At 35.5% G+C, this 144,179-nt stretch overlaps 2 protein-coding genes across 2 annotated transcripts; both read right to left on the bottom strand.

Annotated features, from left to right (window-relative positions):
- Window positions 1–24,970: 24,970 nt before the first annotated feature.
- On the bottom strand, window positions 24,971–28,700 carry Spink14 (serine peptidase inhibitor Kazal type 14 (putative)). The gene is given in 4 exon segments (XM_026384520.2): window positions 24,971–25,016; window positions 25,963–26,099; window positions 27,728–27,771; window positions 28,631–28,700. Coding segments are annotated over 4 exon segments (297 nt in total).
- A 17,529-nt stretch (window positions 28,701–46,229) lies between these two features.
- Window positions 46,230–129,486, bottom strand: Spink5 (serine peptidase inhibitor Kazal type 5). Its single transcript, XM_077796736.1, has 33 exons — window positions 129,432–129,486; window positions 128,189–128,214; window positions 123,175–123,302; window positions 121,663–121,726; window positions 107,399–107,526; window positions 105,450–105,513; window positions 104,463–104,590; window positions 102,919–102,985; window positions 99,872–99,999; window positions 98,392–98,479; window positions 96,570–96,697; window positions 95,246–95,327; window positions 94,043–94,170; window positions 93,270–93,342; window positions 90,319–90,446; window positions 85,164–85,212; window positions 81,717–81,844; window positions 72,935–73,022; window positions 70,838–70,965; window positions 69,911–69,974; window positions 68,192–68,319; window positions 66,502–66,595; window positions 65,117–65,244; window positions 58,430–58,502; window positions 57,436–57,563; window positions 57,200–57,278; window positions 54,609–54,736; window positions 53,553–53,631; window positions 52,854–52,943; window positions 52,612–52,739; window positions 51,653–51,752; window positions 49,015–49,145; window positions 46,230–46,389 (listed from the first exon to the last, which is right to left on the bottom strand). Exons 1-33 carry the CDS (start codon window positions 129,484–129,486, stop codon window positions 46,230–46,232), a joined length of 3,318 nt encoding a protein of 1,105 aa, XP_077652862.1.
- Window positions 129,487–144,179: the final 14,693 nt, after the last annotated feature.

The following is a 144,179-nucleotide window of genomic DNA, read 5'->3' as shown; positions in this document are numbered from 1 at the left end:
GGGTGCTGGTGTCCAAACTCAAGGCCTCGACTTTTAGACAGAGCCTTCTCAGGCTGGCATCACCAGAGCTGGCATCACCAGAGAAACTGGGCATCTTGACCTGCACCTTCGCATGGACAGCTCCCAGAGCAAACAAAACCACAAGAAAAGTCAGAGGCGGTGACACCTCGGATCCAAAACTGAATTTCTTTGATATCTGCTGAATTTGTGTCTAATATCCCTATAAGGGAATTAATTCACTGATTAGGTTAACTTCCTAACACAACATTTTACCTTTAAACTTTATTACATTGTTTCACATATGAGTTTTGCAGGACACCTCTTATCTAAACCATAACAGGCAGTATGAAAAATTTAAAGATATCAATTCTTCTGATTCATGAACATATGATATCTTTCCTTTTATTTTGGGTTTTCAGGATTTTTTTTTCATAGCAGAGATATTTCATTTTATTGGTGACAGATATTCCTAAGTATATTATTTTTGATGTTTTAATAAACAGAATTTTTAAATTTCCTTTTTGGAGAGGTCATTATTTTGTGAAAAGAAATACAACTGTGTTTTGTTTTTTTTTTTTGTATCTTGATTTTGTATCCTGTAATCTTATTGAATTCATTTGTTATTTCTAAGTTTTTTTTGTGTGTGTGTTTGTGTAGTTTTTGAAACTTTCTACATATGAGATCATGCCAGTGCAAATGGATATGAATATAATTGCTGATTTGTACATCTTTGTATTTCTTTTTCTTCTGATTGCTTTTGCTAGTATGTCCAGTACAATGTTGAACAGCTAAGACAAGAATGGTCATCTTTGCCTTATACTAGATTTTAGAGAGTTGGCTTTTACTTTTTTCCATTTGATTATGATTTTATCTTTGTGTTTTTCATAAATAGCCTTTATTATGTTGAGGAATTTTCCTTCTATACTTAAACTGTTGAGAGCTTTTACTAAAAAAGGGTATTGAAAATTGTCACATGCTTTTTCTGTATCAATTGATATGGTCATTGCTATGGTCTGAGTTTGATCAATATAGATTATAAATTATAGGTTATAAAATATTAATAAGTAGGATAATAGAATTGTGTGATAAGTATTATAGAATAAATAAAGTTAAGCTAATCTAGCTATAAGTTAAAAGAAGTAATCATGGAACTGTAAGACATAAGATTTAAGTTGTTAGACATAAGATATAGAACAGTGTAAGGTGGTAAGTATAAGCCCATAGGATAATACAGTTACAGATAAGTAATAAGTTAATGAAACAATAGTTAATTACAAGGTATAGCTATAGGAAAGTCTAAGTAAATATAGCCATAGTGACTCCATTTTGTGACTCCTGTGTGAAACTGTTATATAAGCTGTTTCTAAGATGTTAAAAAATCATTTTTCTGTACTTCATATGCCCACAAATGTGCTCAAACCCAGGATGTGATTGTCTGTTTTTGCTATGCTAACTGCTTTCTCAGCCCTTGTATCTGCTTGCTTTCCTGCACCTACGTTTTCAAGTATGTGGTTTTTCCCCTTATAAACCCCATAGAACTCAGACCTGGTGCTGTTCCTGGCAGAGACAGTTTGGGTCCTGCAGTCAACAATTGGCTAAATAAAGACTCTCCAATTTGAACAAAATTTGGACTGAGAGTGTTTTCTGAATGATCAGCCCACATCAGTCATGTGGTTTTAATTTTTATTTTGTTAACAGAATATATCACACAAATTGACTTGAGTATGTTAAAATTTCACATGCCACAGATAAAGACAACTTAGTTATGATATATAGTCTTTTGGATATATTGTGTAATTCCATTTGCTAATATCTACTGAGGGTTTTGGCATCAGTGTTCATCAGAGATACTGGCTTATCACTTTATTTTCTTGTGATGAATTTGTCTGGCTTTGATGTCAAGGTGTTGGTTGCCTTGTATAAATTGTTTGGAAGTATTTCCTTTAGTTCTATTGTGGGGAGTATTTTAGAAGGATTGGTACATATTCATTTTTAAATACCAGGCAGAATTCAACTGTGAAGCCATCTGGTCTGGGCCTTTTCCTTTTGGGAAGGTTTTTCATTAATACTTCTGTCTCTATATTTGTTATTGGTCTGTTGAAACTTTCTGCTTCTTCCTTACACAATCTTGATAGGTTGCATTTTTCTAGGAATTTGTATTTGATATTTTTTTTTTAAAAAGTAGATTTTAGGTGTTCTGACATGAACAAAAAAATGAGTAACTATGAGGTTTAGTGGGTTTTTAATTTACTTGGCTTACTATTTTTGAACTTCTTGCTACCATATCACCCAGTAACTCTTCTTCAAAGGAAATGAAATCACCACCTCTTAATGTTCAGCACCATTGCCATAGTCATTGTAGCATTATTCACAATAGTTAATATAGGGAAACAATCTATATGTTCATCAATGTATGAATGGATAAAGAAACTGTGGTATGCCTATACAATGGAATATTATTCAGCTCTAAAAAGAATGGGATTTTGACATTCACTTTAACATATGAGCTTGGAGGACATTTATGCTACATTTAATAAGCCAGACACAGAAAGAAAATATTGCATGCTCTCACATGTAGAATCTTAAAAAAAACATTCAAATATGAAGAGAGAGAGAGAACAAATAGTGGTTACCAGAGGTAGGGTTGAGGAAGGAAATAAGGAGATCCAAGTTTTATCATAAATGTTGAATTTGAACAAGATTTTTTGTAACTACTGAAACATTAGTTTTTCTGTTTCATGATGACTTATACAGAGATGTTATAAAAAACTAAAATGGCAAGTGGCTCAGGAAGCTGAAGCAGGAGGATCATGAGTTCAAAGCTACCTTCAGCAACTCGGCAAGGCCCTAAGCAACTCAGTGAGATTCTGTCCCCAAATAAAATACTTTAAAAAAGGGCAGGGGATGTGGCTTAGTGGTTAAGCACCCTTGGGTTCAATTATATATACACACTCACACACTGAAATGGTCTTGGATACTTGGGGTGAATTCAATTTGGGTTGAATTCAATTTGGGCCTGATGTATTATCCCTTCTCACATATTGTTAATTTAAATTGCTAATGTTTGTGGAAATATATGTATTTTCTTACAGTATCTTTGTGTTTTTTCACTTTTTAAAAAATTTGTATTTAAAATTTTATTTTGTTACATATGACAGCAGAATGCATTACAATTTATATTACACATATAGAGCACAATTTTTCTTATCTCTGGTTGAAATTTAGGGCAAAGGGGAGGGAGGGGAAGAGAGGGGCATGGGGGTAAGAAAGAGGTGGAATGGGATGGACATCACTGCCCTAAGTAGATGTATGAAGACCCGAATGGAGTGACTCTACTTTGTGTACAACTGGAGTATCTTTGGTTTTGATACCTGCATAATTCTGTCTTCATAAAATGAGTTAGGAAGGGATCCTTTTGATTCTATTTTGTGGAAGGCAGGGTATAGATTTGTATTTTTTCTTCATTAAATGCTTAATAAATTTATCTTTGATCCATATACATTAGGAGTTTTCTTTGTTGGGAAGATTTTTGACTACAAATTCCATGCATTTAATATAGAAATAAATGTTTACTTCTTCTTGAGTGAGTTTGATAATTCATTCGTGACTTTCAATGAATTGGCCTATTTCATCTAAATTCTCAAATTCATGTGCAGGAAATGAGTTTGTCATATCTTTTTCTCTAATTGATGTCTATGGAGTTCCTATATCATTCCTAACATTAGTTATTTTTGCTTCTTACACTTTTTCAGCAATAATTTTCAAAGAAATGTTTTTTGGCTTCATTGATTTTAGATTTTTTCTCTTTTCTATGCCATTGAATTACATGCTATCTTCCTTCTACTTCCTTCAGGTTGCATTAACATTTCTGCTTCTTTTTTATTATGGTAAAAGTTAGATTCTTTGTGTATATTCATTTTACCATTAAATGCCAAAAATTTCCCTCTAAGTGCTATTTCAGATGTAACACACCTATTTTATATGTTGCTTTTGCAACTCATTCTATTAAATGTCTTGAAGATTCCTCTATTAATACATAATAACCCATGCATTATTTAGAAGTATGTTGTTTAATTTCCAAATTGTTGGGGATATTACGGATATTTTTCATCTTCTAGTTTAATTTCATCTTAAGAAACATATATTGTGTGATTTCTATCTTTTAAAATTTTTCCCCAAATTTTGTTGAGGTTATGATTTAGAAATAAAAATTGCTCATGTGAGGTATCGATACATGGAGATGATGTGAAAAGATTACCATAATCAGCTTATACATCACTTCAGCTAGTTATAATTTCATGTGTGAATGTGTGTGGGGATAAGAAGACTTGAAAATACTCTTGGAAAATTTCAAGTATGTAATACATTAGCATTAACGGTAGTCAACATACTTTTCATTTTGTGTTCACAATTTAACTTATAAATAAATAGTTGTATTTTTTGGCCATCTCCCTTTTCCCTCACCCCCAAGCCCTTGTAACCCCGATTTTACTTTGTTTCTGAGTTTAACATGTTTTAGATCCCATATGTAAGTGAGATCATGTCGTATATGTGTTTCTGTGCCTGTCTTATTTCACTTAGCATAATGTCCTCCAGCAGGTTCATTGATGTACTTGGAAATGGCAAGATTTCCTTCTTTTTTAATGCTGAGTAACATTTATTGCTGGGTGAAATATTCTATAAATGTCAATCATAATAATATGTTTGTGTTGTTCAGTTTTGTATTTACTTAGTGATTGCCTGTCTACTTTTTTTCTGTAAATTTTTGACAGAGAAATGATGGAATATCCAACTATGTTTGTGCATTTGTTTCTACTTTCTTAGAGTCCATAAATTCTATAAATTTCTGCTTAATATATTTTGATCTATCATTATATGAATACACATTTAGGATTTTTTATTGCGTTAAAAATGTTTATATTTGGTTCCCTTGCTGTTATATAGTTTCCTGTTTATACCTGGTAATACTTCTTCCTTCAACATGTGCTTTGTCTATTATACTGTCCATTTGACACTTATCTTAAATGTCAGTAATGTTAAGGAAGGAAGAGATTAACTAAAAAATAATTTTCCTCCTTTTTGTTGTTTTGTGTTTGTTTGTTTTCTGTGATGCTATGTATTGAACCCAGGGCTTCACATCTGCCAGGCAAGTGTTCTACCACTGAGCTATAACCCAGACCTACATTTCCAGTTTTTAAGCAGAAGGTAGATAAAATATGAAGGGTTCATGACAACCTGATTTAGCCAACAAACATATTTTAATTCAAAATTAATATTAATGGCACAGAGAGTGCTTAGGGACCTGAGAGATGACGATCATGTCTAAGCCCCCATTCTGCTGGCAGTACATACTAGTTAGGTGAATAAAACTATTTTGAAAATTTCAGCCCACTGGAACTCCAGCTTTCCCCACATGAATCAGAATCATGAATCATGAAACATGAAACACAACACATTCTTTCTTGAGTAAGCCACTGTGGGGTATGTGTTATTCCACAACATTAATCAAACATATAACCAAAGCCAGGCAGCGAAGTCAAATTGAATCATAGAATTGCCTTCTTAAAAAAACAAAAATGAGCCAGTCGTTCCTATCAGCATCAAGAAAGTGCATAGGGACCAAGTTATGAAGTGAACTGAAAGTCTGAAGATAAGGAAATGAAAGGAACAAGCTCACATGTCAAAATTTAGCTCCTAATCCATAGCTTACTCCAGAAGTATAACTGGAAAATTTTAGAATTTCTGCATTTTTTTAAACCAATAAGACTGTAATTATTTTTAAGACTAGAAAGGGGCCATTATTTTTAGTTTCTTTTTATGCTACCAGAAGAAGCATATGGATATGAGTAAAATAATAACAAAATATGCCATGAAATGAAGGTTGGAAGAAGTGATTGAAAAATTAGAATTAGTCATCTCTGATGGAAACTTAGACTCTGAACATCTACATCAAAACAAGGTAGCAAATGATTTAAGAATGGGCTGGGGATGTGGCTCAAGTGGTAGCGCGCTCACCTGGCATGCGTGCAGCCTGGGTTCGATCCTCAGCACCACATACAAACAAAGATGTTGTGTCCGCCGATAACTGAAAAATAAATATTAAAAAATTCTCTCTCTCTCTCTCTCTCTCTCTCTCTCACTCTTTCTTTAAAAAAATGATTTAAGAAATTATTTTTTTCTATGTGTCTATTATATATGGCCACCCATGTCAATTTAAAAAAGCAGAGAGCAAGGGGCTGGGGTTGTAGCGCAGCAATAGAGCACTGGCCTAGCATGTGCAATGCCCTGGGTTGGATACTCAGCACCACATAAAAATAAATAAATAAAATAAAGGCATTATGTCCAACTGCACCTAAAATATAAAGATTTAAAAATAAAAAAAAAGAGAGCAAGCAAAGCTTTATTTTTCTGAACAAAGACCGTATTGTTTAAACCTGAAATAACTTCATACCACTGAAAAAAAAGGTAGAAAAAAAAATAAGACCTTAATTTACAGTCAAGATAGGAAGGCAACAAATATATGCTAGTGTACAGATGATGAAGAAAAACTAATTCACACTATATCCAATCAAATAGAAGTTGTGGATGTAACAACAAACATTAAGTATAAAATTAAATGGGAAGACTTGAAGGCAGGCCAGTCTATAATATTAATAATAATATAAAATTATATAATTATATTATATAAGAATTATATAATAGTGGCCAATCAACTATTTCGAGCAATACATCACACAAAGGAAACATGAAGAACACTATCTGACAGCAAATGTAATTCAACAAACAAAATATTTTTGTTTCACCCCAGTATAAGAGGATCACATAAGACCAAACGCCAGATATTAAAATATGACTGAAATTCAAAGATTGTACATAACAAACTAACTGAGTTCCCTCCCTCCCCCAAAGCACTATTGAATGAACAAATAATTTAGAAACATATTTTAAATTGCTGCTATGGCAAATAGCTTTACATTTTACAATCATTTAGGAAATGTCTAAGCTCCCAGTCTGCTGGCAGTACATAGTACAGTTAGGTGAGTCAAGGATTTAATGGATATTTCCCTCCCTCCCTCCCTCCCTCCCTCCCTGTCTCCCTCTCTGCCTGCCTCCCTCCCTTCATTCCTTCTCCACTTTCTTCCTCTTTCTCTCTTGCTTTACATGGTTTGATGGTTTTCTGTGATGGTATATATTAAAAAATCCTTTTTTAATATTTTTTAGAGAGTATAGATTTCTTATTGATCATCAGCTGTCAGAAAACACCTCATATTTATACCAGACTATTTTAAGCTGATTACAAATTAACTTCAATTGTTTACAAAATCTCTACACTTTTACACCTCCTCAGCTTATAATTTCATTGCCAAATTTTACATCTTTTAAAATTTTACATTACTTGAAAATTATTACAGCCATAGTTGTTTTGAATATTTTTTCTTATAATCTCTATTCTTGAAATATAATTGATTTATATATCACTAGTACTCTATTAAAGTATTCTGAATTTAATACATATTTACCTAAAACAGTGAGTCTCAGATTTTCAGATATTTTCATGTTACTCATTAATGTCCTCTTCTTTCAGCTTAAAGAACGGCCTTTAGCATTTCTTATATGCCAGATAGTGGGGATGAAATTCCTCAGCTTTTATTTTCTTGGGAAGGTTTTTATTTCTCCCTCATTTAGGAAGAACAGCTTTGTCAAATAAGGTTTTCTAGACTGGTAGTTTTTTGGTTTGTTTGTTTGTTTTTAGGACTTTGAATATATAATCCCAGCTCTCCAGGCCTACTGTGTTTCTGCTGAGATCCTCTGACAGACTTGAACTCCCTTTTAAATACTATTTTAAAAGCTCTTGCTGCTTTCACAACTTTATCTTTAGTATTTGATAGCTTTATTATAAATTGTCTTGGTGAACTCTTTTGGGGTTGAATCTGAACTTATATGGATGTCCCATCTTTCTTCAGATAAAATATAAATATAATAAGGCATTTTCTTTTTTTTATTGTTGGTTGTTCAAAACATTACATACTTCTTGATATATCATATTTCACATTTTGATTCAAGTGGGTTATGAACTCCCATTTTACCCCGTATACAGCTTGCAGAATCACATCAGTTACACTTCCATTGATTTACATATTGATATACTCATGTCTGTTGTATTCTGCTGCCTTTCCTATCCTCTACTATCCCCCCTCCCCTCCCCTCCCCTCCCCCCTTCTCTCTCTACCCCCACTACTGTAATTCATTCCTCCCCCTTGTATTATTTTTCCCTTTCCCCTCACTTCCTCTTGTATGTAATTTTGTATAACCCTGAGGGTCTCCTTCCATTTCCATGCAATTTCCCTTCTCTCTCCCTTTCCCTCCCACCTCTCATCCTTGTTTAATGTTGGTCTTCTTCTCATGCTCTTCTTCCCTAGTCTGTTCTTTGTTACTCTCCTTATTTCAAAGAAGACATTTGGCATTTGTTTTTTAGGGCTTGGCTAGCTTCGCTTAGCATAATCTGCTCTAATGCCATCCATTTCCCACCAAATTCTATGATTTTGTCGTTTTTTAATGCAGAGTAATACTCCATTGTGTATAAATGCCACATTTTTTTTATCCATTCGTCTATTGAAGGGCATCTAGGTTGGTTCCACAGTCTTGCTGTTGTGAATTGTGCTGCTATGAACATCGATGTAGCAGTGTCCCTGTAGCATGCTCTTTTTAGGTCTTTAGGTAATAGACCGAGAAGGGGAATAGCTGGGTCAAATGGTGGTTCCATTCCCAGCTTTCCAAGAAATCTCCATACTGCTTTCCAAATTGGCTGCACCAATTTGCAGTCCCACCAACAATGTACAAGTGTACCCTTTTCCCCACATCCTCGCCAGCACTTATTGTTGTTTGACTTCATAATGGCTGCCAATCTTACTGGAGTGAGATGGTATCTTAGGGTGGTTTTGATTTGGATTTCTCTGACTGCTAGAGATGGTGAGCATTTTTCCATGTACTTGTTGATTGATTGTATGTCCTCCTCTGAGAAGTGTCTGTTCAAGTCCTTGGCCCATTTGTTGATTGGGTTATTTGTTATCTTATTGTCTAATTTTCTGAGTTCTTTATATATTCTGGATATTAGGGCTCTATCTGAAGTGTGAGGAGTAAAAATTTGTTCCCGGGATGTAGGCTCCCTATTTACCTCTCTTATTGTTTCTTTTGCTGAGAAAAAACTTTTTAGTTTGAGTAAGTTCCATTTGTTGATTCTAGATGTTAACTCTTGTGCTATGGGTGTCCTATTGAGGAATTTGGAGCCCGACCCCACAGCATGTAGGTCGTAGCCAACTTTTTCTTCTATCAGATGCTGTGTCTCTGATTTGATATCAAGCTCCTTGATCCATTTTGAGTTAACTTTTGTGCATGGCGAGAGAAAGGGATTCAGTTTCATTTTGTTGCATATGGATTTCCAGTTTTCCCAGCACCATTTGTTGAAGATGCTATCCTTCCTCCATTGCATGCTTTTAGCCCCTTTATCAAATATAAGAAAGTTGTAGTTTTTTGGGTTGGTTTCTGTGTCCTCTATTCTGTACCATTGGTCCACCTGCCTGTTTTGGTACCAGTACCATGCTGTTTTTGTTACTATTGCTCTGTAGTATAGTTTGAAATCTGGAATCGCTATAACACCTGATTCACACTTCCTGCTTAGTATTGTTTTTGCTATTCTGGGTCTTTTATTCTTCCATATGAATTTCATGATTGCTTTCTCTATTTCTACAAGAAATGCCGTTGGGATTTTGATTGGCATTGCATTAAACCTATAGAGAACTTTTGGTAATATCGCCAATTTGATGATGTTAGTTCTGCCTATCCATGAACAGGGTATATTTTTCCATCTTCTAAGGTCTTCTTCAATTTCTCTCTTTAGGGTTCTGTAGTTTTCATTGTATAAGTCTTTCACTTCTTTTGTTAGGTTGATTCCCAAGTATTTTATTCTTTTTGAGGATATTGTGAACGGAGTGGTTGTCCTCGTTTCCATTTCAGAGGATTTGTCGCTGATATACAGGAATGCCTTTGATTTATGCTTGTTGATTTTATAACCTGCTACTTTGCTGAATTCATTTATGAGCTCTAACAGTTTCTTGGTAGACCCTTTTGGGTCTGCTAGGTATAGAATCATGTCATCTGCAAATAGTGATAATTTAAGTTCTTCTTTTCCTATTTTTATGCCTTTAATTTCTTTTGTCTGTTTAATTGCTCTGGCCAGTGTTTCGAGAACTATGTTGAACAGAAGTGGTGAGAGAGGGCATCCCTGTCTTGTTCCAGATTTTAGAGGGAATGCCTTCAATTTTTCTCCATTCAGAATGATGCTAGCCTGAGGCTTAGCATAAATTGCTTTTACAATGTTGAGGTATGTTCCTGTTATCCCTAGTTTTTCGAGAGTTTTGAACATAAAGGGATGCTGTACTTTGTTGAATGCTTTTTCCGCATCTATCGAGATGATCATATGGTTCTTATTTTTAAGTCTATTGATGTGGTGAATAACATTTATTGATTTCCGTATATTGAACCAGCCTTGCATACCAGGGATGAATCCTACTTGATCATGGTGCACAATTTTTTTGATATGTTTTTGTATCCGATTAGCCAGAATTTTATTGAGGATTTTTGCATCTAGGTTCATTAGAGATATTGGTCTGTAGTTTTCTTTCTTTGAAGAGTCTTTGTCTGGTTTCGGAATCAGGGTGATGTTGGCCTCATAGAATGAATTTGGAAGTTCTCCCTCTTTTTCTATTTCCTGAAATAGCTTGAAAAGTATTGGTATTAGTTCCTCTTTAAAGGTTTTGTAAAACTCTCCTGTATACCCATCCGGTCCTGGGCTTTTCTTAGATGGTAATCTTTTGATGGTTTCTTCTATTTCCTCAATTGATATTGGTCTGTTTAGGTTGTCTATATCCTCCTGACTCAATCTGGGCAGATTATATGACTTAAGAAATTTATCCATGCCTTCACTATCTTCTATTTTATTGGAGTATAAGGATTCAAAATAATTTCTGATTATCTTCTGTATTTCTGAAGTGTCTGTTGTGATCTTGCCTTTTTCATCCCGTATGCTAGTAATTTGAGTTCTCTCTCTTCTTCTCTTCGCTAGCATGGCTAAGGGTCTGTCAATTTTATTTATTTTTTCAAAGAACCAACTTTTAGTTTTGTCAATTTTTTCAATTGTTTCTTTTGTTTCGATTTCAATAATTTCATCTCTCATTTTAATTATTTCTTGCCTTCTACTTCTTTTGCTGTTGTTTTGCTCTTCTTTTTCTAGGATTTTGAGATGAAGTATGAGATCATTTATTTGTTGGTTTTTTCTTTTTTTAAGGAATCAACTCCAAGCAATGAATTTTCCTCTTAGAACTGCTTTCAATGTGTCCCATAGATTCCGATATGTTGTGTCTGTGTTTTCATTTAACTCTAAGAATTTTTTAATTTCCTCCTTGATGTCTTCTAAAACCCATTGATCATTCAGTAACCTATTGTTCATTCTCCAAGTGATGCATGATTTTTCCTTCCTTCTTTTATCGTTGATTTTCAGTTTCATTCCATTATGATCAGATAAGATGCATGGTATTATCTCTACTCCTTTATATTGTCTAAGAGTTGCCCTGTGACATAATATATGATCTATTTTTGAGAAGGATCCATGTGCTGCTGAGAAAAAACTGAAGCTGCTTGATGTTGGGTGGTATATTCTATGTATGTCAATTAAGTTTAGGTTGTTAATTGTGTTATTGAGTTCTATAGTTTCCTTATTCAACTTTTGTTTGGAAGATCTGTCCAGTGGTGAGAGAGGTGTGTTGAAGTCTCCCATGATTATTGTATGGTGGTCTATTAGACTCTTGAACTTGAGAAGAGTTTGCTTGATGAACATCGCAGCACCGTTGTTTGGGGCATATATATTTATGATTGTTATGTCTTGTTGGTGTATGGTTCCCTTGAGCAGTATGTAGTGTCCCTCTTTATCCCTTTTGATTAACTTTGGCTTGAAATCTACTTCATTTGATATGAGTATGGACACTCCTGCTTGTTTCCGCAGTCCATATGAGTGATATGATTTTTCCCAACCTTTCACCTTCAGTCTATGTATATCTTTTCCTATCAAATGCGTCTCCTGTAGGCAGCATATTGTTGGGTCTTGTTTTGTGATCCATTCAACTAGCCTGTGTCTCTTAATTGGTGAGTTTAAGCCATTAAAATTTAGGGTTATTATTGAGATATGGTTTGTTCTTCCAGCCATATTTGTTTATTAATGCTACTAAACCTGATTTGTTTAATTCTTTGATTATTTTCCCCCCTTTACTGTCCTACCTCCCACTGTTGGTTTTCATTGTTGTTTTCCATTTCCTCTTCCTGTAGTGTTTTGCCAAGGATTTTTTGAAGAGATGGTTTTCTAGCTGCAAATTCTTTTAACTTTTGTTTATCATGGAATGTTTTAATTTCATCTTCCATCCTGAACCTTAATTTCGCCGGATACACGATTCTTGGTTGGAACCCATTTTCTTTTAGCGTTTGAAATATGTTATTCCAGGATCTTCTAGCTTTTAGAGTATGTGTTGAGAGATCAGCTGTTATCCTGATTGGTTTACCCCTAAATATAATCTGCTTCCTTTCTCTTGTAGCTTTTAAAATTCTCTCCTTATTCTGTATGTTGGACATCTTCATTATAATGTGTCTAGGTGTGGATCTCTTATGATTTTGCACATTCGGCGTCCTGTAGGCTTCTAGGATTTGGGATTCTGTCTCATTCTTCAAGTCTGGGAAGTTTTCTCGTATTATTTCACTGAATAGATTGTTTATTCCTTTGGTTTGGAGCTCTGTGCCTTCCTGTATCCCAATGACTCTTAAGTTTGGTCTTTTGATATTATCCCATAGTTCTTGGATGTTCTGCTCATGGTTTCTTAGCAGACTTGCTGAGCTGTCTATGTTCTTTTCAAGTTGAAATACTCTGTCTTCATTGTCTGATGTTCTATCTTCTAAGTGATCCACTCTGCTGGTAGTATTCTCAATTGAGTTTTTAAGTTGGTTTATTACTTCCTGCATTTCTAGGATTTCTATTTGTTTGTTTTTTATTACCTCTATCTCCCTGTGAAATTGATCTTTTACTTCCTGGATTTGTTTATGTAGTTCCTTGTCAATGTGATCTTTCATTGTCTGATTTTGCTGTCTCATGTCTTCCTTGAGACTCCAGATCATCTGAAGCATGTATACCCTTACCTCTCTATCTGACATTCCATCTGTTGCACCTATTACCTCATCTAAAGTTGAGTTGACCTGCATTGCCTGTGGTCCTTTCTTTCCTTGTCTTTTCATACTGCTGGCGTTTCTTTCTGCTTGGTGAAACTGTTGTGTTTTTGAAATTTTCCCTCTATTTATTTATATTGCTCTTGTATAGTTGAAAAATCTCCCTTGCAGGGCAGGTAGTGGCTGTGATCCTCCTCCAATTGGTGTGATCCGTCTACCAAGCTGGCGGGCCCTAGGTCTGCTCTGCTGGTCGGTCGAAGGTCCGCCTACCCAGCAGGCGCGAGGGGCACCTCTGTCACTCCGCAGGTTGCTGGGCCTAACCTCCTGGTGGGTCGCAGGTCCGCCTACCTTGCAGGCACTGGGGGAGTGGACGGGCCTGCCCCTCAGCAGGCCACTGGACCTGTCCTGCTGGTGGGTCACAGGACCGAGTTCCCTGCAGGTGCGTGTGGCAGCTCTGTCACTCGGCAGGTTGCTGGGCCTCTAATAAGGCATTTTCTATAGGAAGCAATCTATAGAAAAACCAGAAGACAGTTTACAGAATGACAGCAGCAATTCATAATCCATCAATAATTATTCTGAATGTAAATGGATGACATTCTTCAATCGAGAGATATAGAGTGGGTGAATGCATTAAAAAATGACAAACTATATTCTCTACACAATAAACTAACTTTACTGGAAGGGACATACCTAGACTGAAAGTGACGTGATGGAAAAATGTATTTCATTAAAATGAAAACTGAGAGCAGGGGAAGCTTTCCTTACATCAGACAAAGTAAACTTTAAGTCAAAAACTGTAAAGAGAGACAAGAAGGCCACTATATAATGACAAAAAGTTTCATTCACCAAAAGGGAAAAAAAAAAAAAATATATATATATATATATATATATATATATATACACACACACGTGTGTGTGTGTGTGTGTGTGTGTGTGTGTGTATGCCACAGTCTGGCTGGGCACAAAATAACCAAACCACCACAAAAGCCTTGTAGATTCAAACAGCAACTCTTTATTCTGGAACTCTCACGGGCACTCTACACGCACATTCTGGAAAAAATACACTCCCTCCATCAGGCTCTGTGTACCAATTGTCCCAGAACCCCACTAGAACTCCACCGGGGAACTCAAGGAGCCAGCGCCTGAGGCAGCAGGATCTGCACTATTCCCAGCAGGATCCACCCTAAACCTGGAGCCACCCTAATCCAGCAGGATCCACCCTAAACCTGGAGCCACCCTAATCCCTGAGCAGGGTCACCTTTCAACCAAAAATGCCATGCGTCATTCTTACTTGGCTATGGCTCTCAGCATATATATATCACTGACATAGAAGCACCTAATATATAAAGTAGTTATTAACTGATATAAATGGAGAGATAGCTGCAATACAATGGGAATAGCGGGTTTTAATCCCTGCATTCAAGAATAAACAGATCACCTGGACATAAAATCAAAAAGGAAACCTTACATTTGAGGTATATTTTAGACTCAAAGGACCTTACACTCATATACAGAACATTCCATCTAACAGCAAAATTTTTTTCTCAAGTAAACATAGATTTTTCACCATGACTGATCTTATATTAGGCTGCAAAACAAGTTTCAACAAAAATAAAAGGGTTGAAATCACATCTAGTATCTCTTCCAATCACAATGACATGAAACTAAAGCAATAGCAACTGAAGAAATCTTGGAAAAATTATGAATATGTGGAAGTTAACATCCTTCTGAATAACCAATAAGTCACTGAAGAAATCAAAAGAAAATTAAAAAGATATTCCAAGACTGAAATGGAAACACAATATATCATAACTTATGTGATGCAACAAGAACAGTCTTCACAAAAGTTTAGCCTGGTGTGGTGGCACAGGCCTGTTGTCTCAGTGATTCAGGAGCCTGAGGTAGGACTGCAAATTCGAGGCCAGCATCAGCAATTTAGTGAGACCCTGTCTCAAAATTAAAAAGGCTAGGAATGTGGCTCTAGGATCAACCCCCAATAGCAAAAAAAAAAAAAAAAAGACAAGTTTATAGCAACAAATGTCTATATGAGAGAGAAAGAGAGAGAGAGAGAGAGAGAGAGAGAGAGAGAGAGAGAGATCTTAAATAATAAAAAAAAAACTACCATTGGGGCTGGGGATGTGGCTTAAGCGGTAGCACACTCACATGGCATGTTCAGGGTGCTGGGTTCAATCCTCAGCATCACATAAAAATTAAAAAAAAATGAAGATGTTGTTGTGTCCACCAAAAACTAAAAAATAAATATTAAAAAATTCTCTCTCTCTCTCTCTCTCTCTCTCTCTCTCTCTCTCTCTCTCTCTCTTAAAAACAAAATCTACCATCAAACCTTGAGGAATTACACACATACACAAAAAGAACAAACTAAGCCCAAAGTTAGCAAAAGGAAAGAAATAAACAAAAGAAATGTTTTAAAAATTAATAGGCAAAATTAACGAAACTAATTTGGTTTTTTAAAAATACAAACAAAATCAATAAACCCATAGATTGACTAATTAAGAAAAACTCAACTAGAAAAAAATCAGAAATAAATGAGGAGACATTTTCACCATTACAAAATAAATACAAAAGATAAGAAGGTACTATAAACAATTATATTGGAACACATTTTGAATAACTATCTAATAGATTCCTAGACACATGCAACTTATGAAAACTGAGTCATGAGGAAACAGAAAATCTTTTGGATGTGGTGGTGCAGACCCATAATCTCAGTGACTCAGGAAGCTAAGGCAGGCGGATTGCAAGTTCAAAGCCAATCTCAGCAACTTAGCAATGTCCTGGGCAACTTAGTGAGACCCTGTCTTTAAATACAAATAAAAAAAAGTTAAAAAAGGAGGCTGGGGATGCAGCTCAGGGGTTAAGTGCCCCTGGGTTTAATCTCAAGTACCACACACACACACACACACAGAGAGAGAGACATAGAAAGCCTGAAAAGACAAATTATTTAGTCAGGGTCCTCCAAAGAAACAAATCAATGGGATGTATGTAGAGAGAGTGCTAAGAAATAATTTATTAGGGAAAGTGTCTGACTTTGTTTTCAAATCAGAGAAATCTCAAGATAGGCAGGTTGCCTGAAAGCTGAAGACCCAAAGCAGCCAGTAGCTGTCTAGTTTGAAGGTCCAAGTCTGAGGGTCCAAGTTCTAAAATCAGGGAAGATGGTGGTGTAGTGCTTAGCTTGAGTTATATAGGTTTGAGAGCTGCGAGACCATCAGTGTAAGTCCCAGAGTCCAAAAGCCAGAACTTGGAATTCTGATGTCTAACAGCAGGAGAAGTGTGCCTTGACTCTAGAAAACAGAGAGAGAGAGAGAGAGAGAGAGAGAGAGAGAGAGAGATTGATTTATCCTCCCCCCTCTTATTCCATCAAAACCTCTAGTCAACTGGATGGTGCTTGCTCACATTAAAAATTTCGAATCTTCTCCATTCTGTTCACTGACCCACAGGCCCATCTTCTGTGGAAATATCCTTACAGTAACTCCTGGGGCAGCCCAATCATTTTATTCAAATCCCAAGTTGCCAGGAATTCCCTTTCAGCAAAGGCAGCATCAGTTCAGTGCCTTCTGAATCACTGAAAATAATGAATTCCATTATTGAGAACATTACCAACTATCTGAGTATCTCTTAATTCAGTCAAGTTGACAACCCAATAAACACCACAACCAATAACTAGTAAGGAGATTGACTCAATAAAAAAAGTAATCCTTCCAAGAATATCCCAGAACTGGAAGACTTCATGGTTGAGGAGACATTATCACAGACATGACAGAAATTTGAGAGCTCATAAGAAGTTCTTATGAACACCTATATATCAACAGAGTGGAACACTTAGAAGAAATGGATAAATATGTAGACAAAGGTAATCTACCAAATTGAATAATAAAAATATAGGAAACCTGAATAGACTAATAATGAACAATAAGATTAAATCTGTAATAAAAAGGATCCTATCAAAGAAAAGCCCACAACCTGATGGGGTCATGGCTGAATTATGACAAAATTTTTAAAACTTCTACCATTCTTCTCGAACTATTCTGAAAAGTTGAAGAGAATGGAATTCTTCCAAACTCAGTACATCAGACTAGCATTACACAGATACTAAAACCAAACAAGGACACAAGAAGAGAGAGGAGAAGAAGGAAGAAAGAAGAAAGAATAAAAGAAAATACAAGCCAGCATCTCTAATGAAGTTATATGCAAAAATCTTCAAAAATACTAGTAAACATATCCAAAAGCACATAAAAAAGTTTCAAACTGTGATTGAATAGGGTCCCAGTGATGCAAGGATGGTTCACTATATGCAAATCAGTAAATGTGATTCCTCAAATTATCAGAATCAAGGACAAAACATGATTTTTTTTCAATAGATGCAGAAAAGCATTTGATTAAAAATTCTCAGCAGATCAGGCCAGAAGGAATATACCTTAACACAATAAAGATCATATTTGGACATCCCACAGCAAACATTGTAATCAATAGTGAAAAAATGGAAGCTTCTCTTCTAAGATTGGGAACAAGGCAGAATTGAGTACCACTTCTACTCAACATAGTACTAGAAATTCAAACCAGAGGAACTGGACATAAAAAGGAAATAAAAGTCATTTTGATAGGAAAGGAAAAACTAAAATTGTTACTGTTTTCAAACAATGTGGTCTTATGTATAGAAAACCATAAAGACTACACCAAAAAAATTGTTGGAACTAATAATTGTTCAAATGAATTCAGTCATTTTTGGATATAAAATCAATTACAATTTTATACACTAATAGTAAACTATCTGAAAAACAAATCATGAGAAAAGTCTCATTTATGATAATTTCAAAAAATCAATAAAATAGGAATAAATTTAATGAAAATGTAAATGATTTTTACAAAACATTAATGAAGGAAACTGATGAGGATATAGATATAAATGGGAATATATCCTGTGTTCATGGATTGAAATAATCAATATTAAAATATACCTAGAACCAAAGCAATCTACAGATTCAATATAGTCATCATCAAAATATCAATGTCATTATTCAATGAAATAGAAAAAAAATCCTGGAATTTGTAAGGAACCACAGAATCCCGGAATAGGAAAAAAAAAAAATCCTACACAAGACGAACAAAGTTGGAGGTACCACATTTAAAAGATACACTACCAAACTGTAGTAACTGAAATTGCATGGTGTTTGCATTAAAACAGACACACAGACCAATGGAACAGAATAGAGAGTCTAGAAATAGCCCCACATGGTAACAAGCCACAGTGCATTTTTGACAAGTGAGCCAAGAACACAAAATGAGGAAATGTGGGGAGTCCTGGACCCTGGGAACATACAGAAGAATGAAATTAGACTCCTATTTCTCACCAATTTTAAAGAGTTACTTAGAGTTGATCCTCTGAATATATTCAACACTAATTATGAGATCCAAAAGTATGAGACTACTAGGAAAAAAAAAAAAAACAGGAGAAGTGATTCAGGACATTGGCATGGGCAAAATCTGTTTAGAAACAATCTGAAAAATTCAAGTAATGAAAGAAAAAACGAACAAACGGGATTACAGCAAACTAAAAAGTTTCTACACTACAAAGGTTATAATCAACAGAGTAAAAACAAAACTACAGAAGAGAAGAAAATATTTGCAAATTATACATATAACAAGGGGTTAATACCCAGAATACCCAGAACATACAAAGTACTCAAGCAACTCAATAGCAAATAAAAAACAAAATTAAAACTCCACTTTACAATTTAACTTAAAGTCAGGTGTAGTGACTCAGGTCTGTGGTCTCAGCTATTCAGGAGGTGGCTTAGGGAGGAGTGTGGGTATGAATAATCTCTTGAGCTTTCAAGCAACATAGTGAAAGCTTGTCTTTTTTTAAAAAAAAAAGTGTTAAATATCTGAATAGATATTTCTTAAAAGAAGACAAGACAAGATCTGTTGATCAGCATCATTAATCATAAGGGAATTCTTATACACTGCTGATGGAAATGTGAATTAGCATAGCCATATGGAAAGTAGTATGGAGTTATCTCACAAGGCTAAAGATAAAACTATCACACAATCCAAGAATCTCAATACTAGGTGTAAATCTAAAAGAAATGAAATCAACTTGTAAAAGAGGCACCTGAACTCCTATTTATTGCAACACTCTTCAAAATAGCCTAGTATGTGCTTAATCTAAGTATTCATCAGGAGTAGGGGATAAGATGTCAGTTACCAAACACTGGAGTTTGGGGTGGGGCATGGAGAGACATTAGTTGAAAATCACAAAACTTTAACTTAACAGGAATAATAAGTTTATGAGATCAATTGCATGGCAGTGTCATGATAGTTAATAATATTGTATTTAAGAATAGATAAATTTCAAATGTTTCACTACAAAAAACTAAGCAAAATAATGAATATATCACCTGCTTGATTTAACCACTGATGTAACTATTCAACATTGCAAACAGATATTGGAACATCACCTTGTATCCCCAAGTGTATATATAATCCATGATTTGTCAAAAATAATATTAGTACAATAAGTAAATAAATTTAAAATGAAATAAAATTAACCATGTGTTGATCTGTCTTGTTGTTTGCTTATTATTTTTAATAACAAGAAAATTTTTGCCTGCAGACATAGGCCCATACCTAGGTCATTCCTATTTTTTATCTGAAAAATATGTGGAAAAAGTTTACTCTGTCTCTTCAAATTAACTTATTATCATTATCATTATTATTTGGTGGTAAAAAGGATCTAATCAGAAAACAAAAACCTTTATGGCATTAGAAGAGGAACGTTGAGTCTATTAGTTAGAAACATTCCGTTAGTTAGAGGCAATTCCCAGCTCTCCCATCCAATGTCAGCCCCAAATAAGAGATAAACTTGTAGTATTTTAGGAGATTTTTACCTTCCTGGAAAGAAGGATGCCATCATGTTAAGGGAGGAGAAATCTGCAGCTCACAGAGTGTTAGCAGACTCCCCAAACTACTTGGTTGGTGCAATGACAAGTTGGCAGAAGAGCTTGTCAGAGTGTTGTCTATTCCCCGGTGCTTTACTACCATCTTGTGGCGAAATGGACTTGTTACAAGTACCACATGGGTTCTTTATGAGTGTCTGTAGCAGATCCAGAAAGTGTCTTATAAGTTATACTAAGATATTAATTTGTATTATAACTCATAAAGGATAAGGATTTTACTTCATTCTATTTTATTGGTTCTTTTTAGTTATACATGACAATAGAATATACTATAACATGATTATAAAAGCATGGAATATAATTTGTTCTACTTCAGTCCCCAATATTTTCCCTTCACCTTCCTTCCTCCCACCCTGTTTACTTCCCTCTACTTTACTGTTCTTCTGACATTTACTTAAAGTTTTTTTAAAATTAGTGTCTTGTGGATACACATGATGGTGAGAGTCACTGTGGTATATTCAAATATGTACATAGGAAAGTTAGGTCAGATTCATTCCGCTGACTTTCCCTGTCTCTTCCCTCCTTCCTTACTTTCATTCCCTTTTGTGGACTCTTCTCATCTCACTTCTATCTATCTATCTATCTATCTATCTATCTATCTATCTATCTGTCTGTCTATCTATATCAGGTTGGGGGAGAATAGTTACCACATTCAACCTTTGACTTATGGGACTGGCTTATTTCACTTACCATGATATTCTCCAGTTCCATCCATTTACCAGCAAATGCCTAAAGTCATTCTTCTTTATAGCTGAGTAATAATACTCCATTGTCCATTGTGTGCATAAACGTGTGTATACTGCATTTTATTTATCCATTCATCTGTTGAAGGGCACCAAGTTTGGCTCCATAGCTTACTGTTGTGAATTGAGCTTCTATAAACATTGATGTGGCTGTGTCCCTGTAGTATGATATACGGAGAAATGGGATAGTTGGGTCACATGGTGGTAGGAATGGTGGTTCCATTCCTAGTTTTTTGAGGAATCTCTATATTGCTTTCCAGAGTGATTGGACTAATTTGCAGTCCCACTAACAATATATGAGTGTATCTTTTCCCTCATATCCTTACCAACATTAATTGTTACTGTATTCTTGATGATTGCCATCCTGACTGGAGTGAGATAAAATTTTGCAGTAGTTCTAATTTGCATTTCTCAACCAATAAAAGGGCTAAGGAACTAAACAGATACTTCTCAAGAATATAAGAATTTTTCAACTCTTACTATCTTTTTATTTGTTCTAATTAGTTATGCATGACAATGGAATGCATTTTGACACATAGTACATAAATGGAGTATAACCTCTCATTCTTCTGGTTGTACATAGAGTTGCATCAGTCATGTAGTCATATATGCATATAGGTTAATAATGTCCAATTTGTTCTACTATAATTCCTACCCTAATACCCCCTTTCCCTCCCTTCACTCCCCTCTAATTCAGCTCTATACTGAGATTCTATCTCACTCCAGTCAGAATGCCAATTATCAAGAACACAAGCAGCAATAAATGTTGAGGAGGATGTGGGGGGAAAGATACACTCATACATTTCTAGTAGGACTGCAAATTGGTGCAACCACTCTGGAAATCAGTATAGAGATTCCTCAGAAAACTTAGAATGGAACCACCGTTTGATCCAGTTATCTCACTCCTTGTTATATATCCAAAGGATTTAAATAGCATACTACAGTGACACAGCCACATTAATGTTTATAGCAGCACAATTCCAAATACCTAAGCTATGGAACCAACCTAGGTAACCATCAACAGATGAATGGATAAAGAAACTGTAGTATCTATACACAAGATAATATTACTCAGCCTTGAAAAAGAATCAACTCGTGGCTTTTGCCAGTAAATGGATGGAACTAGAGAATATCATGCTAAGCGAAATAAGCCAATTCCCAAGAACCAAAAGTCAAATGTTCTCTCTGATATGCAGATGCTCACTCACAATGGGGACTGTGTAAGAATAGAGGATAAGGATTTTGACAGGCTATATTTAAATGATTATAGAATAGAGACAGGATTATGATTGGGAGTAGAGAATAGAGACAGAGATAATCATTAAGATAAATATAAAAATAACTTATTAAACATAATGACATGGGTTAAATAAATGTTATTTTAATTAACACTTAAGATGATGTAAGGCTGGGGTTATGGCTGGGTGGTAGAGTATTTGCTTAGCTTGGGTGAGGCACTGGGTTGGATCCTCAACACCACAAAGAAAAAAATAAACTAATTAATTAATTAATTAAAATTATAAAAAAGATGATATAGATATGTAGAGGTTATATACTGAAATTGAATGTGAGTGAGAAAGGATTTAGACTAATAGCATTAACTTTCGTTACATCAAAGCACACGTAAGAGAACATTTAAAAGAAAATAAAAAGAAGTTATATCAGATTGATTTTAAATATTCCATGAGCCAATGAAATCAAGAGGTCCAGAGTCAGAGGCTCTTAATGTGGCTGAGGTCTCAAGATGTGGATGCACGTGTTACCCAGGCAACAGGGTAATTAGTAACACGGAGTTACCAGCAGGGGATGTCGGATGGTACCAAGAAGATAGCAAGCAGAGAAACCTGTAAATGATCAAAAACTAGAGGATCACGAATACAGGGAATCAAAGAGAAGGATTTCAAATAAGGTCCTGAAGAGGAAAGCTACCATCTTCTTCCTGGACATCTGAAATGAGAGAGAAAGATGAAAAAACGAAGTGGTGACTATCAAAACTAACACAAAGGGAGAACTCCTTTATGCATGCAGACATAGGAGATCTGTGGAGGTTATCTTGGTTGCACTAGAAGGAGGAAGCCTTGCACTTGATACTTGCTGACCCCCCTTTCCCTCTTCAGAAATGTCTACCACACAATGACAGAAAAATATTGTTATCAAAGACATTTTTTTCCTCTTGTGTGTAGCATATTTAAATAAGTGCTTTATTATCCACCAAAAAGACTATGATTATTGCAAAAATATAGTCTTGTTCTTTGGAATTATTAGAAAAAGAATAGAATAGTGACATTGTATTTTAGAGTAGAGTTAGAAGATACCAGAGGAGAAGGAGAGTACAGTGTGGCATAATAAAATAAGGATGACTTCCCCTCTCAGACACTGTCGTGAAAGAGATACGTTTACCTAAAATAACAATAAAATATCACTAAATATGCGAAACAACAACATAAAACCATCAGTCATTGAAGGACATTGATTCCTGAGCACTGAAATGACAATAAGTTCACTCTGTGGCTGGCCTTCACCTCTGCACTGTGGGAGACTCCAGGATAAGCCAAGAGGAACCATGATGGAGCAACCGTGAGTTGATGATGCAAAGCTCAGAGGAGAGACCAACGTGGCTAGTGTTTGCAGGACCTCAGCACAGGAGAACTGCACTGAAGGGTCAGATTACTATCAGTGCATGCATAAGAAAATTAACCAGAGTCAAGAAAGAATCACCAGAGAGGATTAGAGATAATAGAGCCCTAATCTCATAAAAGGTTAGTGATGGTGCATCTTTGAGATGAAAACTTCACTGGGTAACACTAATACAAAATTGTTTATTGCACAAAAAAATGACTTGTGAACATGCAAGTAGAGCAATAGCATTAGAAAACAAGCCTGCCTGGAGTTGTTGGTGTCCCTACACAGCCCAGGAGTTGGAGCTCTAGAAGTAGGTGAGCTATAGTCAGTGAATATCTCCTTTCCCCAGAGCTATTTCCTCCTCATATTTTCAAGAGAAAAGACCAAAAGTGATGAAAGGAAATTTTCTTTTCTCTGGAGCCTTGCATTGGTCATGTTTCCACAAAGGCTGACTGGAACCCTATAGAGCATGGAGAAGCAGAATAGCTGCAGTTTCCCAGGCCTGAACAGAGAGCTGCTAAGAGGGAGAGTGCACATCAGTGCATAGAAGTCTGCTCAGAGGAAGCATAACTGAGAGAAAAATGTTTCTATCCTTCAGAGGTTAAAAGTGTCTAGAGAATTTAAGAAAAATGACCAACAAGACATTCATAAATTTCAACAACGTAGGCTTCCTCCCGTGGAGGTGAGTGGCGCTGGTCAAGATACCGTGTCTTATTGATCTGCATTGAACATGTATAAATGCCTCTGCATCCAGGCTGAATCTAAATGTGAGGAGACTTAATGAGGAATTTCCAGAAGCTGGGCAATGGAATTGACCAAGCAGAGCACAGTGCTCCGTAAGTTTTAGTGTTTCTTTTAAATGCCAAAGAAGTATAGAAGAACATTTTGTCACATTCCAGAGAAGACAACCCAGAGGCTTTACGCAGATTACATCACTGTTCACAGGATTAGAGAGTTGATTAATCCCAATGGTTGTCTTTGACTTGTGGCTCAATTGTTCAATTTATTCTGCTTTTAAAATTTGAGATGCAGATCTGAGATCCAAGTCAAATAAGACTTTCAGAAAAGTTTTATTTGTTTATTTATTTGCAAATCTGGAGTTGGAACCCATGGCCTTCAGCATACAAGGAAAGCACTCCACCAAGGAACTAGAGAAAAGCTCAGAAAAGTTTATTAGGAAAATATGGGAAACAGTTAATCAATGAGAGAAAAGGGCCCACAGATGGAACCTCGAGATACCCAAGATACCAGTTGCAAGCTCAGCAGGGGCAGCTGTCTGTCACCAAGAACAGAGATAACGCAGGGATAAGGTTGAAGAGGATTGTTGTGATGGACAGAGAGGTTACCATCTTCCTTATCAGACCCCATTCAGCACCTTCCATCATGGTAAAACTTTATTCTTCCATGAGATTTCCTAAGAGTTGCAATAAACATTCCATTAATAGATGGTAAAAGCCACAAAAATACTTTAAAAAATTATCTAGCACCTTTATTTTGTATTCAAGAAATTAAAATCCAGAGTATAATTGGAATTGACTAAAGACAAAAGCCAAATTATTGGATTTCCTACCCAGTGATGTTTCCAGGACTCAAAGGTGCCACTGTTGTGAGTTAGTATGACATATGCTATAGTATTTTTGAAAACAAGCTGTTAAATCAGGCCTGAGTTTGTGCTGTGTGAAGCATACCAGCCCTTACCTATTTGGTCAATATTCTCCTTCTTTGGTTGAATTATTCATGAGCAGAATGATCTGGGGTTTGCACATTCCTGTCATTGTCCCTGTATAAAATTGCAAATCCATTGTTGGGATGAGGGCTCCTATCTGTTGCCATAAGGAAAGTTTTTGCCCCTTCAAAATGCCCTGGCATCGAATCTGAAACCATTGTGATGTGAAATTTCAGAGTCTAGTCACAGACTTCATGTCATGTAAATGCAAAAGTCTAAATACTAAATCATACATGAAGGACCCAAATGTTGAAGTTGTCTCATCCTAGTTTAGAGTTTCAAACACATAGGAGGTGGAAGATATGGAAGAGAAGGTGAAACTATAATTTGTCTTAAAATCAAAGAATTTGGGAACTTGAAAGGATATTTCAGAATTTTAAGTAGAAATTGGTCAACTACCATATAGAAACAGAAACAGAAAGAACCCGAGGAACACTGCTCAGTACAATGTGTCTACTTTCTACTCCAGTAGGCTGTCTAGTAGCACATGTCCTTCTGAGTGGAGGCTGATGGCTATCTCTAGAAACCGGAGCAAACCCCTGGCTTCAACAGTGGGGTACTTGACAAGAAAGGTAGATGGCAATTGCTATGAATGAGCACAGCCACAGTTGTCTTTTTCCTGAGAAGTACTCACAAGCTCTCAAGACACAAGACGCAGGGATTGTCATAGGTTACGTACTTGTTGCCACAGATAGGTTGTTTTAAGTCAGGGCATGGATCAGGTCTTTGACTGAACCAACTCAAGTTCATTTTCTTATGAGGACATTTGATCTGAAATTGAGTTGAAAAGAATGATACATTGAGAGCCAAGCTCAGACAGGTGCACCACATTTGGACTTTCTTAGGAAAATCTAAGCGGTCTCATTACCATATTCTGGCCTCAAAAAGAACTCTCACAGACTCCATTTACACAAGCAATAGAATGAGAACTTATGCATATCCTACTGAATAACCATGTGATACCCTTGTTAGGATCCTTGGTAACTGAGACCTGGTATGCTCTAATGGGTTGGCGAAGTGGATAAACATGAAGAAGGTATCTGGGACATTGATCTGCTCTCTCAGTGTCCCTTATACCCATACTACCAGACTAGGAAATATTCTCAGACATTTTCTACGCCTCTCAGCTAAGGAAACTGAAGCCCAATGGTTAAAAAAGACATTTCACTGGAAAAGTACATCTTAATTTAAAATATTTATTTTATCCAATTTTATCCACTGTTGGAACATTCAGTGCTTTCTTCTATCACAAAGATTCTAAAATGTGACATCATTTAAAATAAGCTCCCTGATTTTGTAGGGAAACCTGAAAACAAAAGAAGAAGAATTCTCAACAGGGGATGGACCCCAGGTGTTGTGATTACTTGCAAGTTCTTCCCTGGACAGAGCCAGTGTCATTGAAAGCTTGGAGTTTGAAGATAGTGGTCTCAGGGACCAGGGACTGTGGGTAACATGAGATTGGTATAGATAAAGCACCACATGTACAAGGTAGAGAGAGGATTGGACTGGGAATTCAGAGACAAAGGAGTAATGCTTGAGCTCAGAAGCTCCTCTTCCTCCTTTATCTAATACTATCATCATGGCAAGGCCACAACCATCACTAACTAATCCCTCTACTTCCTCTCTCTCCATTTTCTATAGTTTCAGTATCTAAATATTAGTTGAATACTTGTATTCCATGGGTTACAATTCTTTTATTATACTTCATTTTTCTTAAAAAAAAACTAACTTTCTTATTAGAAGCTAAATCATCCCATGAGATCAAAATCCTCCCAACTCATCCAACCTTCCTTATACCACCTTGCTTTTTGACATTTTAGGGGTTTTTTTTTTCAGTTGTTCCTTGTCTTTTAGGTTGTTCTAACCACCTGACCAAGCATATTTTTGCTCTCAGACAAGTTGCAAACATAACTGGAGGCCCAGTTCAGAGGTCTTGTTCTTTCACATGTTCCTCCATCCCTACTCCCACGTTGTTTTCTCTATTTACAACCTGCATAGCCATCATGTGAGCATCTAAAAGCACTTATTTAGGGACATTCACTCCAGATGCTCCCTCCACCAGACAGTGAGCTCCTTGAGAGCAGGAACCATGGTATTGCCCAAGTCTGTGGGTCTTAAGAACCTGTCACCTGCCAATTGTCGACACTCCTAAACATTCTCAGGCACTAGGGAGGATTTATTGGTGTACATATGAACAAACTCTGATTTGGTTCCCAGTTTGGATCACTCTACTTTGGGCACCTCTACCAGCAGTGGGCCTACCAGCCTCATATGAAGAGACCTTTAAGAATATCATTGATGATCTTGTTGCAGTAAAGTTTCAAATGACAATTCAAAAGAATAAAAAAAAAAACCCTCAGATTAGAATCTCAGTCCTGAGAAATCTAGTGGACAATTACCTTCATAATTCCATGTGGTGGCCACCATTGTTGAGGGCCTGAAACTAGAGAATACATGAAAATAGTTACAGAATCTAGTTCCTGGTAAATCACAGCTTACTCTGTTGGGAAAATAAAATAGTTCTGATGTATTACAAAGGAAGCTTTCAATAATCAAAAACACTATTTCATTTATACATGTATTTATTCATTAAAATACTACTATCATAATCAGTGGTATTACACCAATGCATCCTTGCTCCCATAAAAGTTGCCAGCCCAAAACACCAAAGTTTTTTATTGTTTGTTTGTTTGTTTTTTAACTAACACTTATTAGCCTGTACTTGAGAGGATTCAGAGCAGGTAGCCAATAAAGTAAAGAAATAAGGTATGCTGGAATTCTGAGATCATTTGGCTGATTTTAGATATGTGAAAAACTGAGATCTTAGTTCTAGAGGCTAGATCTCTTTATGATTCCTCACCCTGACTTCATGATACCCTTGAAAACAACATTTTCAAAAGTTCTAGATTTTTGAGATGTGCTGTGGTCTAGGCATACTGCCAGTCACTTTTACATGGTACCTCACTAAATTACCCACGCCTTCCTATCTCTGAGTTAGCCTTCAAAATTTGCATCGAATAGACAGGAAAACTAAGGTATCTAATCATTGATCTAGAGTCTTTTGGTCAACCCTTGCCCCTGTGTGTATGTGTGTGTGTGTGTGTGTGTGTGTGTGTGTGTGTGTGTTTGTATACATGTATATATGCATATGTTATATATATACATATTTCACATATAATACATATATTTATGTAAATGTCCAATGAAACAATTTTTTAATTTAAAATATTGTCTTTCAGATTACAATATCAAAGCACACAAATCAGCCTTACATTTCTGCCAGGATCAGCCAAATTACTCACTTAAAACTGATACAAAATGTATCCAAATGAAGAACAAAAGAGACCAGAGTACTCAGAAAAATTTGGCCATTTTTTCTCCTGGCCTGTTCTTGGACAGATGCTCTGAGATATTGCCTCAGGCTGTAGCTCTTTGTTACAATCACCTAAACGAATATAATCAGAATATTACAGATATTGAAATAAACAGCCCTCTTCCGTTAATCCATTATCTCTGCAGCACACTCCATTTGGAAATCCTATTACCTCAAAAACAAATGCTTAGGAGAAGAGAAATCTTGAATAACCATCACAAGGACTAAAAAATAGAGCTCAGAGACAGACCTGGGAATGTTCAGAAAACAGAAGGCACTTTGTGCACCATTGTATTATTTTAGTGTGGAAGTACTTCAGTACTTCATTACTTCCTTCAGTATTTTACTTGAAAAGGAAACTCCTTTCCTGGAGTTTCACCCACATTCATTTTTTTGAGAGAATACTAAAAATTGCAGCCACGACAGTCTTCAAGACAACAGTGCCTCCACAGAGGAAATAGGTCTGTATTTGTTCATGAAGCAGAGAATAGCTCTCTGGATCAAAACAAAGATCCCTGATATTGCAGGCCAGGTGGATTGTGCTGGGAATCTTCTCACTTGACCGCTAAACTCCTGGGACATTCTAAGAAACTGTAGAGGAAGAGAAAACATTCGGTGCCATCCCATGGGGGTCCCATGTCTGTTTTAATTTGGACACACAGCGGGAGAAGAAATTGAACAAATTTTCCCTCAGGAACAATCTCCTATAGCATTTTTGACTTGAGACAATTGGGATCCACAGGTTCTGGGGTCTGACCAAGACCCCACTTAACTCTCTCTGTATTCCTAGTCCTGCAACGGTGACCTGGTTCTCCCTGTGTCCTTTAGTTCTCTGCTCTGCAATAGGTGTCAGAAGGTAATTTATATAAACTTGTTTTTTATATACTCTGGTGGGATATGGGTTATATAAAACATTACAATGTCTCCACAAAACTGCATTCCCTAAGATGGCTGGAAGTTTCTGGCACAATGTCCCGTACTGCCTACTCTGCTCTGAGACAATCTAAGACACCATAGACTTGCTAAGCACACCCACATTTCTTCCTGAAATATTCCCTAGATTCCTGTAGGAATGAAGAACAAACAGAAACAACCAGAGATCTAAAGCACCAAGCAAGAAGACCCTCTCTTTCCCCATCCCTCATGCAAACAGCTAACACACCTTACAGGAGAAAAGCCAGAGGAATGCAGGTGCCCTTTGTGATTAGTGCTACTCCTTCAAGGTGCATGTCTTAGGACCTCAGGAGAGGACAGAGTAGATGCTTAGGAGAGAGAAGGCACCGAGGCATCATGTGCTGGTCTGAATAGGCCCTGGGAGGCCCACCATTCAGGCTGAATCAGGTCAAATATCAGCAGGGGGTAATGAGGAAGATTTGAGGAGGGTGAGAACGGATTACTGGAAAGGGCAGTCCTTAGTAATCAAGCCAGCAATCTAACTGTGAAGGAACATGCCCCATCAGAAAGAGCTCAGCAGAGTATCATTACATGTTTTACAAGAATAACTTTTTGTTTTTAGATTTATTTTATCTTTTTATTCTAATTTGTCATTTATGACATCAGAATGCATTACAATTCATATTATGCATATAAAGCACAATTTTTCATATATCTGGTTGTTTACAAAGAATATTTACACCACTTGTGTCTTCATACATATACTTAGGTTAATGATGTCCATCTAATTCCACCATCTTTTGTACACTCCTTGCCCCCATCTTTCCTCTCCCTTCCCTTTGCCCTATCTAGAGTTTGTCTAATCTTCTCATGCTCCCACTCCCAATCCCATTATGAATCACCTTCCTTATATTAGAGAAAACATTTGGCATTTGTTTTTTTGAGATTGACTAACTTCACTTAGCATTGTATTCTCCAACTCCATCTATTTACCTGAAAATGTCATGATTTTATTCTCTTTTAATGCCAAGTAATATTCCATTGTGTATGAATACCACATTTTCTTTATCTACTGATGGACATCTAGGTTGGTTCCACAATTTAGCTATTATGAATTGTGCTGAAATAAACATTGATGTGGCTGTGTCCCTGTAGTATGCTGTTTTTAAGTCCTTTAGGTATAAACCAAGGAGGGAGATAGCTGGGTCAAATGGTGGTTACATTCCCGTTTTCCAAGGAATCTCCATACTGCTTTCCACATTGGCTGCACCAATTTGCAGTCCCACCAGCAATGTATGAGTGTGCCTTTCCCCCCACATCCTCGCCAACACTTATTTGTTGTTTGTATTCTTAATAGCTTCCATTCTGATTGGAGTGAGATGAAATCTTTGATTTGCTTTGATTTGCATTTCTCTAATTGCTAGAGGTATTGAACATTTTTTCATATATTTGTTGATTGATTATATATCACCTTCTGAGAAGTGTCTCTCCAGTTCCTTGACCCATTTATTTATTGGGTTATTTGTTTTTTGGTGTTTAGCTTTTTGAGTTCTTTATATACCCCAGAGATCAGTGTTCTCGCTGATGTATGAGGGGTAAAAATTTGCTCCCAAGCTGTAGACTCTCTAATCTGATTGTTTCTTTTGCTGAGAAGAAGCTTTTTAGTTTAAATCTATTCCATTTATTAATTCTTGATTTTAATTCTTGCACTGTAGGAGCCTTATTAAGGAGGTAGGGACCTAATTTGATATGATGGAGATTTGGGCCTACTTTTTCTTCTATTAGACACAGTTTCTCTGGTTTAATTCTTAGGTGCTTGATCCACTTTGATTTTTGTGTATGGTAAGAGATAAGGGTTTAGTTTCATTTTGCTGCATATGGATTTCCAGTTCTCCCAGCACCATTTGTTGAAGAGGCTATCTTTTCTTCAATGCATGTTTTTGGCACCTTTGTCTAATATAAGATAACTGTAATTATGTGTGTTAGTCTCTGTATCCTCTATTCTACCAGTCTATTTTGGTGCCAATACCATGCTGTTTTTGCTACCATTACTCTGTTGTATAGAATAACTAGTACCTTTAATTGAAATGAAAATGTGTAGAAACAACTGAGGCAAAGAAGGCTGGGATAGGAATTTGCAGTGATGCATGAAATCTACGGTTGCTGTTTGCAGTGGGTGTAGCCTTGTTCCTGTAGCAATCCTGAGCTTTTGCTTAGGCCTTAGCTTCAGCAACTTCATTTTAAAACTTCAGTTTGAAATCTGCAGTCTCACCGGGAACACCTAATGGAGCCCTCCAGTATGGCTCTTGGGAACAAACAAGTGACTTCTCCCCACCCTGACAAACTCAGAGTGAAGTCTCTGTCATGCTGTCCTCGCCCTGATAAAGGGGAAAAGCAAGAAAATCAGGGTGGGGACCACCAGACCAGATGTTTTAACACCAAGGCAAATTACATCACTGAGAAATCCAGTAGCAGCTGATAGGGATTAAAAGAGTGGTCAGAAACCCCCAAATTTAGTATAAATGATGGAGACATTCAGCCAGCTGACACTGATGCCCTCATGATGGAGAGCCTGATGAGGACCTGAACTGACATCCCAACTCTTCTCATCATTTGCCTGATCCTCTGTATCTTCCTCACGGCTCTCAAACTCTATAGCCACATCTTGACCCTGGTGAGTGCTGCAACTTCTCCCTACAACCCTCTCTTGAACCAGCTGTCAGTTCCACTCCAGGAGAAGCCTGCCTTGGTTCCTGATCTGATTACCATGGTCTGAGTGAGTGTGCATCTGCTGGACTTAAAGTCTAACACTTGAGACTTTTGATCTGACACTTGAGCTTAGCATGCAGAGGGAATGTCTGTCATGAGCCTGTGATGATTAAGTGTGTTTGCAGTGCTTAGAATTAATCTAGAATTGTTTACTATGGATTGATTATGTCTATTGCAGTGCCTAGCATTAAAGGTTGTCATTTTATTGATTAAGAACCTATAGAGTGATATTGTATTGAGTGATTTGAGTGAATAAAGCATTGAAAAGGGCAAAAGTGTGTACACATTCTTTATTTCTCCCCCTCGACTGCGGTTGCACCTTTTGCCATCACAACGGTACGTTATCAAAGCTGAGTTTCTTCTGTCATTTTTGGCCTCTACTTTTCTTTCTGTAAAGACAAAATTTTCTTTTGTAATGGAAATACATGTTCACTTAGAAAATTTGGAAAATAGAAAATAGATACAAATAGAAATAGATACAAAGTCTTACAAGTCAGAGATCAGTGTTAAATATATATTGAATTATATTTTTCTGATTTAAAAATATATACATACACCCATATAAACATATATTTATTCTCATATTCTATCAAATTTTTATAGCCTATATATTTTGCTGCACTTTTTAATTTAGATATATACTATTGTATTTTCTTGGTTTCAGATAGAGTCATAGAACATGAATTTAGATGCTTGATGACATATTCTGTTACATATATTAATTATTAGTATTGTTTAATTGTTACTGATTTTAGTGATTCCAATTTTCCATCATTATTAAAATATTGGATAATAAATTTCTTATATCAGTTAATGTATCTCTTATTTTATTTTAATAAATACCTATAAATGAACCTACTGGAGACTGGGAGAATAAACCTAAAATATGAAAAAGATAGTTTTACTTAATTTGCAGGCTCTATATTTGTGATCTAATGTGAAATATTTTGAAAACATCCTGTCCTATTCCTGAGTGACAATCATTCGTTCCCCAGTGCAGATAGGAAGAGACACTTCATTGTGGAATGCAGTTTCCGGATGCAGAAACAGAAGACCTGGCCATAACATTTTTGTCAACATGGAAAATAGCTTCTTTCCTTGGAACCGGAGAATTTTCCCATCTGCACTACATGGCATTCACATGTTCTTAATAAGATGTTCTTTTTTTAATATTTATTTTTTAGTTTTCGGTGGACACAACATCTTTGTTTGTATGTGGTGCTGAGGATCGAACCTGGGCCGCACGCATGCCAGGTGAGCGCGCTACCACTTGAGCCACATCCCCAGCCCCTAATAAGGTGTCCTTAATTGAGTTAACATTTAAATAGCATAGAAAGCAAACTGACCCAGATCAGCCACCAGTAAATAACTAAGAAGACCTTAAAGTGAGGCCCTGATAGTAAGCTCACCCAGGTTTCACCACCTTCTGCTTTCTTCAAGTTGTGTACCATTTCAAAGACTTCCTTGCTTCTTTCCACTTCTCTTTGGGACAACAAATCCTGTCCAAAATAACAATAGGATGTCTAAGGTGCAAGGGCTCTGGCATCTAACTTTTGGTAAGGGTCCACAACTAACTCTGGGTGCACACTTCTTCACTGTACCCTGATCAGCATGCATCTGACCAGGGGGCCCTGCTTCCCCCCCCCCCATAGTAACTGATACAAATGGGTAATAAACACATGTACATACATCCATAGTCACAACTGCCACAAAGAAGCTTTACCTTTGAAACAGCAGAGGAAAAAATGTTTGTTTTCAACATGCAGATTGCAATTCTTCACTGGTTGTAAAGCTTATTGCACAACTCCTTAAAAATAAACTACAATAAAATGAAATAGACTATAGAATAGGAATTGCAATACAGCTTGAACTGTGTGTGTTTGAGTGTGTGTGTCTCAAAGTGGTGAGATAAAACTCCTTTTTGAAAGAAAATAGTGGATCGCAGTTTTAAAGTCCCTTGACCAAATCTTTAAAGTCCCTAGAAGAATAAAAAAATTTTTATCTGAAATCTGTATATTCTTCTAAGGAGAAAGTAAGTTTATTTTCATTTCTAGACTAACTCCTTCCTCAAGGAGACAAAAATTCTCTCCTGAAAGCTGCCCATCTCTCTTAAGAAGAAATCTATTTACTTTCATGTTTTCAGGGGAGACCTTCCAGGCAGGCCAAAATAAAACAGAACAAACAAAATACCCTTACATGGACTGTTGGTTTTAATGCACTAAAATGACCATTTCTGTGAGGACTTAAGAATCCTTGCTCTCCCCAGCCTTCAAACTGAAGGATAAAGGAAAATAATCAATTTGTCTCTTATCATTTGTTTTGTTTCCTTTTCCTACATTTGACAGCAATGCTGTAATGAATCTAGCTTTCTATTTTCTCATTCCTTAGTGGTCCCCCTGTCTACTTGCTTAGTAGAAAACTAATATCCATGGCGGCAGAACAGTGGATGATAAATAGCAATCACCCAGACTGAGCATCAGCCTTTCTTTTCCTTGCTTCCTGGGGCATTGACTTCTTCTGTCTCACTAAGACCAGTCACAGCCTAGACTTTGTGTCCCTACAAAGAAACAGCTGATGCATATGTATCTACAAGAGGTGTGCAGATCACTAGGGTGTACAGAGGACTTACAGCATCCTAGGAGAGTACCCTTGACTCTTTGCAATGCTGGGCTGAACATGGCAACACAGACCTCTCTTAATATTGGTTTCTCTGTTTCCACTTGTCCAAAATATTCTTTCCAAAACATTCTTTTCTTTGCATATGCTAAAATCTTCTACCACATCTGATTTTGCAGCTTTTTGTTTTTCTGGTACAAAAACTTTTACTTCTACACATTGCCTTGATTTAGCATCAATGGCCAATTGTCTCTAAAATGTTTTATTCTCAGTTGACAATCATATTTCATTATTTCTAGGGTCCTGGGCCATGGGTTATTAATTGTAGAAACTTGATGATGGACACATTAATACATTTATTAATGTATTTTCTCTACTTCTGTATGCATTAAAGTTTTTCATAATAAATTTTTGTACTGCTTATGTAACAATGAGCAGAACCAAGTAAACGGTAGCAAAATTTCATTTATGAAGAGTGATTTCTCACCAAGCAAAAATTAAATCCTCTAAAACTTAAAACTGAAACTCTATTGAGTTGTCATTACTCTTGGAAGCAGCCACTGTGTTGGACTTTCTGTGGCTCCATTGGCTTGGAAGGCTTGAATCTCACATACAAATGCTATTCAATCTGACTTTACCAAAAAGTTCTGAAGCTTAATCAAATGAAGCGATTGTACATAACAATTTATTATAAATAAGAGAAGGGGAAAGCCTGGTACACTGTACTATTTTAAAGTTGCCCTATGTTTGGGGCATCTTGGTTTCCTAATGGCAAAACATGAGCTAAAGCCAAGGGGAAGGTAGTTGAGGGGCAAGGAGAGGGCTGAATGGAAATCTCAGACCTGAACAGTACTTGCTATTGCACTTGGTGGAAAATTTTCCAAAGGGCTAGAAAATTGGAGAAAAGACAGAGGACACACATGAAGAAAGATCTTGTTTCTATGAATATTCACTCTACTGCTTAGCTGAGATTTGAGATTTTATCACAGTGAATTCTAAATACTGCTAAGTTCACTAGACACTGTTTGGAGACTTGTAACCTCCTCAGGATGCTACCAAACACAAATCCCTCTCTTTCAAATTGTGGCCAAAAAAAAAAAAAAAAAAAAAGAAGAAGTGAGATTTTCCCTCTTAACACATTGTTCAGGGTACAGTACAGTACTATTAATTGTAAGTCCAACATTTTACACAAATCTGTAGAGCTTTTTTATTTTGAATGACCGAGACTCTATACCCATTGAGCAACTCCCTCCATCTTCCTGTCCTCATGGCTCCTGCCCCCATTCTCTATTCTGTTTCTATTAATTTGACTACTTTAGATTCCTCATACAGGTGGAAACATGCAGTGTTTGTCCATTTGTGTTTGGCATATTTCACTTAGTATAATGTCCTCAAGGAACATCCATGTTGTGATATGTGACATTTTCATAAGTGATATTCAATTACATGTATATATGTACCACATTTTCTTTATCATTAATCTGTGTACAGACATTTAGGTAGTTTTTACTTTTTGACTATTGTGAATAATGATGAACTGAACATCACAGTGCAATAATCTCTTCGAGATCCTGATTTCATTTCTTTTGAACATGTACCCAGGAGTGGGACTGCTGGATCATATCGTAGTTCCATTTTTAATTATTTCCTGTTTTATTTTTCTGTACTAGGGATTAAACCTAGGGGTACTTCATCTCTGAGCCACATCCCCAGATCTTTTTATTTTTTATTTAGAGGCAGGGTCTTGTTAATTTGCTTAGGGACTCTCTAAGTTGCTGAGGCTGACTTTGAACTTGCAATCCTCCTGTCTCAGCCTCTCGAGTTGCTGGGATTACAGGCATGCACTACTGTGTCTGATCTATTTTTAATTTTTTGAAGAATCTCTATTTTAGTTCCATTATGATTGCTTCATATTATATTCTCATGACCAGTACACAGGGTTCCAACTTCTACACGCTCTTGAAACTTACCTTTTGTTTTTCAATAATATCTATATTATCAGGTTTGAAGTGATTCTTATGTCAGAAACCCAGCTAGCTGCTGTTACCTCTTTCTGAGTGCACAGGAATGACGTCTGGATGGAGAAGGAAGTGAAATTTTCTTTTGGATTCTTCAATATCTATGTAGGACCTAGCAATTATCCTTTGTGAACTCAAATTGTAAATAGTTCATTTTAAGGACCTTGACAACAGCACTTCTGACAACTTTGTCATTTAACATTCTTGGAGCAAAGTGGATGCAAAGATGAGAACTTCATAGTTGGAAACTTTATTATAGCCATGCTAGATTTCTTTCATGTAATTCAAGGCATTAATTTTCTTTTCATCATTAATCCCATTGCTATACACTGCAAGTGTACTTCCTTCTCCCACATATTCTGCATATATGGGATTGAACTATTCCACAAATGAACAGAAGTGCATATTTCTTTATCTAATAAACAGTTTCCTAGGATTACTGAATATAATTTACATTCCTTCTTTTTTCTGAAAACATAGACAATTCATTTAAAAAAAAAAACATAAACCTGGGTCTGGGAGAGGCGCAAGGACAGGACTTCATAATCCATTTACCTGTGTTTGTGTTTCTTATTTAGACCCACTTGGTTATGCAGAAAATCACATTCCCATCAGTGTCAATATCCTTGTGTATTATAAGATGTTGGAAATATCATCTCAGATTTTCTTCTATCTCTGTGAATCCAGTATTTTATTAACTGAAAATAAAGACATTTTTCCTGATCAAGATCTTTATCAAATATATATCATATATTTAGCTAACAAAAACCAATTAATTAGTTGAAAGTAAGCATAATATTAATTACAAAAGCACGCCTCACCACATATTTTTCTGGGCTTATGCTGCTTACTCTTTGCATTCTTCTTTAACTGCAATTTCCACTATTTTTTTTATGAATGTAGGCTTCCTCAGCAGGGGAAGTGATTTTATTCTATAAATATATATTTCATGTAACTAGTTTGTTTCCAGAAATTCCAAATTTGTACCAGGAAGAGTATGTAGAATTGCTAAGTTCTTTGAAAAATAATACTCCTTCCTCTTCCTTGTAAGCTTTATGTTATTGACCAGAACCCAAACCATCTATCCTAAAACAACTCTTCTTTTAAAATCCTTACCTTAAATGTCTGAATGTACTCAACAACTTTTAAAGAGAAATTGATCTATACTTAATATTGTTCTATATCAGAGATATAGACAAGAACATTAAGCTCTCTTCTGGAGAAGTCTGATGAGAAAGATACTCATAAATAAGCAGCTACAAAATAGTGACAGCTGATAATTTGGGTGTAAGAATAGGGTATTGTGGGAACCTAAAAATGCAGTAAATTATTCACATCCAAAGGGAGAAAAGATTATGGAAAGCTTCTAGAGTAAAAGCTTGTCTAGTAAAGCGGTAAAAAAAAATAATTAGTCCAGAGTTTGGAGGGTGAACCTTGCAAGATGGAAGGAATAAAGGAAGGAAGAGGAACAGGGTGAATAGAGAAGATCTTCAGGCTGAGGATGCAGCTCAGCTGGAGAGCAATTGTGAAGCAAGGTGTTGGTTTTGGTCCATCGTGACAAACACAACCATACGCGTGTGTGCACACACTTATGTGCACGTGTGTACACACACACACCACACACACACACAAATGGGTAGGAAATGATATATGGGAACATGTTCAAGAAAATTATTACACTGTTAAAGGGAGAAAGGCAACACAGGTTTGAAGTTTGAGGTGAATAGAGGCCTAGCGTGTCAGGAAGAGTTTGAAGTCCATCTTGGGAATTGCAGAAGCTACTTAAAGGTTTTAAGCATATGGGGCACTTATCTATGAGTCTTTCTCTGTTCATTCTTTATGACTGAAAAACATTTATAGTCATATATTATTTAGATAGCACTTTTCATTTCAATAGGGATCAGTCAAAATGGATTTGTGTGCCAGGATGGTGTCATGGAGGGAATAAAGCACTCTGTTTTGCTTCTTTTCTAGAAGTTTATGATATCATGCATCACTAGTAAAATCCACAGAGATGTTATTTGAGAACACATTTAGAATCTAACTGGATAAAATATGAGAACTTCCTTGATCAGTGTCAAGAACATCACAAATCATAGTAGAAAAAGAATAGCATATTATTTGGCTTGGGCTACAATAACAGAATACTACATTTGGGTGGCTTAAACCACAGGAATTCACTTTCTTATACTTCAGGATGTTAAAAGTCCAAGATCAGGGAGACAGTAAATTCAGATTTTGGCAAGGGCTCTTCCTGACTTTTTTTTTTTTTTTTTAATCCACATGAGCTTTCATCTGTGCACAAGCGGAGATTCCTGGTGTCTCTCACACTTTATTAGAAGGACAGTAATGTTGTCAGACTAGGGCCTCACTTTTTAAATTCATTTATCCTGAATGTTATGGTTTAGATGTAAAGTGTCCCACAAAAGCTCATGTGTGAGACAATGTAAGGTTTGAAGGAGAACTGATTAGGTTGTGAAAGCCTTAAACTAATTAGTGAATTGATTTCTGATGGGATTAACCTAGTGGTAACTGGAGACAGGTGGTGTGTGGCCGGAGGAGGTGGGACATTGGCAGAGTGGCTATGAGGTGTATACCTGATTGTGGGGTCAGTCTCTGATTTCTGATCATCATGTGAGCTGCTTCCCTCTGTCACACTCTTCTACTATTATGCTCTGTCTCACTTTGAGCCCGGAGGAATAGAGCCAGCCTTCTATAGATTCAGACCTCTGAAACCATCATGAGGCCTCAAATAAACTGTTTCTCCTCTACAATTGTTCTGGTTGAGTTCTTAAGTCCCAAAAGATAAAAAGCTGACTAAAACACTGACTTACTTCCCTAATCTAATTACAGTCACATTGGGGGTTCCAGTTTCAACCTGTAAATTTTGAGGGAACACAGTTCAGTCCTTAATATAACACACCAGATTGGGGAACACAAACAAGACTTGCCATGTGCTTCTCTCAGTTTTAAGCATTTCAAGTATTTATAAATATCAACTTGTATTATTTTCTACTATCACTATCCTAGAATAAGAAAAGTTCTTAGTGTTTAAGGGAATGAAGAGGGGCAAAGAGAAGACAATTTACCAAAATAAAGGACAAGAAACAGATGTTTGTTCATTACTGAGTTGGTTTACACCCCAGAAACTAGAGCCCCACAGACCAAATTTAACTTGCCACTTTCTTTTGTAAATATAAGTTTTTCCAATATGCTTAGGACCAGGAGAGTTTAGGATTTGGGATATTTTTAGATTTAGGAATATTTTCATACATATATATATATACATACACACACATATGCATTGTGTATAATATATACACAAATATTCTCAAACATAAATGTGAAATTTTTATGTCTATTATATATAAATGTATACATACATTTATATTCATATATATGCAAATATTCTCTATATATTATGTGTATATATGTATATATATGGTTGGGGATGTGTGTGTATATAAGTATATGTATATATATGTATATATGCAGCTGTATATATATATATATATATATATATATATATATATATATATATAGAGAGAGAGAGAGAGAGAGAGAGAGAGAGAGAGAGAGAGAAGGGAGCAGGGAAAGATAAATATCTTGGGGATAAGATTTAAGCCTAAACACTAAATTCATTTATGTTTCATATATAGCTTGTACACATAAGTCAAAGGCAATTTTATGTAATGTTTTGAATAATTTTGTACATAAAACAAAGTTTCATACTGTGGAATTTTCCACTTGTTGTATCATGTCAGTGCTTAAAACTTTTGGGATTTTGCAGCATTTAGGATTTCAGATTTTTGTATTAGCAATGCTCAATCTACATATTTTCATTAAAATAGAGTTGGATTTCTTTACATAATATAAATACACTTATTTGCATTTATGTATAGAATATCAGCATTTGTTACTGCATCCTCTGGAGGGGAGGAATCTTCTGTTCTCACATGGTGAAAGACAGATGGTCAAGCAAGTCAAATGCTATAGAAAGACTCTTTCACAAGGGCTTTAATCCCATTCACAAATGGAGCCTTTATGAAGGCTCTATACTTGCTATGGTTGAGATATGGTGTCCCCCAAAAGCTGATCATCATGTGAGCAAGAAAGATTAGAGGAGAGATGATTAAGAGAACTTTAACCTAATAAATGCATTAATCCACTGATAGGGATCAACTGGGTGGTAACTGTAGGCAGGTAGGGAGGTGGGTCACTAGAAACATGCTTTGGAGGTTTATAATTTGTGCTTGGTGAGCAGAGCTCTTTTTGCTTCCTGATTGCCATATCCTGAACTACATTCCTCCACCATGCCCTTCTGCCATGATGTAACTCAAGAAGTAACTCCAAGCCCAGAGGAATGGAGTTGACTATCTCTGAAACTGTTAGAAGTGAATAAACTTTTTCCCCTCTTAAAAATACAAAAGCATTGAATAGTTGTGACAGAGAATATATCTTCCATAAAAATCAAAATATTTTCTAACTGGCTCCTTACAGAAAAAGTTTGCCAATCCATATTCTACATAGGTCCTCTCCTTGGGTGTTTCTGAAGCTTTGAGAGAGATAAGAAGACTCCAGGAGAGTTCATCATATGAGAAAATAAAGAGATTGAAAGGGATAGATCTCTGAAAAATCCATATTCTGAAAAAGAGTCTAAAGTATCAATTATCCTTTGCCATATACTAGAATTTAGAATTTTAGGGATGGTTTGTGAAGCTTTAGGGATATGGGTCTGCTTTTCATTTTCCTTCCAATCAGAATGTAACTCAAGAAGTAACTCCAAAAGTAGTTTCATTGACATTTCATGCAGCTAACTTTTGTTGTGATCATTTTGACATAGATGGCATTTTCATGTACCTCTAGTTTAGTGTATCTAAAAAGAAATCAACTTGAGGCCTCTTTCAAATCCAAAATAATGTGTTCAGCACATTCACACTTTTAACCTTGATCTTGAGCCTCACCCTCCCTTCAATTATATTTTCCTTTGTTCCCACCCTGTTCCTGATCTCTTCATCTCCACCTTGCTCCAGTCACCCTGTGGTCCCTGGAACTCTGCCCTCCCTGTGTCTCATTCTATTCCAGACCCCACTGACTCCAAAGACTTTGCAAGTTAAAGAGTTTATGTTAGTTACATTAAGAGCTTTGGTATATGGGACTACATAAAATACATTATTTAAAATTAAATTTATTCATTTCTTTTGTAGCTCTAAAAAATTTGAAAGCATGGCTGTGGCTTGTACTGTTTTATTGGAGATTGCTACTCTGGGGACTTGCACATATGGGTAATCATTTCCTTAGTCTTTCCCAGATTATGGGTACAAAGCACCCATATATGGAATTGTTAAGAGGTAACATGGCTGGGTATGAGAAATTATTCATTAGTTCGCTAGTTCACTGGATGGCTTTACATAACTGAGAGATACTTATGCTCTTCATGAAAATGCAGGAGCCAAATAGGAGAACTGGTATTGTAGTAGGCAGCTTTATATACTGCTGGATGCATAGGGGTCCACACTGCCTTCTCTCCTACCTAGGCACTCCTTCCCGACTATGACAGCAACTTGAACATAAAGAAAATGAGTAGTCTGTCTACCAGTGAGTTTATTAGCAAGACAAAAGGGTAGAGTTTATCCAGCTTCTGTAAAAAATAAAAAAAGGTTCCTTTTATCTTAGGCAGTGACAAAGAAATCCCCCAAAGGGTGTTCTGCGGAGTCTACTTTTATTATACAGGCAGTTGGACAGACAACACTGTGATCAGGCCATTTTCAGAGCACAGACCAGGTGGAGATTTCTGTGTGCTCTAAGACCACAGTGTCTAGGAGGAAAGAGATGGAAAAAGACTGAAAAATCAGTGGGTCCAGTCCCAACAGCTCTGCATTGTTTTCTATAGTAAATTAGAAGAACTCTGAAGCATTCTTTATATATACAGATGACGAAGGTAGGACGTTCAGAATTTAGGGCATATTTTTTCCCTCATTGCATCCACCAATCCTTGAATCATGTGTCCTGGAAGAGAAGATGGGAAGGTCAGATGATAGCAGTCAGGTACAATGCAGAGAACTGAGGTGGACAATCAACTGTACTTTAATCAGAGATTCCTGTACTCTGCTAAGAATTAACAATTTACAGTTCTTTTCACATTTTATCCAGTGTTTTCCTGTGAATATTGTTTGAGCTCCTAGCATGTTTGAACTCCTGTTGAGGTAGATAATACAGAAATGAATATAGCTTAACTCTGCTCTTGATTACATGTGACCTTCGTGATGATAAAAAAGATAGGTGTCATTAACACCAATTTCATAGATGAGGAAATTGGGCTTCAGATCTTAGTGGCTTACTAAATTCTCAGATTAGGTCATGTTGAATCCAATGCCTGTGATATTAATGCTCTTCTATTACAGTTTGTTTTGCACCTTTAGAATAGAATCAGCTATACTCCTTTCCTGGCTTACCTGTTTTCAAACACTGTTGAACTCAAAATTAGTAGAGGATAGGAAAGGCAGCAGAATACAACAGACACTAGTATGGCAATATGTAAATCAGTGGATGTGTAACTGATGTGATTCTGCAATCTGTATACAGGGTAAAAATGGGAGTTCATAACCCACTTGAATCAAAGTGTGAAATATGATATACCAAGAACTATGTAATGTTTTGAACAACCAACAATAAAAATTAAAAAATAAAACATTAATCAAAATTTAAAAAAAAATTAAAAGGGGGTGAAGGCCTAAGACTGTCCTTCTTGGTAACTGCATGTCATCAGCTACTACCATCATGGCAAGAGCAGTTAAGTCATTCCAAACTTAACTATTTATTTCAGTACCTACACATCAGCTTAACAAGATTTCCTTTGGTTTGAAAGGGACAAGCTGTGGTCTTGTCAAATCTTTGATAATATGTCATAACATTGAGAATAGTTATTTATTCATCTCACAAAATTATATTTGTAATTTCCTTTATGTGGGAACTATTTGGGCCCAGCTGCCATAGATGGGTCATGGTCCAACATGATGACTACCATGGCTGTATATTCCCTGAGGTTGGAACCTATTGCCTGATATAGCAAATCTGAAATAAGATCTTCTTTACAGTGACTGTTTTTCAGAATATCCTGATGACTAAGGAATCATGACAGGGAATGGATTATGAAATCAGAAGACACATACTTGACTCAAGATTTGCACTGAGTAACTTGGATAAATGGCAGGGTTTCTCCCAGGTTGGTTTTCTATAAGACAGGGAAGGTGACAATTCCTGCTCTAATCATAAGAATAGTATGAAGATGCAAAAGGGAAAATGTATTTGCAACTCTAAAGAGCTACATAAATCTCAGTAGTTTCTGTATAATAGAAAGCACAACTTAGATAGTAAGCAAATGTATGAGTTTCAGGATCCTCAACCTACTTTTTGAGGAAGTTGCCACTGCCTGGCATCATTTCATTCTTGGGATGCCAGACTCTCTTGGAGGATCTTCCACCCAGCAGTAAAGCTCAGGCAATAGGTTCTAACCTATATCTAACCCAGAATATACCACCATAATAACCAGCAGTGCAATACTGAGTCATGCCCTCTGTACCACCTGTACCCAAGTTCACTCTAAACCACACAGAGGGAGATGAAACTGCACCCACATCCAGGAACCTTCTGGTACAGAAATTTGTTTCACCAAAGAAAACTATAAAAATTTTCCTGTCATTAACAACACCAGCTGTGGAACTCTAGTGGAAAGGAAATACCCAGAAATTAAAGGAAACAACTCCCCTCCAAAGCCCTGGGTGCCGACCCCCTGGCAAGATTCTTCTTTATTTGAAAAAATATATATATTTTATAAGTGTAACCTTAAGGCAAGTTCCTCCTGAAGTAGTTTTTGTCAAGTCACCCACACAGGATGCTTGTTACAGGGAGGTGTGGTCTATCTGGCTGGAATAAAGATTATTTCCACCTCTTCTTTCTAAGATATATGCAAAGAGGTATGTTTGTGAGGAAGGAGAACAGTATATTCTGTCAATAAAATATGATCAAGAATTTATATATGGAATAGATTAGAAAGTAACATAGGAACTAGCCTTGTCTTTTATGGATGTCTAAAGATCCAACATAGATAATTGCCTGTCAAGTTACATGAGAAAGAAATAGAGGTTTCCTGGTTCTTGTTCTACTCTACTCTGCCTTCCCACTGCTATTGTGAGACCAGAAATACCTGATCACACTCCTAGTATTCCCAATTTCCCACATCAAGGCAATAAGGACTCATTTAGTGTTACTTTCAAATCTAGCAGAATATTTTTAATTCCATTATTGCTAAAGCTTTTTGTGGCAGTGGCATGAAGTCCATTGAAAAATAATAAAGTTGTTAAATATAGTTTATTAAGATATTTTAATTTTGTTTGATGCAGATATTAAGTATAGTCACATTAAAATGTAATTAGTCAAGTTATTTATTTATTTATTTATTTATATTAACTAAGCATTATGCCAGGGTCTTTTTCTAAATTTATACTTGGGACTATCTCTAAATTTATACTCTGGTCTTAGGTATAATAATGACAGTGATCATCATAATAAAAGTTGTTATTTGTGTTTTAGATGCTGTTCCATGTGTTTTAAAGTCAGTCCTTAGTGATTATTTTCAATAGTTCATTGAGATCTTTGGCTTACCGTATTTATGTGATTCACCAAAGGTATCATGCATGAAAAACATTAAAAACTTTCATTTGTGCCCATATTTATCATCTAACTAAGTGTTTTCTCTTATTTGAAATTTTTTTCCAGGTTATAAATCATTTTTCCTGGGGAAGAAACTTCTCAAATAAAATTACCAGGGAGACTATCAAAGACAGTTATATGTGTTAAAATATCCTTGCAGAGATTTAAATGAAATGGGTCAATGTTCAAGGCTTGGGAAAATTAAATGCAGTGTAATATGAGAGGATATGAGCATTACATAGAAATGGCTGCAATACAGCTCTGACCCTACCCCTATTCTCTGCTTCATCTTTTTCATGTGGATTACAGAGAATAAAAATTACCCTGCAAAACGTAATGTTAGATTGGAGACATTGCTCATAAAAATCTATTAACGAGTCAAGTAATGAGTCTAAAATGTAAACTGGTGTTATTATTCCTACATATTTCAATCATTACTTAATTATCTTCACAGTAAAAATATGACCAATTCTGGGGTCACCAGACCTAGTGTCACTTCTCTGGCCTAAGAAATTTCCATCACCCAGAGCAAGAGGACAGAGGCAGACCAGCTGCTTCTAACACCCTGAGCAGGAAGTCCCGGGTACTCACAGATGTCTGTGCGTCCACAGGGGTTTCTGGGATGCTGCTTTCCTCACACTTCCCTTCACTACGTATGTGTATATTCATTTGACGCATCCTAAAACAGAACAGAGGAAGATTCAAGAATCCTACATGATATATAAATAAGGATCAAAGTTAAGTAACACTGAACATCAAAAACTGGAGTTAGAAGGGCCTGGGATCAAAATGCAACCATTCTCCAGGGTTCATCCTCTAGGTTCAGTCTCTCTTGCTCCAGATATCCTCTAGCCCTGAACCTATACTGTCACATTTCATCCACTAATACTCATAGAATTTCAGAATGTTGGACATCATCTACTCCACAGGTCATGATTTTGTAGATGGGAATATCAGATCCCAGAGAGAAGGCTGACTATATTAAATTTATGTAATATGACTTGGGGCCACGGAAAATATAACAAGACACCATCAAACAGTCTGTACCTCATCATTTGAAATAATCTTATAGAGTAGGAATTATAGTGCCTATCACTCAAGAAATATTATGAATCAAACATGGACTTGTTTGCCTCTGGTGTTGGAAACTGGTTGTCTAACAAGAAAGGGCACTTTGTCTTTGAATAGAATTTATGTTGAAATTTCTCCCCTACAACTTCTCTAACATCATTGAAAAAAAATGGCCCCTCTTGTCTGGGATAACCTGAGTTTCTCTTCTCTATAATACATATTCCCAGATTCTTTTGCCAAACAATACATCCTGAGGCATGCTTTATTAATATTTTCATCATGTAAGTTTCTGACTCTAAATCTCCCTTGAATAGAGGATCAATTTTTATGGGCCTATACAGTTAATACAAAGTTTGATAAAATTATATAGATGATTTAATTCCTGATACTTGTAATGAAAAGGAATTGGAGGATTTCTGGACTGGGTGTATAGTATACACAACAACTTATCTCCTAGACAATAATATTCACTGCTTAAACAAGGCTTATTAACTTTAAATTCTGTAGGGTTCATAAATGGTTTATAAGTCACCCATAAGCCCATAGATGTTATGCATACAAGTCTCTCATGTTACATCATTATTTTTCTATTCTTAAAAGCAGTAACTTTTTTATATTACCAAAGGAATCCTTGCTTCCATAAAGTTTTATTGAGCTACTGCTTTGGATATAAGTGGAGTTCAGTGAATAAATAATTAAAAAAAACTATTTAGACCCAAATCAACAAGGCTAAGATGTTGTCTAATGTATTTCCTGGCTTTGTGACTTTTAATGAATTACCTGAACTCTCTAAATGTCTCTGAACAAAGATGCCAATACCCCTCCATAGCAGGTTATAGGGACTCCTTGACTGAATGTGAAGGTATTCTATCTACCATACCTTACATACTTACATATAGTTCCTAGAACACATAAGCACTTATATGCATAATTTATGTTTTTAAGTATGTGACCTGGGGATGTTTTTTTTTTCTTCTATGAGTTATTTTATTCAAAATAGAATAAATGCCAATTCAGATATTTTCTAGGTTTGAAAATGAGGATATCAAGGAGCTTCTTCCTTATATCCTGGACCTTGTTTGCAGTGTTGAAAGAAGGCCTGAGTAGTAATTGAACTGCAGTGTAAGTCTAGGGTGGCGTGGGATGGAAAAGCCAAACTCCGTCACCATAATTTCATTGAAAACTGGAGCAAAGTTAAAACCAATAGTAAAAGCAATAAAATAGATCCCTTAAAATAAAAATATTTTCATATCTAATAGTTCCTCTAAATAACCTATGGAGTCGGCTGCTTAGAGAACTGTCTCCACTTTTTTAATGAAGATATCAAAGGAATGATGAGGCAATTTGGATTACACGGACAGTAATAAATTAGAATTAACCTAGACATCAGTATGCCCTTTGCTCTGGGATTCTTTTTTTTTTTTTTTTTTGGTTCTGGTAATTGAACCCAGGGGCATTTAACCACATTCCAGCCCTTTTATTTATTTATTTATTTATTTATTTATTTATTTATTTATTTATTTATATTTTGAGACAGGATCTCACTAAGCTTCTTTGGTCCTCCCTAAGTTGTTGAGGCTGGCCTTGAACTTGAGATCCTCCTGCCTCAGCCTCCTGAGCCACTGGGATTACAGGTGAGCATGACACCTGGCATGTTTTGCACTGTCTTTTGTATGGAACCACTTCCTTCAATAAGAAGGTTCACAGAAGGTGAGAAGTCAGTGACTCTCTTATAGCCATAGGACTTGTTTAGACATCATAGGTGAGGCTGACTCTACACAGCAGTGGTTCTCCACACTTTCCTTAGCCATGTGCAGGACGAATGATGTCCATACTCCCATGAGTATACATGAGCTTATAGAGAAGCTCTGTAATGGCTGCAGCCAAACCCCTGTTTGTGTTCTCTTCTACTCAGTAAAGAATATAGCAATATACGTAAGCAGTTTTATCAAAGAAATAGCAGTAGGGAATCCTTTCTATTACATATAAGAAAGATGTGGAATTTTGAATTTTATAACTGTTATGATTTATAAATGACTAAAATATTCCCCAACAGGGCTGGAGATATAGCTCAGTTGCTTGCACAAGGCCCTGAGTTCTATTCCCCAGCACCACACACACACACACACACACACACACACACCCCAACATGATATGATATCAGTACACTAGTGTAGGTCAACACTATTGCTGGGCTGCTCTGGGAGTTTTGAGGTGCATCCTGCTTACTTACAGGTTTTCATGACAGAGCATACAAGGGTTGTTATATGTTTGTCCATCATCACCACAGACAGGCTGTAAATCCTTTGGGCAAAGAAAACCCATCCTTGGCAGCACTCGGTACTGTTTGCACATCTCGGAATCCTGAACAAACAAAGCATAAAGCAGACTTACTTAACAGCATTCAAAGAAAAGGACGGGTTTGGGAGCACATCCTGGTTTCCTTAATCACATCTGGGTAAAGGATTAGGAACAGGACAGTGATACAAACTACATATTTATTTCACACCATATTAGACAGACTTAACCTCCTGGATTTGGCTTCTTTTAAGTATAAAAGACGACTTTCTAAACAAAGGAACCAAGGAGAACAAAACAATAAGAGCATAAATCCCATGAAGTACCAGGCATGGTAAGCTGTGCATGCCTAGGAAGAAAATTAGGATGTTAATCACACAAGAAATAACATCCACTTTTTAAAGGAAGGTGCTGTTAATGTACATCCTAGAAGGAAAAAAACTCATAGCTAAATACTAGTTAATTGCATGGGTTTTTGAGACCTAGCTCTGCCACTAAGTAGAGAAGCAATTTATCTTGATATTTTGAGCCTTAATTTCCTCATTGAATAACAATAATAGTAGCTCTTACATTATTGATTTTGGAATTATATCAAGTAATGTATTTGAATGCATGCGTAATACAGAGTCTATTGCATTCCAAAAGCTCAGTCAATGTTAGTTATCAGTACATTTTCCATGGTAATCATTGTATTTTCAACATAGAAGAAACATGTTTTTATAGTCTTTTGGAAGTATGAGTTGAACAATACTTAATGTGATAGCAAAAACAACAAAAATAATTTGATTATTCAGAAAAAAAATAAGACCAAAAGAAAAAGAATTAAAGGAGGGTGAACAGATTTGAAAACAAATAGGATGACGGAAGACAAATTTGATGGTGATTATAAATGTTACAAGACAGAAATGTCAAGCAGGAAGAACATGAAGGTCCTACTATCATTTATAAGAAATATACTTTAAGTACAAGGGAATTGGCAGGTTTAAAGTACAAGAATGAGTCTTAAATCACTCATGACTGAAAGTCATGATACAATTTAGAAATGATTTAGAGTAAAGGACAGCAAAAATATAAACTATCCAGGGGCTGGGATTGTGGCTCAGCAGTAGAGCACTCCCCTAGCATGGGTGGGACCTGGGTTCCATCCTCAGCACCACATAAAAATAAAGGCATTGTGTTGTGTCCATCTACACCTAAAAATAATAAATATTTAATATGTATTATATATATATATATATATATATATATATATATATATATATACTATCCAATCTTAGCAATTTAAGCAGTGGTTTGAGAGAAATTTAAAATTTATACAGATTGAAAAATAAGAAAGTTTTAAAATCAATTATGAAAATTACTATCTCAAGAATCCAGCAGATGATGGGCAAATTAAGTTCAAAGAAACCAGAAGGAAAAAAAGGAGAAAGTGATGAAATAAAGAGAACAAAGCCAAAAACTAGCTTCTAGAAGAGATTAATAGATTGATTAATAGAGTGATATCTACCTGTGAAGTCAATTAAAAAGGCAGAAAAATACACATCACCATTCTTAAAAATAAAAAGATATCAACTATAGATATTAAAAGGATAACAAGGAAATATTGTGAATAACTATATGCCAATGAAATTGACAACTTAGAACAAATTAATAAATTTATTGGAAACTATACTCTGAAACAAACACAAAGAAGAAATTAAAAATGCAATGGTATTATAACAGTTGATACTCTAAGGGATTTGGGCAGCAACTACTTGTTCTTTTGTTCTGATAAATAATTCAAATATCTAAATAAACTGCTTTAGACTGTAGTGAGATCCATATTAATATAAATATTCAGGGAGATTTCAGACAGGAACTTCTAGGAATCTTGGCAAATCTGGACTGAACTAGTTAAGTCCGTTGTATTTTCAGATTACTGTAGCTGCAATGATTGGTATCAGGATAAGCCCCACAAAAGAAGCAAAAGACAGAAGTGACAAAGGCAGGATGCTTCTTTTCTTAGTACATTGACTCTGAACAAATTCTCTTGACTCCACTTTTAAAGTGGAGCCAGAATCCCCCACCTCTGAGGAGCTCTACCCTCCATGGTGGTAAAAGCCAGCATAACTTTTTCATGAATTACTGCAGTCTCTCATGGATTATCTGGCTTCTGCCCTTGCCTCCCTGTAATATCTTTCCAGAATGATTTGCTGTGTGTTCTTGGCTATTAGGAAGGGACTGGGCTGGAGGAGGCAAATGAGTGTAAGCTGAGTGATATTAGAAAATTAAGGCATCTGACTACATATTTAACCACACATTGAGTTAGTCTCAACCACTTCTTAAAATTTCAGAATGTTCCCAATGCAATCAGGGCTAATAATCTCAAAGAGCAGAAAGATGCACTGATGAGTAATCCCAGAGATGTCACCAAGCATGAACTGCATCTAGTCCTCTAAGCAAAGCTCTCAGGGTACACCCAATCAGCCTCCCCAGACCCTGCTAGCAAATGGGAATTATGCAAAAGGAGCAGCTGTCGTGAAAATGCAAGTGAATTAAATTCATGAATAGGTTTTCAAAATAGTCATTCTTACCAGAGAAGAACTGGGCGAACCTGGGCTGTTTTCCTCTTCGGAAGCTCTAATGTGGAATGACATTTTACGAAGTTTTACTCTTTCAAACATTTCTTTTTGACTGAGCAAGGGAACAAAATATTATTATTATTATTATTATTATTATCATCAGCAGCAGCAGCATTATTATTATTTAAAGTAATAATCACAAGGGGAATGTGAATGGGATGTCTAGTGGGAAGTTGGGCAATCTTGGTAAAATATAATAGAACCCAAGAACATTAGAGAGCAACCAGGAAAAACATCTAGAAAAGTATGCAACAGGGAGTTGGTGTAGAGCTCTTATCACTTCATAGATGTGTGACCTTAGACAAGTGGCCTAGAGTCTTTGAGTCTCAATTTCCTAGAATATAGAGAGTACAGTGTTGGTAGTTCCTACTTCAAAAAACATACTCTGTGAAAGTTAAATAAATATTGTTATTCTTATCTTAGTGTTTTTCATAACTATTGATTGTCACCATCATCAACTTGAACATTGGTCTCAAAATTTGTTTGATTATTAAAACAATTTTGAAACCCTTTCTAAAACACAAATTCTTTAGCTCTAGAAATTTTGATTTAATAAATTTTTAAGTATAAAAATCTGCTTTTAAAAAGACTTCTCTGCTGAATCCAATAGAGTTGTAGAACAAAGATTTGGAATGATCCCTTTTAACTATGATGCTGAAAACAGGAGGAAAAAATGTTAGTGGCACAGCAAGTATCATGGTAAGAACTTACACCTGGGTTTCCTGTCAGCAAGTTCAACCACTCCTTCTACTCTTTCTACCAGGCTGGGTGTTCTCACGTTAAGGACAAGGATTCTAAAGACTTATTTTAAGGACTCCGTGGCTCCATGAGCACACACGGTTATTCAATGAACTGTTTCTAAAAATGCAGCTCCCCTGCTTCTACAGCCAAAGCGGAATCTTCTTACTCACAAGACAGCTCTGCACTTGTGGCACTTGTTTCTGTAGAACTTTCCATCATCGCCACGGACGGGGTCATGCTCTCGGGTACAGATGAGCTCTCCATTCCTCAAGTGTTTCCGAAACTCACTGCACTCATCCTGGAAGATGAGAGAGGGGGAGGTGAACAGGGCCTTTTCCTTTTTTTGCTAGGTGGTTTTAGGAAGCAAAGGTGGCTTTAGGTAGTCCTCTGCTGGCTCTGGGCTCAGACTCACTGCTCTGATCCCGGCAACAGAGGCCAAGGTACTCCCAGACTGTCTAAACTTTGCATCCTCTGCTTCATTCTGAACCTCTCTGCACTGGTCCTGGAAATGTAGAGAAACATAAAACAATACTTGATACGCCCTCCTTCTTGTTCTTTCCCTTTCATCCACTGTTCCCCATTTCCACATTAGGTGTGCTGTTAGCTCCAGGAGAATCCCACCAGAATGCAACTCTATAAATGTGATTATCACTGTTAAAGGACTGAATGGAGGTTCTTCTTTGCAGTCTTGAAAAGCAAAATAGAAAAGGCAGCATGGTGTATGCACTATTGATTCGTTGATGCTGAGAAAATCATCTGGAGAAAACAGAAAAAAAGACATCAAGGAGAGAAACTAACCAGAAGACTTAAGATTAGTTTAACTTGCCTGTATTATTAAAACCAATGACTACGAACTACTGGAATCTTCATTTCTCTTAAAGCAGAAAGACTAAAGCAATAATTGACACATGCTCTAGGAAAATTATCCACAAAATCAAGAAAAGCATCAGACCCCCAAAATCTCATTATTACCCCAGAGTGATAACAGTGGCAAAATCAATGATCTTTTACACAAAATATTAGTATCTTTGTTATCCCAAGACTGCAAAAGAAGGCAAGATTCTAAAGGTGAAAGGTGGAAGAGTTATTTTGTTATCTTTTAAGAAACAACCTTTGCATCATTTGAAGGCTTGTTTGAAGGCTTGGAACTTGACTCTTTATCATTTTTTCTTTCACTGGCTTCTCGCTCACTGCAGAAGGAAAAAGAAAAATAGGATGTGTGTGTGTGTGTGTGTGTGTGTGTGTGTGTGTATTTTAAGGCTTGTTAATGAATTGTCTTTAGGCAATTCTTTTTTTTGGGGGGTACTTAAAATTGAATCTAAGGGCACTCAACCACTGAGCCATGTCACCCATTGTTTTCAATTTTTATTTTGAGACAGGGTCTCATTAAGTTGCTTAGTGTCTCACTGAGTTTCGCAAACTGATCTCGAACTTGTGATCGTCCTGCCTCAGCCTCCCGAGTCACTAAGATTATAGGCATGCACCACCAGGATGGCTAATCTTTCGAATTCTAAACATTAGCAAATCTAACACTATTTTCTCAAACTGAAAAAATGCCTAGTCTGTTCTGGGGGTTGGAGTTTTCATATCATATCTATGGCAATCAATGCACTCAAGTTTCATTGTTTCACTTATGATACTGTCATCAAGAATGACAGGATCCTAAAAGGCCATTACTTTATTTTCTCTTAATAGAATACTTCCCACTCTCATCTTTCCAGGTGTATTATATCTAAACTCTGCATTGAGATTGTTCTTTACATAGTGATAGTGATTTGAAGTTTAGAAACATTTTAAAAAAATGTTCTCACTTTGAATCCCCACAACAACTGTATTGGGTATTCGTTGTATTTCACTCACAGAGAGAAGAGACTGAGGCTCTGCAAAGTGAGCTGGCTTGTCCCAGATTACTTACTAAACCCCCTCTTGAAAGGCCATGGATTTTGTCATTAGACTGTAGCTATTTTCCTACCACAGGGACTTCACATAGGATTATGCTTCTTATCATTGAAATTAAAAAAAGAAAATCTTAGTGTTTTGGAAACTAACTGTTCTCTTCAGAATTGAATATCTATTTATCTTTAATGTGTGAAGCCAAGGGCTCTTAGGTTTTAAAGTAATAGGCATAATATAACAATTACACAGAAAAATAAGCCTCTTCACTTACAAGACGCTCAGACACATGGCACACTTGTTGGCATGCATCTTGCCATCTGGGCCTCGAACAGGGTTATTTTCTCTGGTGCAGACAAGCTTTCCATCTTTCTGCTTGCTCCGGAATTCATAACACAGATCCTGTCAGCAGGAGGGGTGGAGGAGGAAAGATGATGTTATTATAATAGGCTAATCTTTGAAGCCTGAAAACATGATTGGTTGGTTAGATATGAATTCATAACACTTGAAGGGGGAAAAAAAAGAAAAAATGAGATTTCTGAGATGAAATGTGTTTTAAAGGTATTCTATCCAATCTCTGTTTAAATAGTTTGAATCCTGTCCACAGAATCTCTCCCAATAACTGTCTTACCCTAGTGGAATTTCACTACTGCTTGGAGAAAACATTCTATTTTTTCATTGTCTCTTGAGATGCTGACCACTAAATCTGTTTCTGCCACTGTAGTCATTACTATATACATTAAAAAGTCTAATTCAACAGCCCTGGAATGAATGGAAAACACTCTTATGGCAAGATATACAAACATGTAAATGTTCAGCTTTGTTCCTCAATACAATTTTTTAACCCCCCTCGCCACATACACACTTTTTTTTTTTTAATCAAATTCGGACTACATGTCAGGCATTTGTTACATGCTCTAATAGGTTTCCTGTCGTGGTCATAGAAATCCGTAAGATAAATATTCATTATCCCCATTTTCAGATGAGAAAAATGTGAATAAGCAATATTAAGTAGTTAACATCAAAGTTAGAGTTTTGAACAGGAATCTTATGACAACTAGGCTTTTCTTTTTACTGCTTTGCTTTTACATGCAAAATAAAAATCCTGTATACTTCTTAAAAAAATAAAAAACAGGGCTGAGTTTTTTTTTTTTTCCCTCACAGTTTTGGAACCTAGGACCTGACACATAGTAGGCAAGTGCTCTACCACTGAACCACATCCAAGCTGACTTTTTTGTTGGTTGAAAATAAGGATATCAAAAAGAAGCCAATATAACCGAGTCCACAGAACCTGGCATTTTTTAAAGCTTTGGAGATGTGTAGAAGTCACTTGAACTTCCTTTGACTTCAAAGAGGCAAAGTAGATATACAAAAACATCTTAAAAAAATACTGCTAAATGCCTAGATATCATAGTGTTTCTTTTTTCTTTAAATTGTGATATTCATAAACAATTCCAGGACTTCTTTTGTTGTAGTTGTTGATGTTTTAATGTGCAGGGATCAAACCCGGCTTCACATATGCCATGCAAGCCCTCTACCACTGAGCCATGTCTCCCACCTTCCAGGCCTGCTTTAATCTGCTGCAGGAAGGAAGGAAGGAAGGAAGGAAGGAAGGAAGGAAGGAAGGAAGGAAGGAAGGAAGGAAGGAAGGAAGGAAGGAAGGAGACAGGCAGGAAAGATTTCTGGAATTTGAAATTGAATACCTGATAAATATATTAAATGTCTCTCAACCATCATTTTTAGAAGTAACTAGAATCATATTCTTTTCTAGGTACCCAGAGTACCACAAACATTCTTCTTAGTACCCATCTGCCTATAGTGCAACTCTTGCTTTAAGGGTTTAGTCCCTTCTGTTTAATATTTATGTGTAGTCACTGTCTCTTGAATTTTTTTCTGTTGTAAAACTTAAACAACCCACATCATACATATTAGGGATTTCTAAATATGGTAATTTTTACTTACAGTTGAACCAGAATTGCCTTTTGACACATACATGAAATCTCAATACTTTAAATACACACACACACACACACACACACACACACATAGTTATTTTTCGGTGTGAAATTTCCAAAATATTACAAACATGAATTGTTGACCAAAATTGACCAAAATTTTACATGAAATCCAGTTCAGATCATCTGAAGTTGTGTAGAAGTCACTTGAACTTCCTTTGACTTCAAAGAGGCAAAGTAGATATACAAAAACATCTTAAAAAAATACTGCTAAATGCCTAGATATCATAGTGTATTCTCAAAGCCTTTCATCACTGAAATGCACAATAGATATTGCCCAGATATTTTAGAGGAACTATGATTACTATTAATGTTTCATTTTGTTTAGTCCAGTACAGTGAACTGATGAAAAGTTGCCTCAGTATTTGGAAAACCTGCTTAGGAAAATTTTACTATTTTGTTTTTCTATTTGGAATCTCTGGACAGATTACAAGGATGACCCTATGTAAAGTTCTATAGGGTGAACACTATTTATAAAGCCAAAATCAACTCTAGGTGGCACTGAAATGCCAGCTAAAGAATCTATCTTCTCGAACTCTAAATTTTGATACTTGCTTTCTTATTCTTAATTTTTGGTACCTATTTATTTGTTTGTTTTAAAACTTTAGAAGTGAAATTCACTGAATGTATGATCACAATAATTTGAGAACTGTCACTTGCCCTACAAATGTGTGCATTAGAGCTGATCCTGGAGCTCTGGAGAGCAGGCTGTTTCTTTGTAAGAAGGAGCCTCGTCTTTCACGTTTACTGGAATGACGGGAAAAGTCTGCCCTCCACAAACACTCTTCAGATGAATTCATGAACAGCAAAGCAACCTAGTGTAGGCATTAGTGTGTCTAGCATGCATCACCTCCTTGTTGTTGTTCTTTTCCCATGTATTTTTCTTTTCTTCATCTTCTTTCTTTTTTTTCTCAGCTGCTTCCTTTTCCCTGAAGGAAAGGAGGAAAAGAAACATTTCAACCAAAGTGAATAAACCCCTCATCAATGACAAGATCTTCTTCTAAAACAATTTCTCCTTTCTCACATTGTTGAGAAATTGCACTTTCCTGACTTGCAGACAAGACCCGTTTTTTGGTAGGTACTCACAGCCTCTCCTTACACATGGCACATTTATTGCCATGTGTCTTGCCATCAGGACCCCGGACGGGGTCGCTCTCTCGAGTGCAGATGAGTTGTCCATTTTTTAGATGGCTTCTAAACTCATCACATACATCCTGAAAAGAAGGAAACATTATGTCAGAAGTGCTGTTTTCACATAGTATTGACAGGATTTGAAAATCAGATTGCATCCAAGAGCGAGGCAGCCAGTTAATCTTGCTTTGCTTGATACAATTATGGCCCATAAAAAATGTCTGTGTCCCAATTTCTGGAACCTGCAAAAATGCTACTTTACATGCCAAGGGCGGGGGGTTGTATTGAATATAGAATTAGATCTGGCATTTATGTTTGAAATGGGGAGGTTATCAGACTGGATCAAGTGTAAATACAAAGGTTCTTATCCATGAAAGAGGGAAGCAAGAAAGTCAGTGTCACAATGATAGAGCATAATAAAGACTTGACAGGATCTGGCTCGCTTTGAAGACAAGCAGGTTCCCTCCAAAAGTTAATGAAGGCAAAGAATCAGAACTTTCTATGGAGTTTCCGCAAAGGAACACAACTTTACTGATGTGCTGGTTTCAATGAGACCATTTAGAATTTCTAAAATCCAGAAATTTAAGATAATAAGTTTGTATTGTTATATCCTACTGTTTATAGTGATTTGTTATAATAGCAATTTAAAAAGAACTATACTTGTTAAAACTCATTTTCTCTAAAATAAAGTTTAAAGGTTTTATAAGCTGCTGAGACAATTGAATAAACTATGATTTATTAATTGTAATGATTAATAAATCATTAGACTGGAAGGTTCCCATTTGACATTAAATTGCCAAATTTGCAAATTGCCAATAATATTCTTGTTTTAACATTGGTTCCTGACCTTCAAAGGACAAGATGTTGGTTGACCTTATTCACAACCCCTTTCTATGTCTATGAGGACTTAGAGAAAGACAGTTCTGTCAAAACCTAGTTAATGACTCACCTTTCCTGACTCTGATCCAGTCTCATTTGATCTGATGCCAGAATTCTTTTCTTTTTCCTCTACTTCTTTTTGCCTGAGAGAGAAAAGTGTCAAAAAGTGTCACCTTAGCAGCACGTACTCAGGGGTGATGGTTTACATAGCCTGCACCTCCTCCAGAGCAACTCCCTCTGCCCCTCATAGAGGAGGACAGTCCACTGAGTTACTGACCTTAGAGCAGTTGACCTTCATCACTAGGTACATCAACTCCCAATTACACAGTCTCCTATGTTTGTGTCCAGATTTATCTTCCTTTAAATTTCATTCTGTTGATCATATTCTCAGAACAATACAGAGCTTGACACTCAATCTATTACTCCTTGGTGTTAGCCCTTTCCTCAGGTCCTTGGTCTTTCAGTGTAAGCAATGGTTTCTACTGCTGCATCAACTCCCCATTCCACTTCCTTAACTTTGAAGTCAACCCATTAAATCATCATTTCTCAAAGTGTGGAACCCAAAATAGAAATAAGAGTAATATGAAAAGCATCTGAAGATCACATTCTGTTTTATATCTTATCTTTCTCATTGTTATGGGTTAGATGTGAGGTGTCCCCCCAAATGCTCATGTGTGAGACAACGCAAGAAGGCTTAGGGGTGAAATGATTGGGTTATAAAAGCCTTAACCCAATCAGTGAGTTAACCCTCCGATAGGGATTAAGTGGGTGGTAACTGAAGGCAGGTAGGGTGTGGCTGGAGGGGTGGGTCCTCAGGGGCATGTCTTTGGGGTATATATTTTGTATCTGGTGAGTGGAGTCTCTCTGCTTCACAGTGGCCATGTCTGAAGCTACTTCCTTAAGTCACACTGTTCTGCCCTGATGTTGAGCCTCACTTTGAGCCCCAAGGAGTGGAGTTGGCCCTCTATTGTTGAGCCCCCATAAAAGCCTCTTCTTCTCTAATTGTTCTTGTCAGTTTTTCAGTCACAGCAGTGAAATAATTGACTAAAATACTCACAAAGGATTTATGCCAGTGGTCTATAAGTTTTTACATGCGTTAAGAATTACCTGAGAGATTGTTCAAATTTTTTTTCTTATTCAAAATTTTTTATTTGTTTTAATTAGTTATATATAACAGTAGAATGCACTTTGATATATCCCATACATAGATGGGATATAATTTCTCATTTCTCTGAGTGTACATGTTGCAGAATCATATTGGTCATGTAATCACTTATATACACACAGTAATAATGTCTGTTTCATTCTACTATCTTTACTATCCCCACATCCCCTCAAGAAGGTTTAGAGGTGAAATTGGTGTTAGCCCTTTCCTCAGGTCTCCTCCCATCCCCTCCCATCACTTCCCTGTACCTAATCTAAGATAATGCTATTCTCCCTAGTGCCCCCTGCCTTATTGTGAATTAGCATCTGTATATAAGAGAAAATATTTTGGCTTTGGTTTTCTGGGATTGGCGTATTTCACTTAGCATGATATTCTCCAACTCCAACCATTTACTGGCAAATTCCATAATTTTACTCTTCTTTAAAGCTGACTACTATTCCATTGAGTTTACATACCACATTTTCTTTATCTGTTCATCTATTGAGTGAGATGAAATCTTAGATTAGTTTTGATTTCCATTTATCTGATTGCTAGAGATGCTGAACACTTTTTCATATATTTGTTGATCAGTTGTATTTCTCTTCTGTTGGTTCTATAGTCCAGCTATTGTGAATTGAGCTTCTAGAAACATTGATGTGGCTGCATTACTGTAGTATGCTGATTTTAAGTCCTTTTGGTATAAACCAAGGAGTAGTATAGCTGGGTCAAATGATGGTTCCATTCCCAATTTTCTGAGGAATCTCCATACTGTTTTCCATAGTGGTTGCTCCAATTTGCAGTCCCACTAGTAATTTATGAGTGTACCTTTTTCACCACATCCTCACCAACATTTATTGTTGCCTGTAGTCTTGATGATTGCCATTCTTTTTGACAGGAGTGAGATAAAATCTTAGAGTAGTTTGATTTGCATTTCTCTAATTGCTAGAAATGTTGAACACTTTTTCATATATTTGTTGATCAATTTTGAAATGTCTGTTCAGTTTCTTAGCCCATTTATTGATTGGGTTATTTGTGGTTTTTTTGGTGTTAAGTTTTTTGAGTTCTTTATATATCCTAGAGATTAATGCTTTATCAGAGGTGCATGTGATAAAGATTTTCTCTCAATCAGTAGGCTCTCTCATCACATCATTAATTATTTCCTTTGCTGAGAAGAAGCTTTTTAATTTGAATCCATCCCATTTACCGATTCTTGATTTTACTTCTTGTGCTTTAGGTTAAGGAATTCAGATCCTTAGGCTGATGGGGTAAAGATTTGGGCCTATTTTTTCTTCTATTAGGTGCAGGGTCTCTGTTATAGTGCCTAAGTTTTTGATCCACTTTGAGTTGATTTTTGTGCATGGTGAGAAATAGAGGTTTAATTTCATTTTGCTACATATGGAATTTCAGTTTTACCAGAACCATTTGTTGAATAGATTATCTTTTCTCCAGTGAATATTTTTAGTACCTGTTTCTAATATAAGATAACTATATTTATGTGGGTTTGTCCCTGTATCCTCTATTCTGTACCATTGGTCTACAAGTCTATTTTGGTACCAATTCCATGCCGTTTTTGTTACTATAGCTCTGCAGTATAGTATAAGATCTGGGATTGTGATGTCTCCTGTTTACTTTTCTTGCTTTGTATTGCTATAGCTATTCAGGGTCTCTTATTTTTTCCAAATAAATATCATGATTCCTTTTTCTATTTCTATGAAGAATGTCATTGGGATTTTAATAGTAATTGCACTAAATCTTTTGGTATTATGACCATTTTGACAATATTAATTCTGCCAATCCAAGAGCATGGGAGATCTTCCAATCTTCTGAGGTTTTCTTCCATTTCTTTCTTGAGTGTTCTGTAGTTTTCATTGTACAAGTCTTTCACCTCCTTTGTTAGATTGATTCCCAGTTTTATTTATTTTTTTGAGGCTATTGTGAATGAAGTGTTTTCCTAATTTCTCTTTCAGTGGATTCATCACTGATATATAGGAATGTATTTGATTTATGGGTGTTGATTTTATGTCCTGTTACATTGCTGAATTCGTTTATTATTTCTAGAAGTTTTCTCATGGAACTTTTTTGGATCTTCTCGATATTAAATCATGTCATCAGCAAATAGTGATAGTTTGAGTTCTTCTATACCTGTTTGTATCCTTTTAATTTCTTTCTTTTGTCTAATTGCTCTGGGGAGAGTTTCAAGGACAGTGTTGAATAGAAGTGATAAAAGAGGACATCCTTGTCTTGTTCCATTTTTTAGAGAGAATGCTTTCAATTTTTCTCCATTTAGAATGATGCTGGCTTTATTAGGCATATATAGATTTTACAATGTTGATCATGTTCCTACTATCCCTAGTTTTTCTAGTGTTTTGAACACAAAGGTTTGCTGTATATTGTCAAATGCTTTTTCTGCATCTATTGAGATAATCATGTGATTCTTGTTTTTAAGTCTATTAATTACATTTATTTATTTCCCTATGCTGAACCAACCCTGCATCCTGGTGCACTACCTTTTAAATATGTTTTTGTATATGACTTGCTAAAATTTTATTGAGAATTTTTGTATCTTTGTTCATCATGGATATTAGTTTAAAGTTTCTTCCCTCGATGTGTCTTTGTCTGGGTTTGATATCAGGGTGATATTAACCTCATATAAAGAGTTTGGAAATATTCTATATAATTCACAAATAAATTATGAATGGATAGTAGAAGAAATCAAGGATGAAATAAAGAAATTCTTAGAGTGCATTCATTAAAAGAATAAAAAGTCAACAAATAAATGACCTAACACTACATCTCAAAGCACTAGAAAAAGAAGAACAGATCAACACCAAAAAACAGTAGAAGACAGGAAATAATTAAAATCAGAGTCGAAATCAATGAAATAAAATACTCATGGACAGGTAGTCTTCAAGTGAACTAGACAAACTTCTTGCAATTATGAAACTATAATATAATATCTTCAACAAATGGTGCTGGGAAAACTGGAAATCCATGCAACAAAATGAAACAAAATCTCTTTCTCTCGCCATGCACAAAAGTTAACTCAAGATGAATCAAGGAGCTTGATATCAAATCAGAGACACGGTGTCTGATAGAAGAAAAAGTTGGCTACAATCTACATACTGTGGGGTCAGGCTCCAAATTCCTCAATAGGACACCCATAGCACAAGAGTTAATAACTAGAATCAACAAATGGGACTTACTCAAACTAAAAAGTTTTTTCTCAGCAAAAGAAACAATAAGAGAGGTAAATAGGGAACCTACATCCTGGGAACAAATCTTTACTCCTCACACTTCAGATAGAGCCCTAATATTCAGAATATACAAAGAACTCAAAAAATTAAACAATAAGAAAATGAATAACCCAATCAACAAATGGGTCAAGGACCTGAACAGACACTTCTCAGAGGAGGACATACAATCAATCAACAAGTACATGAAAAAATGCTCACCATCACTAGCAGTCAGAGAAATGCAAATCAAAACCACCCTAAGATACCATCTCACTCCAGTAAGATTGGCAGCCATTATGAAGTCAAACAACAACAAGTGCTGGCGAGGATGTGGGGAAAAGGGTACACTTGTTCATTGTTGGTGGGACTGCAAATTGGTGCAGCCAATTTGGAAAGCAGTATGGAGATTTCTTGGAAAGCTGGAAATGGAACCACCATTTGACCCAGCTATTCCCCTTCTCGGTCTATTACCTAAAGACCTAAAAAGAGCATGCTACAGGGACACTGCTACATCGATGTTCATAGCAGCACAATTCACAATAGCAAGACTGTGGAACCAACCTAGATGCCCTTCAATGGAGGAATAGATAAAAAAAATGTGGCATTTATACACAATGGAGTATTACTCTGCATTAAAAAATGACAAAATCATAGAATTTGGAGGGAAATGGATGGCATTAGAGCAGATTATGCTAAGTGAAGCCAGCCAATCCCTAAAAAACAAATGCCAAATGTCTTCTTTGATATAAGGAGAGTAACTAAGAACAGAGTAGGGACGAAGAGCATGAGAAGAAGATTAACATTAAACAGGGATGAGAGGTGGGAGGGAAAGGGAGAGAGAAGGGAAATTGCATGGAAATGGAAGGAGACCCTCAGGGTTATACAAAATTACATACAAGCGGAAGTGAGGGGAAAGGGAAATTAATACAAGGGGGAGAAATGAATTACAGTAGAGGGGGTAGAGAGAGACGAGGGGAGGGGAGGGGAGCGGGGATAGTAGAGGATAGGAAAGGCAGCAGAATACAACAGACACTAGTATGGCAATATGTAAATCAATGGAAGTGTAACTGATGTGATTCTGCAATCTGTATACGGGGTAAAGATGGGAGTTCATAACCCACTTGAATCAAAGTGTGAAATATGATATATCAAGAACTATGTAATGTTTTGAACAACCAACAATAAAAAAATATAAATAAATAAATACAATGAAAAAAAAGACAGAATAAAAAAACTTACATATAAATGTATATCTAATAAAATATATACAAAATATATACATTAAAAACTTCAAATGTTGATTTTGTCCTAAAAAATAAAAAATATAGAAAATATAATGTAAAATAATATAGATAATAGACAAATAAGCAAATAACTAAATAAGACAAGATGATAAAGATAATAAAGTAACAGAAAGGGAACACAGCTGCTGTTTTAATTATGGTATTCAGAAAGGCCTGAGAGTTTAGGGAGACCTGTAAAGTATGGACAAAGTAAACCATTTGGAAATCAGGAAGAAGAAACAATTGAAAAAATTGACAAAACAAAAAGATGCTTCTTTGAAAAAATGAATAAAATAAATAAACCCCTGGACATGCTAATAACAAAAAAAAAAGAGAGAAAACTCAAATTATTAAAATACAAGATGGAGAAGGAAATATCACAACAGACATGTCTGAGATACGGAAGATAATTAGAAACTATTTTGAAAATTTATACTCTAATAGAAAATATCAAAGACACTGACAAACTTATAGATACATATGATCTACCAAAACTGAATAAGGAAATCATACATGATTTTAAAAGATCAATTTTAAGTAATGCAATAGAAAATGCCATCAAAAGCCTACCAACGAAGAAAAGCCCAGGACCAGACGGATTCTCAGCTGAGTTCTACAAGACTTTCAAGGAAGAATTAACACCAGTACTCCTCAAAGTAATCCATGAAATAGAAAAGGAGGGAACCTTCCAAACTCACTCTAATTCAGTACCATGAACCAAGGTAAAAGAAAGAGCAATAAGTGTGCCATAAATACAACAGGAAATAAGCTCTCTTGAGTTATATGAATTGGCTATTCCAAGTGACCATCATGAAGTCCTCCTAGGGTTCAGGCATAATTGAAGAACAACTCTATCAATAACAGCATTTGGAAGTCACACAGAATTATAATAAAAAAACAATGTGGGCACCAGCCACTTGATTAGCTGCCCCCTAGGGTCCATATTCCTTAGGAAATGCAAGAGAAAGAGATAATATTTTGGAAATGACAAAAATAATGATTTTCATGAAGGAAGCCAAAGAAAATTAGAAATAGTTATTAATTCAGGGAGAGTACATGCCTATCATTTAGAAATGACTGTTGTAATAAGCACTCACAGTAGCTCTTTACACATGGCACATTTGTTGTTGTATGATTTCCCGTCAGCACCACGTACAGGATCACTCTCCCGAGTGCAGCTGAGTTTTCCATTTTGCATATGATCCCGATACTCAGCACATGGATCCTAATAAGGGAAAAGAAAGCAGGCCTCCTGAATTGGTTAGATTATTGAATTATCATTAAATTTGTTAAACAACCTGAGAAAAGTTCTTGCATATTTAAATTGCATATGCAATTTAAAAGCATAGATCAAAGATGGGCAAACTATAGTCCACAGACAAAATATGTCCTGCTGCCTGCTCCTACATGTATAGTTTCATCAAAGCACATCATTGATCCTTTTTTAAGCCTTTATTTGTGGTTCCTTTCCAACAATAATGACAGAGTTGCAGAGTTACAACAGACACCATATAACCCACATGCCTAAAATATTTACTAACTGGCCTTTTACAGAAAACATGAGCTGACTTCTCTTGTGAGTAGAAAGGAGAGAAAAATGCTGGGGGTAAGTGCAAAGTTACATAAATTATCAAAAAAGCTAGCTTGTTCAAATTACAGAGAAGGCAGATAAAACATATGTACAGGTGTACTTGAGAGTGAGAATTTAGCCTCCTCAAGCAGAAGAGATTGAAAAAGCAGAAAGGACAGATTTCATTAAAGGTAAAAATATGGACATGTTTTAGATTTAGAAACAAAGAAATGATCTTGAGATTCCAAGGTCATAAGAAGATAAATAAGGTGGCTGTAGTCTTAGCAGGTTGTATTGACAGGCCTGAGGAGTTGCTTTATATGCAATATTGTCATGCTGACACTTAAAAATGTTTCAGAAGATGTGCTAAATGCATGCCTAAATTATTTTATCTCTGTAAGAGTACTGCTAGACAAGGGAGACAAATGATGCATTCAGTGTTTCACAGGTCCAAGTGGTAGTGAGCAGGTCTGTATCCCAAACTCTTAGACTCCAAAGCCTGTGCTCTTTCACCATGTGATGCTGCCTTGGGCCAGTAGAAAAGATGCCTCAGGACTTGGATCCATCCAGGGTAAGAAAAAATAATGAAAGAAGATGCAGAGCGTGTGAAAGAAGATGCAGAGCGTGTGAAAGATATGCTGACAGAAGCACTAGGTCACTAGAACATGGGGGAGAAAAATGGGATAAGGTCTTCATGTGGCTAATTACTTCCATGTTTAGAGAATTCAAAAGGAGCCCTAGAGAAGCTGTGATGGCTGACATCTTACCCTGCATCCTTCAGGAGACATACTCTGCTCCTCCAAGCACCCTTTCTGACTCATTACTCCCTATATTCTCCTTTGGTTCAGGACCTATCATTGTCCCGCTGCCCACAGTCCATCCCCTGCTTATGTCATTAGAGGTGGCTCTTACCTGAGCTTTCCCTCCTCCACCATTAGAACCTTGTCCTGCAGAATTTCTCTGATCATCCTCTTCTTTCTTCTTTCTTTCTTCATTTTCCTTCTTGCTGGAAATTAGAAAATGGAAGATAGCAAGAAACGGTTTCCAGAACACAGAGCATATTTCTATGAGCTTCTCATCACATGACCAAGTTATATTTGTGTAGTGTCTACCTGCACTTACTTAACATCTACTATGTTACAGACCCCCTTGTCCAAAAATAAAAGGGATGAATTGGGTGGAGTCCTTTGCCTGAAAAGCTTTCATACAGTACAGAAAACCAACATACACATAATCACAAACCAGGCAAGGTGAGCCATTAATTAGTATTTCCTAAGTGTTAACTAGGGATTTCCAGCTGTATTTCTTATAAATACCTCATGTTTAAGAGGCCTTCCCCCCCCCGCCCCCGCACAAAATAATTAGCTTCTCTACCAAGCATTACCATCCTCTTGGATTCTCTGCTTTTCTGGAAGAACAAAGTATTGGAATCTCCTCTGAGGGCTCCTCTCTCAGCTGGTATAGCTGTGGCCACATAACCTTGAATTCACCTTCACATTCTTCCCCCTTGATCCACTAACCTTCTACCCTGCTCCTGCGCTCTAGTTGTCTCTCACTGGATTACTGCAACCCTTTCCCCTCACTCTCCTCCAGTAGCATTCTAAATTTTGGGCCCTTCCTTTTATTTCTCAATTTTACTGCTAGCAAATGGATCTTCCTAAAGGGACCACATTTTGGCCACCTCCTCTCCTACCTGAAACCATTTCAGCAGCTTCCTAGATGTAGAATTGACCCCAGAATCCTTGATTTGTCATTCAAATGTGATAAGTTGGTAAATTCTAATTAAACTAAATGCCTTGCTCTTGACATAATATAGATTTCTTAACTGAGGTCCTCACCTCTGCTATTTCACTCTTTTTTCTTTCCTTCCTGTCATGTCTACACCTGATCCAAACTGCAAGGTTCAGTTCTAATTTCACTTAGAACTTTATATTAGCTGTGCTTTTTCTGAAGTACCATACCAACATTTTTCATTTAACAATTCCTTTCATGTTATATTAGCTCATGTCTATATCTAATACCTAGGGGCCTATATGATTTCTGAGAGTTTGTTTCATTCATCTGTGTGTAATCATTAGATATGCTATATATTACACATGTTCGGAAAATTGCTATGGAATGAATTAAATATTTTAGATGTACTTCTAAATGTTTTATTTCCCAAAATGTGATATTTCCAAAATTGTAAATTGAAAACTCAAATTGACAGTAAAATCTGCATGTCTTCTTCCTAGTGGGAATTCTAAAATAATCGAGAAAAGGGATATACTTGTCAAAGGACTTAAATATTATCAAGAAAAAATATTCTGATCTAGTGGTGATCGAGGCTCTACCCCAGAACTAGAAATGACCTAATAATGTATTGTCTATTTCCAGAACTATGAATCTTGGTGTGTGTGTGTGTGTATAAATTTACCTAAAAATTCTTTACAGATAATCAAGATAGATAATCATTTGTTTCTTCTATATGTAAGGAAGGGACAAGCCGCACACACACACAAACACACACACACACACACACACACACACACACACCTCCTACCTAGCTTTGCCTCCCAACTACTTTCTCAACCCACAACAGGAGCTCTATCTGTGCACTCACAAGACTGCCTTGCACATGGCACACTTATTGCCATGGGTCTTGCCATCTGGGCCACGCACAGGATCGTTTTCTCGTGTGCAGAAAAGAGTTCCATTTTGCAAAAGGCTCCGAAATTCACTACAGTTATCCTAAAAGAAAGAGAAAAGGCAAGACCTTGGTTATGTTCTTGGAAATTATTTTGTTGGTTCCTACTAAGTACTTCCTGAAAGGTGCTGGGATGAGGGAAAGAAATACCCTAGGGATTTCTTTCTCTGACAATTTTTATCACCCAATTCCTACTTGTTAAGGTCTGTAAATAAGTCAAAAATAACACCTGGTATTTTGCCAGAGAAATGTTAGAGTTCGTAAACAAGTCTGGATGGTGCCTGGCAAAATGCCAGAGGGAGTGGTTTGAGAAGTAACAAAAGCGAGCCATTAAGTGTGGAGATTCCTTATTGGTTGACTGATGTATCTAGTTTATGCTAATTAAGATAAGCTGTGCAAAATGTATAAATAGCTCTGTTGTCCTACAATAAACGGCTCCTATTCCTGCTGTATCAATGTACACAAGTTATTCGTCACCCCCCAGCTATTCTGCTGCAGCCACCCGGACTGCGGCACCTACTAAGAACATAGAACTCAAAAAGAGATCTGTGTTTCTTTTTCCTTGCAAGTTATCCCCCAAATCCAGACTGAACCAGCAATTACACATAAGTAAGACTCTCTTAACAAACTGGGTTCTCTGAGGACTGGTTGCAGTCCTTATTCAGGGGGTTGCTGTCTATCTCCATTACATCATAATGCAAAAAAAAAAAAAAAAAACCAAAATTAAAAACGCTGCACATGTCATAGAATTAAAAGATTAGAGTTGGATAAATCCTCAAATTTCATCTGGTCTGACCATCCATACTTTCTCTCAATCCCTAACTTGCCAAGAAGTCATTCAATTTCTGCTGGAAGATATGATGTGATAAGGACTCCATTACCTACCAGATGGTTTATTCCAAAAATTTTACTGGATAATTCTAGCCATAATACTACTTTTGGGAAATCTTTGAAAACAGGTTTATTTTCCTAAGTTAATAAAGTAGGATGAATATGTTCCTTCAGACCTGCAAGCAAAGATGAAGCCTTTTACATCCTTCTGAAAAATCAATGGTATTTTTCCTTTTTCATGCATGTTCTTTAGATATTTGAAGAGAGCTTTCTTGACCTTCTCTCATGCTTCTGAATATTCTCTTCCAAGAGCTAAACATACCCAGATACTTCAGTTGTTCTGTTTATGATGTGGTTTCAGTACCATTTCCTACTCCGGATTCTTTCCCTTTCCTAACAAATTTAGCATGATATCCTAAGTGTGGCCTGGTAACCATACTATGCTGATAACTGCATTGCCAGTTAGAATTCCAAATTTTCCATCAAGAGAACCTTGGGTAAAGGTTTTTGCCTCTCTGTACTTCAGTTATCTCATCTACAAAAGGAAGTAATAGCACCTATTGTACATGGATAAAATAATAGTGGCCAATATGTTTTAAGTACTCAATAAATATCCCAGATTATTATTAGAATATGTGATAAATGTATAAATATGCACAGTTACTAACATGTAGACACTACTGGATAGACGTAAACTCTAGAGTTATCTGAGAAACTAATAGAGAATAAATGAATCACTTAAGATCATGGAAGTAACTACTAGCAGTAATTAGGATTGATTTTGTATTTTTCCAGGACAATTACCTTTTCAGATTCTCTTTTAATTTTTTCTCTGGATTCATTATCTTTTTCTTTTGCTTCTTGCAGGCTGTTAGAGAGGGGTAGGGGAGAATCATTCATAGCACTCAATATAGAGTATATTAAAAGGAAAATATCTCTAGGTAAGAATATTCCATTACATCTATACCTCTGTTTATTTACCTCAGGACTTGAATAAAAGTAAATGCATATACCTCCATATCATTGTTCTGGGTTTTTTTTGGGGGGGAGGGGGTACAAGTGTCACTTGACCACTGAGCCACATCCCCAGCCCTGTTTTGTAATTTATTTAGAAACACAGTCTCACTGAGTTGCTTAGTGCCTTAATTTTGTTGAAGCTGGCTATGAATTCACAATCCTCCTGCCTCAGCCTCCTGAGCCACTGGAATTACAGCTGGGATTACTGGCATGTGCCACCTTGCCCAGCTATGGTTCTGGTTTTTAATATTTCTTAAAAAATAAGACACACATGTAATAGCAAACCAGTGAACAAATTTTCACTGTGACATTTCTTTTGTAAAATACAGATATTGTCCTTCTCTCAAAAAGAAATTAGGATATTGATGAGAGGTTAACACTTTTTTCTACTTGTTAGTACCCAAAGATTACACCTTTGGATTATTCACAACTGTGCCCTGTGTGCAGAAAAGAGAAGGCCTAACCCTTTTATGCCATTAATTCCAGGGAAATTTGCCCTTAGCACATGGGCCTTCCTTGATGGTAATTCAAGTACCTTTCAGGACACTAGGAGAAAAGTGTGCTAAGTATGTAGCCTCAAAATAGTAAATCTCCAAACTCAATGCCTATACAGCCTTCATTATCTACCTCCTGGAGAGACCAGCAGGGTCACCCTCTCACCCACCGGAGCTTTCCTCCTACACTCAGCAGCAGCAGTGACTGCAACCTACTCACAAGAAGGCCTCACACATGGAGCAAGTGTTGCCGTGGATTTTCCCATCCAGGCCCTCAATGGGGTCATTCTCTCTGGTGCAGGGGAGCCGCCCATCCTTCACATACTGACGGTATTCACTGCACAGCTTCTGCCAAAAGGAGGATGATTTCAGAATCAGATAACAAAGCACTGGAAACCTTCCTCCACTTACCCTTTTGAAAACTAAAACACAATGCCCTACAGCATAATGAATGCATAGAAAACATGATGCAGAAGGAGAATATTAGCCAAGATTATTTTCTCAGTGGCCTAAGCCATACATTAATTGGAATATAAAGCAGTTATATTCATCTCTTTAGAAGCTCTTCAATTCAAACATTATTCTGAAGCAAGCACTGTGGCAGATACAAAGCACAATTTATTGTCTCTTAAATTTGCAAAGGAATTTGCGGTACGCAGAATAATAACTCTCACTCTCACCAATATGTCCAAGTCCTACTACCTGGGACCAGTCAATAGATTACCTTACATGACAAAGATAAGGTTAAAGGCCTTTAGATGAACAGAGTATCTTGGGTTACCCTAATGGGCTTCATCTCAAGAACCAACCCCTAAAATTGAAAGGAGGAGACAGAATAGAGAGTGAGATATGATCACAGAGGAACAGTCAGAGAGATGCAGTGTTGCTGGCTTTGAGATGGAGGAAGGAGTCCAAGCATGTGCAACACAAATGGCCTCCAGAAGCTACAGAGCAGGACATGGATTCTTCCCTAGAGATTCCAGAGAGGCAAGCTGCCCTGCCAACATTGGATGTTAGCCCAACTGGTATGTTTGTCTAACTTCTATCCTACAAAATCATAGATAAGAAATTTACATTGCTTTAAGCCACCAAGTTGTGGTAATTTGTTGTAGCAAACATAGAAAACTAATACAAAGTGTTTACTTTTTTAGAAAAAAAAAGAAATTATAAGAATTAAGCAAATTTTGTAAAAATAAAGGCATTTTCTTGCATAATAAATGATAGAGTTATTAAATATATTATTCAAGTGGGGGAAATCTTTAGGGAGAAACTAATGTATATTCTGAGCCTGAATTTTTATTTAGTCAAGGAAATTTCCTAAGAGCAAAGCCATATAGAAGGCAAAGTTGTTGAATAATTAGTGAATAGTGCAATGTGACACATCCTATTGGGTAATGAGATTACACAGATAAATACAATAAATTCAGCAACAACAGATATTACATATTGAGTGCTTAAGATATGGCTGAGGTTATGGCTCAGTAGTAGAGCACTTGCCTAGTATGTGTGGGTTCAATTCTCAGCACCGCATATAAATATATGAATAAAATAAAGGTGCATCAAGATCTAAAAACATGTTAAAAAAGATATGGGAGACACTGTGCTTTTATACATAGATAAGTTTCTTATAAGTAATTATAACATTCTCATTTTATAAATGAGGAAATTAAGACATATAGATTTTGGCTATCTGAACTTAACTTGTAAGAAGACAGAGCAAGGATTTGAACCCTGAGAGCACAAGTTTGAATTCAGATTTTTAACCATGATATCATGAATTCTACAAGACAGAAAGACGTGAATTGATTCTTGGCATGTTCAAAAAGCAACAAGATGGTCAGTGTAAACCAGCAGAAGAACGGTATGTAGAACAATAGGAAATGAGGTCTGAGATGTGACAGGGATCAGACCAAGCCTGGCCTGTAAGCTACTAGAAGGACCTCAGTTCTTACTCTGAGCTGAGAGGCCTTTGGGTGACATGGCTTGCCTAATGTTTTTAAATGATTACTTTTCTCTCAGAATCAAAGATAGACACTAGGGAGTACAGGTAAGAGGTAAGAGAAAAGTAGAGATGAGGTCTTGTAAACTAGAAAAGGATAAAGGAAAGAAGGGACAAAGACCTAGGCACAGCTCTTCAGGCATATTAGCCCTGTTGGGCTTAATATATAAGAAGAAAAGGAGTCTTCTAATCCACCGGGATCCAAATATATTTCCTCATCCTGCAGACACTAAGACCCTGGGACTGGTCCGGTAGGAGACAGGTTGAGGGAGAACGACATTGAATATGTATGTGACTCTGATGATTTAAAACAACTACCTCCACGGCTTCTCTCTTAACTTTTTCAGCCTCAACTTTCTCTGTTTCTTCTTCGTTATGTTTTTTCTTCTCCTCTTCTTCAAGCATGCTGCAATAGAAGATCACAGGCTGAGTACGATTCTCCACTGACTTTGGTAGCATGTTTCAAGAAGGAATGAGGAGCTTTCAGAATGAAAGTCAAACAGTCTTTATGACACTTATACCCACCCCAACAAGTGCTATTGTTTTAGCCAATGTACAGATAAATTAAATAGTCCATATCCCCTCTCTAAAAAATAGCAATAATAAAAAAGCCTGAATTTAATCAGCTTATGCCCCTCTGTTGATCTTATAGTCTATAGATTTTATGACTTCAATCAGTGATCTATAAGAAGCCACGATTGTTTTGACTTTTTTTAATTGTGAAACTTTTCCTATACAAATAACTACCACATCAAGGACGAGAGCAAAGGGTAATGCCAAGTTCAATGATAAACCCATCATCATATAAAACATGTTTTATGGGCTAGGGTTGTAGCTCAACAGTAGAACACTTGCCTAGCACACGTGAGGCACTGGGTTTGACCCCCAGCATCACATAAAAATAAATAATAAACAAAATAAAAGTACTAAAAAAAGATACCATGTTTAAAAAACATGTTTTACCATAAAATACAAATTTTAAATATTATTTTAGAGGATCTAATGTTCATAGAGAAATTTTAGTTTGAGATCATAACAGTGATCCTAGTTCAGTAATTTTAAGCAGCTACTTTTTTTTTTTTGTACCAGATATAAGCCACATCACCAGTGATTTTTATTATTTAGTTAGAGACAGGTTCTCACTAAGTTGCTTAGGGTCTAGCTAAGTTGCTGAGCCTGGATTTGAACTCATGATCCTCCTGGCTCAGCCTTTGCAGCCACTGAGATTATAGGTGTGTGCCACCAAGCTCAGGAGCAGCTCCTTTTTTGAGGTTGATCATAAGCCTAATGCTTTCATTCTCTTGTCATTTCCCTCTGACATGTGTCATGTCATGCTGGACATTGTGAGTATTTACCAACTCTGGTTATTACCATAGCACCAGCAAATGGAAAAGATGAGAGAAAAATCCTGATTTCTTGTCCTCCCAGTCACTATTTAATCTAATGCGTCACTCTGTTAATCTTTCTTTTTAAGAAATTACCTGCATACACTTAAGATAAGACCTGTGTAATTGGAGACTATTTTGTTGTTGTTGTATCTTTAAACAGACATTTAAATATTTTTCTCCACATTTATTTTAGAGTGATGTTCAAGAGGGAATTGGCAGTCTAACAAGGAAGGAATTAGAATTGATAAAACTCAGCTTCTCTAATGCCCCACACAGTAGAGCTCCAGCCCTCAGGTTTATCCATAGCAGGAACAAACAGAAAGGCCTAGCAAGCTCTGACCTGATTTAACATTTCAGTACAAATCTGGCACATGAACCTGACTCTCAGGGGTTTCCCGCCACACTAATACACTTTTCAAAGTGTGCATTTCACTTGTGTGTAGCACTTTCCCTGAAAGGGTAGACACAATCCTCTCTATTCCGCTTCTCTGTCTTCTTCAGGTTATTATAACAATCTTTATGTCTCAGCCCCACACACGTCTATTCAACTGGATTACCTTAACCCACATCTGAATATACTCACAGAGTGGTAATATACCAGAGGAGGTAGAGGGACCAAAAGGAGCATGCAATCCAGACCATGAAACTTCTGCCCCCTTTTTGTCATAAATAAAGGGTGTCAAGTGTTAAAAACATATCAACACTAAAGGGAGACTTTTCCTTTGAGTTAATTAGAAGATAGAAGGAAGACTGGCTTGAGAATAACACTGTCACTGTGTACTTCAGTAGTACTTAATGTCTTTTCCATGTGTTTGTAAGATTTTCTAGTTGACAGTCCATGGTAGATATACTACAGATGTAGGAGGAATCTGAGGCTCAAGGTGAACAGTGATGAAGAGAGTCAGAGGGAGAGCTGGGGTGGATACCTACAACACACTAGAACACATGGAACACTTGTTTCCATGAATTTGGCCATCTGGGCCAAAAACAGGGTTGTGCTCTCTGGTGCATATGAGTGATCCATTTCTCACGTAGTTCTGGAATTCACTGCAGATTTCCTGGAAAAATGAAGAAAATATTTTCTCAGGTCAGTTTTCTATCCTTTCTACCTTTGAGGAACAAGTCATTCATGGCAGTGTAGACAAAGTGAGGAAAAGTTATGACATATAGCAATAAATCAGTAAAGAAGTACAAAGCTCCAGTCATACACTCAAAATTGCCCTGGTGTTACATCAGATCTGTAACCATCACCATCATCCTCCTGAGGATGCCTGTAATTATGGTGCAGAATCAGGCTGACGAGTTGGGCAGAGTTCAACAGAAAACATGCATGATTGTGTCGTGACATATATTTCAATCTATCTGTAAGAGTTATGAAAAACCATGGTGAGGAGAGTCAATAGGCCTACAGGGAAGCCTTCCTAGAGGTGAGAGAGAATTGCTGAGTCAAGGTTTGTCTTTAGCAAGCCAAGAAGAAGAAACACTAGCATGTCCATCTTTGTAGATGTGAGCAGAAAAAGTATAATCCCAGGAGAAAGCAACATCTTTCCTAGAGTGAAACCCTGTCCAGGGATGGGGAATGAGGATTTAAATCAGGAGGGTACAATAGGAGAGGAGAGAAGGAGAAAATGGGTGAGGAACACTGGGAATATCAAAGAGGCCTTGGAAAATGATCAAATATAATAAATGAAATAGATTTTTAGTTTTAAATTACTGATAAGAAACCCTTGCAGCTAATAAAAACATTTATTATAAAAGAGTTGAATGAACCTTTCCCAACTAATGGTTAGGTTCAGACTTTTGTAGTTGTTCTTTAAAAACAGAATTGAATGCAAATTGTGTATAAGGCTACTGTGTGAAACCAGCAAGCTTGTTTATTGTGGGTTCTAAGTGCTTCTCATACATAGATGTGTGTCTCATTCCCAAGATTCAGAAAAGTTTTCTGCCATTATTTCACTGGAAAGGTTATTAATGCCATTAGTCTGAATTTCCTCTCCTTCCTGAATGCCAATTATTCTTAAGTTCAGTTTCTTAATATTGTCCCAGATTTATGTACCTAATGATAGTTTCTTATCTGTTGTTTTAATTTTATCTGTATATTCAAAGTCAGCCAACTTGTCTTCAAACTGAAATTTTGTCTTCTACCTGATCTAATCTGTTGAAGAGACTTTCAACTGAATTTATTTCATTGATTGTGCCTTTCATTTCTAAGATATGTGTCCGGGTCTTCCTCAATATTTCTATTTCTTAATTGAATTTCTCATTCATATCCTATACTTGTTTCCTTATATTTTTTCACATAATTTTCTATGTTCTCTGGTTCGTTGGTCACTTTTATAATCATTCTTTAAATTCTTTATCTTATGTTTCATCCACTCAATCTTTGGAATAAGTTGCTGGTAAATTATGAGCCTTATGGTGACACATTCTCTTGTTTCATTTTCATAATTCTTGTATTCCTATATTGGTATTTGTTCATCCGTTGGGATGGATTTCTCTTCCACTATTATGTGAAGGCCCCTTTAGGGCATAGCTCTCTCTTGATGAAATGTTCCAGAGCAACAGGTTATTATGAATATTCTTCCAAGGGGGTTTTGTAGATTCCTATGGCTTCTGTGGTGATAGAGTATCTTGACACTTGTTGTGTTAGTGCTTGAGGATTCCACTTTCTTTGTAGATCTCACAATAGTGGGGTACATCCAGTGGGTCAGATGTTGTATGCAGCAGTGTATATAGAGTACATTCTCTGTTATTGCTCTTCTATGCTTCACAATTCTGTTGTAACAGGGTACAGACATCATCTATATTAAGGTTCCTTATAGGAGTTGTGTCTGCAGGCTCTGTGTTACTTCTCTCTACTGCTGCTGTAGGAGTGAATGTCTGTGAGTGGTTCTAAGGCCACCTCACCATTCTTAGTTGGGACATAGTTATCAGTTTGGGGTTTAGGTCTCTTCCTATCCTTTGAATATTCAATATTTTTTATAAAAATGAACCTCAAAATTTGAATAATCATAAAGCAAAATTGGTATTAGAAAAATTTCATAAAGACTTCCCTTTCTTTTTTTTAAAGGATAAGAGTTTTCTTAGTTTATTTCAGACATGAAACAAACAAAAAATTTATGCTAATGAGATAACTAGAATTCTATTATATAGAAAAATTGCCAAGAAACAAAGTCAGTATTTCTGAGAAAATTACCTTTGCAGCTTCCCTTTTTTCTTTTGCTGTTGATTTTTCTTCTTGTTTACTACAAGGGACAGGAAAATAGAGAGAAGAAATGGATCTTATTCCAGGAGAGCAGATCTTTCACATTTATAGATTGATCAGTCACTGCTTTGATTATTCTCAAGATCCACCCATAGTACTTTGTCATTGTATTTATAATCAACTATAAAGGTTCACCACACCTGAAGACAATAGTGTTTAAGAGGAAGTCCCTTTATCAATGAGTAATCCATTTAACTTCCCAGCATGTGCACTGCAGTAATATTCTCTGATTTGCTTCTGTGGATGCTTATATAAAGTGGTAATATTTGGTTTGGGCAGCAATACTGCAGAGTGGTTAAGGGGAAATACTCTGGACTGAGATCATCCTAGGAAAATGAGATGCACCTTAGTCTCCCTATGCCTTCCTTGTTTTTAAATGAAGAGCAATAGAGATATAGGACAGGTAGTAAGAATACCTTTCTCATAAGAATGTATGGAGTATTAAGTGAGTTGGTACACTTAAGGTCACTAGAACAGTACCTCTTACATCATCAAGTGATTAGCATAAATGATATAAGGGACTGATATCATCAGCATTATCATCATTGTAAGTAAACATTCCCAAAATAGGCATAGGATAAAATGAAGTGAGAGCAATAGATCTTTCTATGTTGGACAATTACTAGTGTTGCAAACTGAATTTAGTGGTTGGACCTATAGCATAGCTGGTATATGACACAAATGAATCCTGCTATATAGAGAAAAAAATGCATAATTTGTTAAAATGTTTTAATGATTTCTAATCAATACAAGATTTGACCATCCATCAAATTAAAACATTTTTAAAAGATGAAAAGATTATTTTCACATGGTATGAAAAAGTGCAAAAAATGACAATGGAGGAAAAAAGATCATCAAGAAACTCAGTAACCTTTGTTAGCATATCCACAAAATATGGGTAATAAAAGTGTTTTTGAATAGAGATTTTGTATTTATTGGAGAATTTTTGTATTTATTGTATTTATTAAAATAGGTTTAAAATGTGAGATTTTCATACTTCTTTATGTGAAAACTGATCTAAACAAATCCAAGTTGAATAAATATTTTAATGAGGAATGATCAGAAAAAGCAGCAGAACTGACCACTAGGTGGCAGAATTATTTCCTTGTCTTTAAAAAATGTAGAGAAAAAGAAAAACAGATTGAAAGAAGCCTATCTATAGGCAAATATATCACCAGTAGTTGGTAAAGCCTTGATAAGAGATTATGTCCTGTCTACACTACAGTGAAAAGCATTTTATAATTTTTTTACCAACATAAAACATAAACTCAGCTGATTTTCTGCCACTCTTAATTTCACTGGGCCTTCATCTTTTCATTTGTAACTTGTGATAATATAGAACCTATTTCATATGATTATGATGAAAATTAAATGAGATAATGTGGCAAATCTTATCATATGCCAGACAATTACATCTATTCAATAAATGCTTACTATGATACCTAAGTCATCATCATATTGACTTTCCAAATAGAAAAGATTTTTGGAGTTCAATGGCTCTAACATTATGGGAGAAATCTGATAAATTAGACTGCCTCTACCCCTGATCCAACAGAGAAAACTTTTTGAGATCTTTTGCACAATATGTAGACTGTAATTAATAATATATCATGTATTTCAAAAGAGCTAAAAGAGTATATTTTAAATATTCTAATTACAGAGAGATAAATATATGAGGTGATTATGTTTCTTAGGCTGAATAAATCATTCCACATGTATATCTGTATAAAAATATCACATTATCCTCATAAACTTTAATGTTGAGAAAGTAAATTGGGAAATACTTTTAGTCAAAACATGAGTTAGGGGAAATTGTAGATTCGTGTTTAAGGGTCCATATCATTTTACTTTTTTCACAAACTTCAGGTTCCCTAAAATAGGTAACCAACTTCTACACATGGAAATCATTATCCTTAAGTCATTATCTATATGTTACTATTCATGTTAAACCCAAATTTTCCTCTCTATACTTCTTATCCATTTTATTTCTATTCCCTAAATTCACATAGAATTGGTGGGAAGAAAAATAGTGAGCAAAAGAAAAAAATCTCATAAAATTTCTATGTAGTACAATGATACTTTACTTGTAATATCATGTATTTTCTTAATTTGACTAATAATATTTCATAGAGTTGAAAATAATTAGTATGATTATCATAGACCAATCTCCAATCTGGATGGAAAATTATAAATTACTTCTGAAATGCCTTATAAGATACCATTCTGCATCTCTTTTGTGAAAAATTGTTTTGACAAATAACTTCTATTCATGAGGATAATGTGATATTTTTATACAGATATACATGTGGAATGATTTATTTATCTCTCTGTGATTAGAATATTTAGAATGTACTCTTTTAGCTCTTCTGAAATACATGATATATTATTAACTACAGTCTCCATATTGTGCAAAAGATCTCAAAAAGCATGCCTCTTAATTGAAATCAGATCCTCTAGTTGAGATTTCCTCATTTCCAACACCCATCCCTTCCCAACCCTGGTCTCTGTCTATTTCTATATGTTAAGTATTTGAGATATCATAAATATATCAGATCACACACTAGTTCACTTTTACATCTTGCTTATGCTGTATCTCGTATGCACTTCTAGTCTGAAAGTTCTCCATTTGCTTTTATGATTTGTTGGTACTTTTAAATATGACATTCAAACTGAATTCTACATTGAAGAAGAAAATGCATTATTTCCATAAAAAAGAATTACCCAGAGCATTTCCCAAGCTCCCTGGAGATGCTCTACTCACAAGAAGGCCTGACACATGGAGCAGGTGTTGCCATGCATTTTCCCATCTGGGCCCCGAATGGGGTCATTCTCTCTGGTGCAAATAAGCTGTCCATTCTTCCAGGATTTGCGGTATTCACTACATAACTTCTAAAGAAATCAAGGAGGAAAGTTGGAGGTGTAAAACAAAGTTTAGATCTGATTTGCAAGAATGAGTGAAATTTAGCCTTTTATTTTTTAAACTGGAGGTCAACTGTTGGCCTATTTTAGGATACTTCTCAACTTTGAAGGCATGGATACCTTAAGTGTCAATGGATCCTCAAGCAAGAAAATCACAACTGTACATGCACAGATGCAAACACACAAAAACAACAGCTGTACAAAGGTTTCATAGGGTTTCAGGGAATTCACGTGTTCTCTAATGCCACCTGCTCATCCCCAGGTTCATATGCCTCTGACTTATTAGAAAGGGTAGCTCACCTCAAAGGAAGCAGATTGTCTTTTATTTCTTGACGTACTTTCACTCTTTTTCTTTTCCTCTTCTTCTGCTTGGCTAAATGAGAGTGGTTGAAGAAAAGATATGAGAAAGAATCAGAGAGATTGGAAGTAATCTCAGACAAAATCTGAAGTTAATTAACATGTATTAAATTCTTACTGTGTGCCTAAGCTGATGCTCAAACTATGAAATAGGCATGACTTTATGTAGCATGTCATGCTAGACATTGAAAGTATTTATCACCTCTGGTTATTACCACAGCATAAGCAAGTGGAATAGATGAGAGGAAAAATCCTATTTCTTTTCCTCCCTGTCACTATTTAATCTAATGCTTCACTTGGTCTATCTCTCCTTTTAAGAAATTACCTGCATAAACTTAAGGTAAGACCTCTGTAATTGGAAACTATTATTTTGTTGTTGTTATTGTTGTTTCTTTAAACAGACATTTAAATATTTTTCTCCACATTTATTTTAGAGTGATGTTCAAGAGGGAATTGGCAGTCTAACAAGGAAGGAATTAGAATTGATAAAACTCAGCTTCTACATTGCCCCACACAGTGGAGCTCCAGCCCTCAGGTTTATCCATAGCAGGAACAAACAGAAAGGCCTAGCAAGCTCTGACCTGATTTAACATTTCAGTACAAATCTGGCACATGAACCTGACTCTCAGGGGTTTCCCGCCACACTAATACACTTTTCAAAGTGTGCATTTCACTTGTATGCAGCACTTTCCCTGAAAGGGTAGACACAATCCTCTCTTTTCCACTTCTCTGTCTTCTTCAGGTTATTATAACAATCTTTATGTCTCAGCCCCACACACGTCTATTCAACTGGATTACCTTAACCCACATCTGAATTTACTCACAGAGTGGTAATATACCAGAGGAGGTAGAGGGACCAAAAGGAGCATGCAATCCAGACCATGAAACTTCTGCCCCCTTTTTGTCATAAATAAAGAGTGTCAAGTGTTAAAAACATATCAACACTAAAGGGAGACTTTTCCTTTGACTTAATTAGAAGATAGAAGGAAGACTGGCTTGAGAATAACACTGTCACTGTGTACTTCAGTAGTACTTAATGTCTTTTCCATGTGTTTGTAAGATTTTCTAGTTGACAGTCCATGGTAGATATACTACAGATGTAGGAGGAATCTGAGGCTCAAGGTGAACAGTGATGAAGAGAGTCAGAGGGAGAGCTGGGGTGGATACCTACAACACACTAGAACACATGGAACACTTGTTTCCATGAATTTGGCCATCTGGGCCAAAAACAGGGTTGTGCTCTCTGGTGCATATGAGTGATCCATTTCTCACGTAGTTCTGGAATTCGCTGCAGATTTCCTGGAAAAATGAAGAAAATATTTTCTCAGGTCAGTTTCTGTCCTTTCTACCTATGAGGAACAAGTCATGTATGGCAGTGTAGACAAAGTGAGGAAAAGTTATGACATATAGCAATAAATCAGTAAAGAAGTACAAAGCTCCAGTCATACACTCAAAATTGCCCTGGTGTTACATCAGATCTGTAACCATCACCATCATCCTCCTGAGGATGCCTGTAATTATGGTGCAGAATCAGGCTGACGAGTTGGGCAGAGTTCAACAGATAACATGCATGTTTGTGTCGTGACATATATTTCAATCTATCTGTAAGAGTTATGAAAAACCATGGTGAGGAGAGTCAATAGGCCTATAGGGAAGCCTTCCTAGAGGTGAGAGAGAATTGCTGAGTCAAGGTTTGTCTTTAGCAAGCCAAGAAGAAGAAACACTAGCATGTCCATCTTTGTAGATGTGAGCAGAAAAAATATAATCCCGGGAGAAAGCAACATCTTTCCTAGAGTGAAACCCTGTCCAGGGATGGGGAATGAGGATTTAAATCAGGAGGGTACAATAGGAGAGGAGAGAAGGAGAAAATGGGTGAGGAACACTGGGAATATCAAAGAGGCCTTGGAAAATGATCAAATATAATAAATGAAATAGATTTTTAGTTTTAAATTACTGATAAGAAACCCTTGCAGCTAATAAAAACATTTATTATAAAAGAGTTGAATGAACCTTTCCCAACTAATGGTTAGGTTCAGACTTTTGTAGTTGTTCTTTAAAAACAGAATTGAATGCAAATTGTGTATAAGGCTACTGTGTGAAACCAGCAAGCTTGTTTATTGTGGGTTCTAAGTGCTTCCTGTATATAGATGTCTGTCTCATTCCCAAGATTCAGAAAAGTTTTCTGCTATTATTTCACTGGAAAGGTAATTAATGCCATTAGTCTGAATTTCCAGGTGTCCCAGAGATTTCGATATGTTGTGTCTATGTTCTCATTTACTGCTAAGAATTTTTAAATCTCCTCCTTAATGTCTTCTGTGACCCATTGTTGATTCAGTAGCATATTGTTTAGTCTTAAGGTAATGGAGAAATTTTTATTTTTTATTTTGTTGTTGATTTCCAATTTCATTCCATTATGATCTGATAAAATGCATGGTAGTATTTCTACTTTTGTGTATTTGCTAAGAGTTGCTTTGTGGCATAGTATATGGTCTTCTAAGTGGTCTACTCTGTTGGTAATGCTTTAATTTGAGGTTTTTATTTGGTTAATTATTTCTTTCATTTCAAGTATTTCTGTTTTTTTAACCTATCCCTTTTGAGGTGATCTTTTGCTTCTTGCAATTGTTTATGTAGCTTTAACTGCCTGTATTTGTTTTCTTATGTCTTCTTTGAAATCCCAAAACATTTTAACCATGTATATCCTGAAATCTTTCTCTGTCAATTTTTATGCTGTAGTTGCCAATGCTTCTAATGATATGTTGTTTTGATTTGTTTGTGGTACTTTCTTCCCTTTTTATGTTGCTCATGCTCTAGACTGTAGCCCCCTCCCCTCTCTTATCAGATCCCAACTGTGGGACCTCTCACCCCCAAGCTCACACCAGGTGGGTGGCGCCCTGGTCACACTGTACTCCTGTCCAACTGAGAGCTGTGTTTGTGAAAGGTGGCCACTGTGCCAAGTTATGGGCACTGGGGAGGGGGGTGGATTGGAAATCAGGTACCTGTTCAAATGGGGAACCAATCTGATACCCACACCTATTACAAAATGCTGAGGAAGGTTTTCCAACATGGAGTTGGACTGCTTCCAGTGCAAGGGTGTCTGGTGATGTGGGGGGAGGTGGGCGATGGCCTTGTGCTGTGGATAGGTAGCAGCAGAGTGACCTGCGTGGGAGCAGAGTGCAGTCCAGAGTTCTGCAGAGGTGGTGTTAGTTGGTTCTGCTAAGCTGCTGGTGAGTCATGCTGCTAGAACTGCAGGCTTTGGGTCCAGAGTCCAGAGACTTACTGGAGCTCAGAGGCTCTGATTTCTACACTGGTGGTCCCAGCACTGGTGATTTCTGAGAGAATCCACTGTATAGGGGTCTTCTCATACTCTCTGAGATGTTGTATTCCGTCTAGGAGAGACCTTGTGGAGAAGCTGCCTGTCTGCTTTCTTTGTTTCATGCCACAGAACAGCCAGAAACAGGATTTCATCTATTCTGCCATCTTCCCACCATCCTGTTGTTGTAATTTTATCTGTATATTCAAAGTCAGCCAACTTGTCTTCAAACTGAGATTCTGTCTTCTACCTGGTCTAATCTGTTGAAGAGATTTTCAACTGAATTTTTTATTTCATTGATTGTGCCTTTCATTTCTAAGATATCTGTTAGGGTCTTGTTCAATATTTCTATTTCTTAACTGAATTTCTCATTTATATCCTATATTTGTTTCCTTATATTTTTTCACACAATTTTCTGTGTTCTCTGTTTCATTGGTCACTTTTATAATCATTCTTTAAATTCTTTATCTTATGTTTCATCCACTCAATCTTTGGAATAAGTTACTGGTGAATTGTGAGCCTTATGGTGACACATTCTCTTGTTTTGTTTCATTTCCATAATTCTTATATTCCTAAGTTGGTATTTGTGCATCTGTTGGGATGGATTTCTCTTCCACTATTATGTGAAGGCCCCTTTAGGGCATAGCTCTCTCTTGATGAAATGTTCCAGAGCATCAGGTTATTATGAATATTCTTCCAAGGGGGTTTTGTAGATTCCTGTGGTTTCTGTGGTGATAGAGTATCTTGACACTTTATTGTGTTAGTGCTTGAGGATCCCACTTTCTCTGTAGATCTCACAATAGTGGGGTCCATCCAGTGGGTCAGATATGTTGTATGCAGCAGTGTATATGGAGTACATTTTCTGTTATTGCTCTTCTAGGCTTCACAATTCTGTGAAGGTATGAACATGATCTATATTGAGGTCCCTGATAGGAGTGCTGTCTACAGTCTCTGTGTTATTCTCTCTGTTACTGCTGTAGGAGTGAATGTCTGTGAATGGTTCTAAGGTCACTTCACCATTCTTACTTAGGACATTGTTATCAGTTTGGGGTTTAGGTCTCCCTCTAATCTTTGAATACTCATTTTTTTTAAATAAAAATGAACCTCAAAATTTGAATAATTATGAAGTAAAATTGGTATTAGAAAAAATTCATAAAAACTTCTCTTTCTTTTTTTAAAGAATAAGAGTTTTCTTAGTTTATTTCAGACATGAAACAAACAGAAACAATTTATGATAATGAGATAACTAGAATGTTACTGTAAAGAAAAATTGCCAATGCACAGAATCAACATTTCTGAGAAAATTACCTTTGCAGCTTCCCTTTTATCTTTTGCTTTTCCTTTTTCTTCTTGTTTACTACAAGGGATGGGAAAAAGAGAGAGAGAGAGAAGAAAGGATCTTATTCCAGGAGAGCAGACCTTTCACATTCATAGACTAATTCATAGATTGATAATCCATTGCTTTGTCTATTCTCAAGATCCACCCATAGTACTTTGTCCTTTTATTTATAATGAACTAGAAATGTTCACCACACCTCAAGATAATAGTGTGCAAGAGGAAGTCCCTTTATCAATGAGTAATCCATTTAACTTCCCAGCATGTGCACTGCAATAATACTCTCTGATTTGCTTCTGTGGTCACTTTTATAAAGTGGTAATATTTGGTTTGGGTGGCAGTAGAGCAGAGTGGCTACAGGGGAAATACTCTGGAATGAGATCATCCAAGGAGAATGAGACGCACCTTAGTCTCCCTATGCCTTCCTTGTTTTTAAATGAAGAGGCAATAGAGGTATAGGACAGGTAATAAGAATACCTTTCTCATAGGAATGTTTGGAGTATTAAATGAGTTGGTACATTTAAGGTCACTAGAACAGTACCTCTTACATCATCAAGTGATTAGCATAAATGATATAAGGGACTGATATCATCAGCATTATCATCATTGTAAGTAAACATTCCAAAAATAGGCATAGGATAAAATGAAGTGAGAGCAATAGATCTTTCTATGTTAGACAATTACTAGTGTTGCAAACTGAATTTAGTGGTCGGACCTATAGCATAGCTGGTATATGACACAAACAAATTCTGCTGTATAGAGAAAAAAATTGCATAATTTGTTAAAATGTTTTAATGATTTCTAATCAATACAAGATTTGACCATCCATCAAATTAAAACATTTTTAAAAGATGAAAAGATTATTTTCACATGGTATGAAAAACTGCAAAAAGTGACAATGGAGGAAAAAAGATCAAGAAACTCAGTAACCTTTGTTAGCATATCCACAAAATATGGGTAATAAAAGTGTTTTTGAATAGAGATTTTGTATTTATTGGAGAATTTTTGTATTTATTGTATTTATTAAAATAGGTTTAAAATGTGAGATTTTCATACTTCTTTATTTGAAAACTGACCTAAACATATCCAAGTTGACTAAATATTTTAATGAGGAATGATCAGAAAAGGCAGCAGAACTGACCACTAGGTGGCAGAATTATTTCCTTGTCTTTGAAAAGTGATTGTAGAGGAAAAGAAAAACATATTGAAACAAGCCTATGAATAGGCAAATATATCACCAGTAGTTGATAAAGCCTTGATAAGAGATTACGTCCTGTCTACACTACAGTGAGAAGCATGTTATAATTTTCTTTACCAACATGGAACATAACCTCAGCTGATTTTCTGCCATTCTCAACTTCAGTGGACCTTTGTCTTTTTATCTGTAACTTGTGACAATATAGTACCTATTTCATATGATTATGATGAATATATTATGAGATTATGTGGCAACTATTATCAGATACCAGCCAATTACATCTATTCAATAAATGCTTATTATGATACCGAAGTCATCATTGTATTGACTTTCCAAATAGAAAAGATTTTTAGAGTTCAATTGCTCTAACATTATGGGAGAAATCTGATGAATTATACTGGCACCAACAGAGAAAACTGAGTAACCAAATACCTGCCGAGAAATTAAATTGTTAAATACTTTTTGTCAAAAAATGAGTTTGAGAAATTGTAGATTCTTGCTTAAGGGTTCATATCATTTCACTTATTTCACAGTTAAACTTCAGGTTCCCTAAAATAGGTAACTAACTTCTACACATGGAAATCATAATCCTTAAGTCATTATTTTTATGTTATTATTCATGTTAAACTCAAATCTTCCTCTCTATACCTCTTATCCATTTTAGTTCTACTCCCTAAATTCACACACAATGAGTGGGAAGAAAAATAGTGAGCAAAAGAAAAAAAATCTCATAAAATTTCTATATATTACAATGACACTTTACCTGTAATATCATGTATTTTCTTAGTTTGACTAATAATATTTCAGAGACTGAAAATAATTAGTATCATTGTCATAGATACTCTCTAATCTGGATAGGAAATTTTAGATTACTTCTGAAATGCCTTATCAGATACCATTCTGCATCTCTTTTTTGAAAAATTGTTTTAATTGACAGATAATTTCTATTTATGAAGATAATGTGATATTTTTATACAGATATACATGTAGAATGAGTAAATCAGTCTAAGAAACATAATCACCTCATATATTTATTTCTCTGTGATTAGAATATTTAAAATGTACTCTGTCAGCTCTTTTAAAATACATATTAACTACACTCTCCATATTGTGCAAAAGTTCTCAAAAAATATGCCTCTTAATTGAAATCAGATCTTTTAGTTGAGATTTCCTCATTCCCAACACCCATTCTTCCCCACAACGGTCTTCTCTACTTCTGTAAGTTTGATATTTGAGATGTCTTATATAAATAAGATCACACACTAGTTCACTTTTACATCTTGCTTATGCTGTATCTCTTATGCACTTATACTCTGAAAGTTCTCCATTTGCTGTTACAATTTGTTGGTACTTTTAAATATGACATTCAAACTGAATTCTACATTGAAGAAGAAAGTGCATTATTTCCATTAAAACAGTTTTCCCAAAGCATTTCCCAAGCTCCCTGGAGATGCTCTACTCACAAGAAGGCCTGACACATGGAGCAGGTGTTGCCATGCATTTTCCCATCTGGGCCCCGAATGGGGTCATTCTCTCTGGTGCAAATAAGTTGTCCATTCTTCCAGGATTTGCGGTATTCACTACATAACTTCTAAAGAAATCAAGGAGGAAAGTTGGAGGTGTTAAACAAAATTTAGATCTGATTTCAAGACTAAGTGAAATTTAGCCTTTTATTTTTTTAAACTGGAGGTCAACTGTTGGCCTATTTTAGGATACTTCTCAACTTTGAAGGCATGGATATTTTTAAGGGATACTATCAATGGATCCTCAAGCAAGAAAATCACATTTGTACATGCACAGATGCAAACACACAAAAACAGCTGTACAAAGGTTTCAGGGAATTCACGTGTTCTCTAATGTCACCTGCTCATCCCAAGGTTCCTATGCCTCTGACTTATTAGAAAGGGTAGCTCACCTCAAAGGAATCAGATTGTCTTTTATTTCTTGACGTACTTTCCCTCTTTTTCTTTTCCTCTTCTTCTGCTTGGCTAAATGAGAGTGGTTGAAGAAAAGATATGGGAAAGAATCAGAGAATTTTCAGATTGAAAATAATCTCAGACAAAATCTGACAGTTAATTAGCATGTATTAAATTCTTACTGAGTGCCTAAGTCTGTGCTCATACTATGAAATAGGCATGACTTTAGGTAGTAAAACTATTACTTTAACCCATTTTTTTTCTATCAAGAAAACAGACAGAATGCCTAATTTGTCCAAGCACAGAATTGTAAGTGCAAGTGAAGAATTTAGACCCTGGTTCAAAGAGGGTTTTCTAAACTTCCAGTGCTCAGTACTATATCTATGATGACTGTCCAGCCTTTGCTTTAATCTGTCATTTAAGGCCTTTACCTATATCATCCTTGACACTCAATGGTAAGTCATTCCATTTTTGGAATCATCAAACTGTTGGGAAGTTCTTCCTGGCATTGAGCTGAAGCCTGTCTTCCAGAGCTTTCACTCACTGGCCTCAATTGCATCCATGGAGACAACTTAGAACAGTCCTGTTTCACTTCTTGGATCTTTCAAAACTGTGACTCTTCCCTGGTCTAAGTGTAAGGACATGGTTTTTATATGTTTCTCCAATGAGGCAGTTCCTTCAAATATGTTTTAATTCTTGTAGTTCCCTACAGAAGTAGTTCCTCTCCAAGTTGAACATAGAAGGAAGCAGAGAGGGCAACTAGGCTGTGACTCTACTTACAAGAAGGCCTGACACATGGAACAGGTGTTGCCATGCATTTTCCCATCTGGGCCCTGAATGGGGTCATTCTCTCTGGTGCAAATAAGTTGTCCATTCTTCCAGGATTTGCGATATTCACTACATAACTTCTAAAGAAATCAAGGAGGAAAGTTGGAGGTGTTAAACAAAATTTAGATCTGATTTCAAGACTAAGTGAAATTTAGCCTTTTATTTTTTTAAACTGGAGGTCAACTGTTGGCCTATTTTAGGATACTTCTCAACTTTGAAGGCATGGATATTTTTAAGGGATACTATCAATGGATCCTCAAGCAAGAAAATCACATTTGTACATGCACAGATGCAAACACACAAAAACAGCTGTACAAAGGTTTCAGGGAATTCACGTGTTCTCTAATGTCACCTGCTCATCCCAAGGTTCCTATGCCTCTGACTTATTAGAAAGGGTAGCTCACCTCAAAGGAATCAGATTGTCTTTTATTTCTTGACGTACTTTCCCTCTTTTTCTTTTCCTCTTCTTCTGCTTGGCTAAATGAGAGTGGTTGAAGAAAAGATATGGGAAAGAATCAGAGAATTTTCAGATTGAAAATAATCTCAGACAAAATCTGACAGTTAATTAGCATGTATTAAATTCTTACTGAGTGCCTAAGTCTGTGCTCATACTATGAAATAGGCATGACTTTAGGTAGTAAAACTATTACTTTAACCCATTTTTTTTCTATCAAGAAAACAGACAGAATGCCTAATTTGTCCAAGCACAGAATTGTAAGTGCAAGTGAAGAATTTAGACCCTGGTTCAAAGAGGGTTTTCTAAACTTCCAGTGCTCAGTACTATATCTATGATGACTGTCCAGCCTTTGCTTTAATCTGTCATTTAAGGCCTTTACCTATATCATCCTTGACACTCAATGGTAAGTCATTCCATTTTTGGAATCATCAAACTGTTGGGAAGTTCTTCCTGGCATTGAGCTGAAGCCTGTCTTCCAGAGCTTTCACTCACTGGCCTCAATTGCATCCATGGAGACAACTTAGAACAGTCCTGTTTCACTTCTTGGATCTTTCAAAACTGTGACTCTTCCCTGGTCTAAGTGTAAGGACATGGTTTTTATATGTTTCTCCAATGAGGCAGTTCCTTCAAATATGTTTTAATTCTTGTAGTTCCCTACAGAAGTAGTTCCTCTCCAAGTTGAACATAGAAGGAAGCAGAGAGGGCAACTAGGCTGTGACTCTACTTACAAGAAGGCCTGACACATGGAACAGGTGTTGCCATGCATTTTCCCATCTGGGCCCTGAATGGGGTCATTCTCTCTGGTGCAAATAAGTTGTCCATTCTTCCAGGATTTGCGATATTCACTACATAACTTCTAAAGAAATCAAGGAGGAAAGTTGGAGGTGTTAAACAAAGTTTAGATCTGATTTGCAAGAATGAGTGAAATTTAGCCTTATATTGTTTAAACTGGAGGTCAACTGTTGGCCTATTTTAGGATACTTCTCAACTTTGAAGGCATGGATATTTTTAAGGGATACTATCAATGGATCCTCAAGCAAGAAAATCACATCTGTACACGCACAGATGCAAACACTGGAAAACAACAGCTATACAAAGGTTTCATAGGGTTTCAGGGAATTCTCCTGTTCTCGAATGCCACCTCCTCATCCCCAGGTCCATATGCCTCTGACTTATTCAAAAGGGTAGCTCACCTCAAAGGAATCAGATTGTCTTTTATTTCTTGATGTACTTTCCCTCTTTTTCTTTTCCTCTTCTTCTGCTTGGCTAAATGAGAGTGGTTGAACAAAAGATATGGGAAAGAATCAGAGAATTTTCAGATTGAAAATAATCTCAGACAAAATCTGACAGTTAATTAGCATGTATTAAATTCTTACTGAGTGCCTAAGTCTGTGCTCATACTATGAAATAGGCATGACTTTAGGTAGTAAAACTATTACTTTAACCCATTTTTTTTCTAACAAGAAAACAGACAGAATGCCTAATTTGTCCAAGCACAGAATTGTAAGTGCAAGTGAAGAATTTAGACCCTGGTTCAGAGAGGGTTTTCTAAACTTCCAGTGCTCAGTACTATATCTATGATGACTGTCCAGCCTTTGCTTTAATCTGTCATTTAATGCCTTTACCTATATCATCCTTGACACTCAATGGTAAGTCATTCCATTTTTGGAATCATCAAACTGTTGGGAAGTTCTTCCTGGCATTGAGCTGAAGCCTGTCTTCCAGAGCTTTCACTCACTGGCCTCAATTGCATCCATGGAGACAACTTAGAACAGTCCTGTTTCACTTCTTGGATCTTTCAAAACTGTGACTCTTCCCTGGTCTAAGTGTAAGGACATGGTTTTTATATGTTTCTCCAATGAGGCAGTTCCTTCAAATATGTTTTAATTCTTGTAGTTCCCTACAGAAGTAGTTCCTCTCCAAGTTGAACATAGAAGGAAGCAGAGAGGGCAACTAGGCTGTGACTCTACTTACAAGAAGGCCTGACACATGGAACAGGTGTTGCCATGCATTCTCCCATCTGGGCCCTGAATGGGGTCATTCTCTCTGGTGCAAATAAGTTGTCCATTCTTCCAGGATTTGCGATATTCACTACATAACTTCTAAAGAAATCAAGGAGGAAAGTTGGAGGTGTTAAACAAAGTTTAGATCTGATTTGCAAGAATGAGTGAAATTTAGCCTTATATTATTTAAAATGGAGGTCAATTGTTGGCCTATTTTAGGATACTTCTCAACTTTGAAGGCATGGATATTTTTAAGGGATACTATCAATGGATCCTCAAGCAAGAAAATCACATCTGTACACGCACAGATGCAAACACAGGAAAACAACAGCTATACAAAGGTTTCATAGGGTTTCAGGGAATTCTCCTGTTCCCGAATGCCACCTGCTCATCCCCAGGTCCATATGCCTCTGACTTATTCAAAAGGGTAGCTCACCTCAAAGGAATCAGATTGTCTTTTATTTCTTGACGTACTTTCCCTCTTTTTCTTTTCCTCTTCTTCTGCTTGGCTAAATGAGAGTGGTTGAAGAAAAGATATGAGAAAGAATCAGAGAATTTTCAGATTGAAAATAATCTCAGACAAAATCTGACAGTTAATTAGCATGTATTAAATTCTTACTGAGTGCCTAAGTCTGTGCTCATACTATGAAATAGGCATGACTTTAGGTAGTAAAACTATTACTTTAACCCATTTTTTTTCTAACAAGAAAACAGAATGCCTACTTTGTCCAAGGACAGAATCTTAAATGGAAGTGAAGAATTTAGACCCTGGTTCAAAGGTGGTTTTCTAAACTTCCAGTGCTCAGTACTATATCTATGATGATGGTCTAGCCTTTGCTTTAATCTGTCATTTAATGCCTTTACCTATATCATCCTTGACACTCAATGATAAGTCATTCCATTTTTGGAATCATCAAATTGTTGGGAAGTTCTTCCTGGCATTGAGCTGAAGCCTGTCTTCCAGAGCTTTCACTCACTGGCCTCAATTGCATCCATGGAGACAACCTAGAAAAGTTCTGTTTCACTTCTTGGATCTTTCAAAACTGTGACTCTTCCCTGGTCTAAGTGTAAGGACATGGTTTTATATGTTTCTCCAATGAGGCAGTTTCTTCAAATATGTTTTAATTCTTGTAGTTCCCTACAGAAGTAGTTCCTCTCCAAGTTGAACATAGAAGGAAGCAGAGAGGGCAACTAGGCTGTGACTCTACTTACAAGAAGGCCTGACACATGGAGCAGGTGTTGCCATACATTTTCCCATCTGGGCCCCGAACGGGGTATTTCTCTCTGGTGCAAATAAGTTGTCCATTCTTCCAGGATTTGCGGTATTCACTACATAACTTCTAAAGAAATCAAGGAGGAAAGTTGGAGGTGTTAAACAAAGTTTAGATGTGATTTCAAGATTGAATGAAATTTAGCCTTTTATTTTTTAAACTGGAGGTCAACTGTTGGCCTATTTTAGGATACTTCTCAACTTTGAAGGCATGGATATTTTTAAGCAATACTATCAATGGATCCTCAAGCAAGAAAATCACATTTGTACATGCACAGATGCAAACACAGGAAAACAACAACTATACAAAGGTTTCATAGGGTTTCAGGGAATTCATGTGTTCTCTAATGCCACCTCCTCATCCCCAGGTACATATGCCTCTGACTTAATGGAAAGGGTAGCTCACCTCAAAGGAATCAGATTGTCTTTTATTTCTTGACGTACTTTCCCTCTTTTTCTTTTCCTCTTCTTCTGCTTGGCTAAATGAGAGTGGTTGAAGAAAAGATATGGGAAAGAATCAGAGAATTTTCAGATTGAAAATAATCTCAGACAAAATCTGACAGTTAATTAGCATGTATTAAATTCTTACTGAGTGCCTAAGTCTGTGCTCATACTATGAAATAGGCATGACTTTAGGTAGTAAAACTATTACTTTAACCCATTTTTTTTCTAATAAGAAAACGGACAGAATGCCTAATTTGTCCAAGGACAGAATCGTAAATGGAAGTGAAGAATTTAGACCCTGGTTCAGAGAGGGTTTTCTAAACTTCCAGTGCTCAGTACTATATCTATGATGATGGTCTAGCCTTTGCTTTAATCTGTCATTTAAGGCCTTTACCTATATCATCCTTGACACTCAATGGTAAGTCATTCCATTTTTGGAATCATCAAACTGTTGGGAAGTTCTTCCTGGCATTGAGCTGAAGCCTGTCTTCCAGAGCTTTCACCCAGTGGCCTCAATTGCATCCTTGGAGACAACCTAGAAAAGTCCTGTCTCACTTCTTGGATCTTTCAAAACTTCCTTTGCCTAAGTGTAAGGACATGGTTTTTATATGTTTCTCCAATGAGGCAGTTCCTTCAAATATGTTTTAATTCTTGTAGTTCCCTACAGAAGTAGTTCCTCTCCAAGTTGAACATAGAAGGAAGCAGAGAGGGCAACTAGGCTGTGACTCTACTTACAAGAAGGCCTGACACATCGAGCAGGTGTTGCCATGCATCTTCCCATCTGGGCCCTGAATGGGGTCATTCTCTCTGGTGCAGGGGAGTCTCCCATCCCTCACCAACTGTTGATATTCACTGCAAAGATCCTGCCATGGTATGGGAAGGAAGTTAATTCAAACATCTACATTGGCCTACATTAGTGTTATATTTTGATAAGCCCAGGAGTTTAATTATATTTCTCTTAAATGTAAAATTTAAGTCAACAACAATAACAAAATATCATTTTCTAAGAAATGGCCACACATAAGAAATAATAGAACATCTCAAGATGATACAAGAGGTACACAAGCAAACCCTACCATAAACTGAACAGAATAAAATAAATGAAAATATACAGGTACAATATATCTGACAACTAAATGTCTGGGATCATGGAATTTGATGGTGGAAACCAGGAAAGATGTCAAGAATAATTTAAGTAAGTCTGTCAAAAGTAGCATTTTCCTAGGTTAAAAATAATGAACTTTAGAATATGTGCACTATATTGTGAAAATAAAACAAGCCAAGAGACACAGATGCAAAATTATATAGCATATAGTGGAAAGTGGATTTCTGAATGGAGGTAAAGAAGCAAATTAAGAGAGAGGGATGAGAGTAAACTGTATCCTGTAGCTGATAAGTAGTGACTGTGGGTTTAAGTAGAGCAGTATTATGACCTGATTTACATTTTGCAATATTACTTTTACTGTATTCGGTTAATGTTTGGATAAGAGGAGGATAAGAGAAAGGACAGAATCTAGAGAGAGAATTAAGCAACACTCATCATTACAACATGTTGTGCTGATCATTCATCTAATGAATACTGTAATATTTCAGAGGTAAAATCCATGTCTTTTATAGAATCAGGGCATTTTTATTTCTACTCAGATATGAAATTTCAGGTATTCATCTGGAGAAATTGCACATGTACTGTTTTTTCTGGACAGTACTAAGCAATAGCTAAAAGCCTCTATCTGGAAAGTTTGAAACTAGAACTGGAACTCAATTATTGACTCCAAGAAGTTCTTTATAGTTGACAAGTTAGTCTCTGTAGATCCAAGTACAGCACAATATCCCACTGCATTCAACTCAATGCTATATGGGATTGATGGGTTGGGATTTTCTGATAGTTTCTTTGAGGTGTTCAGTTAGAGGAGGATTTGTTAGATGGATCCCACTCACTTCATATGAAGGTGAATTTTCGGATCCTCTTTTGTTTCTTGCTTGGGCTTCAGCCTTTTTCTTTTCTTCAGCTTCTTGTTGGCTGAATGTAAAAGAAAATAGAAGAGATCAATTAAGAGCAAACACGTGCTGATTTTTCTTTTGCATGCCTGCACCACTGATCTTTCCTCCCTCTTAAGGAGTAGCATCCCTTTCCCTCTATCATGACATATCAAAAAGAAGCAACAAAGCAGCCTCAGGTTTGGTATAATACCTCCAGTTTGGTATAATGACTTCTTTATGGTTGCTATTTAACATTAAAAAAAAAAGACGGCAATAGTGTATCTGGAAAACTTGTTTTCTGTAAATTATCCTTCTTGCATATGGTGAGAAAAAGATCATCAAGGTTCACAAAGAAGATAGATATCAGAATTAGAATCATGGTGATATAATATCTGGAGGTGGAAAGCAGCTTTAACCAAGTTCACTGATTCATTCTCTTGTTTCTTGTTTCTCAGAAAGGATGAGAGGCAGAAAGGCCTTGGCTATCTCTGTTTTCAGGATGTGACTGCAACCAAAGTATCCTCCCTCAAGACTATGGTCCATCTACACATCATGTAGACAGTGGGTTTCAGTTAAACTTAAATGCAGCATTTATTCATAGCTACTTTATGTAAAACCCAAAAGATGATACCAACAGGCAAAAAAAATCATGATTTCCACACATTGATAAACCAAATGACCCTAAATTTGTTTTGTACAATCCAATTGTATGGTATGCACAGTTACCTGCTGGTATTTCAGCTGTACATGGCTATTAACCAGTACAAAATTTAAATATAGCTTTTTTTATAATATAGATATAGTCTAATACTTAGTCTGAGCATAACCAAATAAAGTAAGAACTATTCTAAGTAGTAAAAGGAAACTGTTAGTTCTCACTTACTAAAAATGTCAGAGTATATAAAGTAATGTTTAAGATAATTTTAGAGAAATTTGGCAATTTCATTCAATTTCTATCAGTGCTAACTTTTGACTCCAACCCCCATGGAAAATGAGGTGCCTATTTTGTCAAATAGGTTCACCTATGAAGCTTCAGTAATAAAACAGCAACTACGATTTTTATAAGTTTATGTTTGTCAGGAGGTTCCAGTGCTAAGAGAGTGAACGTCAGAGAAAACAAGGCAACTTAAAACAAATGATTCTGAGCACTTACTTTCAGCTCTACTGCAGCATTGTGCTTGTGACCCTTTCAACTCTCCAATCTTGCACCATGGTTTCCCTATCTATGGAACAAACTGGCTGTACTAGGGCACCATGTGACATTCTAAAACTCGATACTCACAAGAAGGCTTGGCACATGGAGCACAGGTTGCCATGCATTTTTCCATCTAGACCACGGACAGGGTCATTTTCTCTGGTGCAGAAAAGTATCCCCTTCTTTGCATGATCTCGATATTCACTGCATTGTTTCTGAATAATGAAAATGAGATACTTTAGACATAGGTCTCTATTTGTAAATTTTGTATGCTGTTTATTCAAAGAAATTGGAAAAGAGAAATTTCAGATGAAAAAAAAATAAAACTTAGGATTTAGGACTACCAAAAATTTTGTAACACTTCCCTTTTGCAATATTCATCAATTTAAGGATTCAACAAATACATGAAGAGCATACAAATATGAATGTGATTTAGGTCCTCTATTAGCCAAATAGAATAAGTAATTTCAATATACATGGCTAAGAAATATAACTCAGGTCTAGATTAATTGTGTAATGGAAGTTCTAAGAACTTTTGACTAAGATCTGTCTTGAGGATGTACACAGGATCACCATGGAACAAAAGTCCTTCAAGAGGAATTATGATATGCAAAATCCTGGCAGTATTATACTACATGTTCTTTAGAGATAATTTAACATTTCCTTGAGTATAGTAGCTAAACAATTAGTTGTGTAAAAAAAAGAAAGGTTTGGGAAGTGGTCAAAAAGGAGACCTTGAATATGATCAAAATCAGACCTCTAAACTTCTAAAGGAATTTGGATTTTATCCATAGGCAATGAAAACATGATAAATACATAGAGCAGAGAATGACAGAATCATATTTGTTATAGAAAGATTGTCAAAGAAATTTGTGAAGGAATTGAGTGAATAGAGATTGAAATTAAAGAAACTAACCAGATTCTAGAAACAGAAAGAAAGGAGGAAGGGAAGGAACGAACCAAGGTGGGGAGAGATGGGGAAGGGAGGAATTGGAAGTGAGAGATAATCGAATAGTCGAGGCATATTTGAGCACTAAAATTAGAAGAACTTGGTAAACTAATATTAAGAGGAAGAAAGAAGTTAAAATTAAAAGCCTAGGCAACAAGATGGAGTTACACAGAGGCAGCTTAAATGGGGCAGGTCACTCTGCCAAACTAAGCTATGTATCTGAGAAGGCTGGTAACAGTAAGAATAAATCTAAATAGGGTTTCTGCACAATAGATTTCTAGCATTTCAATAAATGACTCAAATATACTCTAGGATATTTTTAAACATTGGAATTTCATAATGCCAAGGACTCATGAAACATCTCCTGTTCTATGAAGACAACAGGGAGGGTGAATGAATCATGAGGACTGAGGAAGATGGAGACTAAGTGTATTACAAGTTTATAGACGAGACAATGCACCTGTGCAAAGAGAAACTATGAGGTGTCTGAGCTAAGATAACAGCAATAGAAAAACAGGCAGATGGTAAGTTAAGAGACGTTTAGAAAATGAATGCAGCATGATTTTAAAGGAAGCATATTGAATTTGTACGTGGTTATTGCTTTTAAAATGAATATCTTTACAGCAGCTACCACACTATGGAAGAGACACAACACACTTTGAGTTCAGACAATGTTTGAATATACCACTTTCATTTGGAATGTGGAATTATTTTACTAATGAGCCTTGATTATTTTCCTCCACATGGTAATGTAAATGGTATGGTAATGTAAATGGAAATGGTAATGCCATAATCATTTTTATAAGTTTAAAACAATAACTATAAATTAATTTCCAGAAAACTTGTTAGTAGTAGGGAAAATATTAAACAAAATTGAAAGTGCATATTAGAGTAATATGCCCACACATCCAAACCTCTCACACAAAAGGTCATGACCAGATGGATCAGACTCTTCCTCACCTCAATTTCTCTTTTAACTTTAACATTTTCTTCATTCTCAATCAGATTTTGATCTGATTTATTTTTTTCTTCAGAAAAGTTCCTCAAGCTGGAAAAATAAATAAAAAATTAGTAGAGGTGCTTTAAAACGTCATGCTGAAAAATAGTCTTAGGTATAGATAGAAAAGCAGCCAAGTTTTCCTGGATTCTGGCACAAGCACATCTAAATCATCTTAAGCTGCACTAAAAAGATCTTCTTTCTCAACTCTCCTTTTAAATATTCCCAGCTTAAATTTGTGAAGAGGTCATTCCAGACCCTATAGAGACATGAGCTCTCTGTAAATCATTGTGTTGTTATACCTCAAAATTCTTCTCTTATAGAATAACTTTCATTCTGTCTTACAACTCGTAAACACGTATGTGCATGTGCGTTCATGTCTATGGCTTATTTCTGCTATTAACCATAAGGTTCTTCACAGCAGGGATCATCATTTACATATCTACTCATTCATTCCTTCACCCATCATTTAGTTAGCAACTATTTTTTGGTAATTCTTGGCCTTGGCCTGGGTATACGATCATGTATATATGAATCTGTCCCCTATTCTCTTGACACATATAGTCCACTAGGGTGATAATCAACAAAGAGTCATAGAAACAGTTATACAATTACCAACTGTGATGATTGTTATTTAAAAAACATTACCAAGGATTTGAGGATTGATTTTTGATTAAGGACTTCAAGAATTCTTAACCAAATAAGAGAATCTTAAAATGCCAAGATTGAGAGACACTGGCAATACACAGCAAGTGGGTAAGAGCTTATAGAACTCAGGGATCTGAAGGAAAGTGTAATGACACTTGTCTGGGACATCTTCATAAATGCCATAATTGATACATAGTGGGATTTGTCCTTTTCCCAAGGCCACACATCCCAGATAAAAAGGTAATGGTAATACAATTAAAATATGTGTAAACAATTTTTTTTGAGGCTGTTCCATCAACTTTGTCACAATGATATAATTACTAAAGAAAAACAAATCTTAGAATCTGCTTTTAACCCATTCTGTGCTATGACTGGGTACTGAAGCGGCTCACAAAGGTCCCCTGGGGAAATGTGAAGTTTGAAATCAGCCCTCTTAACTGGAAAAGGGAGTCAGTTTGCACTCAGAAAAAGAAACAAAACTTTAGGGCTGAGGTTGTGACTCAATGGTAGAGCACTTGCCTAACATGTGTAAGGCACTGGTTTCGATTCTCAGCACTGCATATAAATAAATAAAATGAAGTCCATTGACAACTAAAAAAATAGTTTAAAAAATTAGTGCTAACTTACTGATGGTATTGTGATTTGTGGAGGACATAAACTGCTCACACAATTCTCACGGACAAAAACTTCCACTCGATATTATTCTGAATAACATCAAATGGATGTTTGATCAGTCCTGGTGAGCCTTCCCTCCTCCTTTCCAGAGATTGGGAAGTGTTCCTGTTCTGTACTCACAAAACTTCAGCACACAGCGCACATTTGTTGCCATGCATCCTGCCGTCAGGGCCACGGATGGGGTCACTCTCTCGTGTACAAAAGAGTCTCCCATTCCTCACTTGGTTCTCAAATTCCTTGCAGAGGTCCTTAAAAAGACAAGGCATTATAGTCACCATTTTTTACTCTTTAATCTTGACATTTTATATGATAGATTTATAATCACAGGATGTCAGGTCTGGAAGTATTGGTAAACACAAACAACATACTAAGGAGAATTAATAAGGAATAATAATAAATTTGTGAAGTTATTTGGCACTTTTATCTGTTATTAAAAGGCAAAAACAGCCTAAGAAAAAAGAAAGAGTGTTTCCTAAAACTAAAACTAGATCTTGCTAATTCCTAATCCATAGGAACAACAACAACAAAAAAAAAAGCCAAGATTTTTCCCACATGAACCCAACAAAATACTAGCCAAGACAAAAAAAAAAAAAAAAAAAATTTCAATGGACAAAAGATTGAATTCAAGAAATTAGATGTTTAAATTTTACTTAATAAGGATCAAGTCAAAAATAATCCAGTCCTCATTTGCAAGGGAAAGAGAATAAGATGGTGTCCAGCATTATGTGTACTCTGCTTTCTTTATCCTTGTTTATTGAGTTTCTGACATGATAGGTTAAAAGCCTCTGAAAGAGTGAATCTAATTTTTTCTCTTCTACCTTTGAGAGATTGACAGACCATCAAGACTAATATCTACTTAGATAACCTAAAAAGATTGTGAATTATCAAAGTAACCAAAGAGAGATTCCTTCTCAGATTTCCTGAAACTTTGGAAAGAACTTTCAGGTTTCCCCCCTGTGTTTTGAAAGCTCTATTTGGTGAGGGCTATACTTAACATACCCCAAATTCCTCTGGGTTTGAGATCTCCACATCATATGCTGTGATGGCATATATTACTATAATATGTAAACTATTAAAAAAATTTACTATATAAACTTTTCAACTTCCATTTCAACCAAGGAAACATGAGCATAAAGAGGATGACTGGGAGTCAGAGAACCTGGGCAGTCAGACTGTGGCTCGACTCACTGGGAGACCGTAACAAAGTCCCATCACCTTTGGGAACTCAACATTGCCACCCACACAGTGAGGTTTTTGGAATAGAAGATTTTAAGGATCTGTTTTAGATCAAGCATTTTCTGATTTTTCTTTATGATTCAAATTTCAATAGGGTGCTCTAAAGGAGAATCCTAATTGCCTCCTTATAATAAGGTACTTGTTTATGGAGGAGTAAAGGGTATGTGCCAAACTTCCTGGTTGTAACAATCTAGGAAAACAGATGCTGATAATCATGACACGGTAATAAAATCAATGCCTAATGATTCCCATAAGGGAAACAATGATAATTTCGGTTTATAAGTTGTGATTCATCCAAGGAGATTCTGAAGAAACACTTTTGTGAGCAACCCACTGACAGGTTAATTATAGAGCCATATTGAGCCATCAGTGTTAAGCAGTCCTATTCAATGCAGTTACGCCTAATGACCCCAGCCACATAAAGAAGAAGCCAGAGTAGCCCAGACACGGAGAAAACCAGGGGAGAACAACTTCCTGTATTCGGGAGTAATAAATGCTACCTATCACAGGACCCTTAGACCAAAATTTACCAACCACCATGGAAGGACTACTTTCAATCCTTGGAGAGTGTCCAGCACATTGTGGAGGGTTCTCCATAGCCTTTTCTTCAAATTTTAACTCAGAATACCCCACTGAATTTGGAATTTTGTTTCATTATCTAACACTGTGATGTGGAAGGAGGGTCTGCTCTTGATTTCCAAACATTGTGTCTGTATTTTCCATAGGAAAACACAAACCCTACAATCCACAAAAATAATGTTTGTGTTAGTACAAAGAATGCAGGATGTAGAATCACAGTCCAACCGGAAGAAGAGAAGAAATCGAGGTCATTCATCCAACCTCCTTATTTTGCTGACAAGAAAATTGAGACCCAGAGAGGAGAAGATTTGCTTTGTCTCACACACCCACAGCATGACAAAACAAAGCTAAAACCCAGGTGTCCTAACTTCAGAAAGGCCAGTCACTTAGCAAAGCAATTGCTGTACTTCTTATTTAAAGTTGGTTTGATGTGACTTAAAATCCAAACTGCATTAGCTACAGTGACTCTTTAGTTAACAAAAGGAATAACTTTTTGTATTAGATTGAAAAATAAATAAATTATCAAATAATTTTTTTTGGGGAAAACCCCTTCATTTTAAGAGTATTTTTTGAACCACCATCTCAATTTTAGAGATATTCATTTAAGCAAAAGCAATACCTTTATAACTGCAAATCTCAATAAGGTAATAACCATATGGAAAAGTGAATAAACTCTGTCAGAGGAATTTGTTATAAAATACATCAGGGAGTACATTGTTTGAAGAGTTTAAAGTCATTCCTCATTTATATTATGTTGCAATTGTTTAAAATATTATTCAAGGTAAAATGGTTTAAGCCATGCCAGGGAGAAGGATGATAAAAATTAGTAAGATTTAGTATACTCAAACTTGATCCTTTTGGGGGGACTAGGAAACAAAGGTGGAGATTCATGTTTTGAGGTTTGAATGGGAAACGTTGGTTTAAATCTGAACCTAATGATAATAAAGTAGGAATAATCAATTTGTGGACTTTTTTAACATTAAAACTAAGCAATGTAATAGTCAATTTGAGGAATTTCAGCCAGGTGCAGTGGCTCACACCTGTAATTCCAGTGGCTCTGGAGGCTGAGACTAGAGGATCTCTAGTTCAAAGCCAGCCTCAGCAATGGCGAAATGCTAATTCAGTGAGACCCTGTCTCTAAATAAAATACAAAATAGGTTTGGGGATGTGGCTCAGTGGTCAAGTGCCCCTGAGTTAAAAAATAAATAAATTAATTTGAGGAATTTTAACATTCAGAAGAAGCCACATGGTAATAAAAGACAATGACATTATTGCATTGTTTTAAACTTTCAAGCATAATTTGGTTAATGTTCCTGACCACATGAGCCAAATTATATTGGTGAATCATTTACCTTTTCAGCATTTCTTCGAATTCTATTTTCACCTTCTCGCTTGGCATTTTCTGCAGCTTCTTTCAAACTCTTGGCATTTTCTGCAGCTTCTTTCAAACTGTTACAGAAAGTAAACAGCTGGTTAGTCTATGGCTCGATCCTATTTTCAGAATCCAGCCTTACTCTAAGCACTTTTGTGTCCTCTGCCATAACCTGTTGAAACTGATCCATTTGCAGGAGACAAACATTTCCCTGTCTTGAATGCTTGAGCCAGAGAAATTACCAAAGATAAGGAAGGGTGTGAAACTGACTCACTGCCAGTCAATTAGAAGCTTTGTTCTGTACGAGTGGATGGGTGTGCCACCTTGATTGACAAACAGGAGGCTGTCAGGAAAATTCCCTCTAATAGGCAGAACCAAGGTCTTTAGAACAATGCTGTGACAGGTGAAACCAAACTGCACATCTGAGGCATTGCTATCCACGCCCTTGTGTTTAGCTTCTTAAACCTTAAAGCATTTGTTTGCCTTCATGTAAAGGAATGGTTGTTAATAAAAGCTAAATTTGAATTGAGCTCCTAAACCCTTTCACATCTATTACCTAATTATAGTCTCATCCTGGAGACAGGCATTGCAATATCACTTCTACAGTGGAAGAACCAGCTTAGAAAGCTCAAATACTCTTTTTCAGCTGGTGCATGAAAAGAAACAGAAAACTACAGAATTTAGGGCAGGTTTGAACACCAAAAGCACATGCCTCCTAGGTAAGAAAGTGGAAATCCACTTTCCTGTCTGGAAACCAATAATAATCACATCACTGTCTCCTGAACCTGATGGAACATGCCCTTGGAATTTACAACTGCTGACAGTCATTTTCAAAAGCAAGTGTGAAGTTTATTAATCTGTTAAATCTTCTTTTGCCCTGATTTTAAAGATTCAGTAATGTAAATATAGCACTTCAAGGCTTGCTGCTGCAAGGATTAGAGTCTACACCTAGTTTAACAGACAGAATATAAAAGACTAATTGCCTCATATTCATATCTGAGTCTACAGTATCTAAAACAGTGCCAGGCACTCAGATAAAGGTTCACCCAATTGTTCTTTTTCTTTTATTACATTCACTTAAACTAACAATGAATTCAGACACATGGCACTATTATTATTATTATCATCATTATTTTTATCAAAGTTAAACTGTCATTATTCAACAAGGATCTCTCCACATGCCCAAATGAAGCAATGCATGCCAAATTACTGACCTAGATCATTCTATATAAAATTGTTTCTGAATATTAAAACATTATGCCTTATAAAACACTGGGTATTTCCAAAAATGCAGGGTCTCAAATTTAATAATGAGCATGACCACTTTATTCTCTCCTTTTTAGAAACTACAATTGATTATATGAAGAAAAAGAAAAAACAAGCCATTCTGAAAGCAAAGCCTGTTTCACATTATAAAGACAAAGGATTGCATGCTTCCTAAAAAGAATGTTTGCTCCATGGAGGGGTTCCTGGGGAGAAACCCTGTGCATGCTCAGAGGACCACCTGGGTATGAGGATACTTACAAGAGCTCAGCACACATTGCACACTTATTGCCATGTGTTCGCCCATCAGGACCAAGAACTGGATCGTTTTCTCTTGTGCATCCAAGTCTTCCATCTTTCACATAGGCCCGAAAAGCACTGCATACATCCTGAAGAACAGGGAAGGGAACTTGGCATTTGTTAGGGTGACTGCAGTACTTACAACACTACTTTCATAAATTTTACAGAAGCCAGCACCTCTTGCATCATGATGGCCCTAGCCATCTAAAGCAGTGCCAACTGTGTAGAGGCAGCTCAATGAGTAGTTGTAATTCATATACTTAAGTATATTTACTTATTTACTTATTCATTCATTAATGCAGTAAGCATGATGATTGTGCTAGAATTCAGGTAGCTCACTATCTCCTAGGAGATTCAGATAAAGAAATATTTAAAATAGTATGTGCTAAAGTCCTTCAGGGAGGTAATCTCAAGTACCTCAGAGGCCTAAAGCAAGGGAACTGAACTCTGAAGAGCAGGAATATTCTTCAGCTAGAAAATGTCAAGCCCCATTGTGACACTTTCTTTTTTCCCCTACCATTGAAGACTCACAGAATCAGCATTGAAAGTAGCTATTTATACTAAATATCATTTTAGTGAAGTAATTTACAAGGCCTTCTGTCAGCAAATGACAACTCTGGAGTTTCAAATCAGGTTAAATGACTGAACTTTAGGGCCCTTTTCACCACACATGCAGTTTCCTTTAGATTGATTGATTGATTTCTTTTTTTTTTTAATAAAAGCAGAAATAGAGTTGGAAGGTCTAACCACCTAAGTAAAGTGATTCTTTTCAGGAACTATCAACTACTTGTCCATATTAGCTGGTGTATTCACTATTCCATTTCAAGCAAAACAAGAACTACTTCCTTGCAGGCATGCACCAAAGAGGAAGAGGACAGCACCCACTTTCTCTATGAGGTCACCCCCCACCCACCCATGGCTTTCCCCCACCCTGACTCCTGTCCTCACCTGTTCTGGATTACTGCTTTCACATTTTCCCTCGCCTTTTATGCCAACTTGGGAGCTGGTCTTCCTGAAATCACAAGTTAGCAGATTTACCAGTTAATATCACAGAACTAACTCCCCACCATTCCCACTTTGCTTCTCTTCATTGTATTTTGATTCTTTTTTCCAACTGAGAACAGTGCTACATTCCATTCTTTACTTCAGTTGTCTAATGACAGCCTATTCAGTTAGAACCTGAAGTCAAAGAAATGGCTATGTTGGAAGGCTGATAACATTCAGAGTTGTGAATGTAATTTCCAGAGACCTTTTGTTTCCTGTGTCTTGGGTGGGAATTCACATCAGAAGATGGCCAAAGGAAGACTTGTAATTAGATGTAAGATGCTCTCAAAAACTTTGCTGTAGTTGCTCTTGTTATTTTTAGTAAACAAATTCAAGCTTTTATTATCCAGCATCCCACCATAGTTCTCTTCATTTGGGTTAACCTGAATAGTAATTTATTTTTTCAAGAAAAGTACTTAAAATTCTGATAATTTACTCTGTTTAGTCTAGTAGACCTTTAAAAAATATCTGTTAATATAGAACCGTAAAGGTAAGACACTTCCTAATTTCTAAAAAGGCAGCTTGCAATTTAAGATCTGTATAACAACAAAAATAACACAAATAAAAATAAAATATGTAAGACTGATAAGAAGTTTGTTTTCCAATGATATTGGCTGAGGAAAACTATTAAAATTAAATTCTTAAAATATTGTGAAAGAAATAAATTTCTTTCTTAATATTTTAAATTCTTAAAATTTAAATTTTAAATTCTCAAAATATTGTGAAAGAAATAAATTTCTTTCTTAATATTTTAAATTCTTAAAATATTAAAAAAGAAACCTAACGGGCAGTATGTTTCTCAGTGTATAATAACAAGGAGTATTCTAGAAATCTAAGAAGAGGAATTTTCATCTGGATTAGAGATTTGAAGATATTAAACAGGATTCCTCACTCAAGACAGTAAAAAACAAGTGTTTCTTTTGTTTGCAATTGTGTTACAAAATAAATATATCTCATAACAACCTGCATGTTCTTCACATGTCTATTTTCCTTTCTGTTTCTTTATATTGGCCCTTGGTGGGAGTTCAGAGCCTAATTTCAGAATGTTTTCTGAAAATTTGAACATGTGAAGGATCAGAGTTTTATTTTGGTGGGAGATTCTTATTGTAAGAAAAGACAAAACTTAAAGAATATCAAAGAATGAGTATGGCCCGACTACTCTTTTCATACATTAGTTATTATATTTGCAAAAACTCAAGAGCAGACAACTCAAGATTGAGGTCACAATTCAGAACCTGCACAGCAGGTCTGCATCTTGTTGATGGAAAACAATCAATAACCAAGCCTAGCCTCCAGGGTGGAGAAGGAATAAAACGGGGGCAAAATATAGGGCAGTGAGATGCTTTATCTATTGGGCAAAGATTAAATAGATGAGAAGAAATTCATTATTTAAAGGTCCAATTTCTTACTCTAATTAATTAATGAATATTACTTTAATTAATGAACACATATATCATTTGAGATGAAATCAATCTCTGTTTAAAATGGCATGTTAGATAAATAGATTGATAGAAGTGTGTAAGGACACACATGTATACATATAACATCCATATTGCATACAGGCATATGTCTATATATGTACATACACACATGTGTACAGATATTATACATATTCACACATATATAAAATCTCCCTATCCTGTTTACTTAATAAAGACAGTGATGACAGTGCACACAAAAGTAAAATATAAAATTATGCTACACACATAACTCTACATACTCCTTTCTTAAAACTGGTAAAAAAAAAAAGTGGTACTAATAGCTTATGGGTGGTTAACTTCCACAAAATGAATTATCTTAAAGATGGGGGGAAGACGTCCTATGACTATGCAGAGAACAGGCAGACCACTCACTGATTCTCAGCACACAGTTCACATCTGTTGCGGTATGTTTTCCCATCTGTGCCACAAACTGCAGCATCATCAGCAGTACAGATAAAATCCCCATCTTTTTCTCCTTTCTGGAAATCACTGCAATTCAGCTGAAAGAGACATTATCAAGGAGCATTAAAATACAAGAAATAAAATATTCATTAGATACAAATAGGTTAAAAGTTTAAGCCCAGAATCACATAACTCGCCATCAGAAAGAAAAAAAAAAAACATATCAAGATCAGTATGCTAATAAAATCATGGGTAATGGAACATATCTAAGAATAGAGATATAATTACCTTTCAAAAGAAAGGATCTCAGTATGATTTCAACCACATGCTATCTGGGTGGAGTTGGTCAAATCACTTCTCTGAAACTTAGTACACTGTCAAATCCTGCCCTCCTTCTCCATAGAGTGTTAGTGAGGCTCCACAGGTAATGTATATGAAAAGTCTGTAAGCTATAAACTACTATAAAGTTTCTGCTATTATAGATTGGAGTGATTATTAAAAGTCACATTTCTGTGTTCATAGTTCTAACTCTACCACTTGCTAGCTGTGTGGGTTGGGCAAGTAGCTTAACCTCATGGCACTTAATCGTCCACATTTGCTAACAGAACATAATTTCACCAACCTCTCAGGACTACAAGGATATGTAAGCATGTTACTACATGTACAGCAGTTGAAATAGTCCTAACACATTCTAATCATCTGTTGTTGTGATTTTAAATGTTTTCTCCACTGACAATCAAGCCAAGAAAGCTAAAACATCTTTTAGGGATAATCAGAGAAATCCCAAAAAATATGGCATAGACTTAGGGACACCTGTATAGTGAGAAAACAATTGCACCTGGCAATAACTGAAAGCTGTGTTTATATCTCAGACGTGCCACCCACTTATCTCACCTCTTTGAACCTCATTCTCCTCACCTGAAAAATGAGAATTCACACCCTACCCACATTCCAGGTCTGTGGTAAAGATCATACAAATACTCACAAAATATTATTTGGCAACAATTATTGTGACATATGCTAACTAAAGGAGAGTGTTACCTTAAATTTAAATTCTATCTAAAATCAGTTGCATAAAATGGAAATACCCCAAGCTTTGGACCTCACATTGAAAAATATTTTTTGATGTCATCACTGTCAAAATATTTTAATGGTATATATGGAACACTTAGAACATATTCCTTTTATGATCTAGTTTGCCACAAATATAGCAATTAAGGGGATATATATATATATATATATATATATATATAGTAAATTTATCAACCAGAATATATGCTTACAGAACTCTCCTAGAAGGTAATAAAACAAGAAGATTTTAAAATAGAGAGGAAAACATATAACACTATTCCACTATCCACTTCCTATATTCAGGAAGAAGTCACTAGTAGAGTGAAAATAAGATAAATAATTTTATTTCATTCATTCATTTGCTCATTTATTTTATAAAGTTTATTACATTTATATAAGATTTTAAGTTCTCTACTAGACTATGAATCTTCCCCAGCAATATATATATATTTATGTGTGTATATGTATATGTATGTATGAGTATATATATGTATAATATTGTTATAAGGAGCTTACCTTCTGATAGAAAAAAAAATACAACAATTTTATATGATAGTGCTACAAAAACCAAACTAAACAATATGATAGTGCCTAGAATAGTGATGGTTCTAACTTTCAACATGCAAGAAAGGTCTTTCTTCAAAGGTGACATTTGAGGGAAGATGAGATTAATGAGAAGTCAACCGTCAGAGGACTAAGGGGAGAACATTCTTGGTACAGAAAATGTGGACAAGAATTCATAGAGATGACTGGATTGTTTTGCTTAAGGGGCAGAAATAACTGTGGGTAGAGCATAAAAGAGCAATACAGAGAGAGAGAGACAATGCATATGAGCTGCTGGCCTTCTCTCAAAAGTCATTTCTGGAAACTACAGAGAATAAAGAAATTACAGATCAAAGTAATTAACTTGGGACAATCAGTGCTCTTTCCCTTCACCAGAAAATTAATGGCAATACTAGATCACAAGTGTTGCCAGGGGCAAATCAAAAGTCCAGCTGGGCGGCCATGAGAACAGGTGCAAGCATTTAATACTCCACCTCCTTCTTCTCTATACTCCATGGGTACGTGAATCACAGACTACAGAAAACACCACTTCCTAATGCTGACAACTCCTGGGAGCTCGCAGATGCATCCTGACCCAGAGGAGCAAACTGGAGTGGGAGGCAGTGGTTCCAGAATCTTCAGTCTAGGCCTTATCCCTTGTCTTATGCTTACATGCACCAGAAACTTGACCTTGAACATTGTCTAACTCACTTTAGCAAGAAAAGGTAGCTAAACTCATTATGAAAACTTAACAGTAAAAATGTATGTACAATAATGAATTGGACTTTATTACCCAATACATATATGATTACACAACTGGTGTAATTCTACATCATGTACAACCAGAAAAATGAGAAGTTATACTCCCTTTATGTATGATGTGTCAAAATGCATTCTTTTGTCATGTATAACTAATTAGAACAAATTTTTAAAATGTATGTATATCTCAGTAAAACAACATAAAAGAAATTCAGTACATTAAACAGCATGTATCAACTAAAGCAAAATTGTTGGAATGGATAGAAAAATAATATATCAAAAGCATTACTATGATTTAGAGAGATAAAAATATAACAGCAATATGAAACAAGAGAATAGAAGTTATAAAGGAAGAAAAAGTGGCATATTTTCAATTAGAAAATATTTTAAATAATATATAATATAAAGAATAAAAATTATATAGCTAAAATAGATGAATTTTCAAACCAGAGGAATGGATCAAGGTACTCTACTAAAAGGCAATGGAAATAGAAAACTAATTTAAAATAGAAGAGAAAATCTAAAGAACATAAGGAATTAAATTAGAAGTCCTGCAGGTAAAAGCATCTCAACAAATAGAAAAAAATTTTTAGAGGTAATGACAAAAATGAAAGATCAAGAGAACTAAATAGCCATAGCAACTAACCACTAAACTCTTGTTTAAAACAAAATTGTAGAGGTTTACAGGGTGTTTTCAGAAACTAAACTGAGGAAAGGTAAATATTAGGAGAGAAAGTAAAGATAGCAGTAACAACAGACACAGATATAGGCAATAGTAAATAACTGAAAGTATGGATTTTGGTTCAAGGTAGTTATAACAAGAATAAATAGTTACATTCAAATCAGAACCAAAGAAAACTAAGAAAGAGTAATCTACTTTAAAAATAACTTAGAAATTAGTGCAGTAACTGGGGGTGGGATGTAGTTCAGTGGCAAAGTGACTTGCTGGCACTTGAGAAGCCCTGGGTTGGAATCCCAGTACCAATAAAATTTTAAAAAATAATAAGAAGAAGAAGAAGAATTAGTGCAGTAACTGAAAATATGAAAAACTGTGGGACACGAGACCTACTATAACAGAGTGACAATGAATGTAAATGGGTTAAACCCACAAAATAAAAGACAATTAGAGCTTTGGGGATGTGGCTCAGCAGTAGAGTGTTTGTCTAGCACGCATGAGGCCCTGGGTTTGATCCTAAGCACCACAAAAGTAAATAACTAAATAATATAAAATTAAATAAAAGGCAATTCATAGTGGATTTTTAAAAATAGAATCAAATCCATGTTTGATCACAAGAGACAAAGTTTAAGAGCTCACAAATATTTTAAAAAATTAAGAAAAATAATGCCAGATACAGCAATATTAAAACTTAAAAATAGACTTCAGTCAAAATGTATCATAAGTGACAAAGAACAGTACATGAAGTAAAAGAGAACAAGAAGGTATATCACAATAATGACTCTAATCCATCTAGATTAAAGGAATCAGACAATAAATACAGGCAAGTAATAGCAGTGGAGAAGCAATCAATTAGAGATATTAAAATATACTTCTCAGATGCTGAGAATTTTTAAATTTTTAAAGAAAAAATTTTAAAAGTTTATTCCATTTTTATAGAAAAATAATACTCAAGAAGCAGAAAATAATTTTTTTCTAGAATAACATATTTTCTGAAACATTTATAAAATAATAGTTGTTAGGCAACAAAGAAAATCTTAAGAAATCCCAAGTGATCAATATCAGAGTCTCTATTCTCTTACCAAATTTTCCTAATATTAAAAGCTGGTGAAAAATTTAAAAAGTGCTACATATGTTAAAATTAAATAATGTATTAATAAATTTGAGGGAGAGAGGATTAAGAAATGTTTGTTAAATAATGATGAATGGAAACATTCTATGTAAAAATCCTGAGATTGATGAAAATATCTTTAAATACTCTTGTCATAAAATAGAAAAAAAATAAAGCACTAAGTATTTCTCAACCCATTCTAAATGAGCAAAGTAAACGTAATTTGGAAAATAAATATAACAGTAAAGATTGTTTTAAAAGGCTGACAGAACAGGTTTCTAGTAGGATGGATAAACGAGAAAAAGAAGCCAGGCCTGGTGGCTCAAAATTGTAATCTCAGCTCTTAGGGATGCTGTGGCAGGATGCTCCCAAGTTTGAGGCCAGCCTCAGACAACAGCAAGACCATCTCACAAAAGAAAAACTAAAAAGGGCTAAGGATGTAGCTCAGGGGTAGAGGGCCCTAGATTCTGTACCTGTATGCATGCGTTCACATGCACGCATTTGTGCACACACGCACACACACACACAAAAAAAACATGAAATAACTAAGACTAACCATATAAAAAATGAGATATAAATACAAGGAGAGCATATTACAGCTATATGCTAATATATTTGAAAATAAAAATGAATACATGACTACAAAAAAGTATAAAATTCTGAGTGGTTCAATGAAGAGAAAATTTGAATAGATCAATAAGAATTAATCCAATTGATATACTGGTGTGATATTTCCTTTGTAATATAACCAAGTCTGGAATACTCCCCAATCTATTTTTTTTGAAGTTAGGAAAATTTGTATCTACTAATAATAATTTTCAAGTTACTACAAAATCAAAGTGTGTGAACTCAATAAGATTTTAAACTGCTTTATCCATACCTCTAAGTTCACACATTTTAAGTTATACAATTTGATAATTTTTAAGTTTACTTACAGAGTTGTATAACCAGTTTTAGAATATTTCCATCACCTCAAGAAATTCCCCTGTGCCGTTTACAGATAACTCCCAGTTCCCAGCTTCTGCTTTAGATAACCATAGAACTTCTCTCTGACTATATAAATGGACCTTTTCTAGACATTTTATATAAATCAAATTGGAAAATGTAATTGTTTAATTTCAGATTCTTTCACTTTGCAAAATGTTTCTAAGATTCAATCATATTATAACAGGGTCAGGAGCGCATTCCTTTCTATTGCAGAATAATATTACATTGCAGAAGTATGGTTCATTTTATTTTTCCATTCTCTAGTCGACATTTGGACATTTGAATTGATTTCAATTTTCCACTATACTTGAGAGCATTATGTTAAGCTAAATAAGCCAAACTCAGAATTTCAAGGGTTGTATATTTTCTCTCATATGTGAAAGCTAAAGAGAAAAAAATAACCGTGTGGGAGAATCTAACCAAAATAGAAGGAAGATCAATAGAGTAGAGGAAGGGGAAGTATTAGGGAATGAAACTGACCAAAATATATTTATACACTGTGTGCTTCTACAAATATGTGATAAAGAATCCCATGGTTATATATAGTGATAATTTATCAATTTTTTAAAAAAACTTGCTACTTAGTAGTCACATGTCTGACTGGGTAGACACACATTCTCAGAAACTTTACTGGGTTCATAGGACTGAATTTGATGGGTAATATGGTAGATCCATGTTTAAAATGAAACATAAGGTAGGGATCTAACTTTTTTATCATGTACATTCAATTTTCCTAGCATTTAGTTATGTTGACATGTTGCACACATATTAATTGATCTTAATTAATTGATCTTAATTAAAGTTAAGGAATCTCAATTCTGTTCCATTGATCTTTATGCCTCTTTTAATAATAACACATCATTGGGCACACCTGCTTTATAGTAAGTTTTGAATTCATTTACTTAGTGTCCTAACATTTTCATATAAGTACTAGGAGTAATCTGTCAGTTTCTATTTTTTAACAACCTACTTGGATTTTGATAAATACATATTGAATTTTTAGGTTTTGGAAGAATAGAAATCCCAATAATAGTAACTTTTTCATCTCTGAAAATATAGTGCCTCATCATTTACAGTCATGTATCACTTAATGACAGGATGTTCTGAGAAATGCACCATTGTGCATTTCATCATTGTGAGCACACTAGAGTATAATTACACAAACCTATTACACACCTAAGCTGTATTATTTATGTTATATATCATAGCCTATTGCTCCTGGGACCACAATGAACAAAACAACAGAAGGATAAATCAGCACAAAAGAAAATGAGGCAATCAGGAGTCATGGTTCAAAAAGGACTTTTGAGTTTTCTGCCTTTGAAACATGGCATACTGTTTTATACTAGCCTCTTTTTATGAGTAGAAGGACTACCCTCTAAAATAATGATTAAAAAATATGGTATATTAAATTCATAAACCAGTAACATACTTGTCGATCAAGTATGCACATAATTATTTATGCATAATTTATGTGACTTTTCTAGGACAGGCAGCACAGTAGGTTTGTTTACACCTTACCACCACAAACGTGAATGATGTTTTGGATTATGGTGCTATAATCACTATAATCAGGCTAGTGATATTATATCACTAAAGATAAAAGTGGTACAAACTTTTGAGCTTCGTTATGATCTTATGAGATCACTGTTATATATATCATCATTGACCCAAACATTGTAATGTGGTGCATGAGTGTACTGAAACATTTCATATTTCACATAATATAAGCCTTGCACTGACTTTGTTAAATTTATTTCTATATATTTTAGTCTCTTATGAGTAGAATTATTAATAATTTGATCTTGGAATTTTTCCTTGATAGTATATAGAAACACAATCAACTTTGTAATTTTTATTTTATTCACAGAAGCCTTGCTAAACTCATTTATTAGTTCTAGTGACTTTTATTTTGGGGGGATCCTTAGGACTCTCTGTATATACTATCACTTTTCTGCAATTAAAAAGTTATTTCCAATCACTATTTAATTAAGTAATTTTGTCTTATACTGGCTAAAATCTCAGCTCAATGTTGAATAGAAGTGTTAAAAAGTAAACTACTCTTTCTTCTCAATCTTAAGGGCAAAAGCATTCAGTCTCAGACCATTAAGTATGATGTTAGTTGTAGATTTTCACAGGTACTCTTCATTAGAGAAAATTAACTTCTACAAGTAGTTTACTGTGTGAGTTTTTAATCTTGTATGAGTGTTAGGTTTTGCCAAAATCATGTCTCAACATTTATTGACTTGATCATATGATTTTCCCTTTAGTTTATCAATATGGTGTATTAGACTAACATTTTGAAGATAATTTTCACTTGATTGTGGTTTTATTCTTCTCATGTTGTGGATTTAATTTGCTAAATTTCCCTGTTTAAGAGGGATATTTTCAGGAGATTTCAGATGATGTCTTCATCTGTATTTTGTATCAGAATAAAGTTGACCTCACGGAATGAGCTATTTAGTGTCTCCTCCCTCTCTTTTTCCTGAATGCATCTCTGAAGAACTGGTATTGTTTCTTCTGTCAGTATTTGATGGAAATCACCAGTGAAATCATCTGGGCCTGGGTTGTCCTTTGATTTATTACCAATGCAATTTCTTTACTTGCTTTGGTCTATTCTGATTTTCTATTCATTCTTGGTAGTTTTTAAGAACATATTTCTTAAAAATTTTTCCATTTTATACAAGCAACTAATGTGATGGCATTTATTGATGCCTACTATTTAATTATTGATTTTGGCAATTTTTATCTTCTCTTTTTACTTTGACCAATTTAGCTAAAGAGTTTTTTTTTTCTTTTTTATGACTTTGTTCATCTTTTCAAAGAAACAAGTTTTTTTAACTAATACTTTCTATTATTTCTTTTTATTTTACTAAGTTCTTCCTTAATTTTTATATGCTCTTCTTTCTGCTAACTTTGACTTTAGTCCACTCTCTTTTTCTTAGTTTTTCAAAGTGGATATTTAAATACGACTTTGATTCCTTTCTTCTTTACTGGTTTAGACATTTAAAGTTCTAGATACTGCTTCAGATAAATTCTTTGTTCTGAATTGTTCTTGGTTGTTTTTTTTTTCCATTCAGTTCAAATTATTTTATAATTTTTATCATTCCTTTGTTTTGGTTCATTAGTTATTTAGAAAAACATTGCATATTTTCCAAATATTTGGGGTATTTCTCTAATTCATTTTTCTTGCTGGTTTTAAATTCAATTTTGTTGTCATAAAACAACATATTTGTATGAATTTAAGCCTTTCAAATTTGAGAAGTTTGTATCATAGATATGTATATATGATAGTTAACAAGAATATTCTTGAAGAATACTCTTGCAAATTGAAAGGAATGCCCATTTTTTCAATCATTGGAGAAGTACTTTCTCAATTTCAGTTCAGGTTGACTTAGTTGACACTACTGTTAAAATACTTTAAATATTTGGCCATATTTTGTCTAGTAGTTCCAGCAATTTTTGAGAGTAGAGAATTGAAATTTTCAACTACTTTTGTTAAATTGTAATTTTCTTCTTTGAGAAATGGCATTTTTTTCTTTTAAATTGTGAACTACTCTTATTAGATGTCTACATATTTATAATGTATATCTCCTGGGGTATTGACACTTTTAAAATTATGAAATGTCCCTATTTGTCTCTAATAACATATGTGTTTTAATGTCTATTTTGTCTGATATTAATATAGCATATCCTGCCTTCTGATGCCTGCACTTGGCATATTATTCTTTTATCCTTTCAAAGTTTTGTGTCTTTGAATCTAAGATGAGTCTATTGGAATAATAAAAGGCAATAATAATAATAAAAGGCAATAATAATAATAAAAGGCAAAGATTGGCAATTGATATAAAAAATATATAAAAATATATATTTTATATCAATTGCCAATCTTTGCCTTTTAATCGGTAGGTTCAAACCATTTACATTTAATATATTTATTTATACGGATGTGTTTACAGTTTCTATTTGCCTTAAAACTTGTTCTTTTTGCTTTTCTATCTACTACCTCATTTTTTTTAGTTTAAATATTTTTAGTGTGCCTTGTTATTATTTCTGCTGATTGTAAATACTTATTAGATATCTTTTCTTCTTGGTAGTTACTCTAGTAATTGCAATATAAATACTAATTTATTCTAATCTATTTCAGATTGATATTTAATTCTGGTAAAATATACAATTTTTCCCCAATATAGCTCTATTTTCTCCATTCCCATTTGTATATTGTTGTGTATATCTACAACCCAACAAAAAAGAATTAGAGTTGTTACTTTTAACAATATAAAACAATATAAAATATTTAAAATAAATTAGGAAAAATAAGAAAAAAATGTATTCATAGAGTAATTCCTATTAGCCCATATTTTCAACATTTTTGGTGCTTTTCATTTCCTTCTGTAGGCCCAGGATGCCATCTGGTAGAGGTTTACTATAAGCTAAATAATCTCATTTATTATCATTTGTTGAGGAAGTTCTGTTAGAAACATAATATCTCATTTCACTGATATACGAATATCTATTTTGCCTTAATTTTTGTAGTATAGTTTTGAAAGGTATGAAATATTTTAATTTTCTTTCCTTTCAGCATTATAAACACATCATTACCTTGCCTTGTTGTCCTTGTTATTTCAGATGAAAATTCAGCTTTTATTTGAAATCTGTATATAGAATGTGTTATTTTTATTTTCTCATTAAAATTTTTCTCTTTGTCTTTGTAATTAAAACATTTTTAACCAGTGGGACTACTGGGTCTCTATTGACTGACTCTTGGGCTTGTTGAGCTTCTTGAATGTTCAGATTAATTTTTTCAACAACTTGAGATAATTTAGGTCACTCTTTTTTCAAATAATATTCCTATCCCTTTTTATTTCTTTCCTGTTTCTGGTATTGCTATCACACAACTGTCTCTGCGTGTGGGTCACATAGTCTTACTATTTGTATTATTCATAAGTTTTACTGAAACTGAACATATTAGATAATGTACAATAGAAACTCAAGATTATGATTTATCCTTCTAAAATTTATTTTGAATAATTTATTTAGTTGTTAGTTTTTAGTTTCTTTCACTACACTAAATCTTTTGAAACCTTGTTTTCTTATAATCTGTAGTTGCTGATGTGTCTGCTAAGAAAATACTCAGTTTTTATTTTGTAAGCCTAGCTTCTATGTTTTTCACCCTAGTCTTTGTAGTTTAGGAATAAGTCAATGATATGACCTAATTTTGTGCTCAAATACCTTGCCTAAAAAGACTTCCATCTTCTGTAGGTGGACCTTTGTGCATGAGGAGGATGTGTGAAGTTTAGACCATTTGTATACCTACTCCAGCATTTGCTCTCTACTGGGATGTGTTGTGTCTTTTAAGGGCATGCATAGCCTTTTTATTCTCTGATATCCACATGTGACAACTCCATTCCAAACATACCTGCAAACTTAGGCCACCCTCCTTACTCTTGGTGAAGATCATCACTTCTACCTGCTAATCTCTGGGGATGGTAGCTGCCCATAACTCTAAATTGGGTAAGCTCTCTCCAGTAGCTTCCCTGCACTTGCTGATGCTCATGGCTTGCCCTGAACAGAACCTCAAATCCAACTGAGGCAGGGTGAGATGGAGATATTCCTAAGCAAGAACATCATAGACTCTCACTCTTCTTATCCAAAGTTAGGCAGTATTTCAAACATAAATGCTTCTAAGATTGGCATACCTGCTTGTTAATTCTCAGAGTGCTAACATGATTGTTTGCTTAACTTCATGTCTGCATTTGCTGGCCTCCTCACTCAGCCACCACTTGAAGCACTGCACCTCAATGGTATTTCATATATATTTACAAACTAATAAGAATAATTACAATAGAAAGTTATAGAGTCACTTTAATTATAAACATAAATGTCAAACTCTATAATATTATCCAAATCCAATGGCATATCAATATATTATGACTAATTATGATTTCCCCTAAGCAAACAATTGTAGTTTAATTAATCAGGAAATCTATCCAGAAATTTATTATATTGATAGGAGAAATATCAGATTATTTTAATAGTTGCAGACAAGGCATTTTGTGTGGTAATGACCAACACAGATTTAGCAAACTAAGAACAGAAAGAGTTTCTGAAACTTTCTAAAATATATATAAAATATCCCTACTATAAATATTATAACTAATGGAGAAATTTTAGAGATGCTCTTCCCTTCAATATGAGGAGAGAGAGGTTAGTTTGATATTTATTATCATCGCTACTGTTTAACATTTCAAATCTAGATCCTTGCCAATTATATAAGGAAAAAGAGAAAATAAAGGAGCACTAATAATGAAAGAAAATGATAAACACCTGTTTTATACTGATGTTGTTATCAACACTATATTCAATAAACCACCCAAATTAACAAGATACCACATAGTTGTCTAATATAAGATGAACCTCCTTAATCAATAGAATTTGTCTATATAAGTAGTATCCATATAGAAATATCATGAAAAAAAATACTACTCAAAATATCAATGAAATTGTAAATTTTGTAAATATTAACAAAAATATAAGAATTTTTGTGGAGACTATTTTGTAGATTTCCTAAAATACATAGAAATAATATGAATTAATGACAAACTATTCTATATTCTTGAGTTTGACAAGTTAGTATTATAAAAAGCCAATTTTACCTAAATTAATTTTTAATTCTTTGTATTGCTGAACATATTAATTTCCCAAATTCAAATTGAAGTTTTATGAACTCAGTAATTTTTCATTTCTTATATACATGGAAACTCTCTCTCTATATGTATATGTTAGTCAAGTTTTAATTACAAGAACAAAGAAACAGGACTTTCCTTACTAGTTATTAAAGCAGTGAACCAACTTGAAAAATAACAGAGAAGCTAAAAATACTCCTATACCCACACAAATTTAATGTCTTGTAACATTGGCAACCAGAATCATGAGAAATATTAAATGAACAAATTCATCAATTAAAAACTGAAAATCTCCACATAGACCAAACATACTGGAGATCAGAAAGTCTGGATTCTGAATTGGTGTGGCAGAAATAGAAATTGTGAAAAGGAGTTCAGTTTGAGATATACTTTGAAGGCAGCACCAAGAAAGCTTGTTGATGGAGTGAATATTAGAATTGGGAGGTGAGTAGATTACATACTAGATGAGCAAGAAGAGATCAAGAATAAAATGGAGAGAGAATGTCTATAGGTGGAACATTCTCGAACAAGTAGAGTGCTTCATTCTCAGAGGTAGGGTCAGGGTTGATTTTGGGTGGGAGAAACCTAAGCAGAGAAAGTGAGTAGATTGTTCTCTTTTATAGTGGAGAGAAAAACGCCAACAAAAACATAGTATAATTGCAAAAAATTATTTAATATCTAGACAAATTATTTGAAAGGCACACAGCCAAATATTAACCAACTTAGCTTATAAGTAAGTGGTTTCTTTAAGTAGAAAACCAAATATTTGCATGTTATTTATCTAGAGTTAAAAATTAAAACTCAGGAAAATAATCATCAGAATTTTGTAATTTTATTTCTTAAAAAACTTCTATTTGATTGAAACTCAAAAATCATTTCTAGAGATATAAACATCTTACTAGTAATATTTTTAAAATAGATTTTTAAATAGATTTGTTAAGATTTGGAGTGGTGTGTGTGTGTGTGTGTGTGTGTGTGTGTGTTTGATTTTTGCCCTTTGTTTTTGTTTTATGATTTTTAAACACCCTGTGTTGATCAGATATATAAATATACAGATATATGTCAGGAAGAAGAGACTGGATTTTACATAGTGACCTCCCTCATATGACAAAGGCAGATTTAAATGTTGTTACTAACCATTTCTGGCTCCTACATATTTTTGTGCCATAAAACATATATAAACAAATAAAAATTAATTAAAAAGACACATATCTCTTTTGTCACAGATAAAGGATTTACAGAGATTGACCAGTTGTGTGTTGGCTGTGTTATTGTTTTAAAAGTGAGACTAACTGAACCCAGGACGAGAAATTAATTGACCATGTTTACCATGGAGGTTGAGATTCTCAGACATCTCTGAGTAATACAGCCATGGAGGGAGGTAAGTTGGCTAGACTATGAATGTTTTAAGTAATTAGGTTGTACCTGCTCAGACTGCTTGTTTTAATTATGTGTCAGGGCCAAAAGAAGAGAAAGAAAAAAATTGAAGAAGAAGCCACATAGGATATCTGGAGGTGGTGTGAGTAGTTAGGATAGTTGGTGACAGGCCCCAGTTTTGCCAACTAATTGTGAGATGTCATAGATCAAAAATTCCCACTGATATATGGTCCCACATCTTTTATTTTTAAATTTTATTTTATATTCTAAAACTAAAATATTTGTATAAATAAAAATATAGACTTATCAACATGAAATGACGAGGTAGTAACCTAAATCTATCTGTCTTTCCTTCTTATTACTTAATCTTTTTTATCAGTGAATGCTTTATTAAAGCAAAATATTAACCTGAGTCTCAGTCTACAAAATAGATACAAATAATCAACCTTAGCCGATTAGGAGAATCTTGAAGGTATTCGAAAAGATATATAATAGAATCCAAAAGAAGAAAAAAGACAGGAAATAGAATGAGCCAAGTGCCTGCCAACACATGTTAAACACCGTGCAACTTTTTAAATTTAATTTTTCATTTTAAATATGACTCATTTCACAGATTAAAAAAATAACAATAGTAACCAAAGATACACAAAGTGCCTAGGTTACATAGTAAGAATTTTGGAATTTGATCTTAGTTCCACAGCACCAGAAAGCTTCTCTCTGGAGGTAGTCAGGACAGGAGGTATGTGAAATGGTCCCGGAAGACACACACCACCCTGGCTTACTTCAACTCAGAGCACCTGTCAGTACCCAAAATGTTTTCAGGGAGTTGGGTCATGGGTTGGGCCTGGAGACAAGATGTACCAGATATTTAGCCCACCCCTGGACTAAGCCAGGGTCCCTCCCTTCCAAGTATTTGGCTTCATGACAGGAATAACCTGGTAATTAGGAAGTAAACAGATAGCTCTAATTAGGGTCAAACAGCACCCAAAAGCACATATAACAGGTTGACTCCTGATAGTCTCACCTCTGTTGGGGCAGTGGCTTTCACTAAACGCCCAGTTCTTTTCTGAGATTTTGCTTCTTTTTCCCTAGAAGAAAACAAGGAATAGCATCATTTAGACATTGCTTACCCAATTTGAAGAATAAAAACTTACATGACACACTTAAATCAAAATTACACTTAATTTTGATTGCTCTTCTCAGTTCAATCTTACATGTCAGAAGTGGAGATGTGTCCAGAAATAATTACAAAAGCACAAATGTGCCCTGAATGTTGAAAAAAATGTCTCAAATAGGGAATATTACATGCAAGAATCTCTGCCTTTGAATACATTGCTGATTGCCTCCCTGGAATACTTAAAACAGCCAGAAGTTCACCAACCATAAAAACCTATCTGTGTCATTATTTGAATGAAATCTTTGAAAGTCAATATTTACATTGAATCAAAAATCTAATTTTCTGTATTGGTCCCAATTCTATTCCCTAGACCCTACAGAGCAAATCAACCTGGTCTGGGAATAATCAGAAGATAGTTTTAATACATTGCATCATCTCCTTTCCAGTTAAGATAACAAATTTATTCCAACACAATTTACATAAGTAATAAAAATAGTAATTGGAAAAGTGACTCCAAAGTGATCAACTTTCTTGCAAGCCTTAAGATATTTTATCTTTGTTTTACATTATTTTTAAGTTTATTATATTCAAAATGTTGGTTTCCTATTAAAATTCATAGTTTTAGTCTCCTATCTTGAATAAAAAAACAACTAAAAATATGTTTAAAAAATTAGAGGGCTGTGGGTCTAGCACAGAAGTAATGTAATGCCTTGGGATCAACTCCCAGACTGAAAAAAAAATTCCAAAGTAAATCTTAAAAAAAAACAAAAATTAAAACACTTTGGTCAGAGGGTTTATAATTGATAAGCTGCTTCTACCTTTAGGGAATCACTGGAGAGAAGGGAATCAATTTCAGAAATACTGGACAGACACCGAAACATTGCATAATATCCTGGTCAGCTTCCAGGATACTAGTTCTTTCTGATATGTAGGGAGCTGTAAACTACAAATAGCTCTTTGGTCCAACTCATTCCAGCATAATCCAAGAGGTCTGAAGACACTGGTAGCTCAGATAATCTGGATGTATTCTGCTTATATCCTTCTGCTGCTTGATCCCCACAAGGAAAGCCTAGCATTCTACTCAAGGGAAACTTTAAGACCCCCACCCCAGTCCCACTACAACAGAATTAGGTCCAAGGAAATTGACTTCATTTCCTAAATTCTTTTTTCCCCAAATCAAAACCCAACTACTTTATCAGAAGGCTGTAGTTTGCTACATAAGATATTAATATTGGGTCCTCTGAAATGCCTTTGGGATCCCATTTGAGTGATTATTAAAATCATTCTAGGTAGGTTGTAATTATCCAAGAGTTTTCTAAGCATTTTTATTTAGCCATTCAAGTTTAGAAAAATAATTTCCTCTAGTTCAGAGAATAGCATGTACCTCAAAAACTTGAAAGAAAGAGGAACTTTACTCACAGTATCATTTTGCATGTGACACATTTGTTGAAGAGCAATTTTCCTTGAGGGCTTTGAAAAAGTTTTTTATCCTGAGAACAGAACAATTTCCCATTTTTCATCAAGTCTTGAAATCCACTGCATGTTTCCTACAAAGAGGAAGCGGGGGTTGAATTGGCTAAAAATTTGTCAAAACAAAACTTTAAGAAAAACCTCCTTAGACAGTATAACTTAACGATTACTATCCCCTCCACAGAAAACATTCAGTCAATTGCTTCAAATAACACAAACAAAAAAACACAACTTGGGCTTTCCTGTTGAAGAGAGAAAATTCATCTAAGAAGCATTTATCTGATACAATTAGTGAAATAGGCAGAATAAGGGTCTGGGAGTTAAAACTGAGCTAATATTTCATGGCTGTCATTTATTCATTCAGTTATGCTATCTGAAATGAGGATGTTGGGTACAGTAGCACACGCCTGTAATCCCAGCAGCTTGGGAGGCTGAGGCAGGAAGATCATGAGTTCAAAGCCAGCCTCAGCAACTCAGCAACACCCTCAGCAAAATAGTGAGATCTTGTCTCAAAATAAAAATAAAACAGGGGATATAAATATATACATTTCATAGGTTGTAGGAAGATTAGATTTTGTGAATTTATGTAAAGTCTTTGAAGAATATCTGATACACAGAAAATATTCAATAAGTAAATTTTCTTTCATTATTATTAGTAATATTATTATGGTTCTGGTCATTATGATTATTGGAATATGCAAAGATTACTGTAAAGTTAACAAAGTTGGGCTGGGATTGTGGCTCAGTGGTAGACCACTTGCCTAGCATGTATGAGACACTAGATTTGATACTCAGCACTATATATATACATATATATATATATATATATATATATAGAGAGAGAGAGAGAGAGAGAGAGAGAGAGAGAGAAAGTTAACAAAGTTTGTGGCCAGGTGAGGTGGTGCATGCCTGTAATCCCAGCTGCTCAGGAGGTTGAGGCAGAAGGATCACAAGTTCTAAGCCAGCCTCAGCAATTTAGCAAAGCCCTAAGAAACTCAGGGAGACCCTATCTATCTCTAAATAAAATATAATAAAGGGTTGGGGATGGGGCTCAGTGTTTAAGTGCCCCTAGGTTCAATCCCTGGTGCCATTAAAAAAAAAGTTAATAAAGTTGAAGGTGCATGGCCCTTCTCCCAAGGTTGTGAGAGAGTCCTAGCCATTCTTTATTTTCAACTTTGTATTCTTTTCTTAAAATTGCCTCCACTCCTACCCCAATAACAACATCTTCAATATCAACTCTGTCACTACAACCAAAATAAAAGCTTGTGAGTCCATGGAAGTATTGTGCCATTGTCTCAAAACCTACCCCTGGGACTGGGGCTGTGGCTTAATGGTAGAGTGCTTGCCTAGCATGTGTGAGGCACTGGGTTCGATCCTCAGCACCACATAAAAAATAAATAAATAAGTTATTGAGCAATTCTTTTCAAAAAGTGAAAATTTCCTTAAAAAAAAAAAAAACCTACCCCTCTCTGTCTGTCCATTTGTCTCTCTTGGATCATTCTCCTGTACCACTGTTTGACTATTCTGTGCAACATCCTTGAAGACATATTTTGCTATGTGCTATGAGCTTTGGTAAATACCAATGATTGCACTATACTGAGGTTAGAGAGGAAAGTGGAAATCATTATGCATGTTAGAGAGGATAGGGGAATGACAGTAGAATCATCTTTAAAAGTGATGGTTCTTTCTTCTCATTTATTGGTTCAAAATGTCTTATTAAAGGCCTACTGAATATGTCACTCAATCTTTTTAAGGAGTTTAAAAATCATTGGTGCCCCAGCGGCTCTGGAGGCTGAGGCAGCAGGATGGAGAGTTCAAAGACAGCCTCAGTAGTTTAGCGAGGCCCTTAATAACTCAGTGAGACCCCGTTTCTAAATAAGATATGAAAAAGGGCTGGGGATGTGGCTCAGTGAGTAAGTGCCCCTGGGTTCAATACCTGGTACAAAAAAAAAAAAAAAAATCAGTGGTGCATTGGTGCCATCTAGCAAAGTACTGACTTAAAGTGTTAATATTCCCTTTTAGCTTAGAAAGTTCACTAGGTCCTTGGATCAAGCCTTTGGGATATAAGATTTTATTATATTTTGATCTTTTCAAAAGAATAATTCTTCATAATGCTTGCTTCAGAAAATAAATAAAATCTTTGTTCCAACTCTGACAACCTTCTCAAAAGTGCTGATTATACAATTCTATTGAGCCCCTATATCTTTGTAATACTTCGATCAATAACAATCACTTATTATGAGATTATTGTATTTTGTCAGGTGTCAGATACAGTAGCAAATTAGACAGAAGTATCCTTTCCAGAATAGTGCTTATAGTCTAATGGATAATCTAGCCTCATATGCATGATGGGCTGTTGGAAGCACTAACAAAATGATTAATGGTAAAGAACAATAAAAAATATCAGAGTCCAGACCTTGGAAATTTTACTAAGGATGACCTGTTAAAATAACTCTTAAGATTATCATCTCCACCCAGTGATACTGTCAGAGTATCACAGTGTTAATTTCTGACTATAGATTCATGTCTAGGCATCTTGACATCTGTGTCTGGTCTCTGATTCTATAGTATTTTATGCCAACTTTGTAAGTTACTGCCTCAATTGCCAGATATAATTGGTTCTGAAACATCCTAAAAACATGTCAATGGAATGAGAGAAGAGTTTGTGTCTTCATAATAGAACTAAATCCCTTATGAAGTTATCTTAGAGAAAATATATAGAGCAAAAACATAATAATATTAGAATTAAGCTCTAAATAATTATTAGTGGCTGATCATAAAAGTTTAGCATCTATCCAGATAAATTCTGAATTGAACACCTACAATGTCACAATTAGATGAGAGCTAAGTTCCTAGAAAGATTCACATCTATTTATTTATTTGTTTGTTTGTTTTACAAAGGTTTAGCGAGAAGATTAAGAAACTTGCTCAAAGTATCAATTACTTAAGATGAGGCTCAGTATTATTTTTTCTGAGTCATAAAATTAACTAGTGATTCTCCTGGGACACAGGAAAAGGCCATATAAATTGAAAGCAGAAGTTGTATTTCTCTCTGGGGTAAATGGACTCTCTCTCAATTGCCATGATACAGCCTGTTGAAGCAGGAGAAGATCTAGACCAATAAGTCGTGTTGAGGTGAGGTGATGATTTTCTAGTCACTATTAGCCGGCGGTGTGACTGCCTGTCCTCAGCTCACTCTTCTTTTGATATTGTTGCTATCCTTATTTTCTGCATGTCTGGAGCCCTCTTGGGTCAACTGCTCTTTGTTTGCCTCTTTTGTTGCGATCTTGCATTATCCATCATAACTGTCCAAGAACTGGCATCACCCTATCTGGGTATCAGAGCAATAACACATTTGCTTTGGCTTCACAAGGACCCTTCTGTGTTGACAAATTTAAAAAGTGCTAGAGTGCTTTTCTATGCTGTTCTGGCTCATGTTTTTAACACTCAGCATGCTTGTTTGATGCTGGAAAGATCTCTAGCAACTGAACATGGAAAAGAACAACATTACCATCAATAGTTTTCCTTTCTATCTGCCTTTTATGCTGATATGATGTAGCTAAACCTATATTTTTTAGACAATGTTTGGTGAAATAGAATGTAGCCATATTAAAAAAATCAGTGCAAAATTATCAATAATCACCTATTCTCATGGATTCTGAAAAAGAAAATGTTGGCTTGGTGCTGTGAGATCTGTACTACACTCTTCTTTTTTCCAACTGAGCATGCTCTCTGGTTCCCCCAAATCAAGCCTTTTCCTCTACTCTACTACAGTTTCTAGAGCTCTCCTTAATCAGCAAACTTAGATGAAAGAGACTATGATGGCATTCCCTGGGTTATTACTGTGAGAATTATCTTTTTAAAATCTTTTTTCAATAAAATAGAGCAAAAAATAATTTAATTATGGTTCAAAGAATTTCAAAAGGCAGAAGAATCATTTCAGTTTTTATTATCTTAATGTTTATAGTCTTTGAGCAATTCAGTAAATTTTGTTACGTACATAACACCATTTTTAGTGTTCAATTAATGGCATGAATAGCAGTGTGTGTGCATGGAGGGATATTGGCCCTTTTGTCTTTCTAAGAGTTAAAAAAATTATTTCCATAGAAAATGATTATTCTGTTTCTCAAAGAAAAGACCCTTTCTGGTTGGTTCAGCACCTTCTTCCTGTATCAGGGCCTCTGGGTGCTTCTGCCTATTCTGTTAGAAGTTGCAAAAATCTTCTTCTAATGAACCTTCAGATTCTTGTTCCAATCTTTCTCTTCAGGGAGAAGGTCCCTGACTATTCCAGTGAGAAGTGATATCACCTCCATTTCCTGGAATTACTATCCTGAATCCCACTTTATTTTTCTCCTAGCAATAATCATTACTTAATGTACTATATATTTTACTAATTTAGTTATTAATTCATCTCTTTACTAAAATACAAGTCAGAAAGGCAGAGTTTTCAACTATTTTGTTTACTTTAGAATATCCCCAGCATTACAAACAGGGTCTGACACATAATAGATGCTCAATATATGTTTATTGGATGGAATATTTACACTGACTACAAACAAGATATGAACAACCTCTTTTGCACAATGATTATGAAAACATTTGGCTCTTTAAGTGGTGTACCATGGCTTGTTCAGCTGCTAAGTAGAACAACAGTATGGTTTTTGATTGATTTATTTTGTGTTTGTTTATGGGATTTTAAAGCACTTCTTTAGCACAATAGATTGTCTCTTATAGACATTAATCATCATCAAAACATTGGTTGTGTGCATATGGGAAAGAGAATGAGAAAGACAGACAGAGGGATTCATGTCTTGAGTCCTAAAAACCTGTTCACTGTGTATTTAACGAAAGCTCTTATGACCCATCTGTATAATGTTGGCGTTATTAACATGAAGGTTTTGGCTACAAACCATTTTTCTTTAGGCATCTTGGAATGGATTCAATGAGAAAAAGCAAGACTAACCTGATTTGCATCTTCACTGGCAGCATCTGGGATGAAAATGCAGAAACCAAAGTTAAGGGAATGTAAACCGGTAAATGAAAAAAATGATTCACTCAATGCAGTGTTTTGATTGCTTTAATAATAATACGTTGTAAAACCACAAATTATTTTTGAACACATTAAGATTTATCACTGCAAATATAATGAGGGTAGTGGCACAAGGAATTCAGCATGTACACTCACGAAGGTCTACTCACTCAGAAAGCTGATATTCTTTGGGAACTAATACTCAGATGCTTTCTGACACACTCAAAATATCTAATTTCCAAAAGATCCTTTCAGAGTAAAGTATGGCAGTCTCCATTTATAAATTGTAATGTAACATACTACCAAAGATGTCATATCCCTTTAAATTTAATTTAAAAGCATAATAGAGCACAAAGTTTATCACATATATACACAAAATTCCATTTTCTAAATTCTGGCAACTCTGCCTACTTACTGTAGATTCAAATATTAAAGATATGATAAAAGAAAGATTAATTAAAATCAGACTATGATATACCCTCATTAACTGTCTTGTACCTACCTATACATTTATTTTAGGAAAGTGGGTATCATTTGTGAATAATGATATCACTTTATTTATGTAGTTCTTTTTTAAAAAGTGATTCAGAACAAGATAAATCTAGGCAATCTGTATTCCCTTCACAATAAAATATAAAATGCTAAAACTCATCTTTTAGCTCATACAAAAATCCTTCTCATTTTAGGAGCAATACTTTCAATCCATTTAGCACTTGAAAACACAGAAATAAAATAAGGTAGAAGGGACATTTGCTTTAAAATAAGGATAGATAATAAAATTTTGCTTTTGAAATATTTTATTTATACATATAGAATTAAGCTGTCTATATTACTTGCAAAAGTTTTTTTTAATGTTTAACATACATATGTAGAGTGAATTGATAAGTTTGGTGAGGGGAAGGTGAAGAAGAATCTATTCTCCTTTCAGAACTAGTAGAGAATTAGTAGAAGAATTGCTCATGGATAAAAATTAAGATGTTTTTAAACTACTTGCTAATTCTAAAGTTGACATAATAATTACAAACTCGTGTATCTAAATCTTCAAAACCTATATCGGCAAGACATTTCAAAATTATAGATATACATAAGCATTTTCTTGGCAATTTGGGGAAAAAGGCCCTTCCCCAGGGCTTTGAGATGTGTGGCAAGAGGCTTAGATTGCATGCAAATTACTCACCTTGAATGAGGCAAAGAGCCAGGGTCAGAAGTATTGGCACTGTGACTGACTTCATGTTGAAGATGATGTAAGGTGGCTACAGGTCTGCTCCATGCATCGCTCACTGGTTCTCTAAGACGGAACTTGTGAGACACAGCTCATTTATATACTGGCAGGTTGGTGACACATAAAACCAGTTGTTCAGGCTCATGCTAGACTTCGTACACCACACCAATCTATCTTCCATCCTTTAGGATCCTGTCAAGGTGGCAGATTTGAGCAGATAATATCTATTTCTAAAGTAGTAAAGTGTTTTCATGATACCTCCCCTAGAAAAGCAAGGGACTGAATCCAAGGACCTACCCAAAGTTGAGCACTCTATAATCCTGGGTAAGAGCTGAGTTCCTTATTAGAGCAAGACATATGACCTGGTAGGCAACATGTTTCCAACTGAGTTCCCTTCATAAGTGGAAAGGGAGGAGAAAAGAAGACAGGTTAGTTGTCCTACCAGTCAGGTACAAAGGTAAAGATTTCTATATTTGGAGAAAACTGCTTATAGTGTAAGAATCTAGGGGCCTTATTAACTCTATCCACATATGTTCTGAATTATCTAAATTAATTGTCATAAGGGATAAATGACCCTAAGGGAGAATCTAGACAAGTTCTAACATTGAATACTCAGGGAACCAAACTCAGAGAAGGATCAATAATTTTCCCAAGAGCACAAGGTTGAGGTAGAAGGGACAGGTGACACCCACAGTAGACCACACACAATTCAATGTTCCTTCCACTGAACATACTGCTTCACCCCTATTCATTACCAAAGGCAGACACTTAGGCAAAACAAAGCTTGTACATAATTACTAACATTTTTTTCAGTCTTAATGAGATTTTCTATCCTCAGCCTAATTTTATAATCAAACATGTTCATGAATATCAGAGATTCAAAGTTAACTTCCCATAACACATACATATCCAAATTATTGTTCAAAAAATGGGTCTTAATTAGTTTTTACCAAAAGTAAACTTATTCTTGTATTTTCCTATTATTTATATTTTCAAGAAGAAAACAAGAAAAAAAAACTCTTAAAGGTTATAAATATGTGTGACATTTTTCTATTGAAAATTTCTTCTTGGATCTTTCCTCCATCTTGCAAGTAATGCCTTTTTACTCCTAGCTTGTTTTACTCTACCAGTTCAATGCTACCACTCCAAGAACATGCAAAAACTATATGGTTTGATTTCAGTCATTTTCATGAGCTTCACATCCAATAGAAGCAAAGTTCTGGACTTCATGCAGTCAAAGACCTTTTTTATAACTGTTCCAAGAAACTCATCAAGGCTGGCCAACTCTGAGGACATGACAGTCTTCTGAGAACCATAGAAGTAAGAGCATGTCCTTTCTTTTGGTGTCCCGTTAAATATTTGTTTCCTACAAAAATATAATTATTGGTTTCAAGGGCTGCACTTTTGAGGTAGCTTGTTTCATTCTAATGGTTCAATAAAAGAAGTGAGCATAGGAAGCAAATTGCATTACTGTTACAAGTTAGTAAATCTCAGTCCATCTTGGCTTTCTGGAAAGGGAATGGGAGAGGGAGTCAGAAAGTCTGTTTCTATTCCTGTCTTTGTAACTACACAGTGTAATGGAAACTAAGCAGGCTTTGGAGCAAGGTTATTTCTGAGTGCAAAACTTGACTCACCATTCTATTCTGCCTTGGGCAAGTCACTTATTTTCTCTGAGCCTCAGTTTCCTAATATGTAAACCAAAGATAATAATACCTACATTGTTCAACTGTTATAAGGCTTACAGGTAATTCATATATTGTGGTTATGTGTGTTTATATATGTTTACTGTTTAGAACAATACCAAGTATATATTACAAGCTTTGTAGTTAATGATAGCTGGTCTTCGCATTATAATGACATGGTTGTACTAGATAATTTCTGAGATTTCAAGAAAAAAGTCAACATCTCTTGCACATGGATCTCAATGGATTTCAGTTTAGTCAGTGTAGAATAACTTCCTGAACACATTTCAAGATGAAATTAAGACAAAAATATTCATGTTCTCCTTTTCATTTCTTAATTTAATCATAATTCCATGTTTCTATAAAAGCCTCTTCTAGTTATTGACACACCAAACTAATTTTTGTCTTTCATCTGCCCTGTCAGACCTCATGAAATGTGTCCTAACTGTACTCTGCATTGGGGGTAGAAAAGTTGAATGTCTTACAAGAGAATCAGTGACTGTACAGCATCCTCCAGTGGCCCCAAATCTAGCCCAGATGGGTAGAATTCCCAGGGATGGAAGTGGCACTAGGGAGGAACACAAGAACCAACAAGTGATTTCCTTCCTGAAGAATCTCTGCTATGAGGAAACATGGAAGGAGTTGGTGTCCTTCCCACTGACAAAACACCCATTGACAGCCATAGCCTTCTGGAAGGATGAATAAAAGCTTTGGAATCAATAATCATTTATAAGAGGAGAAGGTGGCCAAAGGAGCATCCAAAGACCACCCACAATACTGGAAGTACTCAGTTATCTAAGCTTTTTCTGTGGTTCATTTCAGGAATGCTGTAAACTGGAAGTGATTCACCATACACTGTGTCAATCACTACTTGTTGCTATAAACCGCCAGTGTTTCAGTTCAAATGAATGGGACTGAAGTTTTGAATAATTGGGGCTTGGATCAGAGTTAGGTTATCAGAGTACTGCATTTCAAACTCAAAAATCTGCTTTGTTTTCAGTTTGTTTAGTTATTCATCAAACATGTGGGACCCTTTTTCCTCTCATTAGAAAGGACAGTAGTGAGACTTTACAATTTTACATGTTTTTCAAATGACTCAGAATCTGAATTCACAGGAAGAACATTGACATGGAAAGAAAAAGCATAAAGTAAGCAAGATTTTTGGAGAACAGTAATGTTACCAAAAACAAAGGTTATTTCCAAAATCCAGTTATTCTTCTCTCTTTTTTTAATGTAGAGAAATTTTTGATGATGATAATAATTAATAAATGACTATAGTCCCTAATGATTAAATCAACTTCTAACTTTCAAAGCAATGTGCCCTTTATTAGCTTTCTTGATTACTTTATGTAATGTTGTGAGGTAGATAAAACAGGTATTATTATCCTTTCCTCACCTACCCAAAAGAGTACCATTATAGAACCCTGGCTTGGAGGCCCATCATAGCCTTGATTCTTTCTTGTCTTTTATACTTTTAACTTCCCTGAGTTCCTATGGACTCACAGACTTTACAGTTCAGAGGATCCAGACATTACAGTGTTTTAAACCAGCTACAGAGTTATCACTGTGGTTCTTTCCTCTGACCCTCAGTTATCACACACACACACACACACACACACACACACACACACACACACACACCCCTATGTACTCATAATGAAGCAGGCAAAAAAAAAAAAGGTGTATAGTGACCATGAATTCAGAAATGTGTTCAGACAGCCCTCAACTTTAGAGGTTCAACTTATAACTTTCCAACTTTACAGTGGTGGGAAAATACACCCATACAACCATTCTGTTTTTCAATCAGTACATTACATGAAAGAGTCAATACTTAGGTTTGGGATTAGATAATTTTGCCTAACAGTTGGTTGATGTAAATACACTCAGATCACTGAAGACAGGCTAGGCTAAGCTATGGTGTTTGGTAGCTCAGGTACATTAAGCATACAACTTCACTGTCAACTTATGATGGGTTTATCAGGACACAACCCCATCATCTGTTGAGGAGCATTGGTATTACCTGTATTTCCTAATAGATCCTAGAAGATAAAATAATTATTTTATTTTCTTAATTTTAATTCCCTTTCTTATAATCCTAATATTTTCCCCAGGGATGCAATGTCTGTGTTCTCCTTTGTGGAAAACAAGCTTTACTGACCTTCTCATCTCTAAATGATTCATTAGCAACTAACTTCACTTCCTCTGTGAGAATTCCTTTTTGTTTGTCTGGAAAGACTAACAATATTTAGAGATAAGAATCTCATTTTATCTAAGAATAGAATGGGATGGGCATCATTTGTTTACTGAGCCTAAAGACTCTGCTATTTATAGATATAATTGTTGCTTTTAATAGATTAGGATTAAGGAAACAGGAAATTTTCAATGTTAATTTTTAACTTTAATAAGTTACAGTTATAGCATTTGGTTCTCAAATACAATATTCAATTTGTCCCTTAAGTTTTTATTACTTGAACAGTTCTGTTTTAGGGTCCCACCCTGTCCATAAATTGAAAATTAAGTACATTGTAAAGTCTCCTGGGATTCAGCTTTACAAGTAGAAAACAAAGAGGCACAGTTTTTTCCTCTCATTAGAAAGGTCAGTAGTGAGTCTTTACAATCTAACATGTATATCAAATGGCTCAGAATCTGAATTCACATAAAGGATATTGACACCAAAGGAAAAAATATAAAGTGAGGCTATAGTCCTTTAAAAAGCAATATATTAATTCTGAAATAGCTAAGAGTGTACTGAATTTTGGCAAAAGAGCATTTTGTATTTTATACATGTAATATATGTGTTTATGGTAAGCAAGAACAAAACTGCTATTTATAAACAATATTGAAAATAGATGATCACTCCATCATATAAAAGTATTTTCAAAGAAGCATAAAATTATTAATATTGTGTATTTAGTGACAGATATGACAAAAATATAAAGGTTAAGTATACTTTCATTATTTTCTTACAGGTAAAGAAATTAAGGGGCTGGAGTTATAGCTCAGTGGTAGAGCACTTGCCTTGCAAGTGTGAGGCACTGGGTTCGATCCTAGCATCGCATAAAAACAAATGAAGACATTGAGCCCATATACAACTTTAAAAATTTAATAAAAGGGAAAAGAAATTAAGGTTTGGTGAGATTCTCTAACTTTCTCAAGGTCATATAGCTTGTAAGTAGTGACCTTTGCAAATGACAACAGCCAATGCAATTAAAGGCAGTTAAGCTACAGATTCCAAGCTCTTAGACATTGCATGATGCAATAAATGCATTTTTTTTACACTTATCTCAGGCATGTATAGAACAGAGCCAAGCAGATTCCCAGACTTCCCCTCATGTAACTCCAAATATTATCCATGTGCACATTTTCCTCAGCAAGCTTCCTCACACCTAAAGTGAATGAGCTAAATATTATTTTTAAATAATTGTTTTAAATGAGTAGATGTATAAGATATATTACCTGAAAATTGAGCTGAGCAATACAATTCATAATAAACTCCCACAATTATTACTTTATTTGATCTCTACTAAGTTAAGAAAGAGGGTTATCCTAGGAAAAATGTAACCAAGGGAAGCTCAGCGACTCACACCAAGCCACATTGCTTCTAAGTGATTGAGCTAAGACTCATATCTAGGGCTTAAGACTTAAAAATTAAGAAGATACCAAATTAAATAACACTAACCATTGTGTCATATGACAATCATGACTCATTAGGAAGGTAAAATAAGAAGAAGGAATGAGTAATAAGTATGAAAGCAGAGAATCCTCAGGCATGGAAACAAATTACTAAAATGTGATTTAAAAAGTTAAAGGTACAAGCCTAAAGTGAGGATATTGTTATGGTATTCCAGAGGAGTTCTTAAGTTCCATAACTATCTTCACATGAACATCACAAATATTTACTAAAGCCTGTATTTGCTTGGCACTGTAGTAGAGTTCAATGTCAAACTTGTGAACAAAACAGAATCTCTGACCTCTAAGAAAAAAATAGTCTAGTAGAGAAAATGGAGGAATAATCAAACAAATCATTGTTCAACTGAATCTGCAAAAGAGTTTTTAAGATGATATCAGTAGAGAAAAAAATTGCACATAATAGGAAGATTTTACTTATTGAAAAGGAGTTGCCCAGATTAAATTATGTTCAATTATTTAAACATGAACTATTGAAGCTGGGTGCAGAGGCACACACTTGTAATCCCAATGACTCTGGAGGCTAAGGAAGGGGGATCACAAATTTGAGGTCAGCCTCAGCAATTTTGCTAGGTCCTAAGCAACTTAGCAAGACCCTATGTGTCAAAATAAAAAATAAAATGAAGAACTGGGGATATAGTTCAGTAGTAAAGTGTTCTTGGGTTCAATCCCCAGTACCAAATAAATAAATAAATGAAATATGAATTGTTGTTATTTGGTGAAAACTAGTTAAAAGAAATAATAACCCCCAAGCATGTACAAGAAGAAAGTGCTATCCCACCAGAAGCTGAAGTAAGTCTAATACAGCTGAAAAAATAAATGACAGAGGGTAGGATGAATTATTATAGGTAAAGTAGGGTAGGGGGATGTATGACCTAGGATAAATACACTTTTGTGTTCATCTGCAAAACAATTTGGAATCACAAATAGACAATTCTTTTAATTATGAGGTAGAATATCAATACTACTGCTGGCAACTTCCCAGGAACATTGTGTATGCCCTTCTGTAACTTTATCATCTAAAAATAGATCTTCTTTTCTTGCTGACACATAAGTGTACTTCAATCCAATCACATAATCAGACAAAGAAATGATTTATGTAAGGCAACATGTGTAGGGGGATGGGCAATGGATGGCACATGTAAAAAGTCAGTTGGGAGGCTTAAAATGTACCTCATTTACCTGAAAACTCAGCTAATGGAATTGAATCATTCCTTAAATAATTAAGAGAACCAAAGTTTTGCTTTGGTAATTTCTTCTGACATTTTTAGTTTACCCACTATATTATATACTATATACACAATTTAACCTGCTATACCACTAGTTAGTTACCTAAATAACAGTAATTGTTATGGGCCAGGCTAACTGGGCAATGACCAAACAGACTCCATTTTACCCTTAGACTCTATATCATGTAAGATATTCTTCTCCATGGGAAAGCCCTGCCTTTGTACCCATTAATAATTACCTAGCATAGCATACTTGACAACTGAAAATAGAAATTCTTTTTTAAATTTTTTAATTTTTTTAATTTGTTATTTGTTTTAATTAGTTATACATGACAGTAAAATACACTTATATACTTTGATATATCATACATAGATGGGATATAATTTCTCATTTTTCTGAGTGTACATGTTGTAGAATCACATTGGTGATACAGTCACATACATAAAGTAATAATGTCTGTTTCATTCTACTCTCTTTCTTATCCCCACATCCCCTGCTTTCCCCTCCTTTCACTTCCCTCTACCTAAAGAAAATAGCAATTCTTATACAATGTAAAATTTTCTCTTTGGTTTCCATTTTTGGGGGCAAGGTACCTTGTCAGAGATTGATTGTCTAGATGTTAGTGTCCATTCTCTAACTTGTACTGAACTAGGGTCCCTTCTGCTTGCTTGCTGCTATGCCAGCCTAGAAGGACCCCTGGGAAATACCAATGTGCCCATTGCGTTGTCTCGCTAACTGCCCAATTCAGCTTCTGTACCTGTTTACTTGCAGCTACGTCAAACCAGATGTGGTTTTTGTCTTTAAATATCCTAAAATGCTTAGGATCTGGGCTGTTCCTTGTAGAGACAGTTATGGATATTGTGAGTAGGGGGAGGAGGGAAGCAGTCACCAGCTGGATAGCTAAATAAAGACTCTTCAAGTTGGACAAAACTTGAACTTGATGTGTTTTCTGAGCCACTCACCCCACAACATTTGGAGACCCCAGGAGATCTACTTTGCTCGAATTCCAGAGATCACTAAGGACCGCCAAGGGAGGTAAGATCACTTAGGGGAAGGCCTCTGAGAAGATGTTTCTCAGTCCCAGGCCATCCCCCGTTGGACCCCTGCCCACCTGAAACTGCCAAGAGTCCTCTGTGTTTCCCGGGAGAAGGTAAGTCTGGTCTATGTGGATCTGCCTCTGGAGAGGCTCAAGGGAAAGCTGGATGCAGCATTACTTCCCTGAGTCCAGGGCTGTAGTGAGACGTCCCTTGGTCCTCTGATTTGGCTTTTCCTTGGTCTGGTTTGTACTCAGCCCTCTGGTCTAAGTTTGGTTTTCTGTTGGTTAAATTTGTCTTTGGAGCCTTATGGGTTGTGTGATTTATTGTCTGTCTTGTGTTTGTGTCTTGTCTTTTTTGTTGTTTGTTATTATTTGTCTCCTTTTTGTTTGGTGTTAATTTCTATGTCAGTTTGTTTCTAATGTTAAAACAATGGTTAAGAAGGTTTTAACTGTGCTCACTAAAGCTTGCATTAAAATATAAACAGCTGCCAACAGGACTAAAAAAAAATGTCAAAAGTAAAAGCTAAAGGTAAAAAAAGAAAAACATTCTAGAGATTGCCTTCATTTAGGAACTTGGCCAGGTGGCCAAGAGGGTAGACAATGTCAGTTCCTACAGAGGGCAGATTAGTTCTAAAGGGTTTTACAATATTATTATTTCTAAATTGTGTTAAAAAGCATAATTTTGTCTAGGAAATTTGGCTTTTGTCTCTCCGTATTTGCAAGCATGAGTAACTCCCAACTATTAAAAATCATCCAAAGATTTTCCAACGTTAGTCTAAAATTTTGTGGCTGCTATCCAAGAAACCAGGAAAAACAGTTTAGAATAGAACCTCAAACTTAGAGAACTCTCCTGAGAAGATAAAAGGAAATGCCTCTTTGGGAAGTTCTCTCAGGGAGGAATAAGGCCCCTTTGCTTGTCTATGTTCCCTTAATTCTTTTCACCTTTGATGAGCAGAACTATCTCAGGACAAAGGCCAGGAAGGCTTTTAAAATTCTATATTTGTTAAATTCATGATTTTGATCCCACATGTCTAGTTTAATATGTTTTTCTGATTACACTTTGCTTTATTCTAAGACCAATTTACAATGGTTAACTTTCAGTCTAATGGGATTTTTGTAAAGAAATAAATAAAGGGTGACACAGAGTCAAGGTACAGAGGCAGAGAAGGTGGCAGAGTGGCTAAGAAACCAAGAGGCCAAACTTGATTTATATCAATAGGTTACATTAGGTCATTAGTACCATAACTACATTATTGTTTAGAGTATCAGTCAGGTTGCTTATTCTGCAGTTGCAGTTACATTTCACAGTTACAATATGCAATGTCAGGAGCTTTGTACAGCTTTCAAAAAAGTCCATTGGTTAAAGTTACTGTTAAGCAGGCAGATCCAGGAGCACCAGAGCTTGGCAAAACATTGTGGTTATCTAGCAAGCAAGTTCCTTTCCCAGGAGTTATGTGCCCAAGATTAAGGTTGAAGCTGATAAGATTCTAGCATGGAGGGCATTGCCATAGCAATGGGTATTCTATGCCTTTGCACAGAAACTTTCCCAGGCACCAAGCGTGCCATAGCAATGAAGTCATCAGGGACCCCAATCCCAACACAGAACCCTCACATTTCCCCTTTCTTGTTTTTAAGGCCTTTTGGATGAATAATGTCTGTTTTCTTTTTAATACTGGTAGAGTCAAAAATATAGGGTGGGCATTGACAACAGCAAGGACAACATAACAATCCCAGTGTTAGTAAACTTCCATCTATGAATAATTGTTTGACCCAAGTAAAGTTGGGTAACCACAAAGTTAGCCAATCCAATAGGTCTAAACCTCCATCATGTGGCTGGATCTTTTGAACAATATCTTTAAGGTAATTTATCTCCTTCGAAACAGAATTATTATTATCACTTAAATTAAAGCAACATATATTATTTAGCTCCTGACACCCTTCATGATGTAATAATAGCAAATAATTAATTGTCTCCTGATTGTCAAGTATGGCTTGATGATGTTGTTTTTGTTCTTCATTAAGTATATTACTTGCCATAGAGATTTAATATTTTTTACCATAGCATAGGCCAGTTTTATAGTGATTTTGTAAGCCCTGACAGCTAGTCCAGGGATACCCACTAAGGGAAACATCAAAACGTCAAATTTTGCCTTAGAGAGAATGCTCACTGAATCTGCACAGTTTTTATCAAGGGGAATAGACCTTTTAAAGATGCTTTGTGCAGGATGGTGGCCTATTAAATCCTGAAGATGGTAAAAACAGTCTGCTAAGACAACAATGGGTACCATGAGACATTTTTGCAGGTATATAACGATTTCAGCCAAGCAAACCTAGATATTATAATGGGTTTTAGAAGTCAAGGAGTTTGTACTGAATTTTCACAGCTGGGGTACAACAGAAAAACATTATTGTTAAGACCAAATCATTTACAGAATTTTGTGTGAGTTTAGCAATCAAAGTAGTGATTAATTCTTCTGGAGTACATTTTAATCCCATTTAAGCCAAAAGCTGCTGAGCTGATGCTGGTAATAATTTTGTATTTCCCCAAGTCACTGGATGTCTAGTAGCTTGGAATTCTCTTTTAATGTTTCTTCTCTTTCAAGGATAGTAATCATTGTCCTCTTGTTTGGTGGGACTCTCCTCATCCAGCATGAAATGCAACTTGGGGATCAGGTTGTAAAGTCCCTGACTTGTTCATTTATAATTGATAGGTCTCACACACTGAGCCGGAATCCAAACTGGACCTGTTGGTGAAAGCATAGCAGTCTTTACGTTTCCCATGTGGTCAAAGGCATATGGTCTTGTCATCCTGGGTTTGGTGGAACCCTGTATTTTACATAAATTTTGGGTAATGGCTATTTGGGAATAAAATATCTATCCAAAGCAGATGACCAATTGTGAGTATTACTTTGTATTGCATGTTGAGTGCATTAACTGTAAATAATACAATATTTAAAGCATATATTAACATGAGAGAGGCTATATCCCCTTTTTTGTTTTTGTTTTAAAAGGTAAATTTTAAGAGTATGATGCACTCTCTTAACCAAAGCCTATCCAGTAGGATTATGAGGAATTTCATGGTTTAAAATTATACTTCATTGATTATAAAAAGCACAAGATGTATATGCAGGGGCATATCTGTTTTTAAATAAGCAGGCTTGCCCATGTTGGCAAAGCAGAGTAATACATAAGAAATGCAATGGGGCTGGGGTTGTGGCTCAGAGCATTTCCCTAGCACAGGTGAGGCCTTGGATTTGATCCTCCACACCACATAAAAATAAATAAATAAAATCAAGGTATTGTGTCCAACTACAACTAAAAAATAAATATTAAATAAAAATTAATAAAAAAATAAATGCAAGCAGATACCATATCAGACCTATGGTCACTAGCCCAAATGAACACAGAATGAGTTTCAATTAAAAAATGAAGAAAGAAGTAAGGTCAAAAAGGAGGTAATGGGTAACATCTATTTGTTCAAATGTGTTAGAATGCCAGCCTTGTGGATTTATAGATTTTCACATAGGAGCCTGGAGAGATACACAGTGAGAACAGTTGTTGACTATAGCATGAGCCTGTTGAGAAGGAATGGAAAACATTTTTATTAGTGATCAAGCATTTTGATAAGAAAAAATCCATGGAAACTTACAGCATCTGAAAATAAAGGACAAAGGGGATTTCACAGCTTCATCTGTATTCCATCAAAGGTCTAGGAATCTTGGTGTGGCTGTGTATATGAGTGAGGAAGATAGGAAATGTATGATGCTGTAAAAGAGTTTGAAGGGTTAAAAAAAGAGACGGTAAGTTGGAATTTAAACGAGGACACATCACAGCTATTAAAATATGGGGAACAAGTTTAGTTAGATATTGAGAATCTGTAATAATGTTTAAAGTAGTAGAAAATAGTGCTAAAATAATGGCAGCTAATTCAGCTTGCTGTGGAGAAATTTGAGGTAGGGTATAATAGTCCATTTATCATTAACAAATATTACTCCTCTTTATTTACTTTTATCTGTATACACCTTTAATACAAGAGGAATGGTAGAAATTAAGGAAAAGGGATATAATTAAGGAACTTGATATAACAAAGAGAATTTTCTGTCATGAGGCATGTGAAAATCAATTCTTGCTAAAATATCTGTTAATATAACTTGATAATAAAGGAAAATTGTAAGTATTAGAGATATGAAATTTTTTTATAAGTAAGGTATAAAACATGAATGTCCATACCTATTAAGGATAAAATTTCAGTATTATCTTCAGTAATTAATTGAGCACACATGTCAGTAAAAGGCAAAATATCATAGCCTGAATAATGAGGACAATATACTTATTTTAATATAATTTTAATTATTTTAACATAATTATTTTAATATAATTTTTATTATAATTAGCAACTACTGTTGTAAAAGCATAAGGTGTTTTAACAAAAACTATCAATGACAATGGCATATTAGATATTCAAAGTTGATTCACCATTATTGTTGATAATCCTTAATTTTCTGTAAATCCTATTTGAAAGAAGGAGTTAAAGAAAGAAAGAAGGCAGCATCCTATTTCTTTAACAACTGGAAAAAATGAGAGATCAGTTTGGCATCAGCTGTAATTTTTGATTTATGTATTTAAGAAACTATACTCATGAAGATTAATCCTATTAATGTTAAATCTACTTCACTTATTTTACTTGTAATAAGAAAAACATGATTAATAGTATTAATCATCTCTGTTTTCTTGAAGAAAAATTTTAGAAGTAATGGATGGATATTATATTTTAGATATTTTTAGAAATTAAGACTATTGTTTGGTCACCTAGAAAAACCTATAAGTTAGAACCTTGAAGACATTTATATTTTTATTTGATTACTTGATTTGAATTAAGTTATTTGGATCCATTTTTTAATTTAAATTTTTATTTATGAGCACTCATTTGTCTAATTGTCAATTTTGATATCAAGTACATGATATATAGATATAAGTCAGGCCTGTATAATTGGAAATGCCAGGTATAGAAATCTTAACAGGTACCATGGACACTGAAATCAAGAGTTACAGATGAGCCTGACTTTTTGTCCATGGTACTTATCAGACTCATTCCCAACATAACCATATTTATATCCTCCTAAGGATTTATTAGAAGAAAATTTTGATGTGTTTTCTGAGTGACCCACCCCACAACATAATCAGGGTACAGAGTTTGAAATTAAAATTAATATGAAAAATATTTTGTACTCAGTATGCTTTTTGTTTATTTGAAGTGACACCTCCTTTGGGATATTAATGTATTACATTATTAAATCCTTACCATAAAGCCACTTAAGTTTTTCCTAAAGAGTTATTTAAATATTTTTGATCAATAAAATATACACAGTGTAAGTGTATTTGACCAACATGTAAAGATCATCAGAAAATGCAATCACTAGCTTTAGTCTAAAGTTTAAAATGGGACTTTTTTCTTTACCTCTTAGACAGAAAATACCATCTGAGAAACTATTTTAAAAGTATATAAGAGGGGCTGGGGATGTGGCTCAAGCGGTACCTGCTCGCCTGGCATGCTCGGGGTGCTGGGTTGATCCTCAGCACCACATAAATATAAAATAAAGATGTTGTGTCCACCGAAAACTAAAAAATAAATATTAAAAAAGTATATAGGAAATGATTTAAATACTTCTTATAGTTCCTAACATTAATAAAGATATATTCACCTGTCTATTATACTCAGAGTATATTTTATGAAAGAACAATACATATTCAAAGATGGCACAATGCCAATTTTTAAGGAATAGGTATGTATAGAAACATTTATATCTTATACAGAGAACCCTCAACTTATAATGGAATTATATTCAGATAAGCCCATTATAAATTTTAAATAAACTATATAAATAATGTATTCTATATCCTTAATGTGCTGAAGATCACAGCTCAGCCACATGGTGCACTACACAGTACCAGCATGTCCCCCACCCCATGATCACAGGCTGACTAGGAGCAATGGCTTGCTGCCCCTGCCCAGGATTGTACCACAGATCACCAGCCCAGAGAAAGATGAAAATTCAAAATCAAAATACCGTTTCTACTGAATGGGTTTGTTTTCATACAATTGCAACATTGAAAAATTATGAGTCAAGACATTCTAAGTCAGGACTATTTGTGTATTTGATCCTCACAGTATTTCTATTTTAAGCAAAGAATATTTATTTCCTCTTTGTGGCCAGGAAGATTAAAGATTAGTATGACTGGCTGATGTGCCTCAGGTTAGTTAGCCATGAATGGTAGACATAGACAAAGGAACTCGGATACCTGAACCTTTTTTTTTTTTTCTTTTTAATACTTGGGATTAAACCTAGGGGTGCTTAACACATCCCCACAGGCTGGCTTTGAACATGCAATCCTCCTGCTTTGGTCTTCTGAATTCCTAGAATTATAAGCATGTGCCATCCAGCAGGCCTGATATATTTTGATGCATTTTTTTTCTTCCACTCACTCATATTCAAAAGAATTATAAACACAAATTCAGTGATTTTACGATGGGAAAGAAATACAAAGTGAGGAGAGAATGCAAAAGAGAAACATACATGCAGAAACAGAGAATAGGAAGACAACAAATACATTAAAGAAAAAAATAAATTTAAACCAGTCTTGATGATAAAGGTAAGCATTAACATTTGTAAAATATGTTACAAATTTTAAGGGATATATATATATATATATATATATATATATATACACATATACATACACTTATATATTTTCCACATGATCATGTTGGTGAGTAGGTTAGACATGTATTGCTGCTATCTTACCCAATTTACTAAAATTTAAAGACATATAGGAATGTTCTAAGAGATACAAATGGTAAGTAATGAAAATTGAAATTAGATATAAGTCTATTGACTCAAGATGCTTTTTCTAACACCCTTAAACTTTCCTGTCCATGTATTGATGCCTGAAGACACAGCTTTCAAACTTTCATTAGGAAGCAAATAAGAAGTTAAAAAAAAATTAAGTACCTTCTTTATATCCTGAAAAGACAAATAGAAATTAGTGTGTGAGATAAGGGATATAATA

The sequence above is a fragment of the Urocitellus parryii genome, chromosome 1 (genome assembly GCF_045843805.1).
Source record: "Urocitellus parryii isolate mUroPar1 chromosome 1, mUroPar1.hap1, whole genome shotgun sequence".
Lineage (NCBI taxonomy): Eukaryota > Metazoa > Chordata > Mammalia > Rodentia > Sciuridae > Urocitellus > Urocitellus parryii.
The sequence above is the reverse complement of the archived record's forward strand: the minus strand, read 5'-3'. Positions and strand labels throughout refer to the sequence as shown.

Bases quoted from the DNA above. Each gene is read 5' to 3' on its own strand.
- Spink5 (XM_077796736.1), bottom strand. From the start codon at position 129,486: ATGAAGTCAGTCACAGTGCCAATACTTCTGACCCTGGCTCTTTGCCTC. The intron at 58,503-65,116 runs GTGAGTGCTTAT...TTTCTCTCTCAG, and splicing joins GCCATGTGTAAAGAGCTACT to GCAAAAAGAAGTAGAGGAAA. The intron at 52,740-52,853 runs GTGAGTCTGAGC...CTCATCTTCCAG, and splicing joins CTGTTGCCGGGATCAGAGCA to GATGAGTGCAGTGAGTTTCG.